Consider the following 144,179-nt stretch of genomic DNA (forward strand, 5'->3'; position numbering starts at 1 on the left):
CACACAGTTCAGTGTCCGGGCAACAAATCCTTTCTTTGATTGTTATGTTGGCAGGGTTACACCACCGGTTGTTAACTAAAACAGCAAGCCCACCTCCTTTACGCTTACCGCTAGCGATGCTGTCCCTGTCCGCCCGAACAGTGTGGAAGCCTTCCACGGAAGCATTCTCATCGGGAATGACCTGGTGCAGCCATGATTCGGTGAAACACATCAGGCTACACTCTCGGTATTCCCTCTGACTCCGTACCAGTGCTGAGAGCTCGTCGATTTTACTTGCCAACGATCGCACATTTCCCATCACGATAGACGGCAGACACGGTTTAAACCTCCTCCTCGCTTCGAGCCTCCGCTGTCTCACCGTCACCTTTTTTCTTCTCTTCTGTCCTTGACCTCTGCATCCCCGATGTGTTTTCCTCCAAATTTCAGCTGGTACTTCTGCGGGCACTTCTGCGGGCCTGGCCAGCGAGCCGGCCGGCATCAGGGCGATCAGCTGATCTCTGGAGTAAACAGTCCGTGCGTGTAGGAGATGTGCCGCGGTCCCGTTCCATGATAAAAGTAACAGTTCCACGGCCACCAGAAGAACAAAAACTCTCTCAATCCACATGATTGAGTAAGAGATAGAAAACGGAGGAAAATACAAGTCAGAAAAAAAAAAGAATACGTAAGAAAAAAGAGCTAAACTAAGAGAAAAGCAGGAGCGACTGTAACAGGCTGCACGCTGGTTGGCGCCAACCAAAAACATGACGGAAAGAGGAAAACGCAGAACACAAGTATGAACAAAGCACAATAACTCACACCACTATATACACGGCCACACAGAGGGAGACAAGGGGGATAAAGACACGAAGGGAAATCCAGTAAATTAACCTGAACAACTTGGGACCCATAGAATAACAAATGAACTTAACATGACACAGGAACACAGGAAAACTAAGAACGCTGGGTCAAATGACCCAGGATCCTGATATACAGAGGAAAAACTCGACAATCATATAATCCCCTATTAGCAAGCACTTTGGCAACAGTGGGAAGGAAAATCCCTTTTAACTGGAAGAAACCTCCGGCAGAACCAGGCTCAGGGAGGGGCGGCCATCTGCTGCGACTATTTGGGGAAAGAGAAGGAAGACAGGTGTTGCATCTTCAAAAAATAAAAATGAAATGACTGAGCCTCACACAGGAATATCGTTGCGACTTGTTTACTGAACCTTCTTTTTTAGTCACATGTACATAACATCAGTGTCCGTTCACTGCCTCCTACAGGACACTCTCTTCTTCCACTTTCTTACAAAACATTAATGTAACACAGAACCGATACTGCCTCTCCTGGCATTACCAGTGTAACACACACTCAATAACTATTATAAATACCAATATATTTATATAAACAACTAATTTCTTGCGATACCACAACAGGATAAAAGGCATGCTCTGGTAGAGAGCCACATATTAGTAATAACTAATAATTAAATGCAGAGAGGTGTATAAACATATAGTGAGTGAAAAAAGGTTACTGAAGAAGAAATATTCAATGCCCCAGCAGCCTATTGCACCTATTGCAGCATAACTAAGGGAGGATTTGGGCTCACCTGATCCAGCCCTAACTATATGCTGATAATAATGAATTACAGTAGTCCAGCCTAGAAGTAATAAACGCATCAATTCGTTTTCTAGCATCACTCTGAGACAGGATATTTCTAATTTTAGAATTTTGCACAAATGGAAGAAAGCAGTCCTGTTTAATATGTGCGTTGAAGGACATATCCTGGTCAAAAATGATTCCAAGGTTCCTCATAGTGTTATTGGAGGCCAAGGTAATGCCATCCAGAGTAAGAATCTGGTTAGATACCATATTTCTAAGCTTTTCAGGGCCGAGTACAATAACCTCAGTTTTATCTGAATTAAGAAGCAGAAAGTTAGCGGCCATCCAGGTCTTTATGTCTTTAAGACATTCCTGCAGTTTAACTTTTTTTTAAAAAAAAGCTGGGGGCTTTTTTTTTATTGGTGTGTGTTATCTGGCTTCATAGATAGATAGAGCTGTGTGTCATCAGCATAGCAGTAAAAATCTATGCTATGTCTTCTGATGATACTGCCTAAAGGAAGGATGTACAATGTAAACAGAATTGGTCCTAGCACTGAACCCTGTGGAACTCCATAATTAACCTTAGTGTGTGAAGAGGACTCTCCATTTACATGAACAAATTGGAGTCTACTAGATAGATATGATACAAACCACTGCAGTGCAGTACCTGTAATATGTACAGCATGCTCTAATCGCTCTAATAGAATATTATGGTCGACAGTATTGAACGCTGCACTGAGGTCTAGCAGGACTGAGATGAGTCCACTGTCAGAGGCCATAAGAAGATGATTTGTAACCTTCACTAAAGCAGTTTCTGTGCTGTGATGAGCTCTGAAACCTGACTGAAACTCTTCAAATAAGCCATTCCGCTGCAGATGATCTGTTAGCTGTTTGACACCTACTCTTTCAAGAATTTTTGATATGAAAGGAAGGTTGGAGATTAGCCTATAATTAGCTAAGACTGCTAGCTCAAGGAATGGCTTTTTAAGCAACGGTTGAAGGCCTGTGGTACATAGCTGATTATTACAGATAGGTTGATCATTTTTAAACATTTCATACAAAAGCCTTTGTTGACAGGTTGGCTCTAGCTCAGTAGGTAGAGCAAGTCATCCACGAGCTGCAAGGTTGATGGTTCAATCCTGTCAGAATTTAGTTTGTTTTGTTTTTTTTCAAAAACCAAAGTTTCTTTTCAACATTGATTGCAATTTATGCTCATAAAAGAGTTGATGCACTCCTCATTAAAAGGTAAATTGCTGCATCCTTACACAACACAGTATCAGACAGGACAGGCTGCTTGGCCTTGGTGTATGATAACAGGGTGCTCTAGTCAACAAGAAATAGAGACTTCATTGTGTCAGATAAAGCTGACTTTAGCATGAAAATAAAATCATGATAACAACTGTAAGCAGGGAGGAGTTTTCTCACACAGGACAAGATCCCTGACTGGAGGTTAATGACTGTTGCCATGCAGAACGACCCCAAGCAGAACAAGTCAGAGAGCGCTAATTCTAAACCACAGCATGTCTTAATCAATAGCCAGTCACAAATATTTCCTGTTTCATTGTGTCTAATATATACTTTGAAGTATGAATTATACTTCACTTCTTCATGCACAGGCTGTCTGACATTGAGTGCTTGCAAGTCCACAGCTGTGGAAGGCAAATCTTTAACTGCCTGATAATAAAATAGTGTGAACTGGTAGATTGTCTCCTTAACTTCTCTCAGCAAAAGGAGAACACGACAATCCCTGGCTATTCGCAGTCTGCATACCAAGTTTCCTTAGCCAAGAAAAGTGCTTGTATGAATGAGTAAACGAGGCGCGTTACATAAAGAGCTCTGAGTGCTCAGGTAGGGTAGGAAAGCTTGTCTGTTTTCCATTTACAGATTCAAGACACCTCCTGTATGGAGACAGTCAAGTCACACGCATTGCACAGGTTCGATTGTGGCTTATTCTTCCACCTGAAGACTCTTCAGATCTTGAAGGTTCCATGGGCCCCTTCTTTGAAGTCTGAGGTTCAAGTCTTTATCCATAGATTTTCACTTGGATTCAGGTCAGGTGATTGGACCAGCCAATCTAGTAGCTTTATGTTCTTTCTCTGAAACCAACTAGTTTACTTGTGTGTGTGTTTGGGGGTCATTGTCTTCCTGAAATATTCACCCTCATTTCACTTTCATCATCCTGGAGGATGTCAGTTGATTTTTTTTTCAAGAATTACTTCTTACATGTTGCCATCCATTCTTCCTTCAATTATATGAAGTGTGCTAGTGTATGCTGTATGCTAAAAAGCAGCCCCACAACTTGATGTTTCCACCTTCAGACATCACTCTTGTTATGTTTGTTTTGAGATGATATGCAGTGCCTTTTGCCCTCCAAACATGGTGTGAGTTATGGCACCCGAAGACTTCCATTTTGGTGTCATCTGAGCAGGATATATTCTCTCAGTATTTCACAGGCTTGTCTAAATGTTGATCAGCAAACTCTAAATGCACTTCAACAATCATTTTCTTCAGCGATATAATCCTGGTGAGTGTATATACAAGCCATGGCGGTCGAGTGCACTACTTATTGCTTTCTTTGAAACAGTTGTACCTGTTTCTTCCAGGCCTTTCATTTAGCTCTCCACAGGGGGTCCTTGGCTCTCGGAAAACTCTTCTAATAATTCTTTTCACTCCTCTGTCTGAATTGGCTTCTTTCAAAATGTAAAAGAAACCACCTATATAACATAGAAACTGAACATTTACCAGTATTTTCTGAAAACCCTCTTTTTTCTGATCATTTCCTAATAACAATTACATTTACTGGTGGTGGTCAATTCTTGAAAAGGTAGTTTACGAGCAATTAATGTCATTTTTAGAAGAACATGGTATTTTAGAGGTTTTTCAATCTGGTTTTAAAGCTTTAGACAGTGCTGAATCTGCCCTTTTAAGAGTTTTTAATGATGTGTTTTTAGCAACTGACTCAGGTAACTGTTATTATTGTGCTTTTAGATTTAACTGCTGCCTTTGATACAGTGGATCATAAAATCTTAATTTCTCGTTTAGAGCAGTTGGTGGGTGTTAGGAGTATTGCAGTGCAGTGGTTCAGATCTTATATGGCAGAGTGAACTTTCTCTGTGAAACTTTGTATCCTCTGCTGCTTCTCCTCCATGTGGGGTCCAAAAGGGTTTAGTTTTTGCCCCCTTCTTTTCTCCCTATATGTGCTACCCCTTGACTCAGTCTTCAGGAAACATGGGATTTCTTTCAACTGTTATGCCGATGACTCCCAGATTTATTTCCCTCTTAAAAAGATAAATGGCAACATATGTATATGTTGCCTCAGCCTTCCTTTGTCACTTGTTATGCCATACTGTGTTCTTGCCCTGTCAAGAGCCTAGCATGTTTCTATCCTTGTTATGCTGCATTTTTAAAAATTCTGTTTGGCTTTTGTTTGGGATTTGTTATTTTTGGACATTTAAAATGCACAATAAAGGCTTGCTTTCTGTTAAGCAGTCTACATTTGGGTCCTCCACTTTGATACACCCCATTCCTGACAGGGAGAATCAAACAAAAATACCATAATCTGATACTCCAGAGAGACAGTTAGTGTTACAATTGGGATAGTTAAATGATGATTACATATCTAGAGAGGACTCCACTGAATTTGAATGCAGCAGACATTCAGTGTTATTAAAGAGCTTTTTATTCTTCTAAATAGCTGGTGTTATGCAACACTCTTTGGTAACCTCATGTTTTCAGCTCAAGTTTCCCAGCATACATGAAAAGCCCATCATTGAGAGTATGGATAGTGTGTGTATGTGTATTACTCTGTCCGTGTGTGCGTGCGTGCATATTCCCTGTGGATCAGTGCACTTTGTACTATTTGAGTTTGGCCAACAAGACAGAGACAAAGCAGTTGCTAAGCTGAATCGTTTGCTGCAGAAGCAATGCAGTGTTTGTGCTGGGTTGTTTCGGTGCCACTTCCCTGGTGATGCCCTGGGCACTAGCACCCTATCCAGGCCTCTCTTGGCTTTGTGATACCTCGAAAAGTATGTGTTCTTGTCTTGTTTATGTAATTTCAGTTATCAGATCTGGGTTAAATTGTAAAACAAATATTTGAATATATAGTATAATAATAATATTATAATAGACTGTGGGAACCCACCAAACATTTGGGGCGAAAAAGCCAGCTCCCTTAACATAAATAAATCTGTTTTGCATTTGTAATGGGGCTAAGGGCCCTTCTGGCTGTGATTTTGATACCCTGGGCAGACAGTTGGCACCATGGGATACATGCATCATTTGCACAATTTGAACAAAAGGGTATTTATGGGCACATTTATAGAGTCCTAGACATTCTTATATGTGCATCCATGTCTGCACATATATGACTGAAAAAAAGAGTTTTTAATCATGAGCTCATTCTTATAAGTACAAACAACAAGATTTGCATGTCTCGTGTTTGTGTTTTTCTGTGCCGAGACAGCCACACTTCCACACACAAATCATTTTGAAAAATATCTCCATTCACATGAAGTACAATATCAAGCAAGTGTTACTTAGCAGCAAGCCAAAACAATAACTGGCAAGACTTCCTTCACTGCATAGAAATGTTGGCCAATCGACAGCCTGCAGCCAATAACACCTACAAAGGGAGAAAAAAAAGTGTACACATTTGATGTTGCGAGCAAAAAAAAAGAGTTATTCTTGTCCTTATGTAAAGACAGAAGAGTACTGTGCAAAAGTCTTGAGACATCTCTTATGTTTCAAGAATATTTTCTACGTAAATGGGGGGAAAGTGCAGGTATTTAGTGAAACATGCATATATACATAGAAATACAGAATAAAAGGGAAAAACAGAGATGGACAATTCAAACAAATTTTAAAGTCAATTTGTAGTATAACAAATCCTCCATACAGTCTGAAGGATCTTAGGAAGGCTTTCTAGGACTTAGAAAAAAAATCTGCTGTACTCTTCAGCGTAGTGCTGAAGAGTACAGCAGATAATTTAATTTTTAAATTATTAGTATTACTAGTAGTAGAAGTAGTAGTACGTCTTTTGTGGGAAATCACAAAATTGACTTGACTGCTCCATTCCTGGATGTGTAAAGCTTGTTAAAAAGTCCTTGTTGCTTTGAAGCTTGTCTGGTTCAGATCACTGTTTCTACAGCATAAGTTTTTTATTTCTCTGTTCAAATGTAATTGTTAAACACAGCAACGTCTTCTCCACAAACTAATGGCTTTACATCTGACTTCAGTAAATAAATTATTTTCCTCTTTATTTATAGAATATGTCTATAAATATAGAATTTATAGACATAACAAGCTCAAAAAACAAATACCAAAGTGATACAAAGGTATACATCAATACAGTTTAAGCCTTTAACAATTTTGAAGCTTCTTTTTGAGAACTACGGAAGCATCCCAAGGTCCAACCCAATAAAAGAAAAAAAAAAAAGCAAGCACACACACACACACACACACACACACACGCACGCACGCACGCACGCACGCACGCACGCACGCACGCACACACAAACTTCAAAAAAGCCCCCCCATATTAAAAAAAAAAAGTCCTTTAATAAAGCCTGTGTGTTTGGGGCAACTACAACTCCCTCTGCCATTATCAGTGACGGAGGCTCCATGAGGATGCAGTGAGGTGGCTGCACCCCGGGCCTTAGGAGTGGGAGTTGCAGATGCTGGGGCAGGTGGTCTTGAAACAGTTTATGGAGGGGCTTCCTCCACAAACCGGAGGGAGTGGCATGTCGGAGAGCCATGGTGGGTTCGCTGCCACCGGTTGGTGAGCTTGGAAGCTTGCAGTGCGGGAGGTAGCCAGGCCTCCACAGGATTTGCTCCCTTACTCCCAAAGTTACTTGCCAAGAAGCAAGCAGTTTCGGTGCTGGGGAAAAGCCAAACCGAGCGACCAGGTTCTTCAACACTTTCGTAGTCAGACCACACCTCCACTACAATGAGTAATAGAAGAAACACACATTGTGTGGTGTAGCCCCATAGTTCTTGTAGTGAAGAAACATGGGTCTATAGAGTTCTGTATTGACGCAAGGTAAATGAAGTGTCACAGTTTGATGCTTATTCCGTGCCCCTGGTTGCCAAGCTCTTGACACTTCGGTTAGGCACTTCTTGCTTTTTTACGGCACTGGACTTAACCAAGGGCTACTGGCAGATTCCCTCGTCTGCAGAGACCAAGGCAAAAACAGCTTTCTGCACTCTATACAGTTTGTCATGCTTCCATGTAGCTTGTATGGAGCCGTGGCCACTTTCCAGTGCCTCATGGAACAGGTCCTGCGCCCATGCACTGCATATGCTGCTGCGTACTTGGATGTTGTCATCATCCACAGTGATGTGTGGGTAGAGCATATGTAGCAGGTGGCCACAGTCCTGGAGTCCCTGAGGAAAGCAGGGTTCATGGCCAACCTGAAGAAGTGTAATGGGGGGACTGCCCTGTTGTGTACATCAGCCGGAAACTGTCGAACACAGAGACCAGATAGACCATGATGAAAAGGAGTGTGTGGCTGTAGCAGTTTAGTCTCTTTGTTATTATCTTCTGGGCTGCTTATTCACTCTACGCTCAGACCACGCCCTGCTGCAGTGGCTCTACACCATGAAGGATACCAGTGCCTGGATCACCCAGTGGTATCTGGCTTTGCAGTTCAAGGTGGTTAAAACCATCTGCCTGGTTTTGCACAGCTGACCAACTCCACTGAGGGATCTCAGCCAAAAAGGGTAGCCCATATCTGGTCCAGGGGACAGAGCATTGTGGTGGTGTTTGTCAGTGTTGGGACTAACGCGTTATTAAGTAACGCGTTACAGTAACTACGTTATTATTGTGGTAACGAGCACAGTAACTAGTTATTATGCCAAAACCGGGAACGCGTTACTCGTTACTGGGATTTAGATAGGCTCGTTATTCGTTACTTCGTGTGGTGGCTATTGCAGAGTTTCCACAGATTCAATAACATTAGCGAGTGGTGGAAGCCAGCAGGTGGATGAAGGAAAAGGGAGGCAAGAGGAGAGACCCGAAGCGGCCGCCGGTCCGAGAGTGTCAGGTGAACTGAACTTCAGGTAAGAAGTTATAACCTGCAGTCCATCTGGGTCAGATATGAACCAAGTTTAGTTGGAGTTTATTTTCGTTATGCTGACTTTTTCGTACTGCGTGCTAGCTAGCATGACGGAGTTTCTATACAGCTGGGTGGGTGCTATGTTACTGATGTTGAACTTTATTTTGTTCATAAGGTTAATTATTAGAGTTGCCAACCGTCCCGTAAAAAACGGAATCGTCTGATATTCAGAGAAAATATTACGCATTTCGTATTGAGGTGAAAAGAAACACAGTTTGTCCCAGACTTCAGCTACAATGAAAAAGACACAAAGCTGGATTTATTCTGTGTTTACGCTGCACAGCTGCCTCTTCTTCTCTCATCCTCTCACCCTCCCTCTCCTGTTTCTACTTCAATCATGAAACTGATCAATGATCAGCTGATTGGCTTTTCTCTCTTGTTTGTTTATCGCTCACTTACATCTTCCTATTCAGAAGGCAGAATTTCCGAGTTCTGAGTACAATCGAAAGCACCACGACTGCAGTTTTTGTGTTGGATGTAAAAAGCAGGCTAGGATAGAATCAGGCGTGGGATTTCTCTCGTGGAAATGTGCACATTATTTTTTTCCTTTCTATTGGTAGGTGGCACAGTGCACCTGTGGCAAGTAAGCAAGCTAGAAGACTGGCAATCTTGCTGGGTATCCAGTTACGGAAGCAACACATTAACAAGAGAATTCTGAGTTAAACCAAAGTTACTTTCCCTAGTAACTGGTTACTCTGAAAGTAATGAGTAACTTGAAGTAACTGAGTTACTTTTGATAGAAGTAACTAGTAATGTAACTAAGTTACTAATTTAAATTAACTTACCCAACACTGGTGTTTGTGCAGGTGAATGAGGCTCTCTTTGGGTAGTAGGACGTCTGGTAATAACGAATTACAGCGGTCCAGCCAAGAAGCAAAAAATGCATAAGCTAGTTTTTCAGCATCTCTCTGAGACAGGACTGTAGCAGGGTTTGCTGCTGTTAGCAACACTGAGGCAGAAGTGTTGGAGATATGTAGGTTTTTAAAATTAACAATTTATATTTGCATTTAAAGTTATGAAATTGATTCGTTAAACATGTTTGTGGTTTTAGTGTAAAAAATATAACTTTTTTTCTACTCAGTTTCATGTTTTTTGTCTGAATTTGCACTGTTACATTTTGTGAAAGATGGTTAGATGCAGGGAAACTGGCATTCCAGTGGTGAAAGCTTTCTGGTACATTTCTGAAAGAGGGATACAGGGAAGAGAACCTGGCATCCCAGTGCCAGAAAAGTGTTTCTACAAATTGCAAAGGTGGGGTAGTTGAGCAATTTTTTACGTATTTATTTTTTATCTTTACAAATGATAGATGGCAGAGAACTGACATCCTGAAGTCACAAGGGTTCCCTGCTGCTTTTGCAGTGATAGATGCAGAGAAGCTTGTTGCTGCATTTTGCGAATGACGGCCAGAGAAAAGATTTGGCATCCCTGTGCCGCAAGGTTTCACTGCTTTTTTCAAACATGAACTCTGCCATCATTAGTCTACATCTTAAACCCGACAAGGACCCTGCCATACCATCCAGCCACCACCCAATTTAATTTATACCTTAAAATACTTTGCAACGTCCATGCCAGAAGATTAGGAAAAAAAAAATTACTCCACTGACAATATATTCTGACCAGACAGATTTTCTCAGAGGTAGACACTCAATGAATAATACACACAGACTAATAAATATAATAGATTATTGCTCTATCAACAAATTAGAAACCACAGTCTCCTTAGATGCAGAGAAAGCATTTGACTACTTATTTTCACTGATCCCTAATAAACCCTTTCTTACTTGTTTTAAATAAAGATTTCTATGGAAAAATAAACCATCATGGACAAGTCTAAAAACTCTACAAAAACCAAAACACAACAGTGGTCTAGAACTACCAATTTTTTTATCATTTCTTATCCAGTAGATTTATATATGTCTCAAAATGGGTTAAACCAAGCTAATTAGACAGCCCTTAGCTGGACCAAGGACAAGCATTCTGTGGAAAAGTAAAAGTCTCTAATTTGCCTTTCATCAGCTCCAGTATTAAGCAATGTAACTGCTTTAAAAGCTTCAACATAAACACCTCTCTGACAGCTTGGTGGGAATTCTTAAAAATAACTAAAATAAACTAAGTCTAAGTCACCCATGTGGAACAATCCAGATACATATGAGAAAAAGAAAATACTAAGTTGTTCATTGTGGCATCAGAAAGGGTTAAAAAAAACAAGAACATGTTAAACATGAAGGAAAGTGTATTTCATTTGAAGAACTTCTATCAAAATATGGAACCAGCAACAGTAAGTTTCTTGAATATCAGCTACTGAGTCCATTGTACAGAAAAAATTCAATCCCAATCAACTGAATCTAGAAATACTTTTTTGCTGGACAGAAATATGCTTGAACACCTTCAAAATGACTAAAGGCTTCAACTTAAAATTTACACAATACAACATTCTCTATAGAACAACCGTACAGGGCAGAGGTTATTCCAAATGTGTCTTAAACACTCAAACTTATGCTCCCATTGCAAAGACAACTCTGCTGAGAACTACTTTGCGGTCCTGCATGCCTGTTCTGAGGTTTTGGCAGGGAATATGTGAAGACCTATCCACATGGTTTAGTTGTTGTATCCCAACCAAACCCAAGCTGTGCATCTTAGTGAACTACACGTGGAAGGAAACACATCACATATACTCCTTACTTCCTTATGAATCACTAAGAAAACTATCCTCATGAAATGGAAATCAAAAAACAGTTTATGTATCAATCAATATAGAAATGACCATCTAGATTACATTAAGAGAGAATGTCTGCCTCTTCAAAAAACTAACTGGATGAATTTGTCTCTCTCTGGTCCCCAATGATCAATTCCATTACTGACGACTGTAGTCTTGTTTTCCTGGATGCCTTGCAGGTGGATGAGGATGGTCTCCAGTTGTTGCAGGCCCTAAGCCGACTTTTACTGTTTATTATGGCATCCAAAGAGTTTTTTGGTCTTATCTGACCCAGACTATATTCTCCCAATATTTTACAGGTTTTTGTAAATGTTGTTCAGCAAACACACTTCAACATGCTTTTTCTTCAGCAATGAAGTCGTAGTGCGTGTGCATACAGGTCATTGCAGTTGAGTGCATTACTTATTGCTGGCTTTGAAACAATTGTGCCTCCTGATTCCAGGTCTTTCTGTAGCTCTCCACAAGTGGTCATTGGCTCTTGAACAACTCTTCTGATAGTTCGAGTACTTCGAGTCTAAAGTTTTACTTAAATGTTGATGCAGGAAAATCACCAACCCAAACAAACAGGCTTCAGCAGACTACCTTGGATGCTGTATGATGGCACGTATGATCCTCACCACAACATCCCAAGAAGAATATCCAAGTCATATAAAAAGGAGAGAACTACAAAGGCAGCGTTGTTAAAAACAGCACTAACTCTCTAAACTGCACCAACTCTCTTTGGAGACTACTGGATTTGACTGGGTAACCATAACTACCTCTGAGTTAAAAAGCATTTTTGTTAAGGTCCCTGTGGCTTGGACCCAGGGTTTTGAGTTGGGGTTTTTTTGTGAGTTCTGTTTTGGTTTTGTTTTACGTTCAGCTCTTTAGTTTTCTGATTGTTGATCATTTGTTCCTGTATGAATTTTGAGTTTTGTTATTTCATGCCCTAGGCCCTTGTCTTGCTCTTGTTTATAGGTTTGTTAGTTCCGTTTTGTGATTGCTCTGTTTCCCAATATCTGCCTGGTTTTCGATGTGTTCTGTCTCTGTGGTTGTTTAGTCTCCCTGATTAGTTGTGTCAAGTTAGTCTTTTATCCCCAGTCAGTCATATCTCTATGCTAAGTTTCTATATCTAAAAACTGTTTCATGTTAACAGTTCATTTGTAGATTCTGTTCAGCTGTGTTCCCTAGGTGTTTCCACCCTGCCCTTACCTTACATGTGTATTTAAGTCTTTGGCACATCATCATCATATCTGCTCACGCTGTTCTCTCCTTCTGTGCCCGAGTATTTTGCATTTTTGAATGCTTGTGTACTAGCAATAAAGCTGCCCTTTAAGTTTATGTTTAGTCTCACAAGTCCCGGATTTGGCTCCATTCCCTGCCTACCACACAGCAGCACTGTGACAATTATATTGGTTAACAGTGGGAGTTGCATTCACATGCTCTGTAATGAGAACAGAAGAGAGAGACGTTTTGCTGAATCAGCAGAAAACATTTCATTCACGTTACAAAGCAGTTCAATATTTTTTTTAAAAAGTCAGCACACTTGGAACAGATAGCACAAGACACATAATTACTGCTGTTTGACCACGTCCCCTATCAAAAAGCTGTGTTGTGCACTTTCTTCAGCATTCTGTCACAGTATCTCTGCAGAAGAGGGACAATGTCCTGGCCAAATGCAGAAAGTATTGGGCTACTTTAAACACATTCCAGTAAGTGGTGCAGAATTAGAACTGCAATAAATTGAACATGGACAAAAGAAACAGTCACTTATACAAGGCATTCCAACCAGAAGTAATTTGACTCTGAACATGGCAAAAAGCATCCACAGAAACGAGCAGCCACTGCAGGATGTCCTCTCTACAAACAACACCAAGACTGCCAAACTATAGCTGCAGAGGTTGGAAACCCAGAATATATATTTTACATAATTTATTTTCCACTGTATTGTCTGACTGCATGTAAGAGAGAAATAGTGTCCGTAAGTTAGCAATGTGTCCATCAGGAACAATTGGCTCTGGGAGCTGGCTTTTTAAAAATGGGATCTAGTTCCTGCCAGAGTCAGAGAAGCTTTTCTTTTCTTTTCTTTCCCTTATGCCCCCCCACGTAATTGGCCAACTACATAATGTGTTCACACCAAACAGCCATTGGTCCGTGCTGAGCAGGAAGGGGAGGGGCAGAGTTACTAACTGAACGCACACACATGCGTGTGTGTATGTGTGCTGAGACTTGTGTGTGTGAGAGAGATTGAGAACAACACATGCTACATAGATAACAAGCTGGCTATAGGTTCCTCTTGTTTCTTCTCTTCTTTCTGGGGGAGAACTCGGCCATTAGTATGCTGGCAGATACACCAGTTCCTCATCAGATTCCAATTAATTCCCAATACTTAAATACCAGTTGGTGTTCCAGAATCTGCCAGATAATCTGCTACTGCCAAATGGTAAATCAGCCTCCAAAGATTTTTTTGTGGTTATTATTTTTCCTTCACGCTGACCCTTGTATGCCATTTTCAGTTATCCTGCCTCAAGAGCAAATTTAGATGACCCAGCAGCTCCCCAGAAATAAAGTCAAAATATTTCTATCACCCACTGGGGTCTGGCTGCAATATACATCATAAACCTCACCTTCTCCATGTTAGTGGATGGGACTTGGGTCAAAGTAAAACAAAAATGTTCTCCTCAGACACATTTCTCCTAAAGATGCTTGCTGTCTTTACTAATAGTTCTTATCATGTTGATTTGTGTTCAAGGGGTATTGTTTTACTTGAGTTTGATTCTAATTACTAACTTGCTATAATCTGCGTGCAACGTAATCATGACAGCTTTGACTGGCAGCGGCATTCACAGAGAAACTTGTGTGTCTCTCTCTGTTCGAGAACGGCAGATAGAACGGGACACTAAGAGAGAAGGTCCAGTGTTTACTTTCCAAAACCATGGCTGACTGTTTCAAAGTGACAGCATGAGTTGTTCTGCAGTAAACTGAACTAACCGACAGAAGGACCCGAGGCTCCACCACACTTTTCTGGTAAGTAAAATGTGTGTTTTTAAGCTAATCAGTAATTATTGTCAGCTGTCAGGGAAAGCTGTGCTCATCTGGTAATCTGTGGGGGTCTTTTCTCTGTATGTATTATTGTAGGGACTACTGACTGTTGTTGTGATTTGGTGCAGTATAAATTAATTTAATTAAATTTAATTAAATTTAATTTATTGTATAGGTAGATATATAGGTATATATATAGGTACAGTGTATAGGTACATATATATAATTTATTCATTGGGAATGAATAGCAAAAAAGAAAAGATGTATACAGTCTAGAGAAATATGTACAAAACAATAGAAAGGCACACAATGGAGAGCAAATAGCTTGGAGGAAAAGCAAAGAAAAGAGTTGGTCTGAATAGAGTCTGTATGAAAGTGGCCTGAGTGATGAGGGTGAGACCATGGTTCAGATTAGTGAGGTGGGTGATTGTGTTTGTTTGCAATCTCAATGGCCCAGAGGAAGAAACTGTTAGCGAGTCTCGAGGTGTGGGACCTGATTGACCTGAGCGATCAGAGGGCAGTGGGTCAAACAGGTGGTGGGCCGGGCCATTATCACCCATAATGGCCCAGGTTTTCCTGAGACAGAAGGATCTGGCGACAGCCTGCAGGGTTGGCAGAGGGTAGCTAATGATTTTTTGGGCAGTGTTAATTACCCTCTGTGCAGCCTTCCTGTTCTCTGTAGTGGCCCTTGAATACCAAACACTCAGGCAGTAGGAGGGCACTCTCTCCACTGAGGAGCAGTAGAAGGCCAACAGCAGCTTGTGGTCCCGGTTCTTCTTTCTCAGGACAGGGAATAAGTTCAACTGCTGTTGGGCCTTCTTTACCAGGGCGCTGGTGTTGTGGGTTTGGGAGGGGGGGGGGGGGGGGATCTGTAGGTGGTCCTGTTTGGTGTTGAGGATGTCTGATATTATGGTGTTGAACACTGAGCTGTAGTCCATGAAGAGCATCCTCACATAGCTCTTTGTGTTCTCCAGATGGCTCAGCGCTCTCTAAAGGGTCATCGTGATGGCATCCTAAGTGGACCAATTTGCTCTGTCTTTTTGGGAATCAGAATGCTGGTGGATGCCTTCAGACAGGGGGGAACCGTAGGGAGAAGTTGAACAGAGTGGTGAGGATCTCTGGCAGCTGGGATGCCATCAAAGCTGGCAGCTCGCCTGGGGTTCACTGCTCTTAATCTCCTCCTGACCTCATGTTCCTGGAGGAGGAAAGGGGGTGAGCTGGGTGGGGGGTAGCTGCAGGTGGAGAACCTCTCCTGGTCCCTTAACACCAGCTCCTTAACTAAGAAGTCCCAACAGCATCTCTACTTCCCGAGGAACCCGAGAAAAGCCCATCTCCCACCACCCATTCTCACCACCTTTTACAGAGGGACTATCGAGAGTGTCCTGAGCAGCTGCATCACTGTCCGGTATGGTAACTGCACTGTATCAGATCGCACTACCCTACCAGGAATAGTGAGAACAGCTGAGAAGATCACTGGAGCCGCTCTTCCCTCCATCACAGACACCTATTGCACCCGCTGCATCTGCAAAGCCAATAACGTTGTGAAAGACCTCACACACAGTCTTCACCCTGCTGCCTTCTGGAAAGAGGTACCAGAGCATTCGGGCCCTCACTGCCAGACTGCGAAACACACACGCATACCTTCATACATCAAGCTACTTTTTGCACAATGCTCAGTGTTTTGCTCAGTTTGTCATTGTTGCACTGTTCTATTGTACTGTTATGTTTGCACACTCTTTTTTGCATCGTTCTGTTATGCCTGCTGTTGCACTGTCTTTGTTTTGGGGTTTGTCTTTTGCAGTTTTTGCACACTTGCACTTTATGTAGTCCTGTGTTGATTATCTGTTATATGTAGCACCATGGTCTTGGAGGAATGTTATCTTGTTTCACTGTGTACTGTACCACTGCACCTGGCTAAAATGACAATCATCCAGCCTTGTTTTAATGACCCATGTGCTTTGACAATCCAACCACCTCTCTCTGCTCCTCATCCCTACCTACATCCCCCTCAGGAAACAGACCCTCAAAGTCAAATAACTGTTGACCAAAGTGCTGTACATTCAAAATAATTGAAAGAGATAAAAACATAGGAAGTCATGAATTTTTAAAAAAAGTATAAAATGTGAAGATTTGATTAAGAAATACGATAAATAAAGTACAAACTCATTCTGATTTAGAAGAAAAGGAATAAAAGTGGGTTTTCACACAGGTTTTGAAAGTGTCTTGGGGAGGTCCTGATGTGAAGGGGCAGTTTGTTCCACAGTTTAGGAGCAGTCACAGCAAAGGCCCGATCTCCTCTGTGCTTTAACCTGGACCTCGGGACAGCTAGGAGCATTTGATCCGCAGACCTCAATGATCTTGCGAGAGTGTACCAGTTCAAAAGATCAGAAAGTTATGAGGGTGCTAATCCGTCCAATGCCTTGAAAAATGAATAATAGAATCTTAAAATCTGGCAGCTATTGTAAGGATGCTAGTATAGGAGATATGTGGTCTCGCTTGTGTGTGCCAGTTAGTTACAGTACAAGTTATTTGGATGCGTTACCATTTTGTCAAGGTCTAAAAGGAGAGTCGGACTGTTACCCGCAGATTAGAGGAAACTGAACTGAAGCATCAAGGCTAAAGTCTGCCATGAAGTGGAAACTGCTAAAACACCAGCATCATTGTCACAAAAAAACTAATTTTGTATTCACATGAACTGATAATGGTGCCAAAGAAGATTTTGCTACAAAATCAACACCTTCAAGTGAAAATTGTGGAAGAAATACCTTCTGGACAAGTTTTATGGTTTGACAAAAGTCAATGCAAACATCTACGTGCCTTTGTTTATTTAATTTTTGACTGTGCAGATTTGTCAGTGTATAAATTACATTACAATGCAACAACTACTACTGTGCCCCAGACAGTGAACTTTGAACAGACTTCCAAGTATAACAGAAACTATTTGGGTGTCCAGTCTGCAGCCCTGAAAAGGACTATATTTAAGACTTAAAGATGAGGCTTTTAAACTTAAGAACACTGGCAAAATGTGTTGTGTTCCTTTAAATTGGTTGGTCTCCCATATGTATAATTAAAAGTTAAAGAAAGAAATAGAGTTTAGAATGTATTTGTTACCAAAACTTAAACAAGTGTAAATGTCTTTCATTGAATAGAGGAATCCACATTAAAGGGATAATCTGCCAAAAGGGTTATATGCCCTACTTGAATGATGATCAGCGATAGAGACAAATGTAATAAAATAAAACTCATATTGCAGACTGACAAAAATGTATCTCTGTGAGAAACAAAATAAATTAGAAAATGGAAATTTAAAAAAAAACTTTGGTTCTTTTATCTATTGATAATGATACTAGCTATTAAAACTCCTTTTTAAAAGGAAGACTCAGGGAGAGGTAGCCATCTGACCGGTTGGGGGAGATGGGAGGAAGACGGGATAAAAGATACACTGTGGAAGACAGCCAGAGATTAACAACACAACACGAATTGATTAATTAACAAATTATAAGGCAACAGTATTAAAAGCTCCAAAAACTAAAGATACCTTTGGTTTAAGTATTTGCTTCATAAAACTGAAAAAATGACAAATTTGGTTAATTTGTCATTTAGGCCAACTGTTATTCCATCAGCTTGGAAGGTGGCTACTGTGACCCCAATTATTAAATAAGGGAAAAAACAAATACGATTTATTTACTGAAATCATGTAATGTAATTTTATGAACTGCTGACAAAGGTGAAATATGGTTTTTACCAAGAGTCATGAAAGAACACCGTCATCTCTGAAGAAACTACTAATACTACTACTTTGCAGTCTTTGTCCCGTCTAGGAGTTAACAAAAGTTCTTGCACTCAATTTAAATGCTTCATGTCCATGAAAAAACACTAGACATCCACGCTGAAGTTGTGCAACCATCAGCAAAACAAGCACTGTGGGACTTTTTTGTATGCGCTTGGGAAAATGTGAAAAGCACAGAGTGAAGCCCAACCTCTATACTGCCTCTTTTAAGATTCGCTTTGATAGATACTGTGCCAAAGTTGGAATGAAAAGCTCATTTTGTCTCTTCTGAACAGCTAAGTACCCAGAAACACCTCTGAGGTCTCCTCTCAATCCCAGTTCTCTGTTTTGTGAAAAAGCAATATGCTTTTAACATTGTCTGCTTGTTTGGCTTAGGGTGTAATCCTTTTTTTATTTAAAAAAGCTCAAAGCAGTTGTGTATTACAATAGTGGTTCTGAGAAATGCCAAGTGTCTTTGCAACCTTTGCATCTGTCTCCCAGCCAAAGTGAAGCATCAAGGTGCTGTAAAGCTATGCTTTCTTTTACAATGTAAAGAAAGGCACCATTTACAAAGGCAAGAAAATAAAACCTTATATGTCAGACGATATAGTCTCTGGTAATTTACATGCAGTTTCAACATATCCCACCATTCAAATTCCATTTCTAAGTGTACTGTCATTGATTTTAACATGTAAAATGCTAAATGAGGCCTATAGAGAAGGTATGTAGCTGTTGTGTTTTTGCACATTGAAGCATTTAATGGACTGACCTCAGAGTGAGTTTATATCCAGCACTGGGAAGACTGGCAACTGTCTTGAATTGTGAATAATCTTTCAGAATGACAGGATTCAACATGTTTGGAAATGATAATATAAAGCATCCCAACCCCAACAATTTCTTCTCTAAGGTCATTGGTGATATCTTTGACAATGTCTTAACACAGTTTGATGCTCCAGATGAACCAATTTCCCAAACTTTTGCTTTTATAGATGTGGTCACATAAATTTACTTGCTTTCCCTTGCTCCTCCTTTCCCCCTTAATTCCTATGGAAGCAATATATGTTGGGGGGGGAAAGAGTGGAGTTCCATTCACTCCATCCTTTCAACTCCCAATACTCCGTATTGGTGAAGAGTTTTCCAGTACCACGAATTGGATTGCAGATGGAAATGCATTTTTCCTACAAATGTGGCACAATTTAAAGGAAAATAACCAGGTTTTCCAGCAGTAAAAGATTTATCTCCAAGAAACATTGTTGGAAGAAAGAAATAATCTACCAAACACAAATTTTCTTACTATTCGCGCTAAGTTTTTTTTCCAGCACTTCTGTTATCAGTCACTCACTCAAACTGCAGGCTTGCAGAATATCAGAACCTTACAAACACACTCTAATATCTGCATCTTATCATCTATTGTAACGAAACAGTCATTATATTACAACTAAATGCAGACTGACCCACAACCAAGCAGCAGCTGAAGGTGGCTGCAGTAAAGATCTAAGAGTGTAGGGAGAGGAAACATTTGTTGATATCCATGGGTTGTAGACTTCAGGCAACTCTCACTGTGTGTGTGTGTGTGTGTGTGTGTGTGTGTGTGTGTGTGTGTGTGTGTAATTGGGTCAACAAGAAACACAATGTGCTTTTCTAATACCCAGCTAAAACCATTGCTGCAGGCCAAAAGAGCAACATTGTAATTACCAGTTGCAAAGATGCCAATACTGGTAAAAATGAAGGTGAGAGACTGACACTGATTTTACTAGCTACACTATTCTACTTTCTGACGTTCCTCGAGAAAGGATGTGGGAATGGTAATGAGTGCTTTAACTAATTTACTTGTCATTGTTATTTTAGACTCAGCTGTATAATTTAAAGTGTTTATACTCAGGTGCAGGTGTCCATATGTTATTGTCTCTCCCAAGCCACCTCTTTCAGCTTATCTGGAGAAACACAGAGGTGCTCCCAGGCCACCCGAGCATATCCTGTGCTTGCCCCATGGCCTCCTCCTGGTGGGACATGCCTGAAACATCTCATTCAAAAGGCACCCAAGAAGGATCCTAGTCAGAAACCCGAACCACTTCAATTGTCTCCTTTTGATGGGAGAAGAGCATCTCTACTATGAGCCCCTCTCAAAAGACTGAACTCCTCAACCTATCTGTAAGACAGAGGCCAGCCATACCATGATGAAAACCACTTTTTGGCACTAATATCTGCAATCTGTTTGCTTTTAAGCTCAGCTCTCTCTTCACCATGAGGGACCAGTACAGTGTCTGCATCACTGCAGCCATGCCCTGATGCATTTGCCAGTCTCTCACTCCCCTCTCCCCTCACTTGTGAACAAGAACTCAAGATCCCAAAACTCCTCCATTAGGGATAGCAACTCATCCATGCTCCAGGGCAACCTAATATCATGGCAAAGCTTGTAATAGACATGCTAGTCCACCATGTCTATTTGACCCTTTGCCTCTCCAAAGTGTGAAATGGGTATGCATGCAGATGTTGCATTACCAGCATAGGGAGATTAAATGAAAGCCAAGAAGTGGTAAGCAAAAAACTAAAACAAATAAAGTACATTCCAGGATCCTTAATCACCAAAAACCATTAAGCTGCAATAGGCCTGCAGTCTGAGTAATTGAGTAATAGCATAATCACCTGGCTAGAAATAGTTTGTATTTCTGTTCATTCTTTTGTAAATGCATTTTATTAAAACTTTTACTAGCTACATTTAAACACAACAATCTGTACTTTCTACTCCTCACGGACTCAACAGTGTCATGTATAGTGTTTATACCAGGGAGCTAAACTGGGCCAGAAGGAGTGCAGGTGTCTATATGTTACTGTCAGTTTCTAGCTAGCGCTATAGAAGAGGAATAAACATAAAGGGTGTAACGTTTCTACACAACATAATGTTTGTAAAGTGTTTGGATCAGCTCAACAAACATCAGGAAACGCACAAACTGTTCGTGTGTGGTTTGTCGTACAGTGTGTTGCTTGCTAAAGCTCCAGATACTGGATTTCCAGGAAGAGAAAGAAATGAAAGCTAATTTCACTCACAGATGGAGAAAGATGTAAGAAAAGACAGGAGAAGAGCAGAAGAAGAGAGGATTTATATATCCATAGACCTGGAAATGAGATGCCCAACACGACACAATTACTGGGGTTCTTAATGTGCTGTCTTATTGTCAGTGAAGACAGAATAAACAAAAATGTCTCTTTTTCTCTTTACACATGTCCAACAAGAAGAATATGGATTTGTCCTAAACTTTGGCAGCAAGAGATGAAATGTGGCAAATTAACAGAATGAAAAATAAATAAAACAAAAAATGCACCAGAGAAATACAAGATATAAAAGAAATACAAGAAATATGGCAGTGGCGTCGGATTCCACAGCAATATCTCCGCTCACCCTGGACACTGGAGTACACTGATGATCTTGCAACTTATTCCCTACATGAAGAAAATGGCCGCCCTGCAGTACGCATGCAGGTCTTCGATTAATTGCCAAAAATATGACGTTTTCTTGACAATCAAAAAACAGGAAGTCCCAAGATGCATTGTTTTGGGGGAACTGCAGTCAACTTTTAAGCACAAAACATCCAGATCACAAAGAAAGTAGCACAAACAATAAAATTAAATTACTCAATAACATTGTTGCTGTAACATACACCTTAAAGGAATATTTATTTAACTTAAGTGAACTTTAACAGGAAGAAACCTTCAGCAGAACCAGGCTCAGGGTGAGATAAAGAGCAGCAGGTCAGCTGATCACAGCCTGTACACAGAAAATCTACTGGAGCTCACATTAGAAATTATTGTAAGCTGTTAGTATTTTCCCAATGCTGTGCCACAACAACAGATTTCAGTGTTCCCCCATTTGCCAAATCTCACTATAAACCCTGATTTTACTCATTAAGGTGTGGAAGCAAATTCTCTTTTACTGCTTGTATCCTAAATAACACATTCAAGCTGAGTACATTAATTTGGCTTAAGATTCTCATGCATTATTATTATATTTGTTTTACATTGAAATAAGAGAAGGTCCAGTTACCTGTGCGTAAAAATAGCTGGTGGAATTGTCCTTCAAGGAGCTATTTTTTATTGTCTTACATTGAGTACAATTCAGAGACTGCACTTTTTGACTTTAGTTTAAGTAAAGAAGTTGAGTAAGTACTTTACCTTTTACTGGAGTATTTTTAAACACAAGTATCTGTACTTCTACTTAAGCACAGAATGTCTGTATGTTTGTCACCTCTGTGTAGTTAATGTCATAATTAAAATTGAAAGGGTATGGTGGGATGCATATGGTCTTACTGCTAAATCCCAAGTAAGTTAAGAGTAAGTTCAGTTGTGCTGGGGGCTTGGGATCTATCCTTAGATGCCCTTAGAAGAAATTGTGTAGCTTTAAGTTATACACCTCTCGCTCTCTCTCCTCTCTCTCACATACACATCCCTCCTTAGGTATATAGATAAATACAAGCAGACTGAAATTCATGACATCATGCAATTTCTGTCTTTCTCATGTATGTATACATGACCACACACAGCTACACAGGAAAATGTTTTAATGTAATGTCTGGTTCTGTTAAGTAGTCTACAAAAGGGAAAATACTAGTTCTCTTTGTACGTGCCTTGTCCTCTGTCTCATTCGCCGGGTATGTGGTGTGGCTGCTTGTAAAGTCCTCCCACCCCAACATGACTTTCAGACTGGCATGCTAATTGAAAACAGTACTGCAGCTTCCTGCCTTTTCAAGTACCTTACACACACACACACACACACACACACACACACACACACACACACACACACACACACACACACACACACACACACACACACACAGAGAGAGAGAGAGAGGGAGAGAGGGATAATACCACATAGACTACATGAAATTCTGCAGTAATGGTAATAGCTTAAAATCACTCCACAATAAATCTGTCCGATATAGTTTGTTCTGCTTGCCTGCATGCACATAAAATACTTTCATTCCTAGATACATTTGTATTAACTGAAACTATTAACTACCAACCTATCCAATATCCACAATATCCAAAACAAGCAAAAACCTCAAATACCTGAGTCACTATACCTAGGTCTTAGAAACTGGAGAAAGAAAAAAAACACTGTGTCGGCCACAATGACATCACCCACTGGTTTGGACATTTTAAAGCATTGTGTTTGTGCTTTTTTTTACTATAAAAAAAACTATAAAATAAAACTAATTTTTAATAAAAGGGGAAAATATTCATAACAGGCAAAAACTGCTTTTTTGTTGCAGGCTGTAAACATGCTTTTAATGGCATAAATCCAGACCTTTTTAATGTGTGAATCTTTGGGGTGTGACTCCCTTTTAAGGCCAGCCGGAAATGCAACTCATGCTCAGAAGCAACTGTTTTGGTAAATGAGGTTACATCATAGGCTAAAAAAAAACAAACCTGAATAAATATTGAACATATCACCAGTTTTCTAAGTAAATATATTTCTAAAGGTGCTACTGACATGAAATTCTCACCAGATGTTGGTAATAAATCATTCAATCCACATATGCCAAGAAATCAAACCACAGATTTTCATAAATTAGGTTTTGTATAGTAATGAGAAATAACAGAGGGAAAAAGTATTGAACACATGAAGTAAGGGAAGCACAAAAAGGCATGGGAGGTCATGACACCAGCTGAAATCTATCAGTAATTAGAAAGTAATCCTACCATGTAGTGCAAATTAATACCAGCTGGTTCAGTCCTGATGGCCTATAAAAGGGTATCTCATTACCAAGGAGTCTAAAAAGAAACATCTCATGATGACCATGAGCTCTCAGAGAACATTTGCCACTAACTATTAGTAAAACATACTGATGGCATTGGTTGCAGAAGAATTTCTAAACTACTGAAGGTACCACCGAGCACTGTTGGGCCCATAATCCAGAAGTGGTAAAAACATCATGTCACCACAAACCAGCCACAACCAGGTGCTCCCCACAAGATTTCATACAGAGAAGTGAAAAAGAGAGTTGTCCAAGAGCCAAGGAACAGTTGTAAAGAGCTACAGGGAGACCAGGAATCAGCAGGTAGAACTGTTTCAAAGACAAAAACTAAGTAATGCAAACAACTGCCATGGCTGCTATGTGTACTCACCATACAAGACTGTATTGTTGAAGAAAATGCATGTTGAAGTGCGTTTAGAGTTTGGTTAACAACATTTAGATAAGCCTGTGAAATACTATGAGAACAGAGTCTGTTCTGTTTGATGCCATAATACACACCATGTTTGGAAGTCAAAAACAGACTGCATATTACCCCAAATACGCCAAACCAACAGTGAAGTTTGGAGTTGGGGCTGTTTTTCAGCATACAGTAGACTTGTTGTCAAGACCGCCTAAACCAAGACCAAGACAGACCAAGTTAAGACGAGACCAAGACCGAAACCGAGACAAAAAAGTCTTTAAACTGCAGCCAGATGCTGCTTCATTTACGGGTGTCAGGCATATTTATGTGTTTTTGTGATGCACTCGCACAGCCCTCCTCACCGCTGTCTACTCTCTCACTTACTGAGAGGACAGATGCACGCTCCACTTGACTGTCACGTCTCTCACCCTCGCTGTTTTTCACATAATGATATTATCCTGTATCCTCCCATGTGATTGGCCACAATATGGAGGGATTGGAGCATAGCTGAGCCACTGTGTGAGAGCTGAGCAGCGAAAGGAAATTAAGTGAGGAGCCGGCTCTCGCTCAATGGGAGTCAACTCTTCTGATTCACTACAAAGCACTCTCTAAGCACAGCTCTTAGAGCTGATGTGTAGCAGCCCTTGGCATTAAGAATGATAGAAGAGTCTCTAATGGGTGCAGCCATTTATTTCCTCACCAAACACAGCTCATTCTCTGGACATCGTTGAAAACTATAAAATAAGAAAAAAATGATACCCGTACAGTCCTTTTGAACCGTAACAATAAACAATAACAACAAATGAGCTTAAATTAAATCAGGTAAATTCAAAACAAGTAATTCTCAGATTTACAGTCACTGATTAAATAAAACAAAAAAGGGCTGCTTTAAATGGCATTAAGGTGTTCCACATAAAAGTTAAATAAAATATAACATCAGATCACATCACATACCTCAGTCCGCTTGCCAAGGGTGCAAACTTCCGTGAACACTTAAACATTCGGCCCGTTTCTCATGGGGCGCTGCTAGCTTGAGTGACACACATGTCTAAGCTAAAAAATAGCATAGTATGTAATGTGAGTACCAAATGAGAAAGTTTTCAGATAGCTTACAATACAAACACAGTAACATACATTACGTTAGAAACAAACTAAGCACACTTTATCCAAGTATTATTACAACTTACATGGACTTTATACAGCTTATTCCTGTGCACGACAGACTGCTCTATACAGGTTACAGGGCACGCCTCTGAGTGCATCTATCATTAATGCTACTGCGCATAAAGCTCCGACAACTCCCGTAATGATAATTTATGGTACAGACCAGCGGTTCATTACATGATGCTTTTGTGAACGTTACGTTGTGTGTCATGGATACTGTTGACTCCAAATCTCCTGACCACTATGTCGATCTGAGACAGCAAGACTGAGACAGCGAGACCAAGACAAGACCGAGGGATCCAAGACCAAGACACGTAAAAGTGGTCTTGGTTAGTGCTGTATTCTAGAGTTGGATGTCTCGAGACTGGTCTCAAGACATCCAACTCTAGAATACAACACTGTGATTCCTAAAACTGAAGGAAGGATGAATGATTTTTCTAGAGAAAAATCTGCTGCCGTCTACTCAGATGATGAAGACGAAACAAGGTTGGACAGCAAGACAATGATCCCGAACACACAACCACGGATACTCTCAACTGGTTTCAGAGAAAGGAAATAAAGTGGTACAAATATTAATTAAATCTCATCAGTAAGCATGTTCAATACACTTTTCCTGTTTCATTTACATACATACATACATACATACATACATACATACATACATACATACATACATACATACATACATACATGTATATGTATGCATATTTCATTGTATATAAATAGTTTGGAGGACTTGACATAACAGAAAGATCCAGTCTGAGTACTATGTCAGAAAATTACTAGGGATGGTTTTGTATCTAACTGAACAGTGTGGGGCATTCTTGAAATACATGTCTCTATATTGTGGTAAAAGTTGAGAATAGCTCAACTATTTTGCCAGATGACCTTTACTCTTTCTGACATGTCAGTTTGAATGAATGGCAGTGGCTGAGATATGCCATATTTTTATTCATGTCACAAATTAATAAACATGAAACAACACCAATTAGTGGACAATGTTCAAGTTCATTTGGCATGGAAAAAAAACCATTTATAACACTTTGATGACAAAATCACTTAAGGCAATAATAACTGCCTTTTAAAATGAGACCATGAATTCAGTGTGCATCACCATAAGCCAAAAAGTCTAAACAGTAATTGTCTTTTTCCCAGAAAATGACTGTTTACAGAAAGTCTGAACATGTTGAACTCAAGAAAGTAGTGGTTTCGTGTTCTTGCTGGTCACGAATAGGGAGTTTACACACACACACACACACACACACACACACACACACACACACACACACACACACACACACACACACACACAGTGTATTTACCACTTTAGTAGTAGATACTACATTGACTCACATTCATTTCCTGGAGTTTAGTTTGAAAATTAGTTGATATTAAAAAACCCAATTCCCCACTCGGTCTGTGGGTGGTCTTTAGCCATCAACCTCTGGTGTGGTCCTATACTAGAGGCCTAGAAGCTTGAGAATCCTGCAAAGTATCAATATTTGCTGTTCTTACTCTTCTGGACAGAGATCTTGGATTTTTTTCTGGGATCCCCTGGAGCCATTCGACCAGTATGGGGGTCACTGCCTTGACTGCTGTTGCCTTCACCTTCCATTTCTTCTCTAGCTCCTTTCTCAGCCCTTGGTATTTCACCAGCTTATAGTTTTCCGTCATTCAGTCACTTGATATAGCCACAGCTATCACGACAGCTGCCATCCTCTGCTTGTCCACCACCACTATGTCCCGTTGGTTAGCCATAAGTAGTTTGTGCATCTGTATCTCAAAGTCTCACAGGATCTTAGCTTGGTCATTCTCAACCACCTTGGGGGGCGTATCCCCATTTTGGCCTTTGGACTTTGAACTCATATTCGGCACAGATGTTCATGTGCACTATGCTAGCCACTTACTATTTATGTCATTTTTAATGTATGCCCTGCCTGCTAGCATCTTGCAGCCTGCTGGATTGTCAGCCTGAACCTGGGGCTGTAGAGTATGGTAGACCTCTACCAATCTTGAGCTTGTTCCTTTGCTGCTATGATTATTGTGCTGTTTTTCAGTCTAGCTTTCTCTAGCCAGTGGTAGGATTTCACAATATCAGATAACTTTTCTATGTGTTGGTGGTACATGGGGCCTGTCCTTCAATGATGGTACCTGTTCTTGCTCCTCTTCTCCCTCCAGTTACTGCTGCCTGAGGTATTCAGTAAGGACATCATCACTTGTGGCCACCTTTCTGATGTACTCATGGATCTTTTCTGTATTATCCAGGATAGTGTTTTTGACACTCATTAGTCCTCATCCTTATTCCTTCCTTCCACTTATCATACTGTCTCAGGGTGCTGGACATGAGGTGAAACCCTCCATGCATGGTAAGGAGCTTTCTTGTCTTGATCTCACTGTGTTCTGTCTCTTCCTTTGGTCAGCATATTATCCCAGCAGGAAATCTGATTACCAGCAGGACATAGGCGTGGTTGCCCGGATCTTGTTCTTTCCATCCTGCTGACTTTTCAGATGAGATTGGAGTATCCGCTTAATTTTTTTTAAATGGAAAACATTTACGTTTGCTTGTTCTTTTTATAACCACCCTATTTTGGCGAATTCATCATGTTAAAATCCAATATCAGCTGAAGAGTAAACAGAGCCTCTACTAGAGGGGATTGTAGCTTTTAGACAGGGGAGGGAAAGGATGTCCAGTAATATCAGTAATGAAAGTTTGTGCAGAAGAGATAATTGTCCATCCCTTTGTCTCCTGTGAGATAAGCAGTTCAGAAGATTGGACCTAAGATGTTCACAGTTGCCACAGGGATCAACTGTCGCCTAAATTGTGAACTTAGAACTTCCAACAATCTTTCTTTCTAGATTACAACTTCCAATGGATTTCAATGTTTTCATGGGGATTATAACTTTGAGAAAATTTGAATTTCTGTATTCCTAGGTGACTGAATTTCCAAGGGACACTTGCAAGGAATCCCTGTTGGATTATTATTATCAACACAAAACAGTGCATGTTCAGGCCTGAATGTGTCTGTTCTCTCCTCAATCTCTTGCCTCTCAAGATCAGAATAAAATCAATATTACCTCAAGTAGGTTAATTAGATTAGTATAATTCCAGTTATTTGATTCTGTAATCTATGTGGCTATTTATTATTATTAGTTGGATAAGAATTATTCCATTCTGGGTGGCTGTAGCTCAGGTGGCAGAGCAGGTCAGCCACTAATCAGAAGGTCGGTGGTTCGATCCCAGGCTGCCTCCTGGCTGCATGTCAAATATCCTTGGGCAAGATACTAACCCCATGTTTGCCTACTGGTGTTGGTCAGAGGGCCCGGTGGCGCCTTTGTCCGGCAGCCTCGCCTCTGTCAGTGCGCCCCAGGGCGGCTGTGGCTACAATGTAGCTTACCATCGCCAGTGTGTGTGTGTGAATGGGTGAATGACTGAATGTAGTGTAAAGCGCTTTGGGGTCCTATGGACTAGAAAAGCGCTATACAAATGCAGGCCATTTACCATTCTGTAGTAGATATGCAGAGCAGCAGTGGGGACAGAGTATCTTCTTGGTAAATCCCACACTTAATGACAACATGCGGAATTGGCTTTAAGTTGGCTTCTTGATGAGGATGTTTTTCACCACATCCCCATCGAATTCTCAGTGAATGCTCTTAGAGTCCTATTGATTGTACAGTTCCAGAATCTATGCTTGAGGCATCGAGCCATTGGCTTTCTTGTGGTCAATCTAGTCTCAAGTGGCTATCGGGCGACCGTGGTTCAGCAGGTTGGGAAGCTCATCATGTAACCGGTTCGATCGCCTGCTCTGTCTTGGTCATTGTGTCCCTGGGCAAGACACTTCACCTACCGCCTACTGTTGTTGGCCAGAGGGGCCGATGGCGGGATATGGCAGCTGTGGCTACAACTGTAGCTGCCTCCACCAGTGTGTGAATGTGAGAGTGAATGAATAGTGGAATTGTACAGCGCTTTGAGGGTCTCGAAAAGTGCTATATAAATGCAATTGTAGCAGCGGCACTCCGTCTCTGTTTTACTCTTCTGTACCACCTTTAGGAGTCAGTCCGGCAACATGCATTTGAAACATGAGCAAGTCCAGGTATTTTCCTTCAAAAAAGATGTTTATTAAAACTTTGAATTTACATGGCAAGACTCGGTCAAAAAACTGTGTTGCTTCCAGCTTATCCGACTCCCCAACTACATAATTACAGTGTGCCGGAAGCCCAAAATACCAAAAAGCGCATTAGAATGTCGCACTTCTATATTCTATACTTTTAGCAAAACAGTACCGTATTTTACACACTATAAGGCACACTTAAAATCCTTTAATTTTCTCAAAAATCGGCAGTGCGCCTTATAATCTGGTGCGCCTTATCTATGAATTCTGGCTGTGTTTACTGACCTCGAACTGATTTTATCTGGTACACGGCACTCAAAAATCTGTCAAAAAATGTTTTAGTAGGACTTTGCTAAGCTTTGAAGCCGCACCGCTTGATGGATTGTCTGAGCGTTATGGCTACCGTAGTCAGCCATAGCAAAAATTTACATAGCAAAGTTACATAGCAAAAATTAGAAAAACACGGGAACAACATATACTGTTGTTCCAGTGTTTATAGAGCAGCTACCAGAGAATTCAACATTAATGAATCAATGGTACGGAAGTGGAGGAAGCAAGAAGAATAAGTTGAGTAAAGTTTGACTTATCTGACTGTTTTGTTTCATTTAATGCGAATAATGCGTTATAATCCGATGCGCCTTATGTATGAAAACAGACCCGTTTGTCGACAGTGCGCTTTATCGTCCGAAAAATACGGTATTTTGAAATTAACTGGAAATTATATACTTAACAACAAAGATGTATATTTCTCCTTAAATCATTTTACCAGTACCAATAAAATTAACCTTTAATTGGCTCTTACAGCAATCTGTTATTATTATTATTATTATTATTATCTACCAGTAGCTAGTATTTCGCCCCTCTGGTGTTTGTGCCAATTATTTTATGGAGGCCCTCTCACATGCAGAATCATGTGCCTATTCATCTTGGAAGCTCTTGTCAGGCATCATGGCAGCTAAGTGGTACTGAGGCAGGTTATTGGCTGATATTTGGATGGCACCGTCCCTTGTGGGGATCCTTGGGGATTAGGACTGTCTTGGTCTTTTGGTTGTTGGATTATTTGTGCCGTCAGACATTCATGGAGAGCAGTTAACTTCTTTAGCCAGTAGGGGTGAATCATGTCAGTACCTAGTGCTGTCAAGCTATTCATCCTTGAAACTCTTTCTTGGAGGTCTGCCACTGTCATAGTTACTGGGTCCTATAAGGGAGGTTGCTGTGGTCTTCACTTCGATTCATTAGCCACTGAGCAATGTTGTTATGTGTTGCGTCCTTCTCCCATGTGGTCTTGCAGTATTGCTCCATGTTTAAGCCGTGAGACCAGTTTTCCCGTGATTCACTCGCGTACGTCAGTTTGAAGAGGAAAAAGAACTCCACGGGACTCCGATGTGAAAAGATGTAACAAAAAATTTATTCCACAGTTTTTGCATCTTACAGGAGTGGTCAGGTTTAACTTGTCCTCAACAAAATAACCTACTACGGTAGGAAAACCGTGTGGCTCTGTTCTACCCTGCTGCCCCGTATAGCTTATGCCGTGTTAACTCCTTTTCTCTCTCTCTCCCCCCTCCCGCACCGCATGCACTAATTTGCATACATCCGTGATGCCCGGATTTTACTATAAACACGAGTCTTTAAGGCACATGTATTCATGGTACTACGTAACCTAGTTCCACCATAAACATGCATCTATTTCCTAAAATTATTAATTACACAAACAAGCTTAACAACAGCGAAATATAAATACTAAAACATATGAACTATCTTAACTTGGCTCCCACATACCGGCCCCTAATTGTGACCCTATTACACAATTACCAAATTACACTTGTGGAGCCAAGGTACACAAACTTCAGTCTCTGCAGTTGATTACTTCAGTCCGATTCCTGCAGAAGGCAAATCTTCGTAATGGGCCTGTCCAGTACACTCGTCTTGGTTTTGATCCTAACCTGCCGCACCATTCCTGCCTTGTCTGAGATAGCATGGATTACTTTCCCTGTAATCCAAGAGTTGCGTGGGGCTGTATCGTCAACAATAAGCACAATGTCTCCAACCAAAAAGTTGCGAGATGGACTGGTCCACCTTTGCCTCTCTTGAAGTTGTGGTAAATATTCCCTTGCCCATCGTTTCCAGAATATTTCCGACATGTATTGCACTTGCCTCCATCTTCTTCTTGCGTAGAGATCTTGCCTGTCGAACAGTCCGGGAGGAAGAGATGGTTTGTTCCTGAGCAGCAACAGGTGATTGGGAGTGAGTACTTCCAGATCATTTGGATCACTGGACGCTTTGGTTATTGGCCGACTGTTAATAATGGCCTCCGCCTCACACAGAAGTGTATGCAGGCTCTCTTCATCCAGTGTCTGCAGCCTCAAGGTAACGTTTAGGATTTTCTTCACTGACTTGATCAATCTCTCCCAGACCCCTCCATGATGGGGTCCTGAGGGAGGGTTGAACATCCACTGAATGCCTTGTTGTTTTAGGTGGTCTTCAATTTTGGACACATTCCATTCAGCAATGGCTCTTTTAAGTTCACGCTCTGCACCAATGAAGTTAGTTCCATTGTCAGAACGAAGGGTCTTTATCTGGCCTCATCTGGCTATGAAGCGACGGAGAGCATGGATGAAGGAATCTGTGTCCAGCGAGGCTGCCATCTCCAAGTGTATTGCACGAGTGGTTAGGCAGGTGAAAATGACTCCATACCTCTTCACCGTACTTCGACCACGTTTGATCTCGAACGGACCAAAGTAGTCCACTCTGCAGTTAGTAAATGGAGGGTCATCTGGCAGAACTCTGTCTCGGGGTAGGTCGGCCATTTGCTGCTGTCCTGCAACTCCATGCTCACGCCGACAGGCAATACACCTAGCGAGTATTTTTCGTACTGCAGAGTTGGCACCGGGTACCCAAAACTTTGTTCTCAACTTGGAGATAACATGATTGCGACCACTATGAGCCAAGTTCTCATGTATTTCTCTGAGGATAAGCTTCGTGACGTGAAGATCCTTGCTCAGGATTGCTGGCCGCTTAGCCTCCTCGGGTAGTGCTGCTCTGCTGAGTCGCCCTCCGACCCTAAGGATGCCTTGTTCAAGTACTGGACTCAGTTTGAAAAGACTACTAGTCCTCTTCACCCCCTGACCTTTAGAAAGTGCGCTGATCTCCTTAGGAAATGTCTTTCTCTGACAGTAGCGAATGATTGCTTCTTCAGCCTTCGCAAGGTTCTCTACCGTTAGCTTGTTGGTGTCCCCTTGAAACAGGCTGTCCTTGAAACCTTCCATATCCCTCTCGACTTCAGGTTGTGTTTTAACAGCACACAACTCCTTCCTTTTGCGACACAATTGCAGCAGAATGCTCTTGACTTTAAGCATCCATGCCACTGCCCTTTTAAGTTTAAACCAGGATGAGAAGTAGTGCAGGAACTCCAGCACTACATCTTCACATTCCTTGATTGTACTAGCACACACCAGGTTACCCTTTACCTCTGGGTCATCTGTAGTCAGGCCTTCAACTGGGTGCACCTCTTCTGGCCACTCTTTCATGGGTTTGGTGAGAAAATCCGGCCCCTGTAACCATGTGTGGGATTGCATGAAGCTCTCTGCTCGGAGCCCCCTTGATGCAAAGTCGGCAGGATTCAGTGAGGTGTTGATATACCTCCATTGCTCTGGACTGGAGCATTTCAAGATTGCATCCACACGGTTAGCAACAAAGGTACGGAATCTACTTGTTTGATTGCTGATATACTTGAGTACCGTGGTACTATCTGACCAAAATACAGATGGTTGGAGCGGAAGCTGCAATTCAGATGTCAGAACCCTGTCTATGCGTGCTGCCATGGTTGCTGCGGTAAGTTCCATGCGGGGAACTGTAATGGGCTTAAGTGGGGCCACTCTTGCCTTTCCCAACATGAATGCGCAGTGGACTTCGTTACGGCTGTTCCTCTGTAGCAAGTAGCTTACTGTACCGTAGCCCTCTTCACTGGCATCAGCAAAGTGTTGCAGCTGATTGTATACTGACTCTCCAAAGCCCACAGGTTTAAAACATCTTGGAACGCTTATGTTCCCTAGCTGGCGGAGCTGGGTCTTCCACTTGTGCCACTTGTGAGCTAGGTCTGCAGGTATGATGACATCCCAGCCAATCTTTCTCCTGCAAAGCTCTTGCAGAATCTTCTTTGCTTGAAGCGTGACTGGTGACAAGATACCCAGTGGGTCGTAGACAGAACTCACAGTGGACAGAAGGTTCCTCCGAGTGGGTGCCTTGTCTGGCATTACAATCTTGAACCTGAAGCTGTCAGATTGAATACACCATTGGACTCCCAGCGCTCTCTCAATGGGGAGTGTGTCCTGATCCAGATCGAGATCTTTAACCTCCGATGCCCTTTCTTCTTCTGGAATAGCAGACAGAACTGCTCTGCTATTGCTTATCCATTTTGTGAGCCTGAATCCACCCCTCTGACATACAGCTCTAAGAGTGTGGTATAACTGTATGGCTTCCTCTTCTGAGCTCACAGCCTTCAAACAGTCGTCCACATAGAAGTTGTGCAGGACTGTGTCAACCGCTTGGCTGTTGGCTGGATCTCGGTTGTCTTCAGCACATTTGCGCAGAGCAAAGCTGGCGCAGCTTGGTGACGAAGTTGCACCAAAAATGTGAACCACCATCTTGTACTCCACCATATTCTGAGTAATGTCACCAGATGTCCACCACAGGAACCGAAGAAGGTCAGAATCCTCATCAGGCACCTTTACTTGGTGGAACATTGCTTCCACATCTGCCATGATGACCACTTCCTCTTGTCTGAACCGGATAATTACCCCAAGAAGGGTACTGGTAAGATTTGGTCCTTGTAACAGCTGATCATTTAAGGTGGTGCCTTTGTACGATGCTCCACAGTCAAAGACCACTCGAAGCTTGTGTTTCTTGGGATGGTAAACTCCGTGGTGCGGTAGGTACCAAACCTTTCCATCGTCACGATCAAGGTCCTGTTCTGGCACTTTCACTGCGTAACCGTTGGTTATGACGTTACTCATGAAAGCCGAGTACTCTGCGTGGAATGAAGTATTCCTCTCCAACTTCCGCTTTAGGTGTAACGCACGTTGCTCAGCCACTTTGCGGTTGTTGGGCATCTTAATGCGCTTGTTCCGCAATGGCAGAGCGATGCTGTAGTGTCCGTCCACAATAGTAGCTGACTCTGTCGCTATCTCCAGAAACTGCAAATCCTCTCTTGACATTTCCTGTTTCTCGTTTCTTTCACGCTCAGGGAAGTCACTTTTAAACTGCTGGTCCCAGAGTTCATCCAGTTTGCTAACTGATATTCGGTTTGCTGCAACCTGAATCAGTCCGCATGGTGCCTTTTGTGAACTGCTTCCTTGGAGGGGTTCGCTGATGGTCCAACCGAGCCTTGTCTTCACAGCATATGGACCGCCATTCTCGCTGGCTATAACTTGCCAAGGTTCAACAGCTTTAGGTGCATTAGCCCCGATTAGCAGTCCAATCTTTGCTTCAATCCTAGGTATAGACACCTGCTGAAGGTAGGTCCACCTGTTCACGTAGTCTTGAGAAGGAGCATTGTCGGCAGAAGCAGGAATGTCACTGTGACTGTACATTTCTGGCAACTCAAAGAAGTCATTGCTGTCTAAGCTGCTTATTTCCAACCCAGACCACAATGTGGCTACTGACGACCTTTTCCTCTCCCATTGTTTTCAGCAAAATCTTTGTCTTTCTGCCAGACAAGTTAAGCTCATGCATTAACTCTTCAGTACAAAAGCAGGCAGTACTGCCAGGGTCCAGAAAAGCATAAGTGTGTGTCACCTTTTGTCCTCTTTTAGGTTTCACTTGTACTGGAACTATTGCCAAAATGTGCTCTGTTTTCTCTGCAGCGTGAGCAGGTGCTTCCATTTCAACAAATCCATTCACGATTGACTCTGTTTGGTCTTCTCTTTCTAATGATTCCACTTCAGAAGCTACCCTTTTGCTTGTAGCACTGGGCTTAGTCTTCATGTGTAACACTGTGGGGTGCGGTTGTGCACAAACCTGACAACTTGCCTTTTCTTGGCACGAACCACTCATGTGTCCCTGTTTAAGACAGCTGAAGCATAGTCCTTTAGTTCGCATGAAGTCAATCTTTTCCTTATGAAGTGACTTCTTCATCCTCTTGCACTGTTCCATGGTGTGCTCTTCACCACGACAGAAAAGACAGGGTTTGGAAAATGCACACACCTGCTTCCCGCTGACCTTGTTCCTTTCTTTAGAGGGTACGTCCTGTGTAGTGGTGATAGTTGCAGCTGCAGTGAATCCTTTTCTGTTTCCACTTCTCCTTTGCAACCTCTCATCCACTTGCCCTCTAACTTGGACCTTTAATGTGCTGTCCTTTATATCACCGAACAATGGATGCAAAACTTCTTTGGCCTGCTTATTGACAAACTCCACCAGATCTGCAAATGTGACTCTGCGTTTTGCCTTGTCTAAGACCCCACAAGCATATGTTCTCCACCTTTCTCTCAGCTTGTACGGAAGCTTGGAAACGATAGCACGCATGTTGGCCGTGTTATCCAACTCCTCCATGTACTCCACATCCATCATTGCATTACGACATCCAGTAAGATAGAGGCCGAAAGCATGCAGAGCCTCTCCATCATCTGACTTGATGGTTGGCCAGTTAAGAGCCTTGTGAATGTATGCCACTGATATTTTGTAGGCATTTCCAAAGTGCTCTTCCAACAGTCTCTTAGCCGTTTGATATCCATGTGTAGGTTCCATATGAAGACAACTCCGTATCAATTCTCGTGGTTGCCCACTTGTGTATTGTTCCATGTAGTACAATCGATCCTTGTCGCTCTCTGTTCTGTCCTCCACACCATGTTCAAAAGCTCGCATGAACAGCCGATACTCTAATGGGTCCCCTTTAAACACAGATATGTTCTGCGGGGGCAACGTAGCTAACTTCTGTTGCTTAGTTAGCGCTTCGATCACATCCTGTAGAGCACTTGGTGTCTGCGATGGCTGGGAGGTAACAGTGTGTGTTTGCTGTGCGTTTTGGAGAATGTTCTTCTTCTGCGCTTGTCTTTCTCGCGTGGGGGATGGGCTATTTGACTGCTGTGAAGTAAATAAATCTCCAACCTTATGCGATGCCACGTAGGAGTTCATTCCATCCCGAGTGGATACGCGACTGGATGCCTTGGATGCACGACTTTCGTATTCCGATAAGATCTTGATCTTTGCCTCATTTGCTGCAAGAGCTGTTTGTATTTCTAGCTCCTCCTTTTCAGCTTGGAGCTTAGCCTCCCTTTCCTCCAGCAAGCGTTTCTGTCTTAAAGACGATGCCTTAATCAATAAGGTAGCTCGCTCCACCTCTGCCTTCATGCGTGTGGACGACACCGATGACGAAGCGCAGGAGCCGCATTCTGACAATGCCTTATCACTGCGTTTTGAGACAGATGCATTAGATATGCTGTCAGATGGATCCACATCTTCATTGCATTTTTCAGCCTCCACAGCGCGCATGGCCATCTTGTCAATCCAAGCCGAAGCTGTCTCAGCAAAAGCCTTAAAGGAATCAGCCTTAGGTTCAAACCAATTTTCCTGGTCTTTAGTTAAATCCTCCTCCGGCATTTGCTGGAGCACCTCTTTAACATTTGTGTTCAAACCACAAAACTCTCCAAACCGCTCATTAAAATCCTTCATTAACTGTGTTACTTCTGTTAGGCTGGTATCACATTCATTTTCCATCAGCTGGCGCACTTGTTTCACTGTGCCTGTTAATTTGGCTAGCTTGGCCTTCCGTAAATTGATAATACGTTGCAGCCTTTCCTCCATAGCTTTAGGTGTGATTTTCACCGCCCTAGCTTCCAATTCTGCTACTGTGTCTTCTTCTTCGTTGTTCATGCTATTAATTTCCCGAATAGCAACACCAAAATCCTTATTTTATCATCCAAAAATCATGCAGGTTGGCTACCACACAGTTCAGCATCCACCATGACTCAGCAATTTTTCCTCGTGAATTAGCTCCACTTACTCACGTTTGTTGTCGCTGCAGCAGCTCGGGTTTTTTCCTTCTTTAGTCGCGTCAATTACTCCACAACGAGTGGGTTTTCCTACAAAATGTTTAAGCCGTGAGACCAGTTTTCCCGTGATTCACTCGCGTACGTCAGTTTGAAGAGGAAAAAGAACTCCACGGGACTCCGATGTGAAAAGATGTAACAAAAAATTTATTCCACAGTTTTTGCATCTTACAGGAGTGGTCAGGTTTAACTTGTCCTCAACAAAATAACCTACTACGGTAGGAAAACCGTGTGGCTCTGTTCTACCCTGCTGCCCCGTATAGCTTATGCCGTGTTAACTCCTTTTCTCTCTCTCTCCCCCCTCCCGCACCGCATGCACTAATTTGCATACATCCGTGATGCCCGGATTTTACTATAAACACGAGTCTTTAAGGCACATGTATTCATGGTACTACGTAACCTAGTTCCACCATAAACATGCATCTATTTCCTAAAATTATTAATTACACAAACAAGCTTAACAACAGCGAAATATAAATACTAAAACATATGAACTATCTTAACTTGGCTCCCTCACTCCATCTTCAGTCTTTATTGGGCTGTTCTCATATTGTTCACAGCTGAAAGTGTGAACGTGAAAGTGTGAAAGTGAATACCTCAGGTAACAGATACAAAAGGAAGAAGAGGAGCATAAAAAGGAGCAATCATGGAAGGACAGACCTCTGCAAGGCAGGTAGAAAAAGTGGCTGATGTTGAAATATTGATTAGTGCCCCTGTACTTGATTAGTACAGGGGCACTAATCAAGCTTAAAGCACAAGATTGGTAGAAGCTGAGGTCTACCACACCAGGCAAGATTCCAGGTGCAGGCTGTGTGTGCAGAGGTGGCCCTGAAACATTCCAGCACATAACAACAGGGTGTGAGATTCTAGCAGGGATGGCATACATGCAACACCATAACCAAGTGGCTGGCATAGTATACAAGAATATCTCTGCTGAGTATGGCCTGGAAGTCCTGAAGTAAAAAATGGGTTATGCCTACTGCTTATTTTGCCATACACTACTCTATAGTGCAGTATTCCCCAACCTTTTTTGCGCTACGGACCAGTTTAATGTCAGACAATATTTTCATGGACCGAACCTTAAGGTGTTCGAGATAAATACAACAAAATAAAATGATATAAAAAACTGTGGTAGTTTTTGTAAATTTAATAATAAACGCAAATTCACTGTGTAATTGTATAACTTTATTAGCAGCATCCTCCTGAAATGCGCCAACAACATTGAGAGTAAGGTCCTCCTCTCTGCCCCTTAATGCTCTCTGGTCGCTATAGTAACATGTAAATATCTTTTTCAAAATAGGACACACAACTACAACACGGGAAAAGACCCAGGGAAACCGAGTTAACGATAAAAACCCTGAAAACCATAAATTTCACACCCAAGCCTCAACACTCGCGGCCCAATATCAAATGACTCACGGACTCGGTCCGTGGCCCAGGGGGTTGGGGACCACTGCTATAGTGCCTACCACAGGGCAGATGCTGGAACAGACTGTGATTAGGGTTGATGTGTCTGCAGTGATGTTCCTTGCTTGTTTCTTGATTCCGGATTTGTACAAATTCTGAATCCATGGTAAGTTGGCACCAATGATCCCATTGTCCTTTGCAGTCTGTTCTTGTCCTGTTTGGTGGCTGATCTAAACCAGACAGTGATGGATGAGCAAAGAACTGACTGGACTATTGCAGTGTACAAATGAACACAAGCTACTGAGGTGGGTTCAGCTTTCAGACCTGGCGCAGGAAGTACATCTGGATCTTTTTGATGATAGTGTCTATATTCTATGACTACTTCAGATCCTGGGAGACTACGGAACACAGAACCTGAAGATTTCCACAGCTCACACAGTTATCTGTTATCACTACAGTTTTGAGAATATGCAGGTGTATGTTGTTCTGAAGTCGACGATTAGTCGACTAGTCACGATTATGTCAACTATCAAAATCGTCGACGACTAATTTAATAGTCGACGTGTCGTTTGAAGCTTTGTAAGATCCCAAAAGATGCAGGAATAAGTAGTAGGATTTAAGAGTGTAATAACGGACTGAACCAGAAGATGGCAGCACTGCATGTACAAGGATGCCAGCTGCCGTTAAACCCCGAAGAAGAAGAAGCAGTGTCCGGTATCGTAGCTGTGTCTAAATTCAGGAACCGCATCCTCCTGTGCCCGCATTTGTAGGCCGATTACGTTACAGCAACATGATGAAGACTGCCCAAATTCGAAGACTCCGACAAACGCAGCCTTCATTTCCCCATATTTGAAGGATGGGTTGGGTGTATACTTCGTGGCCCAACCTATCCCAGAGTTCATCGCGCAGCCCTGCTCAGTTTCCAACAATGGCAGCAGCTAGTTAGTTTTAATATTACTCTTATTATTCTTTCTGGGTCAAAAATAAACGTTTAACATATTTTGAAGTGAGAATGTAGCTGTGTAAACTTAAAACATCTGCTCAGTTTGCCAAGACACCACATATTTTCAAAAGCGCTCCGACGTTTTCGGAGACGTCTGTTACCCACCAGCTCGATAGCTAGAGGGTTCAAGGCTCACTAGAGCCGGCGAGAACAGCGAACTCCCGGCCTATAATTTTCAAACCCACCGCCGTCTTTCGCTACTCAGGTTAAACATGATATACAAGTCACTTAGATAACTTATAAGAGCAGATGGATGCTGGTGCAATAAGCTGGACGTTTTACCTCCAATGAATGCATGATCTAATTGGTCGACTAATTGCAAAAATAATCAATGCCTAGTCAACTATCAAAATAATCGTTTGTGGCAGCCCAAATGGGAACCATCATCCCAGTCTGCCAATCCAGAGGTACCGCCTCTGATCTCTACACAACATTGTAGAGCTGTGTCAACCAAGCCTTCAGGAACTCAGGGCAAACCTCTTCCACCCCAGGGGCCCTGCCACCAAGGAGTTGTTTACCTGTCTTAAAAGTAGTGTAAAATTTCGTCCTTTATCCAGGTTAGCAATAAGTCCATAAACCTGGGGTTCTTGAGGCTACCTGTGTGAGTCGCCTGTATGCTGCCTCAATGTACTCAATGCCACAATGTAAGAGTCTCTTGGAACATAAATACCATTTCTTGCTCAAAGCGCTCCAACTGCTCCTCTGAATTTAGGTTTGCAGGGTCTCTGGTCGCGTCATTCTTTCATAGTTAGGAAGAGCTAGGACCCCAGTGCAGAATCAAAGCTGACTTGAAACTTAGAACAACATTTTATTCAAGGCTTATATAATCCATGGAACGTGGGGACAAAGGAAAACTAAAACAGGGCACTAAGATCATGGAAGCAGGCAAACAGTATGAACAAAATGCCACAAAAGGCTAATGGGAGGAAAGGGGTATAAACAAACACAGATTACAAATTAGAAGCATTAAGGAACACAGCTGAAACTCATAAGACTGCGAAAAATAAAACTGCACACTAACCAGATGCAACAGGAATTACAAAATTAAAGCAGGAAATAAATAAATTGACAGAAGGACAAACATAGAGACTGAAGCCACTGAAAGAAAACAGTAAGAAAGCAGATAAAGCAAGGTCATCAATGACTACAGATAGCTGTGTGTATGAAAATATGGATAAATCGTGTATTTTTCTGTAAAATAATTTATGCATGATTTATGCACAGATTTGTGCATGCATGCTGTTAGTAAATGAGACCCATGATGATGATGATGATGATGATGATATTATTATTATTATTATTATTATTATTATTATTATTAATAATAATATTAATAATAATAATAATAATAATAACAATAATAACAATAAAAATAATAATTATAATAATAATAATTATTATTATTATAATTATTATATATTTTTTTAACACCAAGTCGAATTACAGAAGCAGAGTGTGAGAAATTATACACACTCTGCTGCTTGCAGAGGAATTATGACGATAAGAAGCAGCCAGTTGCTGCTAATAAAAATGAACTTAGTGAAGTGTCACCACCTCTGTAAAAGCTGATGTTTTGTCAGGTTGCTGATCTGGAGCATTTAAGTATGTGTTAGCACAGTGCCAAGGAAGAATGACAATAAAGCCATACTTCAATAATAATAATTTTGAGATGCAGCTGTTGCAGCCCATACGAGTCATAATAGGGTCATTCTCAAACAATTTGTCTATCAAGTCTATCATACTCAAATGATAAAGACTGTTCACAAGTTGACAATATTTAAGAAAACTGCCAGTTTTCAAAATTAATGCATGTCCTAGCACATTCACACCATCCCGACATTGTAGCACAGGTTAGGTTTCAAAAGGTCTGCATCCGAACAAACCACAAGAATTCTTTGTGGCATGGTTATGGTGTGGCTGTAGGAGACGCCGACACACCGGAACTGCAACGGCTCATCACATTGCCCTGCATAAACAGTACTGGGTCCTGAGTGTGTTGTTGTTGTTGTTTGTGTGTTTGGCTGGCGGATGAAACGCTGCAGCCGTGCAGGAACGACAACCGTATATAGAAGCGAGTCAATAAAAGTATGCTGAAAAACATTGAATTGTGGAGTTACTACATTCTTCAATGAGGTCTGAAAGACAAAACAAGACCAAAGTGGAAATATGTGGCTATCATGCACAGCATGGCACATAGTGAAAAGCTGTCATGGTCCCTGGGCTTTCTCATGTTGGCTTACCTTTTCTCTCTTTTTCTTTCCTGTTTGTGTTTGTGTATATTTGTCTGTGGCTCCTCCTGTGTCTCAACCTCCTTTTTCACTCGTCACAGAACTGCTGATTAACTCATTTGCTCCTCATTGAGTTGTTATGTTGGCTTCTTAAGGAGGAAGAAAACTCTCACTCCATGTCAGATTGTTGTGTTAGCTAGGTAACAAATCTGTCCAGCTAGTATAGCCGTCAGTTTTCATTTGGATTTTAACCTCTTTCTGTGAAAAATTCCCAGTGTTGGGTTCTTAGCTTCCTGCCCACGGACAGCGAGCAATATCTCCACCATCTTCTCTCTGTATTACAAACAGTAACTTCCTCTGTTTATAATAGTTTGTAAATAAACCTTTTGAACTTTTCATGATGCTCTGCACATGGGCCTATTATTCTGTTAGTCTTATAAATACAGCATATCAGCACAAGACCTCATGCCAACTGTGGGGCACAGTTGTGGAAGGATAATGATTTGGGCTTGTTTTGCATACACAGGATCTGGGCAACTTGCAGTCACTTAGCTGACTATATACAAAATCATTCTAGAGTTAAATGTGAGGTCACATGTTTAGCATTTAAATTTTGGCCTAGAATTGGGTCATCCAACAGGACATTCCAAAGCACAAAACCTGTTATGATGTGTGTTTATTTTAGCTGCTGAAACTACAATGCAGAGATAATGTCCAAGTCTGTCCGAGATACCTTAGCGTGTGGGTTTCTTTTCGCATGTGGTAAAGGATAACAAAGAACTCACAATTGCCTGCCTCATTTGCACTGTTACACATCTGGTACTACTCAAAAAAGGCCACCTTGCTCTGAGGTAGAGGCTCACTGGTTCTCAGCTGACACTGTGCCACAAGCCCTGAATTATACTTTAGTGCGAGCACAGTGTGGGGCTTAAAAGTCAACAATACAGTATTAAAAAACGGCTAATTCACCTTAACTGATTACCACACTTAACAGGGATATAGTCATCAGGCAGTTCCCATTTTAGCTGAAGGAAAACAGTTGTTCAATGCGGGATTTTTGACTAAAATAGTAACGCTGGTTCTCCACACATCTGATCATTTGTCTCCTTATGCTGGGCAGACACTGTGCGATTTTTTTCAGTCGCGCGATTCAGCTCCTGCTCAAACTATGCGATTGACTTGCAGGAGTTAGAAGTTCATAGGTCACGATGCAGGGTCTCACACTATACGGCCCGATGCTCTGATGTGACTTGAGTGCTCACACTGTGCGTCCATAAAATGAAGGTTATAACAGAAATTCTGTCGCTCGCTCTCCCTCTCTGTCTTTCACTCACACAGACACACACACCACCATCAACTTTGCTAAATTGCTAATGAAAAACATTGATCAGGCAGCTGTGATTGAGCAGCAATGTATAGATCCAACTGTTTTCACGGTTGTTGTGGTCGTGATAATTTTGTGAGGCCACATCGAAAAGTGCCATAGTTGCCATAGTTCGACAAGTTGTGCCTCCATCGCTTGTGTCCAGATCACATGCTGCACTGCCGTGCTGCGCCGTCTTTTTCGCTGACATTTGTGTTTGCGCGAGCGCAGTGTGAGAAACTGCGGTGACACCCTCACGACGGTTGCAAGGATTTCAAACAGGTTTGAAATCCTCACGACCAAGCGATTGATGATCGGGAGCTGGTCGTGAGGTGTCAATCGCTTCTCGTTACCCCATGTATACTACATGATGCACGACGCACGATGAAGGCCAAAATCGGGCCGATTGCCAAAACGGTCGCACGACTCAAAAATCGGCTCAAAATGGGCCAAAAATCGCACAGTGTAAGCCCAGCATTATGCTTGCTTTTTCTTTGCAACTTACCTTCTCCTTTCTGCACAGGAATCCTGGACTCTGGTAAGAGTGTACTTGGAGTGTCTGGACTGAGTGAGTTTGGGTACAATTTCTGGTGTTGTTGCTGACCTAACCTATGGTGACCTAACCTATGGTGTAGACAGTGTTGGGAAGGCTACTGTTAAAATGTATTCCACTACAGATGCCACTATACATGCCCCAAAATGTATTTTGTAATGTATTCCATTACGTTACTCAATGAAAGTAACGTATTCTGAATACTTTGGGTTACTTAATATATTATCATGCTTTTTTACCACTACATGAATGTTCTATTGCTGTGTGATTTATTACTGTTACTGAAGGTTACTCGCCATACCAATAGCAACTAGATTTTTAAACCTTAATATAAAATGAGTAACAGTAGGGTGGACATCAGGTAAGGCTGCACATTTTGCAGCGATCTCATATAGAAAACTATTCCGGGCATATATAAAACAGGTCCGCAGCTCCGAACCATAGTAAAAGGACCTCTGGCTAATACGTTGGGTTCTGTGTTGGGGTCGTAGCCGAAAACTAGCTTTACTTTGTCTGGGTCAACTTTGGTAGCGAGACACAGACAGAGGCGTTGAAAGGCTGTTCCTACGGAACTTATTGTATCGGAGGAAAACACGAACACTGTGTTCAGTCGAGTCTTAATAGTTTACTTACAACTGGGCTCATCAGGCACTCTTTTTGGCTGCAGTGGTTATTATTATATCTACATGCTTCCAGCTCCCGTTTCTGGTCGGTGACAGCTCATACTTTTCTGCTCTCCTTTTTCTCCCTCCTCGCACTCACAGACACATAACGGGTATGGCAGTCCATTCTCCCTGCAGCATGGACTACACCGCCCATGAGGCTACATTCTTTATGGCGATACCTGTAACACTCTGACTATTGCCTTCATATTAACTCATTTAAAAAAATATTTCTTCACGTCACTGAGACCCCGGCATTTGAGCCTCTTAATGCGTGTCTTGTTTGGGTTTCCATCAGCATGGAATTACCAAAAATAGAGAGCATAGCCGTATGTATCAAACAGGAAAAGACCGCAGTGTAATCCCTTTATTTCAACCAAGTAACTGTATTCTGAATACCACCTTTTTAAATGGTAACTGTAACGGAATACAGTTACTCAAATTTTGTCATTTAAATACGTAATGGCGGTACATGCATTCCGTTACTCCCCAACACTGGCCACTTCTATCAAGCCCCTGTGTAGTTTGTCACTGCTAAGTATAACTCTTGTGTTGATCAATAAAACGTTGTTAAAACTTTTCCTCTGCCTCTGCTCTGGGTTTTCTGCTCTTGGGTTTAGTTTTAGTTACCGGCCTTTCGCAACTTGTCACATGGAGTTGTGTGAAATGAAAATTATTTTTTACTTTAAAGGGTCTTTGCATAAATACTAAACATAGGTCATTTTAGCCCATTGCTATGTGGTTGTAATGTAACTTAATAACATAGCATTTGTGATTATAAATACCTACATGAGATGCATCTTTGTGCCAAGTGTTGCTATTCAACTCCTGATTTGGTAGGAGTTTGCAAACCGACAGATTTCATTTATTATAATAACATACAAAATAATACTCTGAGGTACATAGGTTTTTTGGAAGATTATGTTATTTTTGTAAATGCCTCTGTGAAATTTAAAAATCAAACAATGAAGATCCAAATTAACATGACAATTTGTGTTAATTTGTCACTGGAGCTACTTGGTATATGTTATGTTTAGTTAATTTGTTTTAACACACTTTATGATGCTATTCATAATTCTATATGATGACATGCACATTTGGTTGACATTATGTTGTCACTGATTTTTATTAGTTGCATTCAATAGCTTTTGTCGGTTTATTTAGTTCTATCTCAGCAGCTCTAGTTCATCAGTACAACATTAAAACGATTACTTTTTGAACAGGATTTTTCCTATTCCTGTGATTAACATTATCATCAAAAGTCATTTTACTGAGTTTTCATTTCTTCAGGTGACAGGACAACATGATGGTGTTGTTCCTGGGACCACTCACTCAGATTGGGGGTCCCTGCTCTGAGTACGATGGATAGCATGGGGACCACTGTTGCCTTCCACCTCCACATCTTCTCAAGCTCCTCTCTCAGCCCTCTTAAAGTGAAGTCAAGTTTTATTGTCAACCCAGCAATATACACTCAAGTATACAGTGAAACACATATGGTCCTCCTGGATCAACGGTGCAAACTATAAAAATAAAAATGAAAAAATTTAAAATGATGTGAACACCGAGGAATTTGGTGCTCTTCAGTCTCTCTACTGTGACAAAAGCAATGCTGAGCGGGAGATGGACAGCCTTGGCCTTGCTTAAGTCAACAATTAGCACTTTTGTTTTGTCAACATTGAGACATAGATTATTGTCCTTGCAACAAAGTGCCAGCCACTGCACCTCCTCTCTGTATGCAGCATCATCATCATCGTCCCTGATGAGTCCCACCACTGTGGGGTCATCTCCAAACTTGATGATGTGGTTTGTGTTGGACCTGGAAGGTGCAGTCATGGGTTAGCAGCTTGAAGAGTAGAGGGCTCAACACACATTGCTGTGTGGCACCTGTGCTCAAGTGTGATGTTGTGCGATCTCATATTTCCAACCTCTACTGTTTGGGGTTTTTCAATGAGAAAGTCCAGGATCCAATTGCAGGTGGAGGTGTTGAGTCCAAGCAGGTCCAGCTTGCTGATCAGCTGTTGAGGGATGATGGTGTTGAATGCTGAGCTGAAATCAGTGAACAGCATTCTTACATGGGCATTACAGTGATCCAAGTGATCACTGACTTTCTTTAAGTACTCAGGCTTTCCTTGCTTGATGCCCGGGACAGATTGGTTCTTGCCAGTCTGAGTGCCACCTTGTCTTTGGCTTTGAAGGTAGCATCCCGTGTTTTCAGCAGTTCATGAATATCTGCTGTAAACCAGGCTTCTGGTTAGCGCGTGTTGTGAGTGTTGATGACGGTAACATCTCCAGTGCATTTATCTGCATATCCCGTCTTTGCCTCAGCCTGCTCATTTATGTCTGTGTGATAGTCAGTAGTTGTCGCTTCTCTGAAGATGTTCCATTCTCAAAACAGTCCTGCAGAGCTTCAGTAGCTCTGCCCCGACGTCATGCCAGCGCATTTTGGGAATGGCATAGGCACCGATCGGTTTTCTATCACCCATTTGCTGGGAGTAAGGGCACCAACTGTCTGCCATCTATAATCCAGTTTAGAGTTCCCTCCCCAGACGCCTTAATGCCCACTCACATCCTGGGCCATCTGACCTCAGGAATTCGCATGATAAGGCGGGGCCAGGTTTCACAATGAGCTCACCCGAAACCCTGGCTGATTGGGACCCACACCCAGTTTCACACCTTGGCTCAGGCAATTAGAGGATCATCAGGGGGTCCTTTTGTCCCTCTTTGGGGGGACACTCCCACTAGGTTTAAATCTGGGACTCCCCACCATTTGACCTTAGAGCTGAAGAAGCTTCTCGGATGAGAGGTGAAACGTCTTCAAGCAACTTAAAGAAGTCCAGACACTTTTCTTTGCAAGCTCCTTTGAATACATTATGTTACACATTTTAATATTAATTAGTCATTGTCAATTGTTGATTTGTCCTGTTCTCATTGTATGACGAATTATGATGGCTCTTTGGTAGCCGTTTGCATACTATGCATACTCTCTCTCTCTTCATATATGTGTGTGTGTGTTTCTCTGGTGAAATTCAGTATGGTTCCGACAACAGCTTTATGTTAATGTACAGTCCTTAATATGTTTTGTGTGTGTGTGTGTGTGTGTGTGTGTGTGTGTGTGTGTGGGGTTGGGTGGGTCGGTGGGGGGTGGGTGGGTGGGGGGGGGGGGGGGGGGGCAGAGGGAGTGTTCGCCAAACAGGCTAGGAGTGTATACCAAGTCCAGTTTATTATCTCCTCTGGTCATTCAACATGTTGGTGGAGTTTAACCAGAACAGTTTTTAGATTTGCTTGGTTGAAATTCCCAGCAATAATGAAGAATCCCTTCGGGTCTGGTGAGATTCCAGATCACTGATGACCTCATACAGCTTGTGTAGTGCCTCCTTAGCATTAGCATTGGGGGGAATGTACACTGGCACAATAACAATGATACTAAACTCCCACGGCTAATAATAAGGCCTGGGTGGAAGATAAACACACAGCAGTCTCTTAGTTTGCTCTTCTTAGTTTAGAAACCTGCAAAGGTAATTTGTTTTTCATTGGTGCTAGTTTCGTGCATTGTACAATAGGCTGTGAGGTCAGGACAGTGTGTGAAAAATTTGTCAGAAAACTCACCCAAGCAGAGAAAAACTTCCTTGCAAAAAGGTTAAACTTTGCTGTGACTGCGACAAAACTCCTGCTAGTGGAACTGATCACAGCCACAGAAACAGCAATTCGAAACAACAACATTGTAGATGTGGAAGCAGAATAACTGCGGACGAAAGTTTCAGCCTGTTTCAGCAACCCAAGGCCCCCAGCATCCAACATCAGCGAGGAGAGGAAGGCACTCACATCACTTAGTAACAACAACATTATCACCCTCTTGTACATTATCACGCCAAGAGGGTGATAGATTGTCTGAAGCAGTTAGAACAAGACAATGCCATTGACCGTAACTCATACCACAGGCTGTACCCAGGGCAATCTACACCAAGTCAGTGTGGTTTACCAAAGATACACAAACAGGGTGTACCTTTAAGACCAATTGTCTGTATGATTAACTCGGTCACCTATAACATCTCTTAGTTTCTGGCTTCGATCATCAACCCATTGGTAGGCAGCTCTGAACACCAAATCCAGAGCACCTTGGATTGTCTTGAGAAGGTGAGAGATGTCTTTATAGAGGCCGATGAAACAATGGTCTTGTACAATGTTACATCTCTCCTTACTTGTTTTTTGGTCATTGAAGCAATTCAATTCAATTTTATTTATATAGCGCCAAATCACAACATAAGTCGCCTCAAGGTGCTTCATAGATACAGAGAAAAACCCAACAATCATATGACCCCCTATGAGCAAGCACTTTGGCAACAGTGGGAAGGAAAAACTCCCTTTTAACAGGAAGAAACCTCCGGCAGAACCAGGCTCAGGGAGGGGCGGGGCCATCTGCTGCGACCGGTTGGGGTGAGAGATGGAAGACAGGATAAAAGACATGCTGTGGAAGAGAGACAGAGGTTAATAACAGATATGATTCAATGCAGAGAGGTCTATTAACACATAGTGAGTGAGAAAGGTGACTGGAAAGGAAAAACTCAATGCATCATGGGAATCCCCCGGCAGCCTATGTCTATTGCAGCATAACTAAGGGAGGATTCAGGGTCACCTGGTCCAGCCCTAACTATATGCTTTAGCAAAAAGGAAAGTTTTAAGCCTAATCTTAAAAGTAGAGATAGTGTCTGTCTCCCGAATCCAAACTGGAAGCTGGTTCCACAGAAGAGGGGCCTGAAAACTGAAGGCTCTCCCTCCCATTCTACTTTTAAATACTATAGAAACAACAAGTAGGCCTGCAGAGCGAGAGCGAAGTGCTCTAATAGGGTGATATGGTACTACAAGGTCATTAAGATAAGATGGGGCCTGATTATTTAAGACCTTTTATGTGAGGAGCAGGATTTTGAATTCAATTCTGGATTTAACAGGAAGCCAATGAAGGGAAGCCAAAACAGGAAAAATATGCTCTCTCTTTCTAGTCCCTGTCAGTACTCTTGCTGCAGCATTTTGGATTAGCTGAAGGCTTTTCAGTGAGTTTTTTGGACATCCTGATAATAATGAATTACAGTAGTCCAGCCTGGAAGTAATAAATGCATGAACTAGTTTTTCAGCGTCACTATGAGACAGGATATTTCTAATTTTAGAGATGTTGCGCAAATGGAAGAACGCAGTCTTACATATTTGTTTAATATGTGCATTGAAGGACAAATCCTGGTCAAAAATGACTCCAAGGTTCCTCACAGCGTTACTGGAGGCCAAGGTAATGCCATCCAGAGTAAGAATCTGGTTAGATACCATATTTCTAGGCTTTTCAGGGCCGAGTACAATAACCTCAGTTTTATCTGAATTAAGAAGCAGAAAGTTAGCGGCCATCCAGGTCTTTATGTCTTTAAGACATTCCTGCAGTTTAACTAATTGGTGTATGTTATCTGGCTTCATGGACAGATAGAGCTGGGTGTCATCTGCATAGCAGTGAAAATGTATGCCATGTCTTCTGATGATGCTGCCTAAGGGAAGCATGTATAATGTAAACAGAATTGGTCCTAGCACTGAACCCTGTGGAACTCCATAATTACCCTCAGTGTGTGAAGAGGACTCTCCATTTACATGAACAAACTGGAGTCTATTAGATAGATATGATACAAACCACTGCAGTGCAGTACCTGTAATACCTACAGCATGTTCTAATCGCTCTAATAGGATATTATGGTCGACAGTATCGAATGCTGCACTAAGGTCTAGCAGGACAAGCACAGAGATGAGTCCACTGTCAGAGGCCATAAGAAGATCATTTGTAACCTTCACTAAAGCTGTTTCTGTGCTGTGATGAGCTCTGAAACCTGACTGAAACTCTTCAAATAAACCATTCCTCTGCAGATGATCTGTTAGCTGTTTGACAACTACTCTTTCAAGGATTTTTGATATGAAAGGAAGGTTGGAGATTGGCCTATAATTAGCTAAGACTGCTGGGTCTAGAGATGGCTTTTTGAGTAAAGGTTTAACTACAGCTAACTTGAAGGCCTGTGGTACATAGCCGATCATTAGAGATAGGTTGATCATATTTAAGATCGAAGAATTAATTAATGGCAGGACTTCTTTGAGCAGTTTTGTAGGAATGGGGTCTAAAAGACACGTTGATGGCTTGGAGGAAGTAATTATTGAAGTTAACTCAGAAAGATCAATTGGAGAAAAAGAGTCTAACTTAACATCAATGGTACTAAGAGTAGCTGTAGATAATATTACATCTGTGGGATGATTACTGGTAATTTTTTCTCTAATGATAAAAATTTTATTTGTGAAGAAGTTCATGAAGTCATTACTTGTTAACGTTAAAGGGATTGTTGGCTCAAAAGAGCTCTGACTTTTTGTCAGCCTGGCTACAGTGCTGAAGAGAAACCTGGGGTTGTTCTTATTTTCTTCAATCAGTGATCAATAGTAAGATGTTCTGGCTTTGCGGAGGGCTTTCTTATAAAGCAGCAAACTATTTCTCCAGGCTAAATGATGATCCTCTAAATTTGTGACACGCCATTTCCTCTCCAGCTTACGAGTCATCTGCTTTAGGGTACGTGTTTGAGAATTATACCACGGAGTCAGGTACTTCTGATTAGAGACCTTAGTTTTCACAGGAGCTACGTACCAGAGTCGTACGTAGTGAGGAGGTGAAATTATTAACAAGATAATCGACCTCTGTTGGGGTAGCGTTCAGATAGCTGCTCTGCTCTATGTTGGTACAGGGCATTGAAGATGATAACAGTGGGTGGATTATATTCTTAAACTTAGTTACAGCGCTTTCAGAAAGACATCTACTGTGATAAAGTCTACTCTCCACTGCTGTGTAATCAATTATTGTAAATTTAAATGTAATCAGAAAATTATCCAACAAGAGTGGCTTCTCGGGAAACACTGTTAAATGTTCAGTTTCTATGCCATATGTTAAAACAAGATCTAGAGTGTGATTAAAGTGGTGGGTGGGTTCTTTTACATTTTGAGAGAAACCAATTGAGTCTAATAACAGATTAAATGCCATGTTGAGGCTGTCATTTTTAGCATCTACATGGATGTTAAAATCACCCACAATAATTATTTTATTTGAGCTCAGAACTAAATCAGATATAAAGTCTGAGAAATCAGACAGAAACTCTGTGTAAGGTCCAGGTGGACGATAGATGATAACAAGTAAGACTGGTTTCTGAGTTTCACAGCTGGGGTGGACGAGGCTAAGCATCAGGCTTTCAAATGAATTAAAAGTCTGTCTTGGTCTATACTATACGCATAAAGCAGTGGAGGTAGTTTGTAATATATTACAGGATAGCCCCAACCTCAGCAACAGGACCACTCTCAGCACCGACCAAGTGTGTTTGCTTTTGGAACTGTGTCTTAATTCCACCTATTTCACATACAAGGGTCACTGAAAGAAAGAAAAAAGGTTGAGTTTTTAAATTTAGTTCAACATTAACTGTTGTCTGTGTTCTTCAGTTGTTTGAGAGAGCACCATTTTAACAAAAATGTTCGGGTAGAATATTGCCTTTAAATATGGGCGTTATATTCGTATCTGGAATCTTTTGGGAAAATACAAGTTATAGCTCAAAAATGATTCTTTTTTTTTTCTTTCTACTGTGCTGCAATTGATTACCAGATTATTTGTGCAATTAATTAGTGCACAACTAATTTTTATTGAATCTCCACACAGGATATGCTTGTGAAGGTGGAATATGGGGGAGAGCAGAAGTGATGAATCGAGGACATGCATATTGTATTGAAGAAAAGAACAATGAGCATGCTGTTGCATTTACCTATGTCAGACTGTTTGATAAACAATATTCTAATGAAAGTGAGAACATGTACATTGCTCCATATTGTTACATGTTTCAGAAAATGTTTTGAAATTGTAGTGCACAGTTCAAAATAAATGTTTTTCAAAAACCATTGCCTCTTTTTAATAAATGTTTATTTCCAAAGGAATTTCTAGAAGTTCAGAAGAGTAAAATTCAAACCTTTTAGAATTAATTAGACGATAACTCGTAACTAATGTAGTTAAACTAGAATACTCTGTGAGAGTTAGTATATAAACTCTTAACATCTAGTTAGTAGGGGTGCAACGATACACAAAATTCACGGTTCGGTTCGGTTCGGTTCGGTTCGATACTTTGGTGTCACGGTTCGATATTTTTTCGATACAAAAAATGTTCATGCCTTTTTAATTTGTCATTTATTAAATTTTCACGGCACATTCCGCACCACATCTCTGTGCATTCATCATTTGTTTGAAGCCAGCTCACCTCCTGCAACTACTTTTCCGAGAATACGTGCTTCTTTTGTGGTTCGGACTCCTTCTGACATTTCTTTGGAGGTGGAGGAACATCACAGTAATTGCTTAAAGGAGCTTGCTTCTTCAACATCTTTAAGAGTTCTAAACAAATGTCTGTCCTCCTCCTGAAAATCTTATGTACGCAAACACGCGTTGCAACTTCTTATCTTGTGTGCGTGTGGTGGTGGGGCAGAAAGAAGGCAAAAAACCTCATAAAACATGTATGTGTGGTAATCAGGTTGTTAGTTTTTAACTGTTGCAAATTGGCAACACCTGCCTTGAGAGGGTTAAGCTACAAAGCCAGTAGAGTCTCTCTTTGTTCAAAAACCATTTGGGACATTTTGGACCTTTAACAGCAAATGTCGAGAAGCTTCAGCTGTTACCAAACATGACTTTGCTCAGAGAAAAGTTTTGTCACTCATCCAAGTGACATGTTCAGTCTCAGCTAACTGCAGGTTTCCCTGTTTACAAGGTTTACAAGACTGAGCACGTCACTTGGATGAGTGATGAAACGTTTCTCCCACTAAAAACGCTACGTCCAGATGAACAGAATCAACCTTGTCAGATTTACTTACCTGGATGATTGAGCAAGCATCAAGACAATGTGTCCCTATGGCTTCTACAGCGGAAGATTAATAACACACAATGTTAGCGTTGGTATGTTTTTCTAATCCAGCAAAGGCACAAGTGTCCTCTGTATGCCCAGTTTGGAAATGGCATACAGGGTAACTGGCATATAAACCAAAGCAGTGAAGGCATCTATACAGTCAACTTGAAAGTTATGGAAGTATTTTCTCTTTGTATTCTTATTTTATAATATGCAAACATTTTAGTAGTATTTTTAGTAATTTCACTTCCAGAACCAGAACACATTGTTCAAAATAAGTGGTCCTTCACAGATAGACAAAGAAGCTGTGTCATGTGCTGCCTGAGGTTTAAACCCTATTTCTTTAAAAATGCTTCCCATTTCTGATTGGGCCGTTTCATGAATCAACCTCTTTTAGCTTTAGATGTCTCCAAAGCCTGCCCACACATATTAACCCTTGTCAGCTTCTTTACAAGTGACTGGATGACGTCTGCAACAAGATTAACTAATATCTTAAACAACTTTGAACATGTCAGATTTATCATAGTCACTGCCTCTAGAAATGACTGCAATACGGGGGAGCTCATGTGACCTGAGCTCATAAAAAGTGTGTGTGTGTACGTGTATGTGTGTGTAAAAACCTCCAAGCAAGCTGTTTTAGTTGGCGTTGCGGTTTTAAGTAAAAAGCTAAAATAAAATCCTTCTGTTGAGGTTTGTCTGTGTAGGTTTTCAGTCATCCCGGTCATTGTAGTGAATCTAGTTTGGAAACTTGGAGCAACTGAACTTTTTTAAGCTTCATGAAGAGGTTTCACCTCTCATCTAAAAGGCTCTTCAGTTCTAAAAACCTAATGGGTCCCAGGTTTCTAAACCTTAGTGGGGATTGTTCCTAAAGAGGGTCGTTGACCAACTATTGATCATGTGCCTCAACACATGAGCCAAGATGTGAAAAAATGCTTCGGTCATTACCACCAGAGGTTTTGGGTGAATACACTATAACTGTGTCCAAATTCATGGGCTGCATCCTCCTAAGGACGCATTTGTAGACCGATTACGTCACAGCGACGCGCCAAAGGCTGTCCAAATTCGTAGACTCCTCCGAATGCAGCCGACAAATCGGTCCTCCTTTTCCCCGAATTTGAAGGATGGGTCGGGTGTGTCCTTCGTGGCCCACCATATCCCAGAATTCATAGCGCGGCCTATGAGTTTATTAAACTCCACCGAGACAGCGGTGACGCTAATCAGAAGGCTAGACCATCTAACTTCCCCAGCCGTTTCCCCACCGCGAAGGCCGGGTCCTCAGGAGGATGCAGCCCATGAATTTGGACACAGCTTATGAGATCTTGCCTCACTCTGTCATGTGACAATATTGAGATCACCTGACACAAGATGTGAGTGGGGATTAAGGCACCTGGAAAGGGATCTAAAGATTGCATTGTAGGTGGCTGAAGGTTGGTGTCATAAGCCAACCCCTCTGTTCAGCGACGGTCGTTCACAGTGGAAATAGATGGCGTCTTTTAGTCCTCTCTTAAACCATCTGTCTTCTTGGTCCAAAATGCGAACAACTGGCATCCTTGCATGCTTGAAAGAGTGATCTTTGTCCTTCGTGAAGATGAAGTATGACCTTTGTTCTCATGTAATCTCTTGTGAACCCCCGACGGTTTCAGTAACTGGAACATAATTTAAGACAGATGTAACATCATTCCTTACCCTCCTTACAGAAGGGTTGAACTTTGCTGTGCCACACCAAGACAAACCCTGTTAGTGGGACTGATCACAGACTCAATGGTATAAAACAACACTGTATAGCTGAGGCAAGCTGAAACTTTCATCTAAAGTTGCTTTGCTCCCACATCTTCAAAGCCCAAAGCATCCATAGTAGCATATCAGCACCACAGAGAGCAAGACACTCATGTTGCCCAGTAAGGAAATTTTGTCACTGTTTAGTGACAAAATTACTGAACACACCATACCACAGGTTAGAGAAGTTACACCTAGTCTGGATGGTTTACCAAAGATGCATGAACAATTTTCTTATCTAGTCTTTAGGTTTCCGTTGTCTTGCCTCCCTGTTGTTCCATGTCCCACGTAGTCTTGTCTCTATGTTTATTCTCTTGTCCCCCAGTCGTGTCTGTGTCGCTCCTGCTGTTGCCTGTACCTAGTCAGGTTGCGTCTCAGTGTGTGTTCCCTGTATTTCCTGTTTTACTTTGATAGTCTCCCGTCGGTGTGCGTCATGTTCTGTTTTGGTTTTGAGTTAAGTTCTGCTTGTTGAATCTGCTTTTTGGGTCCAATATCTTGGCTGCCGCACACAGCAACACTTGACACTTATGAGTGTTGATTATGACACATCAAGTTTATTATTCATAAAATCATCTTGCTACAGGTTCTAGTGTATACTACAACATGTTTAAATAGCCTTATTGGAGTGGATCTATTGATTGTACAGTAACTGCCAGGCTGTGTATGGGTTTGTTTGTGTCACTCTCAGGACTGAGCATGCAGTTTGTGTACGCCAATGGGCCTGACAGGCCTCCTCCAGCCTCTCTCTAATAGGTGCTAATTGCATTCCATCCTCGCTGGTCAGTAGCCTGAAGGAATGTGGCTCTTATTATGGTGAAGCTTTGCAGCCTTGGGCCATCAGCACATTCTTCTGAAAGTCATAACATGCTTCATGCACCACAAAGGTGTGAACCAGGCTGCTGAGAAAGCAGCTCCAGGGCAAAGCTTTGTGATTGTATACCAGTCGGGGATGGGAAATAGCACAGCAATGGGAAAAAATGTAAAATACCAGTAAGTCTAATAACACAAACTGCCCTACTAGTTTGCGAGATTGCTTGAGTTTGATATTTTTAAGCAGCAAGCTGGTGCAGTTCTAAGACTTCAGAAACTGTGGCATTAAAATTTGTGATTGTTATAATCTGTTGACTACGCTGATTGTTGTAGAGAGAGAAGACCCAAAAGCAGATACGCAAGGCTGTGATAAACTTAGAGCGAGCTGTTTACTTGGATGAAGGCAAAAAACAAAACAAAACAAAAAAAACAACCCAGCCCTGCCAAAACAAAGGGTTTTTTCCCCCTCCTTTTCCTTTTAATCAATTGCAGATACGATTACCTGATTGACCCTGGGTGGGGTTTTCATCCTGGGTCAGAGTTCCTGGGGTTAGTAACACTCCGCACTATTGTCAATTAAGCCGTCTGGCAAGCAGGTCCCTTAGTCCTCTGTACAACTGTCACCACCATCATAATTGCGTCTTTTTTCTTAAATTTGTTTGCCTCACCCTCACCTGCTTTTTCTGCTCCATCCACCGTCACTTGTCTGTAAACCTTAATTTGTTTTCCACCACAATAAGTTCTATTTGCTGGATACCAGGCTAACATCCTTTCTCCACTTTGGCAAAGATCCTGAGCCCCGTTATGCTCCCAATTCACCTACACCCTTTATACCCGTTCTTTCCACAATAAAGTTAGTTTAACTGCTAGCTCTATTCCAAGTCTCCCTCTATTTTAGATAGCAAGGAGTAGACGGCTGAGTTTATTAAACTCTAATAACAGCTGTGATGCAAATCTGAAGGCTAGACCGTCCCAGTCACAACCTCGCACTTGCAGCCTTCTCGTTCTTCGGAGGACCCCGGCCCCACGTAGACTGCAAAGGCCGGGTCCTCCAAAGGATGCAGCCCCTGAATTGAGACACAAGTAATATATATACCAGAGAATAATCAGGAGAAGAGACACATGGGGAAAACACACAGCTGAACTGAATCTAACTAATGAGGGCAAAGGATGCAAAACTGAATTTAATTCACATGAGCCCTGTCGCAGCAGACCGCCACCCCTCCCTGAGCCTGAGGTTTTTTCTTTTTAAAAGAGAGTTTTTCCTTCAAATGTCACCAAGTGCTTGCTCATGGGGTCTGAATGTTGCGGTTTTCTCTGTTCTACTGTAGGGTTGAATTGGCCTTCTATAAATAAAATTGAACTGAACTGAATTGAGACAAGAGACCATCAAACATAACAGGAAGCATAAACAGAGAGACTAAGACACACAAGCTTGACAAAGACTAAAGGCAGAACAACATGGAGGCATGATGGACTTCATCTAGACACAAAAGGACAAAACTTATTTCAAGAAGAGGTTATGTCTAACGTCTGATTTAGTCTTTTAAAGGGAATCTTTGTCGAGCCAATGATGTAACCTATGTAAGTAGCTGATATTGTTGTGGTTATTTATGCTTGAACCCAAACATAAATGCTTGCAACAACACAATTAGAATCAGAATACTTTATTATTAAAACCGGTGTATTATACATTACACCGGTTTTAGAATCGCTGCATTGGCTCCCCGTGTGTTTCAGGATCGATTTTAAAGTTCTTTTATTGGTTTTTAAATGTCTTAATGGTCTTGGGCCTTCTTATCTCTCAGATCTGCTTTTACCATACGAACCCTCGCGGACCCTGAGGTCCTCTGGTGCTGGCCTTTTAATTGTCCCTAAAGTCAGGACACATACTCACGGAGAGGCAGCTTTTCAGTGGTATGGTCCTCGTCTGTGGAACAGCCTGCCGGAGGAGCTCAGGGCCGCAGAGAACGTACATGTTTTTAAGAACAGGCTCAAGACTCACCTTTTTAATTTAGCTTTTACTTAGCGTTTATTTATTTTATGCTTATTTATTCTATCCTGTTATTCTATTATTAATTTAGACTTTACCTAATATTTATTGATTTTATTCTTATTCATTTTTTAACCTTCTTACTCTATTTATATTTATATTTATATTGTATCCTGTTCTTATTTATTTTATCATTTTACCCTGTATATATCCTATTGTGTCATATCTCCAGTGTTTCCTCAGAGGGCGCTCTCTGCACCGGGGCTGTGATCGACTGTGGCTGCTGGGTCTCTGGGGGTCCTCTCAGCCTGGCTGGGGGGCTCCTTGGCCTCCCTCCTGCTGTCTGCCCAGCCTGGAGGCTGCGGTCTGTGACCGGCTCCCGGTGCAGACGGCTCCCTGTTATAGTGTTTCCTCACTTGGCTCATGCGAGCCCAGCCCAATTTTTACTCTTTAAGTGTGCGCGTGTGTGTATGTGTGTGTGTGTGGAGGGGGGGGATATGTGTGTATTCACATCATTTATGTTAATGAGAGTGCGGGGAGTGAGTTGGAGGGTGGGGTGGGCTGCTTTTAACTATGTAAAGCACTTTGTGCTACATTTTTTTTTTTGTATGAAAAGTGCTTTATAAATAAAGATCGATTGATTGATTGATTAATCCCTAAGGAAATTATGTGGGTTACAGTTGCCCCAGGACAGTATCAGACTAAACTACTTAAATAATACAATATGTTATAGAGTTTACAAATTTAAAAAATAGCACTGATAATAAATATCAAGAATATTACAGAGTTGAGAATATTACAGGGGTGGAATATATATGATTGCTATTTAACTCTAACCTGTGAACTTTGTCAATTGTTATTTTACTGGAGCGCATGTGCAAAAAGGGTGTTGCTATTGCAGTGTTTACAGTGTATCAGATGGAGGAGTTGTACAGGGAGATGTCCACGTGATTTCCTGTGTCGTTCAGTGGTTCTTTTAGGTAACCTCAGTCTCTCACTGAACGTGCTCCTGTGACTAACCAGCACGTCATGGAGTGGATGGGAGGTGTTGTCCAGCATTGTCTTTATCTTGGACCACATCCACCTCTCAGACACCACCCTAAGGGAGTCCAGCTCGGTCCCCACAACATTACTGGCCTTGCGGATCAGTTTATTTAGTCTGTTGGCATCTGCGATCGTCAACCTGCTGCCCCACCATTCAAAAGCATAGAAGATGGCACTGGCCACAACACACTCATGGAAAATCGTGAGCATTGTCTGACAGATGTTGAAAGACCTCAGCAGCCTCAGAAAAAAGGGATGACTCTGGCCGTTTCTGTAAAGTGCAGTGGTGTTTTTAACCCAGTCAAAAGGGAGAGGCTAGGATAAATGGTGGAATTTGAAGGAGGAATTTTGGGAATATTTCACAATATTTCAGGAAGGAGTTGAGACAGATTGTGGATGGTAGAGAAAAATTACCAGATGAAAGGAGAAGTACAGCTGCAGTGGTGAGGGAAATCTTCTTAATACATCTGTGGTCTGAATATCAAGCCAAATGTTCTTCATATACACTTCTTAGAAGTGCAAATCTATTGGCACAAACAGCAGTATAGAAAAATTCAGGCATCCAGCCTGTGCCTTTTGTCCAATCAGAGAGGTCATTATGCTGCACTGAAGTGGCAATTTTACATTTTACAAAAACAGTCATGGTAATTCTAAACAGGATGGTCAATACAATAGTTAATCTGTTAGCTAATTTTACAGCTAATCTCACAGTTAATCCCGAAGCTAATACATTAGCTAATATTCTACTTAATCCCATAGCTAATGTATTAGACTTACTAGTTAATGTATTAGCTATGGGATTAGCTAACAGGAAACGTAAATGCAGTGAGCAAATGGATTTGAAATTGAGTAGAAGAATTATTTTTTATTTTCAAAAATAAATCAGTATTCATAATTTGATTTTTGCATTTACTTCTCTTTTTTTAAATAGTATTTTTAAAGACTAAAGATGTCCTTTTAAATTTGGAATACGATTTTAATTCTTTTTAATGTAACATCCATTTTAGATTTGAATCATTTATTATCAATTCATTTAGAAATATTGATTTATAATCACTCTTTTTATTTTCCATTAAATTAAAAAATAATGACTTGCTTTAGTAATGTCTAATCAAATTTAAAAAATGAATTCGTAAATGAAATTTGCTAATGCACATTTTTACTTTTATATTAATTATTGAAGTACAAAATTATTATTAATTTGTACATGTGACTCTTCTGGTCCTCCACAGTTTACAGAAAGAGAATGGAAGCCAAGACTTTGCTGAGTGTCTTTGTCCAAAGTCGTCCCCCCCCAATCTTGACTTCTTCTCTTCCTATAGCAGCACTTATGTGGCAGTATTGTATAGGTGATCACACCTATGTTTAAGAACAACACTGCAGTGGCTTCCTGCATGTTAACTGTGGGCCATAAAGTGATCATTTAATATTTGGTGGACTTTTTTTTTTACCCTGTGTACCACAGATTCACTTATAGTAAGATAACTGACAATAAGTGAAACATAACTGGGGATAGCCTTTCTAAAACCATAACCATGTCCACATTTTGGTAAGGTTCAGAGTAAGACTGTGTGTTGTGTTTCAGACTGCCAGCCGCTCCACCTCTCTTCTGTATGCTCTTGGATCTAGATTGATAAGCCCCAAACTACTGTATGAGTAAACTCCAGGAAATAATTGGTGTTAAAATATGCAGAATAATCTTGTTTCATTATCTTGAACAATAAGTTCAGTACACAGCCTGGGACATTCCTGGATCCTGTGGTGCTTCTAATTCTGCCTTGTGACAGTGTTACTGTCTGGAAGCCTGTTCCAGGAAGATGTTCAAGTCTATTCCCAGCACTTGGAGCTTCTCTACCAACTGCTATGACAGGACTGAACTGAATGTCAAGCAGAGATAATTTAGCGGGATACTGGGAACTGTTTCTCTTTTCTAACTGAGTCAGAGTGAGCTGGAACAAGGTACACGTGGCTCTTATGGTCCTGGCATACCTTGGGTTTTATTCCTTTCCGCTTCCTTTTCTATAGGTCTGTACAATCTGTGTGTGTATATACACACACATACATACACACACACACACACACACACACACACACACACACACACACACACACACACACACACATATATATATATATATATATATATATATATATATATATATATATATATATATATATATAAAACACCCAGCACGCCCCTGCGGGCGGTTTATCCTTCAAGCTCGGGTCCTCTACCAGAGGCCTGGGAGCTTGAGGGTCCTGCGCAGTATCTTAGCTGTTCCCAGGACTGCGCTCTTCTGGACAGAGATCTCCGATGTTGTTCCTGGGATCTGCTGGAGCCACTCGCCTAGCTTGGGAGTCACCGCACCTAGTGCTCCGATTACCACGGGGACCACCGTTACCTTCACCCTCCACATCCTCTCGAGCTCTTCTCTGAGCCCTTGGTATTTCTCCAGCTTCTCGTGTTCCTTCTTCCTGATATTGCTGTCATTCGGAACCGCTACATCGATCACTACGGCCGTCTTCTTCTGTTTGTCTACCACCACTATGTCCGGTTGGTTAGCCACCACCATTTTGTCCGTCTGTATCTGGAAGTCCCACAGGATCTTAGCTCGGTCATTCTCCACCACCCTTGGGGGCATCTCCCATTTTGACCTCGGGACTTCCAGGTTATACTCGGCACAGATGTTCCTGTACACTATGCCGGCCACTTGGTTATGGCGTTCCATGTATGTGTGTATATACATATATATATATATATATATATATATACACATACATATATACATACACACATATACATATGTGTATATACATGTGTGTGTATATATATATATATACATATTAGGGGTGCAACGATACACAAAATTCACGGTTCGGTTCGGTTCGATACTTTGGTGTCACGATTCGATATTTTTTCGATACAAAAAAATGTTCATGCCTTTTTAATTTGTCATTTATTAAAATTATAAATATATATTTTAACTCAAAAGTACAGTTTTTAAATTTAACCCTAACCCTTGTGCGTGTTTTTTATTTTGACAGCGAATGCGCACCTGCGGACCACTTATGTGCAGCCCTGGTTATTTAGCTCGTCATATTGCAGCCACAGAAATTATTTTGTCCATGAAACCATAAAGCTGCACTTTCTTTTTGCCTTATAGTCTCATTTGTCATAACTTCTCCGTTTTGTGGTAAGCTTTTCTTTGGCTGTCACTTCTTCACCCTGACCTGTCTTATTTGGCTCAGCAGAACTAAAATATATATCTGTCTGTGAAGGTTCTCAGTCATCCAGGTCATCGTAGTCAAATATATATCCTGCTGCTTTTACACACGCACTCACATAAGCTCAGCGATTCTCTGCGCGATCAACCTCTCACATGTTTAAGCTGCGGGAGATTTCACTTGTCATGTTTGCATAGTAAGCTAACGATTAATAAGACGATGTCAGAGGAATTGGTGCACAAATTATCATCACTCACAGATCAGTGCTGTCGCTCTCTATACACAGTTCGCGCAATTGCAAAGTGAAAGCAAAAAAACAAGCGCAAATTCAAACGCGATTGCAATATGTCACATATTGACAGTGGCTCACCGATGCCAATGACATAATTACCCAGCTACATTTCCGAAAGAATGCAAAAGCATTGACATATATTTTTCCTTCCTACAATAGCCTGACGGGCAGGGCAGAGATAGATTTTGGTAGCCCGACTGAAAAAAATCGCTAGCCCGACGTCCCGGGGCTAGCGATTTTTTTTTGCGAGCCCTGTATCTGATTGAGGAATCACTCATCTTTGGAAAAGAGAGTTTATTACAGAGAAATGGCTCTTTCCAAAATAAAAGCTATACTATCCGCTTCTTCTGGGCTATATTCTCAGCAGCATATTAAACATATAAGGAGAATCATGTGCTAACAGCTGTCTAAATGACTCTGCGTTCGACTACTCCGCCTAGGCTCGACAGTGCAGCCTAGGCGGAGTAGTCGAGTGCAGATTCACTGAGCGCTCAACACAGACAGCATCGTCAGAAGGAAGAGCGCAGGGCAAGCTAGCGAGACAGAAGTTAAGCTCTCCTTGCAACATTCAGATCATTCAGATCTGGCGTTTGGAATTATTTTGGTTTTCATGTGACGTATGACCCTGAAGGTAAGCGAGTCATGGACTAAAGTAAAACAGTATGTTGGATGTGCCATGCAATGCTCAATTACATGGGTGGGAACTAGTGTGTTAGCGCCAGTGGCGTGTCTAGAAAATTTTTGTTGGGGGGGCCAGGTAGGGGCACAGATTTGGAGAAGGGTGGCAGATGTAATTGGCAGATAATGTTTAAAAAAAATTCTACCAACCGTTAACCATAATTCAATAATCCTATAAACCTAATAACCGAATGCGCTTTTAACGCTTATTAGAATGAGATTTTAACCACTACGGTGCAAAGTTTTTAGATACTGCGTTGATAAAGTACAAGAGATACAATCAGTGCTTTGTCAGTGCTTACTCAGCATTCAAGGACAGCAATATTTGCATAGCATTTTTACTGACATGTAGTGCACATATGTTTTGGGCAAAAACATTTTTGAATATTAAAATACGAACATTTGTAACAAACAATTGACAAATTAGCCAGTTCCAATGTAAAACTTTATCTGCTTATTAAAAAAAGAAGATAATCTTCTCACAAACTGGTGTTTGATTTTGAAACAGGAAAAAAGTGGGGAAACAACTGAAAAGACTAACATTTGAATAAAACCTGAAAGCAAGTAAATACTTTCTATGCTGCCTTATGGTAAACTTTGGTAATATTGATCAAGAACAACACTGGCTGATGATGAAATACAGTCAGCTGGCATGGTGACACTGCCAGTATTAACCTGCAGGGCTGGACCGGGACAGAAAATCGGGCATTTTGACTACAGACCGACCCACCAGGTATTAAAACCATAAAGCCTTTGAATGAAAACAAATGCTGTTGGGACAGTGATGTACAGTCTTGTTGGTATATGTATGATTTCTATACATTTTACATCAGATAAAAACTTTGGTTGTAAGATTTAGATAATTATTTAATAAAAGCTAGATATTTTAAATGAGAATAAGAAAGAAAAGTAATTTCTTTGTGCTCCACCTTTCCCTGTTAATTCCCTACCTGGCCCCCTGGCAAAACTTTGCTAGACCCACCCCTGCACAGTTACCAGCTGTCAGCTACATAAAAAAGGATCCTGGTGTTATTTGTCTCTCAGAAACAGTTCATAACTTCCCTTCAACTCATTCCTGTCACCTAAAAGGTAAACCTGTTTCTCCATCACCTGTTCAGCTCTGATGATTCAGTAAGGACATCTCCTGGTTTCATCTTCATGTTTCCCTCTCACCACATATCCAAACCGACATCATGACCAGCAGCTTTACAGCTGTGGCTCCAGCAAACATCAGCTGATACTAGAAATTAATATTAAATAAATTCTAACAACAGCTGATCAAGCTTAAACGTGCTGCTGTTGTTTAGCGCGACATCTGCTGGTTTCCTCTTTCTGGCACAAAGTGGGCGATAAATAAACAAGAGAGAAAAGCCGATCAGCTGATCATTGATCAGTTTCATGATTGAAGTAGAAACAGGAGAGGCAGGGGGAGAGAATGAGAGAAGAAGAGGCAGCTGTGCAGCGTAAACACACAGAATAAATCCAGCTTTGTGTCTTTTTCCATTCTAGCTGAAGTTTGGGACAAACTGCATCTCTTCTCAGCTCAATACCAAACGCATAATATTTTCTCTGAATGAGGGACCATTCCATTTTTAAGGAGCCGTTGGCAACTCTACTAACTAACCTTATGAATAAAATAAAGTTCACTATCAGTAACATCATAGCAACTGAACAGCTGTACAGAAACTCCTTCATGCTAGCTCGGGCAGTATGAGTTATTGCAACTGACAGTAAAAAGTCAGCACAACAAAAATAAACTGCACCTAAACTTGGTTTATATCTGACCCAGATAGACTGCAGGTCATAACTTCTTACCTGAAGTTCAGTTCACCTGACACTCGGACTGGTGGCTGCCTCGGGGCTCTCCTCCTGCCTCCCCTTCCCTCATCCACCTGTTGCCTCTGTGGAAGCCCCGCCATAGCCACCACCAAACAACTGAGTTATTTTTACACATCGACCTGCATCTGGCCAATCCACCACCTCTCATTGTTCATGCCCTTACAAAATAAAATAAAAAAAATAAGTCACCGGGGATATGCTCGGTATGCCCGATGGCCAGTCCAGCTATGCAACCAAATCTGCAGCTCCATACAGCAATGTTACGACTTAGATGATATCTTATAACTCATAACTCTTATGTTAGCTGCCCTCAGTAGCATACTGTCTGAAATATTCGAGGGCTGCAATAATTCTTTAAGTGTTATTTTTTCCTTGGTATTCTAATTTCACCGAAGTTTACTAAACTCAACAAACTTAATATTACTTACCGGGACATTTATTCTGTCATTTTCTTTCACCGAAAAATTGTTTCCAGCGGTGCCGTCTTTCGTACTTGGCTCTCCTACCTTTGCTAACGTGATGCGCATAGCGCAGAAGCCGATGCTGCATTCACTTACACTCGGATATCTGAGCTTCACCGTGAAAACATAATCGGACATTTGATATTTGATTGAATTGTATTGTTTTGCCTTTGGGGTGGCACCTGGGGTGGCCAGTCTGGTTGGGAGGGTGGCCTGTGCCCCCCCCAGGCCACCCCGCTGGACACGCCATTGGTTAGCGCAGTTAGCTCGTTAACGTGTTGGCCGTCTAGCCCCATGCACGGGGCGATCGGCGGTAGCTCGTTAACGGAGATTTGCCGTCTGTTCAATCGTACAGTCTGGTCCTGAAAACCTGGGCCTTCTTTGAAAGGCTGTTCCTTTTGAGCTCCATAACCAGTTTCTATAATACCTCGAAGGTATACTTTTCCAGTGGGTAGGTGAGGTTCAAAGTGTACATTAGTCCAAACAGCATTGCAGCTGCTAGGGTATAGTTATCCAAATCCTGCCAGACTCTCTGGCCTTCAAGAACTATCCCGATGTCCTCAGGGCTGCCATTGGCATCTCTTGACTTTATGATGTAAATTCCCATGGTTGTTTCCTTATTAGATCGTTGGATAATGGCTTCATCTGTGGCCTAGAAAATGCAGAATTCCAAAATTTAATTAAACAGAACACTGGTCAAAGAACATTATACCAAATCTTATTTTAATCTGTGTCACTATTCCAAAAAATGTTAACATTAACACATTAGGTGAACAAAAATGGATTCATTATAGCATGTGACTTGAGTCCTCAGAATGCTTAAAAAGGTAATGAAATGAAATCTCCATGCAAAGAAGCAGAATACTGTCAGAGCATAGAGAGGTGTTCAACTATGAACTCCACACACAGTTCTAATGCAGGTAAAAGAAGAAAAAAAACGCACCCATGGTAAATTGTGAAAATCCCAGGTGATTTTCAACATACTCCTGGCATAGAGTGACAAGCAGCATTTTGTTAAAATTATTATTTTCCCTAAAGTGTATACACAAATTAATTTTTTTCTTACCTGGGCCGTGGGCTCCAGAATGTTCTGAAGTCTTCTTCCTATTTGGCCTCATCGCCTTTTGAAGACCTTTATTAGTTTGTCAGATAGCACATCTATCTGCGAGAGTAATCTGGACTGCAGTGGCATGGTGGTAATGCGCTTAAACTCTGCATTTATCTAAAAAGAGAAGTTGTCACATAAAAATGCTGTCAAAATCTCAAATCTCACAAGGTTACATCCACACAAAGTTGTTATTTTTTGTCATATTACTATTTATTAGCTATGGGTCCCATGTTGCTGAGCAGTTCCATAGTTGCCCTTACTTCCATACCACCCAAAGCCTGTTTGCAACCACAGCAGTTGCCTCCTTCTGGCCATTTTGCAGTTCTGCCAAATGACCCAGAAACTACATCTATTATTGTCATATACACATCAAGGTCTTTCATTAATACTTAGTTAAATTAGTTAATTTGACCTTTCCAGAAAATTTACCTTACAGAATGTGAGATAATATATGCAAATCTTCACTAGTAAATAAAATAATGTTATTAAAACCTTAACTGTAACACCTCTACGTAACAGCACTAGAGAATTGTTCTGAAGCAACACCAATCTGCCCTTCAGCAGGGATAAGCACCATATATCGATACAGAAAAAATAAATTTAACATATTTATATTGTCTTTATTTTTATCTCTTTAAGCCCTCCTCTCAGTCTCTCTATAAATCAGTTAAAATAATTTGTTGAGTTTTTGTGTGTCTTTAACATGTTATCAGTACATTACATTCACTGCCCCAGAACATGAAATAAAGCCCCACGTCATGCACTTCCTCTCCTAATGAGTACTGCATAGGTGTCATGCCCTAAATAAACCCACTTTAGTGAAGACACCCCCCCCCCCCAACACACACACACAGAGCCCACCCCATGGCAAACTAGCTTATTTAACTGTTTAACTAAAACATTTTAGGTACAACCAGTTAACTAAATGGACACAAGTTTGTTAGTCTGTATTCACTGAGAAAAAACAAGCGAATGTGACTGGGCACACACTGAAAAAAAGCTAATGCACATAATAGTGTCCCGCAGCTTAAGCTAGCATTATCGTTAGTTAACTTAAGGAATGACTTGTTTTTTCCATTATGTTGCTCAACAGCAATTCATGAGAAAAACTTCCCCATCTAATGGATGTTCTCTTTGTTTCCCCTCAAACATGTAGTTTTCAGTTTACTTCGACAAAGTAAAGCTCAGCACCAAACGTAAACGAAGCGAAGACAAAAAATGGCGGACCGCCACAGTGAATTTTCCCTCGCAGAACACACCCGGGGGGTGGAGTTTCAACAGAAAACATAACTAGTTTCTGTTATTTTGATATGACTGGTTTTAAAAGACTGAACATCCTTCTAAAACAAGTGAAAGGCGTGAGACTTAATTATGTTTAGACCAAAAATATAAATGATTCATGTTGGATATATTTACTGTATTTTTACTAATTTAACAACCTCATCATTGCATTAGTCGCTTTATGCTATAGCATTACGCTTACATTAGCTTGAAGCTCAAGGTCGTCATTTTATTTACTTTCTTTTTCTGGGCTTACAAACAGGACACACAACATTTAGATAACCGTTACACTGAATCTTGGGTCTGTGTTGAGTCTTCCAGCTGCTGACTACAGAAGCTAGATTGACCTTTCAGCATGTTTATAGCGGCTGTGGCTATGTGCTGGTAATGTTACCGTGTGTGAGCAGTCACATTGGCAGCAGACATGTTTCAACAAACTAGTCATATCCCGGCCCTACATTGCTTGTTTAATGGTTAAGACACTGCAGGTACCACCACTTACTACAGACACCGATGCAAGTTTGTAATAGTCTGTTAATTTAGACTGAAAGAATATACAAACAATATTAACTCACATTATATATGTTAATTACTAATTTGCTTATCGCATAATTTCGGTTACCATTAGCTAACTGGAGCCTAACATTGGCCTTTCATGGTTTTCGATAAACAGCCCACATACCTGTAAAATAACAACACCCCAGTAAAAGTCCACATATATAAAGGGTCTACACTCTTTCTCACTGGTGTGTTAGCTTTAAAATCTTATTTACCTTCAAGTGTAAAACTCCAGATGGTAGTAGATTTTCCAAAGCGAGAGACAAAAATGGCGGACAGTGCAGCCGATTTTTCCTTTCCAGGGGGCGGAGCTTGAGGATAAAACATGACTAACTTGTTTCTTTTCAACATGATTTGTTCTAAAAGAATGAATATTCTTAAAGAATATGTGAAAATTAAAAGACAAAAATATGTTTAGATGTGAAATTTAAATTAGTCATGCTGGATATATGAAGTAATTCTATGCAAATTCAACAACCACCCTATTGCATTTTTTTCAGTGTAGGATCTAGAAACAAAAGCCATATCTCACAACCAAAAAAGATTTGAAAAGATTTAAAACAGACTTAAAAGTTAAAATACAAATACTACAAGTTGTTCACAGCTGAGGCCTTTGAAACTGCCATCACTCTAGCAGTCCAAAACCAAAAGGCAGTTGAGGTGGCCTGTCACAACAGGGACGAAGGTACTCAGGGAGCTGGCTTCATACACTTCACGCAATTTAGCTTTTTTTAAATATATGAAAAAAAGTTTATATGTTCTGTGGGTTTGGTTTTGATCGAAAGAAAACACAAAGCAAAACTTGCAAAACAAATAAGAGAAGCCTTAAATTGGAATTTTTTGTAATTAAAAAGAAGAGAATAAAAAAGACACAAAGAAAAAAAGAAGTCAGCATGTAATATTTTCTGTTGACTGACCTAATAATCATTTTTGGCAAACATACTGTGCATTGGAAACTTGCAAGCTGAGGACAGCAGAGGATACAGCTTAATAAAACATGAGATAATGTTCATATTGTGTAAATGAAAAATAATACTTTCTTCCATGAAAATATTAGCTGTGTTAATACTTGTGGGAACTCCTCTCCTACCTGAGTGGCAATTTCATAACTGAGCTATGTTCAGTAGGATACGTGGAGGGCCCCACGCTCTTTGTGTTTATATGTTTGGGATTGTTACAGCTGAAAGCAGGATGAACCCAGATCAGAGTACCCCTGTGGAAACACTATAGCTGTCTTGGTGCTTTTCTCAGTTAGCCTCTGAGCCTTTTTCTGTGTGTCTTTCTGTGTGTGTCTTTTCCTTTCTCTGTGTGTTTCTCTCGCTGTATTGCTACCATAATGAGTCATTGACCAGACAGGAGAAATATCTGCTCTTTTATCCTTCCTGCCTCTGTACACCTATTTCCTAGTATTGTTTGGCACATGCAGTAGATGAGTAACAGGGAAGCAAACATGCATGCACACACACACACAGACACACTTATGGGAACCACAATTTTCCGTGCCTTCTATATTCCAAGGAAAAAGAACCAGTGGTTGCATGTATGCAATCCCTTCAAATTAGGTTATTATACGAGTACCAGGTTAAAATTTCTCCAAATGAGCAAAAATGAACTTTTAAAAAGCAAATGAATATGACAAAATCCAAAATATAACAAATTTCCCATTAGACTACTAATTTAATGTTAACATTCCAGTCTACAATTCAAGAACTCGAAAACAACAGTTTGCTCACATACAATTTCTTGTTATACACCTTGACTTTTCAGTAAACAGTATCCCACTGGCTCACAAGATCTCTTTATCAAACTCCCTGCAATCACGTCTTAATTCCTAAAGCTCCTACAGACTGCCATCAGATGCAGCCTTGCTGACACCACTTCTCAATCTCTTATTTCTTTCAGATTGCACCTTCTGGGTAAGATTTCTGTATAATTCATCTGATATTTATTTACTTGATATTTATTTATACTCACCTCTGTTAATTCTTGATATTTATAACTGAGTGATTTGTATATATTAGTGCTGTTTCTTAAATTTGTCAAATCTGTAACATATTGTATTGTTTAAATCAGTGGTCTCCAACCGCCGGGCCATGGACGTATTGGTCCGTGAGTCGTTTGGTACTGGGCTGTGAGAGTTGAGGCTCGGGTGTGAAATTTATGGTTTTCAGGGTTTTTATCAGTTTTTATTGTTATTTTTTTAATCGTTTTTCTTATTAACTCGGTTTCCCTGGCTCTTTTCCCTCCCGTGTGTTATGAATAAATCTTCTTTTTTGGTACCGGTACTGGTTATTTTGTTGTATTCATCCACAAAGCCTTAAAGGCCGGTCCGTGAAAATATTGTTGGACATAAACCGGTCTGTGATGCAGGTTGGGGACCGCTGGTCTTAATAGTTTAGTCGGTTACTGTTACAGTCTTGGAGCAACTGTTACCCACGTAGTTTTTTTTAGGGATTAATAGTATTCTGATTCAGATTAAGACTTCCTTCACTCTTATATGTTACGCTATAGTCCTCACACAAAATCCACAACATCTATCCTTCTACATATTTCTCCTTAACACCTACCCATGCAACACTTCTGTTTCCTTCCCCTACTTGTCTGTTCTGTCCCCCAGAGGGACACTCTCTACCACTTAATCCAACTTATTTCAGAATAAGGCTTTCTCTTCTAACTGGCATGTGTGTCACTGACAACATTCAACATCACCCACTTTCAAATTTGTGATCCTGACACTTTGCTCCATCCACAACACCATTCATATACTCTTCCTTCAAGGGTAAATCTACTCTCTACTTTCATTTCCTGTCTACATGGTAGAACAGCTTGAATCCACCTCCAGTAATCCAGGCCTTGCTTTGCTTCCACCTGGTTCCTGAACAAATAATATTGTATATCTACCATCCTTCTCTACATCATATCAGCCAGCTCATTCTGTTTAGTAATAGTCCCTATATTTAACCCTATAATGCCCTTTGTCATATTTGAAGCATGAGTTTCTGAGACCTCTATCTAATCAGTATGATCAATACTTGCCATAACGTCAAAATGTTGTGAACAAAAAAACCCCAACATGATATAGCAAAAAATAAATGTGGATTTTTTTAGAAGGGTTAATAAATATCTCAGTTCCCAAAAATCAGAATTTTCTGGCTTATTTTGATGGGTTGGGTCTTACAGGGTTAAACTCCCTACTCCTGACCTTCATACTCCTGCCTTTCTTCTCCAGCTGCCTCTTAGCATTCTTTCCTCTTCTTTCGTCTCCAGCCAAGTAGCACAGTTCCCACCAGCACCATGTTGGCCGTTGTTAACCTGTGCTTCGACAAATCTGGGATGGAAGTCTCATTCTTGATAAGCTACATGTTTGATTTGAATTTTACAATGATTTACACAGATTTTACACTGGATTTCATTCCTGATGCATGGACGTGTATCCTGGCTTTCTAGATTTCTAGAAATCTGGTCCATCCCCCAAAATGTGACTATCCAGTGTTGAAACCAGGAAGCAGAGTTGCAGTCTCACACACCTCTATGTGTTTCTCTTCTCCAGTTATCCCCCCAGACCCCATCCAAAAAACCCTAACGTCTCTACTGCCACAGATGTTAATTATCTTGTTATCAGTATTACATTATCACATGTAACTCATAAACTGGAGAGGAAATGGCATCTGGCTAATTTAGAAAATCTTCATCTATCCTTGAAAAATACTTTATTGCTCCATAAAAAGCCCTCTGTAAAGCTCGAACATCTTACTATTTATCAGTGATTGAAGAAAATGAAAACAGCCCTAAGTTTGTCTTCAGCACTGTAGCCAGGCTGACAAAAGAGTCAGAGCTCTGTTGAGCAAAGTAAAACTTACATATAATGGCCCCTATCATTTGTCTTCAAGAAATGATAGGGGTGAGGAGAGACAGACAGACTAAAACCACAGTGCAAGTAAATATTGCAGGGAGAGAGACAAACTGGACACAAGTCACATCTCTACTCCAGTCCTTTTATGAAGAACGTCTTGCAGATCTGACCAATCAAATGATCTACTTGAAGTGGAGGTTGCTTGTTATCAGTCTGTCCCCTATTTATGATATATTGAGCTTACCATCACGTTTTCTAAAGAGTTTGTATGCTCTTATATTGAAATTTACACTTTGGCCTTGGCTATTTCCCACCTCCGCTCTGCAAGCCATGAGCAGGCACTCATAAACACACACTCGATGTCCTCTATTCTGACTACCAGAAGCTCCCACCCTTTCAGCCTTTATTGAATTGACATCAGGCAGTTCTGAAAACACTTGAGATACGAAAAAGAAACTTAAAGAGCTGTTGTCCTTGAACAGCCATGGCTTAATGGTTTCAGTGATTGCAGTCACTTTACGATGCCTATGGCTATGTCACCTCCCTGTTGTATTAAGAAATGACGAATCAATCATGAAATTATCATACCCCCCAAAACAACATTAGAAAAATATGTTAATGTTAGTGATATAGTGCAAGTGCTATACAAAAAACAAACTGTTAGAAAACATAGTGACAAAGTCAAACACTATCAAGCTCAGTGATGTGGATGGTGCGAGACAACACTTACCGGAACGCCTTCATTCTGATGTCATACAAGAGTCTGAGTCCCCATTGTTGCTGTTGGCACAAAGAATAGTTCTGTTCGTCTTTGTGTAGCCTACATAAAGCTTAATCTGCAAACCATAAAGGATGCCTACGCTCTTCCAAAATTGCTCTTGTCGGTTTTGTGGTTCTTTGTTCTAGACCTCAGGTGCAGTTACTATCAGGCCGAAATAGAGGAAGCAGACAACCCTAAGACTGTCATGATGTGCTGTGGAGGCAGCCAGGATTGGACCCAAACGCTGGACTCGTAAACCGGAGGTTAAACTCAAAACACGACTTTATTAACAGAAAGGCAAAGGGCGATATGAAACTACACTGGGAAGAACTAAAACTAACTCACAAGGCGGCATGGGGAAATGCACACAACACTGAGGGACGACGCGACACAGAACAGAGGGAGATTCTGACATAAGTACACAAAAGGTAATGAGGGATGTGGGAACACACGGGGAGCATAGCTGAGGACAATTACGCATAACAAGGCAGGGAGGACACTGAAAATACTGACCCATACTGACCTTAAATGTAACACAGGAAGAACACAGAGATGCGGAGAGGAGGGGGGGGGGGAGAGGGCACAGAGATAACGGGCTGGGGAAACATGGAATAAAACACAAGGCACAGGAACTCAGAGCTATATGAACACAGAGATGCGGAGAGGAGGGGGGGGCACAGAGATAACGGGCTGGGGAAACATGGAATAAAACACAAGGCACAGGAACTCAGAGCTATATGAACACAGATACACAGAGGAAGACACGGGACCAAAGACATGGGGAGATCTAACAATCAAAAGCTAAACATAACAACCTAGGGACTAAGACTAAACTTTAAACTAACAAGGTGGACTCAAACCAAAACACAAAATGACAAAAAAAAAAAACCCCGAAAGCGCTGGGTCATAAGACCCAGGATCATGACAAAGACTTGATTTGTTTGCCCAATTTAATGGGATGCCGCAGGGGTTGAGAAATACACCTTCAACCTTCAAGATATTGATGAAGATGTGCATGGGCCATATGAACCTAAAACTCGGTAAAATACCTTGCCATATTGTTTCTGAAAGAGGGGTGGAAACTGACCCCGAGAAAGTTGAGGTCCTAAAGACCTGGACAATCCCCTCAAATCTTATAGAACTTCAGTCCTTTTTAAGATTTGCTGGATATTACCAGAGGTTTATTCATGGGTACACCATCATTGCCAGAGCACTTAATGAACTAGCCTCCAGCTTGTCACCACTTAGGAAACTGAATAACAAACCAAGGACAATTGCAAACTCAGATTATAACAACCAAAGGGAGCCCTTTGGTCACTAGTGGACACCCCTACATCAGGAGGCCTTTGATAATAACAAAGCTAAAATAAGCTCCAGTCTTTGGATTTGCGGATTATATACGGATGCCAGTACCACTGCCCTAGAAACTCAATTGTATCAGGTACAAGATGGTCAGTCATCTTTTGCAAGTCATAGGCGTTCAAAGAGTGAGAGAGTGTAAGGTAGTACCCAGCTCATAGGTTCGAGTTCTTGGCCATTAAGTCAGCAGTCACAGAAACATTATCTGACTACGTATTAGGTTACAGACTTCACGGTATTGATTGACAGCAACATACTTATGTACATTTTGACATCCACAAATCTTGATACAACAGGGTATAAGTGGTTGTCCAGTTTTTTCACCTAATCATTCAGTACAAAGAAAAACAAAATCTGGATGCCAATGCAGTCTCTTGCTATCCTTATGGTATTCCATAGAATGATTACGCAGCCAAGAAGGAAGGCAAGAGAATCTGGCAGTTCACAATGTAACATCATGAACATTAACTGTAGCTATTGTTGGAGCCACCACTTCTGGGTAGACCTTAGTTAAATCCCTCACTCACCAGTCCATAGCCATTCCCGACTGTTTCAAGCAGGAGTAAGTGGATGGCCTTCCCATTGCCCATTCATTTTCAGAGGCACTAAGGCAAAAGCAGACATTACAAACTGCTATCAATGCAGTAGTTGGACTCTTAAAGTGCTAATCACTCTGAGTACTCTTAAAGTAAAATTCCATCTCCCAGCCTTAGGCTGGAGGTACCTATACTTACCTCGTTACTTCCGGTAAGGTAGTCCTAACATCTTACATCAAGTTATGCTACCTGAGGGGTTAAGAACCACAGCACTTAGACGCCTTCATCAGATATGGGCTACCTTGGAGCCAAATGAACAGTAGATTTGGTAAGAGCCATTTTAATGGGTGAAGATCTACATGGCCACAGAAACTTTTTTTTTTCTGGGTGATGTGGCAGTATGGGCTCAATGTATTATCTAAGACCTGAACTTGGAAAGAATATAAAAGAAATTAGCTGGTCTGTTACTGTGTCTGGGTCTTCAGGTTAGTAAACAGTAAGGGTATCTTCCTTAAGTCTTGAATTAATATTCTTTAGCAAAACCAAGGAACCGTAGGAGCTGCTTACAATTAGGAAGAATAGGCTAGTCTACTACTTCTTTAACTTTGGTCAGGTCAGTCTGTCCCTTCTTGACAAGGAACCAGAGGAATAATACTGAATCAATGTGGAACTCACATTGATTTAAACTCACTTTAAGGAGTTTACTTTCAAGGAGACTTTGGCGCACCTGATGGATGCAGAATTCTTGTTTGTGGGGGGATCATGAGAAGATGAAGCTGCATCAGAATAAACAAAGATGAAATGAAGTCTTGGAGGATTTTGTTTACAAGGGCCTGGAAAACAGTTGGTGTTTTATTTAGACCAAAGGACATTACAAAATATCCTAAGAAGTCCAAGTGAGTGTTGAACGCTGATTTCCACTTCTTCCCCTGGTTTATTCTCACCAAATGGTAGGCATTTTAATGGTCCAATGAGAAGATGATGGCTCCCTGTAACAATTCAAAAGATGAAGAAAGAAGATAAAGGATATTTGTTCTTGACAGTTATTTTGTTGAAACCATGGAAGTCTGTACAGGGACAAAGAGGCTTGTGTTTCTTTTCAACAAAAAAAAAAATAATCGAGCATCTACAGGACCAGAATATGTTTCAATTATTCCAGCTACAATACAGGCAGTTTTATTGTTTTCCATGGCCTCTCATTCAGGCTTTGTTAGACAATAGAGTCTGCTAGTTGACAAGGTGGCCCCAAGGAGCAGATCAAAATGAATCAGCAAGGGTTGGCAAGTTGGGCAAGATAGAGAGGTGAGAAATGGGCCCGGCCAAGCTACATAGGCTACGTTCACACTGCAGGCGAAAGCGCATCAAATCCGATTTTTTTGACCCTATGCGACCCATATCCGATCATGGTGTGACAGTGTGAACGGCACAAATCCGATATTTTCAAATCCGATCTGGGTCACTTTCGTATGTGGTACTGAATCCGATACATATCCGATGTCTCAGAAAGCGACTGCTGTGTGAATGGTCAAGTCGCATTAAATCCGTCTTTTACGTCACTGACACAAGACAGACGCCAATTATCAGCACCCGAGACGACATCGCGAACGCTTCCTGGCCATCCGGTGAAACTGCTGGGAAGACAACGTTGGAGAAACGTTAACATTTTATTTGTACTGCATAACCTGCAGGTTCTGACAGAAATCTGCAACTATCCTTTGAAGCACCGCTCCTCTAAAACAGCAATAAGGATCATTATTAGGTTATCTACATTATTATGTAAATAACAAAATAACTTAAAGCAAAAATCGGGAAACATGAAGTCCGAAGTCTTTATATTAAGGCCATCAGTCAAACAATATAGTTTGTTCTGGGTCTAAACAGAGCGCGTTGTGTATGACGTCTTCTTTTGCGCATGCGGGCCACTTTGAGCGTTCACACTAGAGAGCGTTTGCTGTCGCATTTTATTTGTAGTGTGAACAAGCAGACAAAAAAATCGGATTTGATCAAAAAATCGGAATTGAGCATTAAGACCTGCAGTGTGAACGTAGCCATAGACTGTACATCACTCTCTCTTGACTCACTTTCACTTCTGTCTTTTAGGTCCACTCCTCCAAAACAGGAATACAGTCAGTCCTGCTGACTGCTTTCCTGTTCCTGACCATTGAAGTTGTAGTTTCATGTTCTCAGATGCTCCTGAATGTGGTCATCTGATCTGATACACATAGAAATTAACCTATCTAGTGAGTAAGGGAAATCTAGTTAAGCCTTTAATTTATCATACAAACTATGAAGAAATGTGCCTTGGAGGGCCTTTTCATCCCAGACTGTATCCAGAAATCCACAGAAAAATCTGTCACACTTCTCTTAACTTGTGTGTGCAGGTTCTCAGTTATCCAGGTCATGATAATCTAAGGAGCTTCGAAAGAAAGCAACTGGACTTCTTTAAATTTCTTGACGATGTTTCAGCTTTCGTCTGAGAAGATTCTGAGAAGGGTGTGAAGAAAGGCATGGGTCATTGTCAACAATGGCTTCAGGTGAAACCATTGTGAGACCTTGCCTCACCCTTTATGTAACCTATTGGGGTCACCTATAACAAGTCTTGTAACAGGACTCAGTAGTACAGATGCACCTAAAAGATAAATGTGACTCTTTGGAGAATGATAATGTTCACATTTTGGTCAGAGAACACAGATAGTTTGCAAGATGAGTGAAACAGGCAATTTATGTCCACCCCCTCTGTTCAAAGGTGGATGACATTTGAACAGAGGGGGTGGCTTATGACACCAACAGTCTGCCACTTACAATGCAGTTTTGAGATCCCCTCCCAGACACCTCAAACACTGCTCACATCTTGAGTCAAGTGGCCTCAGTAGATCACATGATAGGGTGAGGCAAAGTCTCAAAATGGTTTCCCCTGAAACCTCTAATGATAATAACCCTTTTTCACAACCTAGCTCATGTGTCACACGATTAATAGTGGGTCCCTCTTTCGGGACAACAGCTACTAGGCTTTAAATACCAGGGAGTAACCACCATGTGGTTTTAAAACTGAAGAAGCTTCTTGGATTAGAGGTAAAACATTTTCAAGAAACTTAAAGAAGTCCAGTTGCTTTCTTTCCAGGCGTCTTAGACTCCTCTTAGCTCGTTTCAATGTGAAGAGTGGCTGTGTCAGGGTTCAAGCCTTTATGAAACACATTTTTGAAATTGGCAATAAGTGCACAAAAGAAATATTTGGATTAGTCTTTAATACCACCTGTCCCCATCTTAGTGCTTATCTCTACAGCAGTTTTACCAAAAAGGCAATTTTAGCACTGTAAGAAGCATGTTTTATTTTTCTATCAGAAAAAACAAAAAAAACCAAAAAAAAAACCCACTGTCTTGAGAATCACCAACTCCTCTCTGTCCTACCTAGAGAGACTTCTGATGTGGGTAAGGTTCTCTCGAGAGGATCTGAAAATAGTGGTGATCTGCTCATGTCTTCTAAGTTGAGCTTCCTGGATAGACCGTCCACAACGCAATGGTTCCAAGTTCACTGAGTCCATTTCTTGGCTGGATTTTTCCATCATAACAGCTCAGATGGATTGAATTAAAACACATGACTTCAAACTAAAAGTTCAACAAGTTTATTTACAAACACACAAATATTGAAATGGTTCAAGCAAAAGAGTAGTGCGATCCAGGGTTCCAGATAAAAAAAAACAAAAGTGGATCCTAATTTCCTTTTAGAATCTCTCTCACCAGATACAAGTTCAGCTCACTAGCCTCCAGACAATCTGCACAGAGGACAGCACGACTCACGGAGGCTAAAAAGTGCACTCAACACAGCTTTATTACTAAACACAACAAAAATAACTAAACAGAACACACAGTATGGGATGAGGTAGATCACAATACAGACCAATGGAAAAACAAGGCTTAAATACACAGAGGAAGCAATCAAGGAATGGGAGACAGGAGGGAAACACAGCTGGGACAAATCAGAGCTAACAAGACTCTGATTTGTTAACCAGACACACTGCACACAGGACAGGGACTATCAAAATAAGACAGGAAACACACAGAATAAACTCAAGACACGCAAGCTTAACACTAGGGACTGAACGAATGAAACAGAGACAAGATTCACAAAACATAAGACAAGGCTAGACACTGAGGGAGGTACACATAATTACTGACAGCAAGGAATAAACAACCTAACATAAACCACTCAGAGAACCTAAACTTAACATAAGATCAAAACAGGGATAGGTGAGTTCTTTACTACCAGATGTGGAACCAAAGAGCAGGAACCCTAGTTCCTCTCCTGAAACACAGGGATGAGGTCAACTCGCACACATGTACAAATAGACAGAGTAGAGGAGAGAGAGAGAGAGAGAGAGAGAGAGAGAGAGAGAGAGAGAGAGAGAGAGAGAGAGAGCGCAAGCAAAAAGGAAGAGAAAGACAGGAAGAGGTGAGCCAGGACAGGAGGACCAAGAGACCATAATTTGTGGTCCCAGCTCAGAAACTGTATTTAGCTTCGCATAACTTCTCTTTCTAAAGACTGTTGCTACTTGGGACATCCTCAGAGACTGTTGCACCAAAAAAGACTGAGCCTGACCCTATACCTGTCCCTGTTCCCAGGGTCCTGGGCAATCCCATCTCTTCAGCCATGAGCGGGCCTCTGTTAAGTTGCTCCTACTCAGGGCCTCTCAGCAGGCCCCTGGAGTTTCTCTATATTCACCACTGGGCTCCCACCCAACCCCCCTACGGAGTTGTACTGCCTCTGGGAAGCAAGAGTGTACTGGGTTCAAATCCAAAGACAGTGGATATTTGCACAAAGTATTTCTTTATCTCAAGAGATTACTGATTACGGATTAGGGTTAATAAAAGAGTGGTATTATCTTAATAAAATGGCCAACAATACATTTACCGTTTCAGAAATGTATGCACATTAGGTAATATTTTGCAAAGTCTCTCCTAAAGTTATAGATGATATAATGGCCAACACATGGAAAAGAATTGAGTCAAGAAAACCACTGTGGTTATGTATCTGGTGGAAAGTGTAAATATATGAATTTGTTTCTAACTGCATTAAATATCTGCTTCTCCCATTCAAATGTACATGTAGACAAAACTATGCCTAACTGCAAAGCTTTCTGCAATTATGTTGGACACAGTCCATTGAAGAGAAAAACTTCATGGCAGTTAGTTATTTGAAAAGTTAATTTTATTCCTCACATTGCTGAGTGGATCATACAATCATCATTGTATACTAATGATTATAATAACTAGTTTGCTATCATTTCTATAATCTTCACTTATTATTTTCAAATTCAGAAAACATACAGCCCCTGTACTTCAGTTAAATGAATAAGAGGCTCTGCTGTATCACTGTCTACATCCCAGCTGATCCAGTGGAATGCAGCAGCATGGTGCCAAAGCTCAGTGGTAACTGCACTGTTATGTATTTCAAAAAGAGGGGGATTCACCCTACTTTTATTGTTGTTCCAGAGGCCCCTACGAACCTTGGTTTTAGGGGAGATAACAAAGCTCTTAGCAGTGCAGATGGTTCTGTCCATCAATAAACAATATCTGGTCTGCGTTTTTGGCTGTTTGAGCAGATGTGTGAAGTCAAATAAATAGAAGGGATAGTTCATTAGATCCAGATTTCTCTCCAAGTCAGAGAACAACAACAAAAATTTCTATACAATGTTTGCATTGTGTTGATAGCAGAGGTCGGAAGGACTGTATTATAAACTCTTATAAATGCTTGTACTTGCTATGAACTAAAGAATACCTTTTTTTTTAAATTATAAACTGGACCTTAAACATTGTAGCTTCTCATCATAATATTCACTGAGATCTAGAAATACAGTTTGAAAAGTATAGAAGCATAATCATTATGTATTCAAAGTGGACAATTGGGTAAAAAATAAATAATAACCCCTCACTATTATTTTTGCTCTTACATTTTGCTAAATACATTCGTTTATAAAACCAGTTATAAATAATTGAAAACCCTCTCTAGCCACTAATAGTAATAATTATCTCAGTAATCTTAAAGATGACTTACTCTGTTCTTATGCTGGATGTCGGCACACCAACTCTACGGTCAGTGTTAATGGCTGATTGAAGCATTGCATTTAACTTTATCTTTTTTAAATTACTATTCACTGTAAACCAAAAAAGATGGAGCTTTTAGACATTCATTTATTACTAATATAGTTTAAATTGATACTAAGTTTGCATGCAAGCATCTGGTTAATGTGCTCTGTTGTCTCCTTAAGACTATGTGGTTCATATTACATACCTTGTACATACCTAGTAAGGGTGCGTTTAAATTGAAGTTAGATGTCAGTGATGCAAAATGCATTGCATATCCTGACGTATTTCACTATATGCAAGTAGGCCCCAAGTTGGCATCAGTTTTCCTTTCTTAAAGGAGTGAAATTAAAACTGGAAGTTGTGTGAAAGGTTCAGGATTTCATCTTAAGATTTCTTCATAACTTGACACACACAGACAATAATACACAAAAAGTGCAGTAGTCATATGACACGCTATGAACAAGAAGGGAAAAGGTCCCTTTAAACAAGAAGAAACTTTGTAGAACTATACTCAGCCATCTGCCATGACTGGTTGGGGGCAAAGAGAGGGAGATTTGACAAAGGACACACTGTGGAAGATATCCAGAGATTAGTAGTAACTAATGATTAAATGTGAAGTGGTGTATAAACCACCACTCTTAGTATTAGAGAGTGAAAAGAGGTGAATAAACAAGAAACTGTGTATCGTGGAAAGCCCCCAGCAGTTCAGGCCTATTGCAGTGTAAATAAGGAAGGGTTCAGTCAGATGAGGTTTCATACAGTACTTTCAGAAATTAAATTTGTGTCTTGTGGCAACTGTCAGGCAAATTCAACCAAAACCATTTTTTTTTAAAAAGTCACAGACATTAAAGACATTAACAACAAAGAAGAACTGCAGAAATATTAGCAAAAATCATTGAACAACTGTTGAACAAATGGGTTCAACAGTAGCTGGGTGCTACTTAGCTCATTTAGCTCAGCGGTTGCTGAGCTAAATGAGCTAAGTAGCCACATAGCTGGAGTGCAGCAGCTTGGGTTTGAGTCTGACCTGCGTCTTTGCTGCATTTCCTCCCCTTCTCTCTCTCTCTCTCTCCCTACTTTCTTGTCCATCTTCACTGCTCCACTATTCATGCAAAAATGGCAAAAAAATAAAACAAAACAAAAAAGGTGGAAGTTGTTTTCAAAGGTGCCAAAGGTGGTACTCTGCACCTGCTTTTGAAGGAAGAACAGGAGGGGTAAAGCTCCAAAAGTTCACTGTATTATTTCCATCATGTCTGTCCTCATATTACGTCAGTGCAGAGCCTGGGGTGGATAGAAGCTTGGGAACCACTGTCTAACTTTGTTCTCTGCTATTGTTCTCTTTCAGGATGTCCTTCAGGAATGTTACACAAGAGGTCAAAGGAGCAGCCCTGTATTACTGTGTGGAAGGGAGCCACTCGGGCTCAAATGCTCTGATGTCTTTGCGAGACAACAACAAAACATACTGCTTTTCTTTGACTGGAACTGGACCTTTGTATATACATTGACAACTGCATATCAGAATCAGAATACTTTATTAATCCCTAAGGCAATTGTGTGGGTTACAGTTGCTCCAAGACAGTAACAGTAACAGACTAAACTATTTAAATAATACAATATGGTACAGAGTTTACAAATGTAAGGAATAGCACTAATATATACAAATTGCACAATTATACATACAATTATTAAGAATATTACAGAGGTGATTATACATAAATATCAAGACTCTACCCTGTGAAGTTTGTCATTTTACACACACACACACACACACACACACACACACACACACACACACACACACACACACACACACACACACACACACACTTAACCCAAAGTCCCCTTAAAATTAAACACAACTGTCACCCATACAGCTTTGGACTATAAGATGTGCCTCTGTAGGTTCCTCCACAGTCTAAGGAGCAGGAAAGAAAGTGACTATAGTTCTCTATACGAAGTGTATATGCAACCCATGAGGTTCATGGGGTTCAACCATTTACCACATTTTTTTATCAAAATAAAATAAAGTATGTCATTATAGCAATGACTGTTATTTGGTAAAATTACAAATAGATTTTGTGAATAGTTACTTTCATTTGACAAATCGTCGGCATGCTACACGTTCAGAGTCATGAGAGCCAGATGGAATTAATGTATAGATGTAAATGTCTTTTACATTCTGATCATTAATTGCTTTGGAAAACACTATGTGGTAGGGTTAAGGTTAGGGGTGTGGTTATGGCTGGAGTCTCTGCTTGAAGCGTGTGTTACCACCGGCATTCTGTTGGATTCAACAGAGGACCCGGAGCGTCCCATAAGGATGTGGAAGGGTACTTTTCGTGTTACTATGAGATGCCTCGGTATCGTCGGTATGTTACACATTGGGAATTAGAATGCTCTCTGTTAAAAAGACACATCGGCCCTAGAGGTAACAATATTATACAAGTACTTTTTCCTGAAGACTGATGATGAAAGGCTCAGTCAGTTATATTATTTTATATTATACAGCAGGGGTGGGCAACTCCAGGCCTCGAGGGCCGGTGTCCCTGCAGGTTTTAGATGTGTCCTTGAACCAACACAGCTGATTTAAATGGCTAAATTAGCTCCTCAACATGTCCTGAAGTTCTCCAGAGGCCTGGTAATGAACTAATCATGTGATTCAGGTGTGTTGACCCAAGGTGAGATCTAAAACCTGCAGGACACCGGCCCTTGAGGCCTGGAATTGCCCACCCCTATTATACAGTATATCATCTCATAATCTTTTAGGTCTATCTTTCTAAGTAGATTTGGTTTTATTTTTACAGTTTTATAAAAATCTTTGTCTCTATCAGTATAATGGAGGTAAATGAAGCGTCTATTACCTCTATCCATACTGTCATGCGTACTGTCATTTTGATCTTAAATTATTTGTAAATCAAGCTATACCTTCTTGGCTGGTTCTTTCTGACTGATAATCCCTTAAGTCCCTTAATTCCCTATAAGTGCTGCTGAGAGCAAAATAAACATAGATATTATGCTGGTTTTGACAGCTGGATTGATTAACACAAGTAGACACAGACAATGTGCTATTGGAATCCAAATTACAACCAGTGATGGTTGGAAACATCTGTCTTTGGTGTGGTTTCCTCTGATCTCTGTTCCCTGTTAATGGAGCGTGCTCTGCTCTGTAATTTGTTCTCAATGAGTCAGGGGTACTGTGACATAGCAAGAGGGCATGATTTGATAATTTATATTTGCGTGTATTTTTGTGTAATACTATGTAATACCATGTTGTGGGAACATACATCTGTTTACAGTCACATTATGAAGTAACCACGACATTATTCATTGTGTTTTAGTACACAGACTTGGTTTAAGGTTAGGGTATAAGTTAGGTTACAGTAAGTAGTAATTGTGTTTACGGTTAGGAAAATTTTCCAGGAAATGGAGGAAATTCATTATAGAGGAAGCATAACTGTATGTGTGTGTGCATCTGTGGTATTACTGAGTATTTCTTATGTTGTGGGGACCTAAATCAACTCACTGTCACATTACGGAGATGTGCCTTCCTTATACAGGGGGAAAAAGCGGTGGAGGTAAAGGTTAAATTAAAGTTAAATCCTTTGAAACTCTGCCTCTCTTTGTGTGTGTGTGTGTGTGTGTGTGTGTGTGTGTGTGTGTGTGTGTGTGTGTGTGTGTGTGTGAGAGAGAGGGGGGGTTTCTCATGTATGTATGTTAACATACATACATGAGAAACACACACACAGGCTCACACACTTTATGCATACGCTTGTAGGACCAGGCTAGACAGTGTTCTTCTTATCTGTCTATTTTTTTTTCGGTCAGCAGTGAGACAGTGTAATCTGTGCCATCTCATCATCCAGCCTAAGAACAGTAATTATCCACGTATGTAGATGTCAGTGCAAACATCAAACCCCCTTTTTAGTGCCTGGCTAGCTGCTGAAATCACACAGTAAATAATTATATTTTTCATTTCATGTCCTCATTGGCTTATGTTGTGGCCAAATTACTATTCTTCTCCCAACTCACTTAATTACAGTATAAAACCTGAAGAAAATGATAGTAATTATCTTAATTACTTTAATAGCTAGGAGTACAGTAAGAGACGCTGTGACTAATCTGAAGCTGTGTTTTCTTGTCAACAGTGAAGCAGATCTAAACAGCTAAAATAAGAAATACGAAAATTTTAGCCACCCCTGTTAGATCTGACCATTTTCCCCGTGTTTAGTCACTTTAGACTTCAACATTCAATGTGCTTGTTTCAATTTTACACAATATTTAATTCTCCACTTATAACTGGAACAATGATTCCATTCAACAAACAGGCTGCTGAGAAATGTGAAAAAGTGTACCTCAATCATTTATTATGTTAAAAAAACATTGCATTGGAACGGAGGTGCTGCAGAGCTCACCTTCATATGAGAATTTTCATGCACAAACGGTATGGACTGAGTGTTGCTTTTCACACTGCCAATTATGGCTTACTTATTGAGCATTTGGAACACTATGCAGGAGTCAGTGGCTTCAGTTCAATGTGATTTTAATTAGGGTGCTTTATACTGTAAGGAAAATACTTTACAGTAGTAGAGAGAAAACCCCATCACTCAGACAATCATCTACTGCAACCAGCTGGGGTTGAGGGGTGGAAGACAAGATAAAAATTACACAAGTTAGCCAGAGATGAATAATAATTGGAGATTATGCATCGGAATTTCAAGAGCGGGACCACGCCTCCAAACACGTGCCTTCCAGTTCTTATCTAGGTTTCCCCAGTTCTGAAAGCTAATCATTCTCGTTTACGTGCTCACCCTCCCTCCCCTTTTTAATTCTTTAAGTACATGAGGATCTGCCAGGCCCGGAAGCCGTCGCCAGTCGCCTTCGAGGCTTCCCCAAACCACTGCTCAATTCATGTCCAAGCATTCACCTTTTCCTACTGAAACGCTTTCAAACCTAAAATGAGGACGTGGGCCCAGCTAGTGAACTAATAATTAAAGGAGAGTGGTGTATAAATGCAAAAAAGGTGAGTGAAGAAAAAATACACCAGCCTAAGCCTGTTAGCAGGGGTAGCTGCAGCTCAGGAGAATCACGTACTAATCCCAAAGTTGGTGGTTCAATCCCTGGCTCCTTCATACTGCATGCCAGATACCCTAACTACAGTGGGGCAAAAAAGTATTTAGTAAGCCACCGATTGTGCAAGGTCCCCCACTTAAAATGATGACAGAGGTCAGTAATTTGCACCAGAGGTACACTGCAACTGTGAGAGACAGAATGTGAAAAAAAATCCATGAATCCACATGGTAGGATTTGTAAAGAATTTATTCGTAAATCAGGGTGGAAAATAAGTATTTGGTCAATAACAAAAATACAACTCAATACTTTGTAACATAACCTTTGTTGGCAATAACAGAGGTCAAACGTTTACTATAGGTCTTTACCAGGTTTGCACACACAGTAGCTGGTATTTTGGCCCATTCCTCCATGCAGATCTTCTCGAGAGCAGTGATGTTTTGGGGCTGTCGCCGAGCAACACAGACTTTCAACTCCCGCCACAGATTTTCTATGGGGTTGAGGTCTGGAGACTGGCTAGGCCACTCCAGGACTTTCAAATGCTTCTTACGGAGCCACTCCTTTGTTGCCCGGGCGGTGTGTTTTGGATCATTGTCATGTTGGAAGACCCAGCCTCGTTTCATCTTCAAAGTTCTCACTGATGGAAGGAGGTTTTGGCTCAAAATCTCACGATACATGGCCCCATTCATTCTGTCCTTAACACGGATCAGTCGTCCTGTCCCCTTGGCAGAAAAACAGCCCCATAGCATGATGTTTCCACCCCCATGCTTCACAGTAGGTATGGTGTTCTTGGGATGCAACTCAGTATTCTTCTTCCTCCAAACACGACGAGTTGAGTTTATACCAAAAAGTTCTACTTTGGTTTCATCTGACCACATGACATTCTCCCAATCCTCTGCTGTATCATCCATGTGCTCTTAGGCAAACTTCAGACGGGCCTGGACATGCACTGGCTTCAGCAGCGGAACACGTCTGGCACTGCGGGATTTGATTCCCTGCCGTTGTAGTGTGTTACTGATGGTGACCTTTGTTACTTTGGTCCCAGCTCTCTGCAGGTCATTCACCAGGTCCCCCCGTGTGGTTCTGGGATCTTTGCTCACCGTTCTCATGATCATTTTGACCCCACGGGATGAGATCTTGCGTGGAGCCCCAGATCGAGGGAGATTATCAGTGGTCTTGTATGTCTTCCATTTTCTGATGATTGCTCCCACAGTTGATTTTTTCACACCAAGCTGCTTGCCTATTGTAGATTCACTCTTCCCAGTCTGGTGCAGGTCTACAATACTTTTCCTGGTGTCCTTCGAAAGCTCTTTGGTCTTGGCCATGACGGAGTTTGGAGTCTGACTGTTTGAGGCTGTGGACAGGTGTCTTTTATACAGATGATGAGTTCAAACAGGTGCCATTCATACAGGTAACGAGTGGAGGACAGAAAAGCGTCTTACAGAAGATGTTACAGGTCTGTGAGAGCCAGAGATTTTCCATGTTTGAGGTGACCAAATACTTATTTTCCACCCTAATTTACGAATAAATTCTTTACAAATCCTACCATGTGAATTCATGGATTTTTTTTTCACATTCTGTCTCTCACAGTTGAAGTGTACCTCTGGTGCAAATTACTGACCTCTGTCATCATTTTAAGTGGGGGAACTTGCACAATCGGTGGCTGACTAAATACTTTTTTGCCCCACTGTATACATTTTAGCAAAAAGGACAGTTGTAAGCCTGATCTTAAAGATAGAGAGGGTGTCTGTTCTACCAAATCCAAACTGGGTGCTGGTTTCACAGAACAGGGGCCTGAAAGCTTAAGGCTCTGTATTTTACTTTTAAATATCATAGGAACTATAAGAAAGCCAGCAATCAGAGAGCAAAGTCCACTGTTGGGGTGATATGGTGTGTGAGGTCTTTAAGACATGATGGGGCCTTTATGTTTGAGACCTTGTATGTGAGTATAAGGATTCTAAATTTGATTCTGGATTCTGGTTTGACTCTTTAAAGGTTTAAATCCTATTGTAATGTCCTCTGCCTCTAACGCCTTGCTAGAGTCGACATTCAGACTAAACTCCTCTTCAAAATGACCACGCAGACAAGAGGGTTTGACTTCACTCCCTTTACTTAGGCCAGTTGAAGTAGGGTAAAACTGAGAAACAACATGACATGAAATGCTCTTAGAAACCATAGATGAGGAGAAATACACAATAACAGTACAATGACTTGTTTAGCCGAAAGCGTTAGCTAATTCCCTCTTTACAAACGTTTCTATTAAGCAAACACTGCAATCACATTTCTTCAAGTAGATTGTTCATTAGTAAAGATGGAACAGAATTACATACCGACAATGCCCTTAAAGACCGTCTTAAGGGAGACAAATGCCACTACAGCAGCGGACGGGAGAACGGGAGAAGTCCTTTCCCCAAACAATAACATGCGCTTTCTGATGACATCATAGAACAGAGACGGATTTGAGCACGTTACACCAGGTCATGCCAAAAGGGGGCACTAAAGAGTAACTTTCTCAGGGAAAATCTATTTAAACAGAATACGGTTACATGGTGACAGAACACTCCCCGTCTGAAACTCAGCAGGTTTCACCTATTAATATGACAAGGTCAAACACATTTCAGTCATCTGGAGGAATGAGCAAGATCATCTCATTCACGGGTCGGACGTAAAGCTTTGGTCCCTCTTTCTTAATGACCTTCACTTGCACTTTGCGCACCCTTCCGTCTTTACTGGGATACACATCGACGATGATACCTAAGGGCCAGTCGTTCCTGCTACACTGACTGTCCTTAAGAAGCACCACACTTCCTTGCTTAAGGTTTGGCCGGTCAGAAGTCCACTTTGTTCGACACTGTAGTGTTGACAGATACTGTTTCCGCCACCTGTCCCAAAATGTGTTAGACAAGCTTTGGACCCTGCGCCACTGTTGCTTCAATAGGTCTTTATGTCCAAAATCTCCTTCTGGTACTGGGCATGGACCTACTTTCTGAGTAAGCAATGAAGCCGGTGTAAGAATGAAAGGATCTGTAGGATCATTTGACACGGGCACCAATGGTCGACTGTTCACTATGGCCGAGACCTCAGCCATGAATGTTGTGAGTACCTCATGCGTGAGTTTGGAGGAGCCCATCTGAAGAAGCATCGAGTCCAGGATACGACGTGTGATGCCGATCATCCTTTCCCACGCTCCTCCCATATGAGAGGAATGTGGTGTGTTGAAGGTCCACGTACATCCGTGTTCTGACAGAAACCTCTCCATGTGTTTCCCATCAAGATTCGAGGGAATCCCCATATCCTTGCAAGCTCTGGTGAAATTAGTACCCTGGTCGGAGCGTATGCTTTTCAAAGGTCCTCGAATCGCCATAAACCTTCTGAATGAGTTTATGAAACTGGAGGCATCCAATGACTCAATTACCTCAATGTGTATAGCTCTGACACACAGACAGGTAAAGAGGACAGCCCACCTCTTACTTTCGGCGTGGCCTCCTCTCGTGCGACGGGCTGATACAGACCAGGGCCCGAACACATCAATGCCGACGTTGCTAAAGGGTGGTTCCATGCTGAGCCTGTCAGGTGGCAAGTCTGCCATCTTTTGGACTTCACACCTCCCTCTCAGCCTTCGACAAGTGACACACTCGAAAACGAGTCTATTAATGCATCTCCTGCCACCAACGATCCAGTAACCTGCAGCTCGGACAGCCCCTTCAGTGAAAAGACGTCCTTGGTGACGTACCTGCTCATGAAGGTGACGCACTATGAGAGTGGTTACGTGATGCCGTCCAGGCAGGACCAGTGGCCGTTTCTCGTGGAATCCTATTTTTGCCTCAATGAGGCGACCCCCGATCCTTAACAGCCCGTCTGAGTCAATGAAAGGATCCAGGGCAACGAGTGGGCTGCTCTTGGGAATGTTGGCGTTTGATGCAAGACACTCCAGTTCTTTCCTATAGACCTCTTGTTGAACTGCTTTGATAATGACTAGCTTACTCTGTTCAAGAATATCCCTGGTTGGGGGTGTGCTGCACTGGTGCCAACCCTCACATTTCTGAGCGACACACTCCGTTCCTTTTTTGAAGCTCTGAACAATGTGAATAAGGGTACCAAGAGCCCTTATGAGGGAACCCCAGCATGAGAAGCGATTGAACCGCCCAGAGCCGAGATGTTTGAGGACAGTGACCGACAGTGTTGTGACTTGAGGCCTGATTTCACTGTCTTGATCTGGTTCCAAAAGGTCAAACCTCTGTACCACCGGTGACGCCCCTTCAAGTCGAGACAAGAATGCCGGTCCAGAGAACCATATTGTGTTCTCAAGGTGGTCTGCTGTGATAGACCGTGAGGCGATGTCTGCGGGGTTGTCTTCTGAGCAGACATATCGCCACTGCTGTGGCGTAGTGCTTCGTCTGATCCTCTGGACTCGGTTGCTCACGTATACATAAAACCTTCTCTTCTCATTGTAGATATATCCGAGCACCACCTTACTGTCTGTGTAGTAGGTGACTGCGTCAAATACAATGTCTATTTCGGAGGTGATGACCTCAGACAGAGTTACTGCCATGACTGCTGCACAAAGCTCCAACCGAGGTATAGTATGCTCTGGACGTGGGGCCAGTTTGGCTTTACTTGCAACCAATCTAGTGCAGCATCCCCCATCTGCATCCACAGTCTTCAAGTAGGCAACGGCAGCTACTGCTTTCTCTGAGGCATCTGAGAAGACACAGAGTTCTGTTAACTTGACAGTAGATGGTGACATGTTTGAGTATGGTCGGGGGATCCTCAGATGTCTTAACTCCTGCAGAGAATCTCTCCAACTTTCCCACACCTTTTCCTTTTCTGCTGGTAATGGGGTGTCCCAATCTGAAGATTGTGAGGCCAGTTCTCGAAGCAGCAGTTTCCCTTGAATTGTCACGGGGGAGACGAATCCTAGAGGATCGTACAGGCTGTTCACCGTTGAGAGAACTCCTCGTTGAGTGAATGCCTTTCTCTCGTCCTGGACGCGGTAAGTAAAACAGTCTGAATCCAAGTCCCAGTACAGCCCAAGGCTACGCTGCATTGGTAGAGTGTCAGCAGTAAGGTCCAAATCTTTCAGGTCTGTGGCATGATCTTCACTGGGAAAGGCCTTCATGACCTCCTTGCTGTTCGAAGCCAGCTTATGCAGCCTAAGGTTAGAGCGAGCCAGCATTTTTTGAGTTCTTTTGAGCAGGTCGATAGCTGCGTCTGTTGTGGGCAAGGACTTTAACCCGTCATCTACGTAAAAGTCACGAGTGACAAACTGTTCTACGTCCTCCCCATACTCCTTTCGGCCTTCCTGTGCTGCACGTCTAAGACAGTAGATAGCCACAGCCGGCGAAGGACTATTTCCAAAGACGTGCACGTTCATACGGAACTCCATAATCTCTTTCTCTGGGTTGTTCTCCTTAAACCAGAGGAACCTGAGGAAGTTCCGGTCTTCAGGACGCACCTTGAAACAATGAAACATCTGTTGCACGTCCACAGTGAAGGCGATCTGTTCTTTCCGAAACCGAAGGAGGACTCCTACCAGGGTGTTGTTGAGGTCTGGTCCCGTTAGGAGTACTTGGTTCAGAGACAAACCTTTGTGCTGGGCACTGGAGTCGAAGACGACTCTTATTTGGGAGGGCTTCTTGGGATGGTAAACCCCAAAACAAGGTAGGTACCAATGCTCCTCATTAGGCTTCAGAGGTGGGGCTTCTTCAGCGTGTCCATTCTGAAAGATCTTTGCCATGAACGAGACAAACTCTTCCTTCATTTTAGGCTTCCTTCTGAAGGACCGCTGTAGAGATTTGAGACGTTCAAGTGCTTGCTCGTGGTTATGAGGGAGCTTTGGTCGTAGAGATCTGAAAGGCAGGGGAGCCACCCACCTGTTTTCTTGGTCCTTATAGACCTCTTGCTCCATGATGTGGATGAACTGTCCGTCCTCGATTGAAGGAGCTTCTTTGTCGTCGTCCTTTGTTGTCTGGAACACATTACAGTCTAAGGTGGCCCATTTCTCACTAGCAGGGAGATGTTTGCATGTTAGGGGAAATGAGGGGGAGCTACCACTACTATACTTCTCTTTTACATAGTAATCGTTTGGGCATGGCTGAAAGAGAGAAGGACGTCCATTTTTCAGTACGTTAGTGTAGCAAGAGCTGATAACCGTAGGTCTGTGGACATCTCCAATGCACACATCTCCTACAATAACCCAACCCAGATCCAACTTCTGGGCATAGGGTGCGTTTTGTGGGCCATTCACTTGTCTTCTGACCTTATGAACTCTGATGATATCTCTGCCTAGCAAGAGCAGGATGGAAGCTTGGGAGTCCAGCTTTGGAATGTGTTTTGCAAGGGCCTTCAAATGACTGTGGTTTAATGCTACCTCTGGTGTTGGTATTTCTGCGCGGTTATTTGGGATCTCGTTGCATTCAATCAGTGACGGCAAAGAGAGTGTGACACTCCCGTTAATGGGTTCGATCACAAAGCCACGTGCTTGTCTGCCTTCTGTCTCTTGTGTTCCGGCACATGTCTTCAAAGTGTATGGTGAAGGAGGCCCTGCAATGTTGAATAGGTCGAAAAACTCGGTACGTGCAAGTGATCTGTTGCTCTGATCATCTAATATTGTGTATACCGTAACTGCAGCTTCAGGGCAGTCGGTTGGGTACACCCTGGTCAGACATATTTTTGAGCAGGAACGCCCTGCGGGATAATTTCCGCAGACCTCAGTACATGCTGTGGAAACATCACCTTCATTCAGGTTGGAATTTCCCTCCCCGCCCTGATCTGGTGCGGAATGTGCTGTGTTGGTGGACCATGGGGCAGATCCAGGGTGGAGGGCTGCAATGTGGCTCTTGCTTCCACACTCTGAGCAGGAGATTTCGTCTTCACAATTCCTTGCCAAATGTGTGGCTCTGCAGCACCTGTAACATATTCCGTACCTTTTTAAGAGTGCTTTCCTTTCTTCCATTGGCTTCTCTCTAAACCCGCGACACCTGGGTAAGGGGTGGGGTTTGTTGTGTAGCGGGCAGCGCTCTGCTGGATCATCTCTAGTGGATGACTCGCTTCCAGATTGGGTGCGAAACGATGCAGTCCTTGTACCGTTGAAAAGGGGCCGAGGATCCGGCGAGACCCTCGTTTTAAAAACTGCCACAGCTTTGTGACCTTCGGCTTTAGACGATTGCTTACTGCCTAATAACTCACTACTGTATGCTGTCTGTGTGAGGCCAGGGTCGTTGCGCATCCGTGCTTCCCGACACACAAAGTCTACAAAGAAACCGAATGGGGGATAGGGAGCCCCGCGATCTTCTTTGTACTTAAAGCCTAAAGAAAGCCATTTTTCCTGGAGATAAAATGGCAGCTTCTGGACGACAGGGGTAACACCACGAGGGGTATCCAGATAACTAAGCCCAAGCAAGTCACCATCTTCTTTGGCAGCCTGTATCTCCGACAGCAAGTCTCCCAGCTCTCTTAGTTTACGACCATCTCTGTTTGGAATCTTGGGAAAGTTGTCTAATCTTTTCAAAAAGGCACCCTCGATGACCTCTGGTGCACCGTAGCACTCATTAAGCCTGTCCCACATAGCTCTGAGTCCGTTAGCTGGTTGGTTCGCATACACGGATCGTATTCGTCTGGCATGTTCAGCTGAGTCCTTACCTAGCCATTTCACGAGGAGGTCAAGCTGTTCACTTGGTGAGAGGTTGAGACCTCTGATGGCATTCATAAACGATGCTTTCCAGGCTCTGTAGCATTCGGGACGGTCGTTGAAGTGAAGGAGCCCTGTAGTCACCAGTTCACGTCGAGCCATAAATCTAACAAGGTCTGACATGTTCTGCTCCATTTCTAGTGGAGTGTACAGTGGGCCCCTTTCCCGGCATGTGGTCTCATGTGGGTGACCGGAGTTGTCTGGGGTTGTGATATACGCCGCGCCGGTGTAGCCGCTGTCCAGAGGCTGTCGTGCATAATTGACCGTTGGTTCTTGTTTAGGGGTGTAGGTCTCACTTTGATCAGCTTTGCCTGGGAAATGATCCTTTAGATTTGCTATTATGGGTGTGGTTTGGGTTTGGATGTGTGGTGTCGCAACTGGCTTGAGGCTTGGTCGAAAATGTACATCAGATCCTGGCGTAAAGATCTTGGAGTAGGAGTCTATGGTCGGTGAATGCTGAAGGAGTTTCGTCTCCGTGTTATCATTGGAGGTTTCTAGAATGGGCGTGGTTTGGCTGCCGTGTGAGGCACCCTTCACATATTCTCTTGTGTGCGTTACTGGGTCGTCAGCAGGAACATCTATCTCACTAAGACCCTCGCCATCATCTTGGATCGCTGCAGCCTCCAAAACTTCTGCTTTTGCTTCTGCAGCTGCAGCCCTTTTTTCCATGCGTACTTTATCTAATGACGCTTCAAGACGTATTTTTCGAAGCTGCATAGAAGCTTCCAGTTCCGCTTGCTGCAGCTTCAGATCGTTCTCTTTATCCACAAATGCTGCTTCAGCCTTAGCCGCCTCAGCTTCTGCACGTGCTTGTGCAGCGGCTGCCTTACTTGCAGCTGAGCTCCTGGTATGCCTGGAGGAGCCAGATATATTAGATCTGGTTTTCATTGATGCGCTGGTTCTCTGCGACATGTTGCTGTCGATTGGATTTCTTCCTACATCTGAGCTGTTTCCGGAGGATAGCTCTAATTGCTGTCCAGTTCCCCACGAGACTGGTCTTTGAGAGGCTGTCGTTTTACTGTAATGTCCTCTGCCTCTAACGCCTTGCTAGAGTCGACATTCAGACTAAACTCCTCTTCAAAATGACCACGCAGACAAGAGGGTTTGACTTCACTCCCTTTACTTAGGCCAGTTGAAGTAGGGTAAAACTGAGAAACAACATGACATGAAATGCTCTTAGAAACCATAGATGAGGAGAAATACACAATAACAGTACAATGACTTGTTTAGCCGAAAGCGTTAGCTAATTCCCTCTTTACAAACGTTTCTATTAAGCAAACACTGCAATCACATTTCTTCAAGTAGATTGTTCATTAGTAAAGATGGAACAGAATTACATACCGACAATGCCCTTAAAGACCGTCTTAAGGGAGACAAATGCCACTACAGCAGCGGACGGGAGAACGGGAGAAGTCCTTTCCCCAAACAATAACATGCGCTTTCTGATGACATCATAGAACAGAGACGGATTTGAGCACGTTACACCAGGTCATGCCAAAAGGGGGCACTAAAGAGTAACTTTCTCAGGGAAAATCTATTTAAACAGAATACGGTTACATGGTGACAGAACACCTATCTTAAACAAATGACTTTCTGAGTTAACATTGTAAAATTTTAATCTGAATTAGCAGTTAAGACACTTGGAGTTTCAGAAATGTCTCTCTTGGGGCCTTATCCTTATCCTTCTACATGCTCATTCTATAACGATAAGTTATTTGACTTACAGCTATATTTACTACTGACTTTTGTAAATCGCTGTAATAAAATGCACAGTGTGTAGAGGTGAGGCCCCAAATCCAAGATACTGAGTTCCAAAAGCAAATGTCCTGATTCAAAACACGGATGGCTTGAGGATAAAAGCTCCTCTTTAGCCTCTCTGTTTTTGCTCAGATGGTGCAGAACCTTCTGCCTGATTGCAGAAGCTGGAACAGTTTATTGCTGGGATTGGACGAATCCTTCAGTATCTGAGCAGCTCTAGTCTAGTATCTCCTGGTGTAAATGTCCTGTACGGAAGGGAGAGTAGACCTGCAGCAGCGTTCTGCCGTACGGATCACTCTCTGAAGAGCTTTTTTATCCTTGACACAGCTGTTCCCTTACCAGGATTTGATGTTCTGTGTGAGAATGCTTTCCACAGCGCCTGTATAGAAAGTCCTGAGGATCCCTGTAGAGACCCTGAACTTCCTCAGTTGTCGGAGATGATACAGGCACTGCCTAGCCTTTTTGAACTGACCTGAATGTGGGCAGACCATATCAGGTTTGAGGAGATGTGGGCACCGAGATACTTGAAGGACTGCACCCTCTCCACTGGAGCTCCATTGATGATAATGGGCTTGTAGTCTCTATCCTTACTCCCTCTGAAGTCCACCACCAGCTCCTTGGTCTTGCCGACGTTCAGCTGGAGGTGGTTATCCTGACACCACGATGCCAGATTCTTCACTTCAACCATGTAGGCCGACTCATCATTGTTGGAGATAGCGCCCAACACCACTGTGTCGTCAGCAAGCTTCGCAATGGTGTTGGAGCCATGGGTGGCCACACAGTCTGAAGTATAGAGGGAGTAGAGCAGTGGCGATAGTACAGACCCCCGTGGTGCTCCCATGATGATGATGCTCTCCAGAGTAAAATTGTTTTTAGCGCAATTAAGGTTCTCATTACACTCAGGGTATGGGGTGGCTGGAGCTCAGGAGGTAGCAGCAGGTCATCTACAGATCACACCCATTCATATATAGGTAACTGTGACAGTATTTTGTATAAATGAATGCACTCATTCGAATAAGTTTGTCATATTTTTAGATTGATGTTTCCTTGTTGATATCCACACAGCAAGGGCTATTGAAGATATGCCATAGGTCATATTATATTGAAATTTATGTAAATTGGTACTAAACAGATGAGAATCTGGGAATAACAATCTGGAAACGAACCTCTTCCTATGAGGCTTCATAAGCGCCATGGTTTTGTTATATCTAGACTACATTGCTATAATACACTCTGCATTGCACTTGGTGTGGCATTTACCTTTACATTTAGATGATTCACTAACTTCAACATAAAGAGTTGGTTGCAGTGGTGTAAAGCACACCACTGCTGGACTAAAGCATGACTTCACTGGACTCTAGAAGCCTGTTTTCTGAAGTGACAAATTGCGCTTCTCTGTGGCAATTTGATGGAAGAGTCTCGGTTTGGCAGTTGCCAGGAGAACTGCATTGCGCTTCATCATAACTGCACTGTGCTAAATGCAAACTCTGTTAGATGGGGAATTACGGGTGGGGTTGTTTTCAGGAGTTTTCCTTAGTTCCAGTGAAAGGACGTCTTCAGCATACCAAGCATTTCATGTCCCCAAGTTTGTGGGACCAGTTTGTGTATTGTGTTAGTGTTCCAACATGACTGCGTTCTAAACCAAATTCACTCATCCGTGTCTTAATGGGTCTTGTTTTTTGCACTGATGCACAATCATGTTGGAATATGAAGGCGCTATTCCCAAAATGTTCGCACAAACTTGGGAGCATGAAATTGTCCAAAATGTCTTGGTATGCTGAACTTTGCACTGCACAGTCAAACAATTACTGTTCTCCTGACAACTGCCAATCCCAGACTCATCCATCAGATTGCCAGTCAGAGATGCGTGATTCGTCACTCCAGAGAACAGGTCTCCGCTGCTCTAGAGTCTAGTGGTGACATTCTTTATGCCCCTGCATCCAGCGTTTTGCAATGCACATGGTAATGTAATGGAAACCCATTCCATGAAACTCTCTACACATTTTTTTCTTGAGCCAATCTGAAAGTCACATGAAGTTTGTAGGTCTGTAGTGAACAACTGGCAACCTTTGTATACTATGTGCCTCATTATCTGCTGAGACTGCTCTGTGATTTTACGTGGCCTATGACTTCATAAGGATATTTCATGAGTGGACTTGTTAAACAGGTGGCATCCTATCACGGTATCACACTGGAGTTAACTGAGCTCCTGAGAGAGACCTATTCTTTCATAAATGTTTGTAAAGGTGTCTGCATGCCTTAGTGCTTGATTTTATACACCTGTGGCCAAGGAAGAGATTGGAATACCTGAATTCAGTTATGTAGATGGGTGAAGGAATTATTTTTGCAAAATATTATATATGTGGCATCTAGTGTCTTTATCCAGAGAAAATTGTGGAATTGGCTACATTTGGACCTCTTACAGAACAAAAGCTACATAATCGACTACTCCCAGTGTTATCTTTGTAGTTTTCCACAGTGAAAAAGTAGAGATTTATCCATTCCTGTGTTGTGTATTAGTGGTATGTGGATAAAATATATAAAATTTGAAGATTCTGAATTAAATTGAGGCAAGCAAATATTTTCAAATATCAAATCAAATATATATATCAATTTTCTACTCTTCTTGAGGACTCAAAGCACTTTATAAAACATCCTTCATTCATCCATTCACATGAGTACTTTTCTATATGCCTAAGTAGCTGTTTATGTGCCACTGCAAGCTAATGCTAAGTTAGCCATGGAGCTGCGTTAGCTTCTTTAAAAAATGGCTAACAGCACACCTGGACTGTGCTGTGATCGAGGCAGGAGATTTTAACCATGCAAACCTGAAATCTGTCCTGTCTGGATTCTTTAAGAACATGAGCTTTCCAATGAGGGAAAATAACACACTGTACCAGGTCTATACCAACTTTCCAGATGCTTACAGAGTAGGGTTGCCAACTCCCTGAAAAATAAATAAGGGACACCTCGTGGCCAGGGCCGGGCAACCCAGTTGTCTTCACCCTTCCCAGTGTGGTAGCTCTTTTTTTGTGTGTGAAATTATTTTTTAAGCATTTGACTTGAATTTGATTTAAGCAGATGCATACTCTTTGTGATATGACCATATGGGAAACAAATGATCATTTAGCCATTTATTTTTAGCTCAAAATGACAACATTAACACAATAAAACAGGTCTCTTTCTTAAACAGAAGCCTGTCATGTTTAACTTTTGAGAATATAAGTAAATCTTTTTTTAAAAGAACTCCGTCCTGCTTAACTTAAAATTATATAAATTAATAGAAAACAATAGAAAGAAAAATATTCTTGTAACAGTGCACATATAGTGCATTTAGTACAATTGGCTTCAGTTGAGGTATTATTTCAGCTTTTCTAATGCTAATCAGCTGCTCCTGTTTGTAAACACACTTGTTCCCATGATTACGCATCATAACTCATCATCATTATTCATCTATGTATTACTTTTATGTATTAGTGATCTATTAGTTGTAATCATCTATCCTTGCAGTTGTTTATTACACAAAATAAATTATATTATCACACTTTTGGCCACATAGCGCTGATATTCACTGCACATGCCCCTATTAACCTTAACCAGAGGGTTTAAAAAATAAACCAATGTTTACATACCATATCTGCTTCTGCCGTGGCCTGGTGGACAAAAAAATGGTTAAGGGTTCCCTGAGCTTTCACACCCCTCATGTTCTTCTTGTGCCCACCACTAGAAGCATGCCTATGGAAAAAGTGCGCCGGCACACAGTGCAGTGCGCTTTATAGTGCACTTTTCCAGCCAGGTGTTTTCCTTTTCCCATTCCTCCCTGTACTTTTGCAGCCTTTTTTTTCTTTCTCTGAGCGAACAAACATTGCTGCTCTAATGCTGGGCTTACATTGTGCGATTTTTGGCCCATTTTGAGCCGATTTTTGCGACTGATTTGGTGATCGGCCCGATTTTGGCCTTCATCGTGCATCGTGTAGTATACGTGGGGTAACGAGAAGCGATTAACACCTCAGCACCAGCTCCCGATCATCAATCACGGGCAAACACGTAAACGTCGGTGAAAAAGATGGAGCAGCACGGCTGTGCAGCCTGTGATCTGGACACAAGCGATGGAGGCACAACTTGTAGAACTTTGGAAAGCTCATCCGAGCCTTTTCGATGTGGCATCACAAAATTATCACGACCACAACAACCGTGAAAATAGTTGGATTTACATGCTGCTCAATCACAGCTGCCTGATCAATGTTTTTCATTAGCAATTTAGCAAAGTTGATGGTGGTGGTGTGCGTGTCTGTGTGAGTGAAAGACAGAGAGGGAGAGCGACAGATTTTCTGTTATAACCTTCATTTTATGGAGGCACAGTGTGAGCACTCAGGTCGCATCAGAGCATCGGGCCGTATAGTGTGAGACCCTGCATCGTGACCTACCAACTTCTAACCCCTGCGAGTCAATCGTGCAGTTTGAGCAGGAGCTGAATAACGTGACTGAAAAAAAATCGCACAGTGTCTGTCCAGCTTTAGGTGTACTGTCGTCCGAGACTTGCACCGCAGTGTCGGCGTTTGTTTCCCTGTTGGCCATGCTTCTTGTTGTGGTCATCTGTTGTCTTCTGGTATTTTCTCCGCCAGCGACCTTTCCTCGACCAATGAGATAAGCGGTAATCTGAATTGTCATACTCGAATTGTCATAAGTGTGCTGTCAGCTCATTGGTCACAAAGCAGGAGAGGGGCTGGGAATTGTGTTTTCAAACAAAGCGTTAATTCCATTAACATTTATAGACTACTTTTGATTCTCACTGTATTACGGGACAAAGTGCGTCCCTTATTAGCTCAATACGGGACGTGTACTTTTGTTTCTAAATACGGGACGATTCCGTTTTTTAAGGGACGGTTGGCAACCCTATTACAGAGCCACCCTCCTGCCCCATCTCGGAACCTCAGATCATCTCTCTCTGTGCCTGATCCCTGCTTATATTGCACCTGCTCCTTATAGACCTCTAATTCAAAGACAAAGACCATCTGTAAAAACAGTACGAGTGTGGACCGTGGAAGCCACCACAGCCCTACAGGATGGTTTTGACAACACAGTATGGAGTATATTTGCAGAACGAACAGGAGGGCCACACATCTGCCGTACTCTCATACGTCAACTTCTGCACTAAAAGTGTTATAACTACAACTACTCTTAAAGTGCTCCTCAACCAGAAGCCATGGCTCAACAGCCAGGTGCGAGCTCTAGAAAGAGCACGTGACAATACCTTCAAACCAGGAGTCCAGCAAGCCTACAAAGAGGCACGCCAATCCCTGCTTAAGGTGTCAAAGAGAAATTAACAGTTATAATAGAAAATGCCTAATCAAGGTATTAATTAGGAGGATGAGGTATTAATGATTTAAAGTTAGCTGTTAATTATGAAGTCCACAATGAATCATACAGCATAGGAATGAGGCATATAACAGCAACAGTGTCTCAATACAAAAAAGGACAATTTGTTTCCCTTAGTCCATAAAAAATTACCATCTTACCAACTTCAGTTTTTTATATCTATTGCAGACCTGTTGATGACCCAAAGTAATCTATCACCTTCTAAACGTGTTTTTAGTAAATAAAGGCGAATGACTTAAACAAGAATTGAGCTGTGATTTGGAGAAGTCCTCGATGGGGCCTAGTGGCAGCTCCTGGGCCTGGCAGATCCCCATGTACTAATGAGAAGTGAAGAAGTGAAAGAACTGAAAAAAAGGGAGGGAGGGTGGAGCATGAAAACAAGAATGAACAACTTGTAGAACTGGGTGGGCATACATAGATAAGACCTGGAAGGGGCGTCTTTGGAGAGGTGGTCTCGCTCCTAAAATTTAGACAGTTTATCTCCAATTGATTTGTGGTAATGCAGAGAAGTCAACTTGGAATTAATGAGAAATGTAGGTGATAGTACAGACATTTAATTGAATAGACCCATGTTCAAACACAATGAAATTTATTAATATACATTTATTTGAAGAGACAAGAAAGAAAAAAGATTGCTTTCTAAATGCTTTCTTCCTACGTGTATGCCTGGTATTTAAATGTCTTTAGAGATCAGCAGACTGCAATTAAGAAAAACTAAACTTTAAATTAATCTAACTTTTCTACATTTTTTTAGTTTTTTAGTTTTTTTTAGTTAGTTTTTTTGTCCCTAAGAACAGTTTCTGCTTTAATGGTAGTATATGCTAGTATACTAGTAGATGACAAGAACTCCCGTGTAGTACTTCAGGTTGAAAAGTGAGTAGTTTTTTCCCCCTATTATACCTTGTTTAGTATTCCTCCTCCAGGGAACAAAAATAAAAGACTTGCCACTGTGTTTTTTTGTGTATAAATGTTTGGGTGGGTAAGTATAAGACCAAAGGGTATGATTTCTACAGTCTAAACAGTGTTTTGGTTCCTACCTACTTCCTTTTACACAGTATCTGTATATTGTAACCTTTATGGTATCAAGAAGTGCTATTTGGCAGGCAGGAAAAGGACCCCGATGCAAGACTCACAATCAGGCAGAAACTGGGAACTGACAAGCCTAAAAATGCTTGTTTTTTGAATATTTTTTTAAGAATGAACCACCCAAACACAATCAGCGGGCCCATTCTGCTGTGTGTAATAGACAGTTTAAATGGACTCTGGCGCTTTAAATTCTGAGGGGCTGTAACATGTATTTGCCAATTTACATGATTGACACCTCTTTTTAATCATTTGAGCCAACAGAATCCCAGTAAAGAGGCTGCGTTCACGTCACTTCCACCAACTAGAGGTTACAAGGCGTAATCCAGTCACGTGCGTAACTGGTCCTAAAATGGTGATTGTTGATGGAAGTGGCTCTAATGCGTTGTGTTAGCACTACCGTTATCAATAGCTACAGCGGCAATCGGTGGAGAACAATAGAGGAAACCGGTCCGGTACTGCTCTTTTAATCATTGCTGGTTTTCGCTGTGTTTGGTGCTTGTAGAAATAGTTTATATGACCATTTAGCTGAGATTCTAAGGTTTCTGTGGATATGTTGATGTTTGCATAAAAAAACTTGAAGTCATGGAGGCTTGCATACCTCTTAAGACATCATCATCATTAATATAATAATAATAATAACTATCAGGCCGTATTATTTGCCCAGGGAATTTACCCATGTAATCTTTGCTGCTAACCGCACAGCTGCCTGTGACAGTATTCATTCTGCCATAGTTACAGACTCAGCACCGAAGTGTCTTCATTGCTGTCTCAGGTTGGCTCAAACATGTCACCTTGGACACTACACTGCCAACTTTCACACAGTATGTGCTCTGTCACACCAGGGAGGAGAGAATTTCAGACTTATTTAATTTCAATTTGAATTATTTAGCACCAAATCACAACAACAGCTGCCTCAAGGCTCTTTATATTGTAAGGTAGACCCTACAATAATACATACAGAGAAATACCCAACAATTATATGACCCCCTGTGAGCAAGCACTTTGGTGACAGTGGGAAGAAACCTCCAGCAGAACCAGGCTCAGGGAGGGGCGGCCATCTGCCACGACTGGTTGGGGTGAGAGAAGGAAGACAGGATAAAAGATATACTATATGCTAATGTTAAGGATGCTTACAGTTCCTCCTCCTGCCCCCCACTGGGTAGGTCAGCTCATAACTCGATTCACCTTACCCTCTGCTATGTTCCTATTGTGAAAAGGGAGCCTGTGACCACTGGAAGTATTAGTAAGTGGTCAGATGAGGCCTTAGCAGAACTACAGACTGGGAGACTCTGCAAACCACACAGTGAGGACATCAATGGACTTACTGAGTGTATCACTGACTACATAAACTGCACCATAGACATCAAAGCCCTCCTCAATGACAGGAAGAAGGCCTTCAGTGTGGGCAATGAGGGGGGAGGTGAGAATGGGTGATTGAAGGGCAAAATCAGAGAGGCTAAAAATAATTACAGGAGAAACTGGAGTGGAAACAGCATGAGAGAGGTGTCAAGTGGAATGAAGACAATCACTGGATTCAGGCCATCCAACAGCAGGGGAACTGAGGGCAGTGAGGACAGAGCCAAAGAGCTGAATGTGTTCTTTAGCAGATTCAATACAGCAGTGAATGTTCACCTGACTTACCTGACTTATCTGTAATCAGCCTGCAATCCACTGTAATCACTCTCTCGCTGTGTCCTCAAGACCTGTGTCCGGAGTCCTTCATAAACTGTTTATGTTGAGTCTGAGTCTGCAGAGGGTCCCAGTGCTGTGGAAGATGTCATGCCTGGTTCCTGTACCAAAGACGCCGTGTCCCAGTGGCCAACAGGATTACAGGCCTGTGGCACTTACTTCCCAGGTCATGTTGGCCCAGGAAGACTTCAGATTACTCTGCGGTGGTTGGATGCATCAGCGAGGGTAATGAGACAGAGTAACTTGCTGTTGATGTGTCCTTTGTCACGTGGTGTGAGCAGAATCATCTGCAGCTCAATGTGACAGAACACCAAAGAATTGATTGTGGACTGTAGGACCAGGAAACCTGTGACCCCTGTTTCAATTCAGGGGGCCAATGTGGATATTGTGGAGGACTATAAATACCTCGGAGTACAAATAGATAATAAACTGGACCAGGTTAAAAACACCACTGCACCCTATTGGGTTGCCAGAGTCGTCTCTGAGTTCTTTTAACATCTGTCGGACAATGCTCAGGATTATCCATCAGTCTGTTGTGGCTGCTGCTATCCTCTATGCTGGTGCATGCTGGGGCAGCAGGTTGAGGGTTACAGATGATAAAAGACTAAATAAACTGATCCGCAAGGCCACTAATGTTGTGGGGATGGAGCTGGACTCCCTTAAGGTGGTGTCGGAGATGCAGATGTTGTCCAAGATAAGGACAATGTTGGAAAATACCTCCCACCCACTCCATGATGTGCTGGCCAGTTACAGTGCAATAGTTACACACCCTTTTGCACATCCTGTACAGTAAAATAAAAACTAGCAAAGTTTTACAGTTTACAGAGTAAATGGCAATCACATATATTTAATCTCTGTAATATTCTGGCTATTTGTATACATTAGAGCTATTTCTTATATTTTGTCTCTTGTTATATATTCTATTTAGTGCTGTCAAACGCAAACTAATCCACCATCACAGTCAACGCAATTAAAAATTTTAATGCAATTAACGCATCCGGAGTGCAAAATGACTTAAACTCCCCGAAATGTATCCACAATTGCCAAGTGGACTGCAACAAACTGCAGACCTATTAATATTGTTGAGAACAAGCGGTTTACATAACTTTGGTACTTGTTTCAAGGACTTGAGGTGCCTCCCCAAGAGTGACAGAGAGAGAGTGGATAAATGTTTACAGAGTTTTTTGTTAACATGAATGTGCAAGATGTTCAATAAACATGTTAAGTTCTTATATTTTCCCTTTTTTCCTCGAATCTGTTTGCTCACACAAAATGCAATGCAATTAATATAGAATAAAAATGAATGATATTTAAACGTGATTAATCAAAATTAATCCACTATATTCCTGCGATGAATCTGATTAAACATTTTAAATTCTTTGACAGCACTAATATATATTTTATATTAGCGTACACTTGCCTATTGGTATATAGATTTTTTTTTTAAAAGTTGTATTTCACAGGTAAGAACCGGTGTTAAAAGACTGAAGAAAACCCAAATAATTATAAAAAAGTGGGCGTTATCCAGTAGTAGCAACATGCATCTAAGAAAAAGGCCATTGAGTATATGTTAAATAGTGGTTTAGCGGGTATAATAATAGCATACGGTATATAATTATTAGTATTAAATAAGCTGATACAGGTTGTTAAGTGATTACATCAAAATGGAAATGAGTTTAAATGTAGACATTTCTATGTCAGTCAGACAACTATGAAGACTTGACAGGAATAAAATACACAATAACGTAAGAAAATCATTCTCATTTAATACATAAGAATTCTGCAATTATAGCATAGAAAAATAAGGCTGACAAATATAACTTTATCGTGTGCAACAAATGTATGTAGGGTTTTTAGTATAGTATCATGGTATGTGTGGTATCCTGGCTGTGTCTAAGAGCATCAGAAAGAACTGGAAGAATATCACTCAAAGCCCACACACACTCAACAGAAGAAGGTCGAAGAATTTCAGATGGTAAATGAACTGGATACGATATTTGACTGTTTCTTGCAAGATGAGAATTTCAGAGTTGTCTTTCGACGATAAAAACTTGCAAGCAGTAATCGGTTTTACTCCCAAGGCCAGCCAATAAGTTTACTACTTTAGCAACTTGCTGACTCAGTCTTGTTAGTTAGAGTCAAGCCAGGCCACAAAAAGAAAGAACAGTTCTCATGTAAAACAACTGGATGCTATACAAGATCTCTCTCTCACATTCTCTTTGTGTGTGTGTGTGTGTGTGTGTGTGTGTGTGTGTGTGTGTGTGTGTGTGTGTGTGTGTGTGTGTGTGTGTGTGTGTGTGTGTGCGCGCGCGCGCGTGGGTCTTTGCTGCTCAGTCAGTGCTGTTCTTGCAATTGATTGTGCTGTGGTTTGCCAGCCAAAAGCAGTTATAAATACCCAGCCCAACCAAATGAGGTGCAATTTGTTTGTTTCTCTTCAAGCCTGTAAAGTGGAACCATGTGAAGCAAAGACTTATATCTGCTTAAGGTTCTTTTTTTCTTGTCTTCTTTGAAACTAATTGGAAATCTCGATATTCAAGTTACCACATTTCAAACATAATTACAAGCTGTGGGCATTGTTTTCTTGTCTGATGTGGTGCCATGCCTTTTTTTCCTCGTGTATAAAGAGGCTAAAGAGGATTGTACTTCATTTTTTTCTCTCTTTTGTACTATCCTTTTATTAAAACTGTGCATCAGAAAATATTGAAAAAAAATTAAAAACCTCATTGTAAAAGCAGTGATTTTATAATTTATATAAGTTTAGTCTTGATCTTTATGTCTGTTGGCATGAGTTGAGTCAGCCTAAACAAAAAATCTGTCTAGTCATGAACCCCACACTTCTGCTGACCAGAACCAAACGTGATGAAAGATGCTGGTCTGTCTGAGGATACTTCCTGGTTGCTCGTTCGACAACACCCATGTAAAGTGGTGAGATGGCTGAGATGAAGCTCAGCAATAACCCTATTGAAAACTATAATCAGCAAAAACTGTAATCACAGTAATCTGGTGTGAGCTGTTCTTTGACTCCTCTGTCAGGCCTGGAGCAGCTTTACTACTGGGTGAAACAGCAGAGGAAGGAACATAGTTTCATTTGTAGTTTAAGCATTGTAAGCTTGGGGGGGAAATTATGTGGAAATGGAATATTGGGAAAATATAGCTGTAGTCCTGAGGAAAGGTGCCAAGGATCAATTCAGTTAACTCATTCACTGCCAGCCATTGGCAGTGAATGAGTTAAACCCATTGACTCATTCACTGCAATTGATGGCTATAGACGTCAATGGCAGTGAATGAGTTAAGTTTATATATATATATATATATATATATATATATATATATATATATATATATATATATATATATATATATATATATATATATATATAGCACCAAATATTTATATAGCAGCAAATCACAACAACAGTTGCCTGTTCATTATGAGGTAAAGACCTGTTAGGTGTATCCAAACAGAAAGAGGCCAAGGAGACTTGGTAGTGGGATGAGAAAATACAGAAACTTGTTGAAGGAAGAGGAAAAAGCAGGACAGTCAGTGAAGTGAAGAAAGTACACAGGAATACTTTAAGTGTACGGCAAAGAAAGAGGTGGCAAAGGTACAGGAATAAATTATAGTGAGGTTAGATATACAAACGCACTTGCATCGATTGACTAGGCAGAGATTAAGCTAGAAAGGATGTACAACAGGTCAGGGTGATTGATTATCATCAGAATGATGCTGAATAAATATCTTGTAAATTATTGAAAAGTCGTTCCCTTTCCAGCTTAGGGGTTATTGTCATGTGTAATGAAGAGAAGAATCTCAAATATAATTAACCCTTCTCTAATAATCAGCTATGTAAGACAGGCCTTTCAAGCTGGCAGTAGTAAAGCCATCTCTAGATCCAGCTGTCAAACAGCTAACAGATCAGAGGAATAGCTTATTTGAAGAGTTTCGGTCAGGGTTCACAGGTCATCATAGCAGAGAAACGGCTTTTGTGGAGGGGACCACATAAAATTTCAGGGTCCAACATTTTTTGACTTCTTTTGGTTCTTTGGGTTCCTTCAGTGTCGCCTGCTCTGGTCCCTTAAAGACAATGAACAATGGCTGCTGGTGCCTCTAACTTCATGACACCGAAAACAAAGTAACCAATAACCAGAGTGTTTTCCTCATTGGGTGTGGCAGAGTAGGAAAAAGATTAAAACATGAACAAGTCCGGGGCTTCTGTTGAGGGCACTACTTTCGGTTTGATACATTTGAGGGGAGTTATTGTTTATATCACTGCAGGCCTTCACACATCAAACCGATTTGAGCCTAAACAGTAACGCATAAAAGGCAAACCTGTTCATATATTAATCGCCAGAAGATGTCCCAAAACATGGTTGAAAGAGGGAAAACCACGTGAGAGCTAAATCTACTCAGAGATGGAGAAAGACAAGAAAGGAAGGACAGGAGAGGAAGAAGAGAGGTCAGATTTAGAGGCAAGGACTGCTCAGTCGTATTTGATAAACTTGAAATTTAAAGTTTACATGTAAGTCCATGTGACATTATGTTTTTTCATATTGTGAAACATGCTTAAAACAAACTGCGATAGATGAACTGTGTTATCTAAAGGTTGCCTGAAAAAACTCTGCAGGTTAGTTTATATTACTTTGATTATACTGCCTAGTATACAGTTAGTGTAAACAGTATATTTCTGTGATCTTTTTACCCACAATGAGCCATTTTGATTATTTTTAGGGCTCCTCCACCTGCTGAAACCCACTTTAACCCCTTCTCTACTCATTTTCTTGTTTAGAGGCAAAGTCACCTTCTACAGTGCAGCCAGCTGGGGTGGCTGAAGCTCAAGAGGCAGCACAGGTCACCTACTAATTGGAAGGTTGGTGGTTCAATCCCCATCTGCTTCAGTCTGCGAAATGCCAAATATCCTTAGGCAAGATACTAATACCAAGTTGCTCTCTGATCCCTCCATCAGTATGTAAGAGGAAATGATAGGAAATATGCAAATGTTAGACACCAGCAATATATAGCAAGCTCTTACCTAGGAAGAGCATGGGTTAGTGAGGTAAAGTGCTTTGAGTGCTCAGATAGAGTAGAAAAGTGCTGTATAAAAGCCAGTCCGTTTACCAAAATAGAGCTGTACATTTTCAGGTTTGCTTGAGAAAAGAAGTTGAACTCATGTATACACATGTGCAAAATAAACTGGCCAATATTTCTGCTGTTCAGTAGCCTGATGGCTTTTCCTGAACCTGCTGGTGCGGCTGTGGATGCTCCTGTACCTCCTGTCATTAGGTAGTAGGATGAAGAGTTTATGGCTGGGGTGGCTGGGATCAGGGAAGATCCAGTGAGCTTTCTGGCAGTTCAAACCTGGCGATATGTTGTACAGACCTGGCCACACTCCACAGAGCTTTACAGACCATTACAACTGCTGTACCAGGTCATGAATCAATAGATGTTGGTGAGTATTCTGGGGTCCATGCCAAACCTCCCTTAGCCTTAAATGCAACTGATGATGGTGGTGATATCTGCATCTGTTGGAGCTGTGTGTGGCCTCACAGTTGTGGAGCAGTTTGTACAGCAGGGGACTGACCACACATCCCTGGGGGCACTGATGCTGAGTGTCAGTGTAGATGACATGACATGTCCAATCCTTACCACCTGTGGTCTGTCCGACAGGAAGTCTAGGACCCAGCAGCATAAAGAGACACTGATGCGCAGATTCCGAGCTTCGATAAGCCTGGATGGAACTGTGGTGTTGAAAGGGGAGCTGTAGTCTTTTAACTGGTAATTCTAAATTGGTGCAAGTGGCTGTCTGTCTCTCTGTGTTATCCCTGCGACAGACTGGTGACTTGTCAAGGGTGTACCCTGCCTTTTGCCCTGTGGTAGCTGGAATGGGCTCCAGCAACCCTGACAAGGAAAAGCAGAAGAGGATGGATGGGATTCTTGTTGATTTGGGTTTTTTTTCAAACCATTAACAAGCTGGCATGGGGTTTTTTTCTTAGAAAGCAGAGACTTCCTCTTGGCAAGCATTTCAAACACTCAAAGGTCTTTATATAACATGCCTCTTCCACCCATTCACAGTTTCTTCTATGTTTAAGTGCTTTCTATCTACCAATCACACACATTCATTCATACATACTCCGATGGATGCATTGGAGAGCAACTTGGGGTTAGTATCTTGCACAAGGATATCTGGCACGCAGACTGAAGGAACCAGGGATCAACCTACCAACCTTTTGATCAGTAAATGACCTGATCTACCACCCCCAAGTATAAGTCAATGTCTTTTACTCTGATGTGATGGAAAACTGATTTTGTTTGTGTGTGTGTGTGTGTGTGTGTGTGTGTGTGTGTGTGTGTGTGTGTGTGTGTGTGTGTGTGTGTGTGTGTGTGTGTGTGTGTGTGTGTGTGTGTGTGTGTGTGTGTGTGTGTGTGTGTACAGTCAACAGCCAAAAACATTTAACTGGAAAAGGATAATTTCTTTGTTTCTGTTTCATGCTGACTGCATTGCCTGGAAACACCAATTTCACAAGGCATTTACGACCCAGGAACATGATAACTACAAAATCAAATAAACAGTCTCAGCTACAGGCAACGAGTCTCAGACCTTTTATAACAATTTCACCGTCCAACCTTTTTAAAGCATAGGCATTTTTACACAAGTCAATTTAAACTTTATTATCCTTCATATGTTTAATCCTTCACTACTCATTTTGACACACTATATTGCCAAAAGTGTTTGCTCATGTGCTTTCAGACACATATGAACTTGAGTGACATCCCATTCTTAATCTACCAGGTTTATGATGTCAGCCCACCCTTTTCCACTATAACAGCTTCCAATCTTCTGCTATGGCTTTCCACAAGGTTTAGGAATGTGTTTATGGGAATTTTTGACTATTCTTCCAGATGCATATATGTGAAGTCAGAAACTGATGTTGGACCTGGCCTGGCTTGCAGTCTCCACTTTAATTAATCCCAATGGTGTTTTACCAGGTTGAGGTCAGAACTCTGTGCAAGCCCATAAAGTTCTTCCACACCACTGTCGCTTATCGTCTTTGTAGACCTTTTCTTGTGCACTACGTCGCAGTCACGCTGGAATAGGAAGGGGCCGTCCATAAACAGTTTTCCACACAGTTGGGAACATAATATCATCCAGAATCTCCAAAAGTTGATTCTGTTCATCTGGATGTAGCGTTTTGTACTTACCTGGATGATTGAGTGTGCATCAAGACATCATCCAGAATGTCTCAGTATCCTAAAGCATTATCAGTTCCTCTCACTGGAATTAAGGGGCCGAGCCCAACTCCTGAAAAATAACCCCACACCACAATCTGCACAACCACACAAAAAAGGGTTGTTGTGTTTTCATGTATGTTGTTTTTGGCCAGATTGAACAGTTATACTGTGCTGTCTGATCTGAATAAAAACAACCTCAGCAACACCACAGCACTCAGCTTGGCCAAAGTGGTTATTGATTTAACGCCACAGAATGACCAATCAGGTACAAAAGGTAATGGCATTGTAGCTCCACTGGTGGTAGCAATGAATTCTTGTGAATAGTAACTGAGGAGTGGGTATGTTGGAGGCCTCTGGGCCTCCTATTGTTCACCACTTGAAAAAGATGTTTAATTCTTTTTTATTAGGTGCAAGGAAGTCTGTTACACTTAACAGCAGCACATAGGCATTTAAAGACACATAAATATTTATTTCACCTTTATAAAGCTTCACTTTAAAATATAAGTTAAAGTTGGTCTCTGACATTTGTATTTCTCTCTTTCTCTGTGTGTCACTTGGTGCATGTTTTGTACTATAACATTACACAGATACCTCTAGTAAGAAGTTATTTTATCAATGTAAGTAGATCAGGTAAGATAAGATAGACATGTGAATGTCTTATCTTAACTCTCCCATAACTGCTAAACAATTAGCTTTACTCTTTCAAAGTTCGACAAAGATAGTAATAAATGTGTTCTGTGGAAGCAACTTCTTCTTTCAGCAGCTTCAATTAGGGATCACCACAGTAGATCATCTTCCCCTATCTCACCCTATACCTAGCATCCTCCTCAATCACACCAATCCTCTGCATGTCCTCCTTACTACAGCCATGAACCTTCTCTGGGGTCTTCCTCTTTTCCTCCTGCCTGGCAGCTTCATACTCAACATGTTTTAACTTTCTTCAGTAAATCCAGAATCCCTCCTCTGCACATGTCCAATCATCCACCATTTCAGTCTTGCCTCCTTAACTTTGTCTCCAAACTATTTAACCTGCACCTCTGATAAGCTCAATTCTAATCTTGTCCATCCTGGTCAATTTAAAAGAAGATATCTTTAATTCTGCCACATTCAGCTCCAAACTCATTTTTTTGTGAGTACCATTGTTTCCAAGCTATACATAATAGCAGATGTCTACTGCTGAAATCTAGTAAACCATCTCTTTTGTTCTTGTTGCTACACACAAATCACTTCTGACACGTGTCTCTATTCGCTCCACGGTGCCTGCACTTTCTTCTTCACCTACTCTCAACTGTATGTTGTTTTCAATGGTGTAACACAAAATGAACCAACGAGTACAACCAAATTTGTGATTAGTAGCGTTATTTTCTGATTCTGCTTTATTCTGCTTTACTAGCATTAAGCAAAAAGTATAGATGAGTTTGTCCTGAAAAAGGCTCTTGCACCTCTCAAATGGTTGAAGTCATGACAGAGAGCATCTTAAGCATGGTCATCAACAGCTGGGAACATCGCCTCAAAAATAAGAGCAAGCCTCCAGAGCATGTCTTCTGCAATCGTAAATTCAAGAACTGAATTGTCTGTAACTTTTGGAAACTTGTTATTTTGGAGTGGAAAATAAAACCTTTTTTTTTTTTTAATTTGACACTTTATTTGAACTTATATCTATTTGCACTTTTTTTTAAGCTTAAATACTACTAGCACTTTAATTTGTGTTATTCAATATTTTGTGTGTTGTTGCTGGACAGGTGGTGGACATGCTTCTTCTATGGTCACTCCTGGCTTTTTTATTCCCCTTTTCAGAACAGCTCAAGCAGCCCTGTACAGAGATCTGCTGCCTGACCTGAAGGCAGCATTGCGGTCTCTGAGAAGTGTGCCTGGCTGGTCATCTAGTCACAATATAGACCTTGATATATAGCCCATTGCTGATCCTGCAAATGTTTCTAGGACAGAGAGGTGGTTGGACTGGCTGAGGGAGGGGTATGGCTCTATATCCATGTTTAATGTTGGAGTAATCATGATCTAGAGTGTTCTCTCCCCTGGTGGGACATTTGACATGCTGTTAGAACTTTGGGAATAGAGTCTTTATGTCGGCCTTGTTAAAGTCACCTACAACTATGTGAACACCGTGAGGGTGCGCTTGCTGCTGTTTCTTAATTGTGTTCAGCAGGATGGAGAGCGCCATGTTTACATTGATATCAGGTGGAATGTACACAGCTGTGATGATCACTACTGTTAGCTCTGAGCCATGAGCAGCTGCAGCGGTCATATTAGATAGAAAAAAGTGCTGGTGTGAATAAGGAAAAGTGTGTTAAACTGCTTTGAGTGCTCAGACAGAGTAGAAAATGGTATATAAGAACCAGTCCATTTACCATTAAAAGTCAGTGTTCAGTGTCTTTTGACATGGCCACATCATGGTAACTTCTGCTGACCACATAGCATAACTGTGTTTTTGAAAAAAGATTAACTCAACTTATAAACTAATCCTGCTAGATAATGGATTCACCTAAAGATTTATCAGTTGCATTAGTAGGCTCTCGAGTGCCAGTAGTTTTCAATCCCAATTAATTTCACTTTGATCTGATGACAAACTACAGCTTTTTGATATTATGGAAGAGTGTCACAAATAAACACTCCGAATCTATCAATTATCAAGCTTAAAATTACAGTGTCTGATTCGTAACTAGCACTTCAGAAATAAACTGCATCTAAGAGTGCATCCCATGGTACAATAAATCCATCCATCCATTTTCTAGTGCTTATCACAAAGGCATCCTGAGAAATCTAAACCTCACTCTGGTCACACAATCAATTCAGTTTATCCACTGCAACATTCCCAAGTAAACCATAAGATGTAATCACTCCTGGGTCTACCTTAGGTCCTCCTCTCAGTAGGGCAAGCCTGGGACACCTTGCCCAGGAAGCTTAAACCACCTCAGCTGGCTTATTTCACAACCAGATTCTTTTGGTTATTATCATAGGGTTGTAAACATAGGTGAGGATGGGTGTAGCTCAGGAGGTAAAGCAGGTAATTGAAAGGTTCGTGGTCTAATCCCTGGCTTCTCCAATCTGCATGCCAAACATCCTTGGGTAAGATATTAACTCCAAGTTGCTCTCTGATGCATCCATCAGTGTGACCATGTGTCAGTGTTGGACAAAAAGCACAGAATTAGCGACTGCCTTTAGTTTTCATTATATTTTAGTTTTGTTAAATGGAAGTTCAGTATACAAGGGTAGAAAATAGGAAAAGAGAGAGTTTTCCACATTCTTATATTCTTTATTCATTCTTTATCTGGTTCAATATCATTAGTAAAACACACTAGAAACTATGAAATTAAAACAATAAAGTTAGATATGAAAAAGTAGAGAGAAGTGAAATACACTATAAGGGTGAGAACTTTGGCAATATAATATGAAGTATTTGCCATATGAGAGGTTGACCAAGCTTTTCTCTTTTGATAAACACAGAGAATGGATCCTAAATTTAGAAGGCGGGGGGATGTCCATGCCAGTCTCTTTGACACAGAAGAGACTAAGAAAGTAAAGGTGGAAAAAGGGGCCATGGGTCTGAACTTTCTCACTTGAGAAGATAAAAGAGTCAGCGAGGATGGCTTTTCTGAGTCGTGGTGGGGACGCTGATAATAAACAACATCTCCTTGGGCAACATCAGCTGCAGACTGGAATCTTCAAGAGCCAGACTTTTCAGTTGTTGGCTGAAAATGCAATGGGTTATGGTGCATATGTGGTTGCATCAGATAAGTCTGGAGCCTCTGATTATTGTATTAACATGTGAATAAAAGAGCCTTACAGAAGAACATGTCAGACTATCCTGAGGGTGGCTATACTATTCAGTTCAAGATAGAGGCAAGAGCCTCAAAAAGCCAGAGACAAAGCTGCTTCATTTCAAGCTGCCATTTCCTCACAGCCCTCCACTTCCTAGCAACAACCTTTACTATCTTTGTCTGCATTGTTTGTTAATTAATTAATATTTAATCATCAGCTCTGTCTGCTGAATCCAACTTAGATCTACTTAAACTAGAACTGCTGGCACTGACAGTGGGGTTTTACTGCTGTACAACAAATTAGGCCGTATGTATTTTTATGAAATATTTTTTCTCTTTCACACTCTCTCCCTCTCTCAAAAAACTTGAACAGATTTATCCCAGGTAACGATTGGACACTGTGACTTTTCCATATAATTTGTAAGTGAAGAATGTGCATCACATTTTCTAAATATTGTCATGCAAGAAATTACAGTCTACACATTTACTGCACAGAAACCCTGGCAAGTGATTCCTTTTTCTAGTGATATCTGGTTGATGGTATTGCAAGGTGCAGTGAGGACAGGAAAGCAGAAAGGAGAGAAGGGACACACTCATATAGTGGCCTTCTTGGGCATGCTGTGAAATAGTGGAATACACAGTGCCATGGAAATACATCAGTATGCATGTTGCTTAGGAGGAGCTTTGTTTGGAGCCACTTCATGTGGAGAATCCAACTGTTCAATTTAATGCAGTTCAGTTTTATTTATGCAGTGCCAAATCACAACAACAGTCACCTCAAGGAGGTTTATATTGTAAGGTAGACCCTACAATAACACATGCAGAGAAAAACCCAGCAATCATATGACCCCTTATGAGCAAGCACCTTGGCCACACTGGGAAGGAAAAGGGGGAAGGAACTCCCTTTTAACAGGAAGAAACCTCCGGTAAAACTAGGCTCAGGGAGGGGTGGCCGTCTGCTGTGACCGGTTGGAGTGAGAGAAGGAAGACAGGATGTCATGGTCTGAGTGAGCAGCTGGAAATTTCCATATGTGCCTAAGCATCCTTGGATCCGCCCGTGGGAAGGGCTACCTCAGCTTCACGCATCTGGAGCTAATTGGGGCAATCATCTCCTCCCGGCCAGTTCATCAGCTACCTGATGTTGGTAACTGGCTCTCACACACGATCTGATATCCTCGTGTCGGTATTGTTCCCACATCATCATAATAAATGTTGTTCCAGGTTCACCATTGCAAGTGACCAATCACATTGTTGTGACGTAATACTTTTGCGACTTTGGAAAAAACTGCCTTAAAAAAAAATCTGCTTAACTTGCGAGAAACCGCCTCTGTCCGCCAATCCAGCAATTTGAATTCTTTGCATTTCAGGATACTGTTCTTTAATAAATGGTAAGCATTATACATATTGTCCTTGCAACATTGGAATTTCATAAATGAATGAATCGCTTGGCTTGCAAAAGTATTATGTCACAACAATGTGATTGGGCACTTGCAATGTTGAACCTGGAACAACATTTATTATGATGATGTGGGAACAACACCGACACAAGGATATCAGATCATCCGGCTCGGCACGTTCATGCTTCTGTTCTCAAGTAGATTGACTCACATTGTTTCTTGTGCTTCAAGACTTTTCTCCAGTGTCGACTGCTGCTCACCAATTGGATATTGGTTTGTTTTCACACACTGGGAAATATCTCCAAACCTCACCTGCCTGCCCTCCTGCTCACTCACCACTTTGGATCCAACGAACCCCAGGTCAGCCGTTTCACCTTTTCCAAACTCTGAGGAATTACATCACCTCCCCCTCAATACCACACCTCCACCTCCTGCAAGTAAGCTGGAAAGACTGTTATACTCACCCTCTCTGGTAATCCACTTTAACCCAGCTCTAACTCTGCTCTCCTCTCTCCCCAGTGTGACCATTACTTACCTGCCCAGATCCAGGTGTCCTTACGTTCATGCCATTCTAATTCACAGCTACGCTTCCAAGCCACAGTTTGCCACGTCTCTGTGTTTACACCTGTATTGTACATTCACCAATAATTTGTGTTAAAACGCGCCCTTGCCTCTGCTCTGGGTGTCTGCGCTCGGGTTCTGTTCAAGTTGCTGGCCTCCGTCCAGTGTGACAAAGGATAAAAAACATGCTTGGAAGAGAGCCAGAGATTAATAACAAGTATGATTCAGTGCAGAGAGGTCTATTAACACATAGTGAGGGAGAAAGGTGACTGAAGAAGAAATACTCAATGCATCATGGGAATCCCCATTTAAGGTCATTACGATAAGATGGGGCCTGATTATTTAAAACCTTGTATGTGAGGAGCAGGATTTTTAATGCAATTCTGGATTTAACAGGAAGCCAATGAAGGGAAGGCAATACAGGAGAAATCTGCTCTCTCTCTCTTTCTTGTCCCTGTCAGTACTCTCGCTGCCGCATTTTGGATTAACTGAAGGCTTTTCAGGGAGTTTTTAGGACATCCTGATAATATTGAATTACAGTAGTCCAGCCTAGAAGTAATAAATGTATCAACTCGCTTTTCAGCGTCACTCTGAGACAGGATATTTCAAATTTTCGAGATATTGCGCAAATGAAAGAAAGCAGTCTTACATATTTGTTAAATATGTGCATTGAAGGACAAATCCTGGTCGAAAATGACTCCAAGGTTCCTCACAGCGTTACTGGAGGTCAAGGTAATGCCATCCAGAGTAAGAATCTGGTTAGATACCATATTTCTAGGCTTTTCAGGGCCGAGTACAATAACCTCAGTTTTATCTGAATTAAGAAGCAGAAAATTAGAGGCCATCCAGGTCTTTATGTCTTTAAGACATTCCTGCAGTTTAACTAATTGATGTGTGTTATCTGGCTTCATGGATAGATACAGCTGTGTGTCATCTGCATAGCAGTGAACATGTATGCTATGTCTTCTGATGATGCCTAAGGGAAGCATGTATAATGTAAACAGAATTGGTCCTAGCACTGAATCCTGTGAACCTCCATAATTAACCTTAGTGTGTGAAGAGGACTCTCCATTTACATGAACAAATTGGAGTCTACTAGATAGATATGATACAAACCACTGCAGTGCAGTACCTGTAATACCTACAGCATGCTCTAATCGCTCTAAGAAAATATTATGGTCGACAGTATCGAATGCTGCACTAAGGTCTAGCAGGACAAGCACAGAGATGAGTCCACTGTCAGAGGCCATAAGAAGATCATTTGTAACCTTCACTAAAGCTGTTTCTGTGCTGTGATGAGCTCTGACACCTGACTGAAACTCTTCAAATAAGCCATTCCTCTGCAGATGATCTGTTAGCTGTTTGACAACTACTCTTTCAAGAATTTTTGATATGAATGGAAGGTTAGAGATTGGCCTATAATTAGCTAAGATGGCTGGGTTAAGAGATAGGCTTTTAAGTAACTCTTTAACTACTGCCAGCTTGAAGGCCTGTGGCACATAGCCAATTATTAGAGATAGGTTGATCATATTTAAGACTGAAGCATTAATTAATGGCAGGACTTCTTTGAGCAGAATTCACTATGTAATTGTGTGACTTTATTAGCAGCATCCTGCTAATAATCATAATAATTGAGAGTAAGATATGTTACTATTCTATTGTTTTTCTTTTGCTGCTCTTAACTTTGTACTGTGCACTTTATACCACAACCAAGCAAATTTCACACTTGTGGGACTAATAAAGGTTTATCTTATTTCATCCTATCCTATCTTATCGTAATAATAATAATAACCAATCTTTTTGTTTGTTTGTTTTGCAGTGTTAATAACGATTGTTTCATATTTTACATAGGTTTTTTTTTTTGCTTGTTCTTTGCAAATGAGGGCCAGAGTATTTTGTTTTTGTGAGAAGATTATTATAGCCCTCTAATGTCTTTGACTAAAGTAAGCAGTGCTTAACACAGCAATTGGTGGAATGACAAACAGAGCTAAAAATTAACAGATGGAATTAAAACAAGGTAGAGTAGAGCTTCTTGAAGGGAACTCCGTTGCTAAAATAGCTTCAAATGGTCTGGCTCAGTTTTTACTCCAAAGCACAAAACACACACACATGCATGCACACACCAGGTCAGCAGTGGAAGAATGAGAGCAGTAGCACCAAGCTGAGAGAGAAGGCAAAAACAGGACTATACTTGTAACACAAGTCTTGTGTTAAATCACTCATTCTGTACAAAGACCCGTTTAATGATGAGCCATTAGAATTTGTAAGAAAATGACAAATGGAGGCAAGAATATTTCCTTTTGTAATCCATTGAAAAGAAAAAGAGTCACTTATTTGGAATTCTTCTGTATGAGTTAGGTGATTCCGTATGAGAGAAACTTTCACTGAACATCCTTTAACTAAATTTGTGCCTGTTTCCATTTTCTGCTCCTTTACAACAGTGGTCTTGTGTTTGGACTTAAATGTCATGTGGTTCCTCCTAATGCACTTAAAGCCCTTTTCAGTGCTTTGACACAGATGCATTGTTTGTTGTTACTGTCACTCTACGGGTGACCCTGACAATTTTCTGTCGCCCATCAATCATCTACCAGTTAGTTCAGGAGGTAGAGACAGGTCATCTGCGAATCGGAAGGTTGGTCGTTCAATGCCTGGCAGCTCTAGTCTGCAAGCCAAGTATTCTTCTTCAAGATGTTAACACCGTGTTACAGCCTTTAGAGCACAGGTGTCGGACTCCAGGCCTCGAGGGCCGGTGTCCTACAGGTTTTAGATGTGTCCTTGATCTAACACAGCTGATTCAAATGGCTAAATTACCTCCTCAACATGTCCTGAAGTTCTCCAGAGAGCTGGTAATGAACCAATCATTTGATTCAGGTGTGTTGACCCAGGGTGAGATGGGTACCCCTGCTTTAGACTGTGAATGTTAGAAAGTAATCAGTGAATGAGATGTCTTTAAAGTGCTTTTTTGAGTCCTCAGAGTAGAAAAGTGCTAAGTTTGCAGCACTTCATTGCCCCAAACCTTAGCACCTGGGTTTCTTGCCAAGATTCCAGCTCAATTTACCATTAGCCAGTTTTGATGCTCTTCCATAACCATAAAAACATGTACAGGGAGTGCAGAATTATTAGGCAAGTTGTATTTTTGAGGAATAATGTTATTATTGAACAACAACCATGTTCTCAATGAACCCAAAAAACTCATTAATATCAAAGCTGAATGTTTTTGGAAGTAGTTTTTAGTTTGTTTTTAGTTTTAGCTATTTTAGGGGGATATCTGTGTGTGCAGGTGACTATTACTGTGCATAATTATTAGGCAACTTAACAAAAAACAAATATATACCCATTTCAATTATTTATTTTTACCAGTGAAACCAATATAACATCTCCACATTCACAAATATACATTTCTGACATTCAAAAACAAAACAAAAACAAATCAGCGGCCAATATAGCCACCTTTCTTTGCAAGGACACTCAAAAGCCTGCCATCCATGGATTCTGTCAGTGTTTTGATCTGTTCACCATCAACATTGCGTGCAGCACCAACCACAGCCTCCCAGACACTGTTCAGAGAGGTGTACTGTTTTCCCTCCTTGTAAATCTCACATTTGATGATGGACCACAGGTTCTCAATGGGGTTCAGATCAGGTGAACAAGGTGGCCATGTCATTAGTTTTTCTTCTTTTATACCCTTTCTTGCCAGCCACGCTGTGGAGTACTTGGACGCGTGTGATGGAGCATTGTCCTGCATGTAAATCATGTTTTTCTTGAAGGATGCAGACTTCTTCCTGTACCACTGCTTGAAGAAGGTGTCTTCCAGAAACTGGCAGTAGGACTGGGAGTTGAGCTTGACTCCATCCTCAACCCGAAAAGGCCCCACAAGCTCATCTTTGATGATACCAGCCCAAACCAGTACTCCACCTCCACCTTGCTGGCGTCTGAGTCGGACTGGAGCTCTCTGCCCTTTACCAATCCAGCCACGGGCCCATCCATCTGGCCCATCAAGACTCACTCTCATTTCATCAGTCCATAAAACCTTAGAGAAATCAGTCTTGAGATATTTCTTGGCCCAGTCTTGACGTTTCAGCTTGTGTGTCTTGTTCAGTGGTGGTCGTCTTTCAGCCTTTCTTACCTTGGCCATGTCTCTGAGTATTGCACACCTTGTGCTTTTGGGCACTCCAGTGATGTTGCAGCTCTGAAATATGGCCAAACTGGTGGCAAGTGGCATCTTGGCAGCTGCACGCTTGACTTTTCTCAGTTCATGGCCAGTTATTTTGCGCCTTGGTTTTTCCACACGCTTCTTGCGACCCTGTTGACTATTTTGAATGAAACGCTTGATTGGTCGATGATCACGCTTCAGAAGCTTTGCAATTTTGAGACTGCTGCATCCCTCTGCAAGATATCTCACTATTTTTTACTTTTCTGAGCCTGTCAAGTCCTTCTTTTGACCCATTTTGCCAAAGGAAAGGACGTTGCCTAATAATTATGCACACCTGATATAGGGTGTTGATGTCATTAGACCACACCCCTTCTCATTACAGAGATGCACATCACCTAATATGCTTAATTGGTAGTAGGCTTTCCAGCCTATACAGCTTGGAGTAAGACAACATGCATGAAGAGGATGATGTGGACAAAATACTCATTTGCCTAATAATTCTGCACTCCTGTAGTTTGTCGTCAGTTCAAAGTGAAATAACCTTTAAGGTGGTTTTAGAGTTCTCCATGGCAACTAAGACTAATTTTTATAATCTTTGCAAAAAAACAAGCCTTGTCCATTTCTCTACACCACCCTTACGATTGCGAAATCCGTGATTCTCCGGCCAGCTAAAGTCTACAACCTCCCACATCCCAATAGAGAAGGAATGGAAAAGTATATCAAGGAGTCACTGGCAGCAAGAATAATCCAATTATCTCCTTAAATAAGTGGATTAACACTTAGACCCCCGGAGAGCAGTCATTTTGGTTTTCTACCTTAGACCCCCGCGGAGTCATCATTTTGCGTTTCTACCTTTAAAAGCCGGAGAGCAGTCAGTCAAATGCTGGAGTCGTTCATATGTATATTGGGTCGTTACCTAGGAATTCTGGAGGGAGGGGAGTGGGGGTGAGTGATTGAGGGGGTGGGGGAGCTGCTAAAAGCGGTGAGCTTCCTTTTGTGTTTCATCTTGATGCATTCTCAATCATCCAGGGAAACAAATCTCCAAAAGTCACCAACTTGGAGTGTTTCAGTTTGCCATCTTGGGGAGAAATCAACACACATGGGTGTATGTCCTTTGTTGCTGACATTTATTGATAAAAACAGTACAAAAAACCAACCATTTGTACACATATTTACAAATAATTCAACATTGTCAGCAATCACTCACAATCCTGGCACTGCCATGGTACCTGTAGTCTGCATTTACCACATGTGTACCTGTAGCAGTGAACACATCGCACAGTGGCCTGATTTATCTTGCATTTGTGTTTGACCTGACACGTGGCTCTTTTTCCAGGGCTCGGTGTGGAGGGTTCTGCCCGAAGCAACTGATCTTTTCTTGCCTTCTTCGCAGCTACATGAGAGTGAGCCAACTCTGTTGCAAGCGCCACCAGGAAGTCCACCCGTCTTTCCTTCGTCCCGGTGCATGCTTGATACAGCACATGTGCATTCAGTGCTGCCATGTCAATCATGTTATAAAACACGGCGACTGGCCAGCGCCGTGTTCCTTTGCGGACAGTGTACTCCAGAACCATCTGGTCAATCACATCCACGCCACACTTTGTTTTGTTGTAAAGGGTGACAGTGTTTGGTGAACCACGCTGTGCATGCTGCTAAGAATATAGACTGTCTTCTTCCGTTTGGCCGCATACGCCGTCAGCGTGGCAGCAGAGGTTGAAAACACCTAAGAAATAAGATAAATTGTTATTTTCATAGCCCTTTTACACACAATGAAACACATAAACATAGAACCACAAAAGACCTGCAACATACCTGAGTGGTGAATTCATTGCGATCTGCAGCAAACTTGTCAGTCTTTGCTCGATCACAGCGGGTGGACTTGTCATCAAAGCGTAGGTGTTGCATGATGTTTTGGAAGCGGTTTCGTGCCATAGTTCCAATTATCTGTGGGTTTCCCAGGTTTGCTGACCAGCAGTCATTTACCGATGGAAGCCTGCAAACCCCCCGCAAGATCACAATTGCAATAAATGCCATTAGTTCAGGGAGGTCCATGAACCAATGAACATGCTCCGTTTGCTGTGCATGTTGAATAGTCCATTCTTGAATGCTACGAAGCATGTCAAGAGTGACGAAACACAGGAAGCTCTGAAGGCGACTCGAGATACTTCTCCTGGCCTTAGCCGTTGGCTCTCCATCTGCAGCGTACGCTTCTATTGGGGTGAAAGGGAGACAGGTCCCCACCTGTTCTTCACGCCACACTGTGCCATCTTTCGCTGTCTCAGTCCCCAAACAAGGTCTCTTTTTCGGTGGAGAAGCAGTCTCCTCATCTGCAGTGTGAACAAATTCAAATTGTGAGCAAAATGGGAAGGTCAAACAAAATCACAAATGCATGCATAGATACTAATTATAATTCCAGTATCTCCTCCTCTGTATCAGAATAATGTCTGAAATATCTTACTTACTAACTACATCCACTTACTTGTTTGAAATGAAAAAGGAAATAACATGAAATGAAACTAACCGGAAGACTGATCAGACAGCTCTGAGTCCGAATCCGGCTGAACTGCTAGGTCTTCTCCATCCGAGTCACAAGGGTCGACTTCCGTCAGGATCATTTCCAAGGCCTGCTGAGTGGTGAGTCTTCTCTGCATTTTCTTTCCTTGGAGAGGAGGTCCGTACACCAGAGGCAGTGCCAGGATTGTGAGTGATTGCTGACAATGTTGAATTATTTGTAAATATGTGTACAAATGGTTGGTTTTTTGTACTGTTTTTATCAATAAATGTCAGCAACAAAGGACCTACACCCATGTGTGTTGATTTCTCCCCAAGATGGCAAACTGAAACACTCCAAGTTGGTGACTTTTGGAGATTTGTTTCCCTGGATGATTGAGAATGCATCAAGATGAAACACAAAAGGAAGCTCACCGCTTTTAGCAGCTCCCCCACCCCCTCAATCACTCACCCCCACTCCCCTCCCTCCAGAATTCCTAGGTAACGACCCAATATACTTATGAATGACTAGCCAATTTAGCTTCCACTTCCACCATTTGACTGCTCTCGGGTTTTATAGGTAGAAAGGTAGAAGCCTGGGGATGCTAGTGTTAAGAATGTGCTGTTTTTTTCACTGTTAAAGTGTGCTGTGATTTTTTTCTTTGTGAAGAATTAAGAATAAGCCACTCAGGCCATGCGCAGACTACTGAAAACTGAATCATATCACTGTTAAAAACAAATACCCATTTCTTCAGCTTTTTGAAGAAGATGTGTAATGCATATCACCTAGTGTGGATAAGGGCAGACTGCTTTCATCACCCCCTTTGGACACTCTGAATATTTATCGATGCCCTTTGGCCTCACCATTGCTCCTGCAGTCTTCCAAGACCTTGTGAATGCCATTTTGAGAGATTTTCTTAAAGTTGTGCTAAAACAACTTCACTGAAGAATTTTCTGAGTGCCTTTCCTGCTGGGCAAAAAAGAATCGGTTATGGCCTTTAAGGACTGCAGCAGAGACACAAGCCACACCCTACCACAAGTAGATTTAGACAACAAGATATTCCAAAACCTGACTGACATGAATTATTTAAACTTTGAAAATTCTCCATTTTGCTTATTATGAAAGAGTTGCAAAGTCTGCTGTATTACAGAAGTGGACTGTTTTCTGGAATAGGAACCTGGATGCATTGGCCCTGTCTACTGATGATCATCAGTGTTGTCATAATGGTAGTAAGCAATAGTTAACAGAGGAGCTAGAGTTGCTATTGGCTCTTGTACACTAGAAGGAGGATCAATCAATCAATCAATCAATCAATCAATCAATCAATCAATCAATCTTTATTTATAAAGCACTTTTCATACAAAAAAATGTAGCACAAAGTGCTTTCCATAGTTAAAAGCAGCCCACCCCACCCTCCAACTCACTCCCCACACTCTCATTAACATAAATGATGTGAATACACACATATCTCCCCCCCCCCCCCCACACACACACACACACGCGCGCACACTTAAAGAGTAAAAATTGGGCTGGGTTCACATGAGCCAAGTGAGGAAACACTATAACAGGGAGCCTCCAGGCTGGGCACACAGCAGGAGGGAGGCAAAGGAGCCCCCCAGCCAGGCTGAGAGGACCCCCAGAGACCCAGCAGCCACGGTCGATCACAGCCCCGGTGCAGAGAGCCCCCTCCGAGGAAACACTGGAGATATGACACAATAGGATATGTACAGGGTAAAACGATAAAATAAATAAGAACGGGATACAATATAAATATAAATATAAATAGAGTAAGAAGATTAAAAAATGAATAAGAATAAAATCAATAAATATTAGGTAAAGCCTAAATTAATAATAAAATAACAGGATAGAATAAATAAGCATAAAATAAATAAACGCTAAGTAAAAGCTAAATTAAAAAGGTGAGTCTTGAGCCTGTTCTTAAAAACATGTACGTTCTCTGCGGCCCTGAGCTCCTCCGGCAGGCTGTTCCACAGACGAGGACCATACCACTGAAAAGCTGCCTCTCCGTGAGTATGTGTCCTGACTTTAGGGACAATCAAAAGGCCAGTACCAGAAGACCTCAGGGTCCGCGAGGGTTCATATGGTAAAAGCAGATCTGAGAGATAAGAAGGCCCAAGACCATTAAGACATTTAAAAACCAATAAAAGAACTTTAAAATCGATCCTGAAACACACGGGGAGCCAATGCAGCGATTCTAAAACTGGTGTAATGTGGGCCCGCCCTCTGGTCTTCGTCAGCACACGAGCTGCCGAGTTTTGCAAAAGTTGTAAAGTTGAAATATTCTTCTTAGGAAGACCAGAGAGCAGGGCATTACAGTAATCAATGCGACTGGTAATAAAAGCATGCATCAGCATCTCCGTGTTGGCCCGAGAGAGAATAGGGCGGACTCTGGCTATATTTTTTAGATGATAAAATCCAATTTTGGTTACATGTTTAATATGTGGGATAAAACCAAGCTCAGAGTCAAAAATAACACCCAGGTTTTTCACTTGTAGCGAAGGACATAGTGAAAATGCCTCTAATTTAGACAAGAGTTTCTCTCTCTGAGCCTCGGGACCGACGATTAAAACTTCAGTTTTGTCCTGGTTAAGCTGTAAAAAGTTTTCTGCCATCCAAGCTCTTATATCTAAAATACAGTTAAAAAGGGCATCCATTGGTCTGGTGTCATTGGGAGACACAGAGATGTACAGCCGCGTGTCATCAGCGTAACTGTGGAAGTTCACTCCATGCCTCCCGATGACACTGCCGAGAGGGAGCATATACAAATTAAAAAGTACAGGGCCTAAAACCGACCCTTGAGGCACACCACATGTCATTTTATGGATCTTAGAGGAGCATGTATCCATACTCACCATAAAAGTTCTGTCAGAGAGATAGGAAGTGAACCAGTTGTGTACAGCACCAGAGAGGCCTACCATGTGTTTCAGTCTGTTTAAAAGAATAGCGTGGTCTACTGTATCAAAGGCTGCGCTTAGATCCAGTAGCACCAGGACTGAGAGCTTTTGGGCGTCCCAGTTACAGTATATCTAAGATCATTTAAAACCTTTAGGAGAGCCGTCTCTGTGCTGTGGTTCACCCTAAATCCAGACTGGAATATCTCCAGGATCTGTCTATCATTTAGAAAATCATTAATCTGAGTAAAAACAAGTTTTTCTAAGATTTTACTTAAAAATGGTAAGTTGGATAGAGGTCTGTAGTTATTAAAATCATTACAATCCAAATTGCTCTTCTTCAGAAGGGGCCTCACCACCGCCGTTTTAAAGGCAGCAGGGAAGACACCCAACTGAAGAGAGCAATTCATCATGTATAAAAGCTCAGCCTCAAAAAATCCATAAAGTGTTTTAAAGAGTGAAGAAGGGATTGGATCTAAAAGACATGTGGTGGGTCTCACTGTGGAGAAAACTTTCTGAAGGTTCTCAGCATTAACCAGGACAAAGCTGTCCAGTGTCTCCTCAGGTACAATTGAGCCCTCAGATGTGTTTACAAACATATCGCGATTAGATAAAATATCAGATCTGATGGCACTGATTTTTCCCCTGAAGTGGTCTGCAAACTGCTCACAGAGTGAGTCTGTGGGGGTTCTTTGGGAGCTGTTAAAATCAGGGTTAAATAAATGATCTATGGTGGAAAAGAGGACCTTGGGATTATTTTTGTTATTACTGATTATTTTGGCGAAGTATGAATTTCTTGAATTCCTTAATGTATTATTGTACATTTTAAGTTGCTCGCAAAATATTTGATGGTTGATAGTATTTTTATTTTTCCTCCACCTCCTTTCTGCTGCCCTGCAATTTCTTTTGAGTTTTTTGACTTCTTCGTTTCTCCAGGGTGATACGTATTTTACGTTAATCTTTTTGGTGGTGAGTGGAGCAACGGAGTCAAGGCTTTTCTTCAGTTTGCTGTTGAAATGATTAAAAATCAAATCGCAGGGTGCAGGTAAAATCACAGGGGGGCATTCGTCTAAAACCCTGGTAAAATTTGCAGCCACTTCAGAGGTTAGATAGCGCCTCTTCACAGTTCGCACCGAGGTCTCCCGCTGAATAAAACCGGTGATGTTAAAAAACACACAGTAGTGGTCAGAGACAGCCAAGTCAACAACAGAGGACACGCTGGTGGACAGCCCATGGGTGATGACCAGGTCCAGAGTGTGTCCTCTGTTGTGAGTCGGCTGCGTGACGTGCTGGGTAAAATCCAAACAGTGAAGAATGTTTAAGAATTCTTTTGATGCAGGGTCAGAAGGATTATCTATGTGCAGGTTAAAATCACCGGTTAAAATGATCATATTATATTTTGAATGTATGTTTGTTAAAAATTCTGAGAATTCCTTGATAAAAGCAGCACTGTCTTTAGGTGGTCTATAAATTGTGACAGATAAAACTGGAGGGCTGCTGAAAACAATAGCGTGGAATTCAAAAGTGGTAAAATGATCAAATAAAATTTGTTTGGAGGTGAGTGTGTTGTTGGCTAAAGATGCAGTCCCACCACCTCTCTTACCACTTCTAATAGAAAAAGAGAAATTAAAATTTGGTGGGGAGGCCTCAGTGAGAACAACTGGTGCATCCGAACCCAGCCATGTTTCAGTTAAAAATAAACAGTCAAGTTTATTATCTAAAATTAAATCATTAATAATAAAAGACTTGTTCAACAGAGAGCGGACATTTAAAAGTGCCATACTGATTGAGACTGGTGGATTTTTGACAATAGAGTTCAGTGGATGTTGACATCTTTGAAGAGGCCGGAGGTTATTAATGTTTTTGGAGTTACTGGATTTATGATAATTCTGTTGCTCTCTGTTTGTGATTATGACGGGTATTGTGTTGACTGTGGGAAAGAGAGGTCCGAGTCCAGAGTTTTGTGTATTACTGTTAAAAGTGGAACAAATATAGGAGCTGGGACCAGGGGAACATCAGTCAGTGGCAGACAGATCAGCAGGTAATGTCAATTTGGGGTAGTGACAGGGCGATGTGCGGGAGTGCTGTACGCCAAATGCCAAATTGGCGGACAGCAAACGGCGTCCCCAGGCGTTGAGGTGGAGCCCGTCTGCCCCAAAAAGATGTCTCCTCTCCCAGAAGGCATCAAAATTGTTAATAAAACCCACGCCGTGGGAGACACAGGCGGAGGAAAGCCAGGTGTTAAGACTGAGCAGCCGGCTGAAACGGCCTATCCCTCTGCCACAGGTGGGGGTGAGCCCGGAGATAAAAGCACTCACCTGCAACTGACCAAGGAGGCTGAAGAGTTGGAGGAAGTCCAACTTCAGCAGCTCAGATTGCTGTTTGGGGATGTCATTGGTGCCGATGTGGATGATGAGCCGGTTAACCTGTGGGTGGGATGCCAGAATGTTGGGAATTCTGTCCACTATGTCAACAACAGTGGCTCCCGGGAACGACAGCGTGAGCGCCCCCCTTATCCGCACGTTCCTGACGATGGAATCCCCGAGGACCAGCGTGGAGAGAGGAGGTGCTACCGGGGGCTGCTGGCCATCTGAGACGCCCGCGCCGCGGCACCGGGGGTGTTCAGATGGAGATGCGCCAGCCGGACTGCGTGAGTGACTCCCAGGTAGCCGCGCTGTGGGTCCTCTTCTCCGAGAAGCCGGGGTAAAGCACAGCTCTCCGCGGTGAGTTTGCACCACAGCGTCGGGTTGCCCACCGCGGCTCCGGGGGCGTAGTGGTGGAGATGGCGCAGACCTCAGCGACACAGCGGGATGGCGAGGGCTAGCGGTCAGAGGAGGAAAGTCCACAGGATCCAGGACATTGAATTTATTCTCCAGTACTACCGCGCCGGAGGGGTGAGGGTGCGAGAGACTGATCCTCCTGCCCCCTCTGCAGCCACCACGCGTCTCAACCACGGTCCATGGCGCTGGTTGGAGTGGAGCTGACCAGAGCCTTGGATCTGGCCCCTAGCTGAAACCAGGAGTTCTCGTCCTTGGCAGAAGCACCAGCGACGAAAGTTGAGAGCCTGTGTTGACTGTTGGCGGGATCTTGGGACACAGCAGCTGGATGGTGCACTGTGTCGGCTAGCTCAGCGCTAGTAGCGGTGGTTTGAGCTTTGCCAAGGAGGATCGTGTCAAGTTCGCATTCAGCCCCCTGGATTTGGTATAGCGTGGATATCCTTTGTTCCAGCTCGATCACTTTTTGGCTCAGGTTGATGCAGCTTTCACAGCTGGATGTTGAGGTAAGTGGTGCCATTCCGGAATCTCTTACCGGCGACAGCATCAAAAACAAAAACAGAAACTGCCACTTTAGCTTGCGTTAGCTAAAAAGTCAGTCGTGACGCAGCAAGAAAAGAGTTTCACTAAAAGTTCACTAAAATGACCGTGAACTTGGATGCCAGTGGATCTAAAAATAAACTCCACAGTTTTTGCGCATTCACGCTCAAGTTGCTTTGAAGGCGAAGGTGCAGATTGAGATTGAGTAGGAGGGATAGATGTCATGCGTACTACATCACAAAAGTGGATATTCCATCATTAATAAATACATGCATCAATTTTTTTGTTTTACATCAGCAAAAAGAAAATGAAAATCAGGAGGACCAGAAACCCCTCCCAAGAGAAATGTAATCAGATCTATTAAAGATCAGGCACCACAGCGCCCACGGAATTGTAGTTCTGTTCCACATTTCAACACAAGTTTTTTAACAAGGAATTATTTGACACAATTGTAAACAAAACTACTGACCTAAGGACAGTCGCTCCCTTTAGAGGGGAATTTTGATGCTTTTGGTCATATGGTTGATCTTGTCAACAGCCTTAATAATGACATATCACTATAAATGCCATCTGGTTAGGCTTAACCCAGGGGACAGGTAGAACTGTATGAATTATTATTATGGCTTGAATATTTTATACACCACTTAATTTAAACTATGAGGGCCTGAAGGCCTACCTTCCTATGAGGAAATTATATCTCAGTGGGGGTATACCACTGAGATATAAGTGGTAGAAATAAGTGGTAGATATAAGATATAAGTGGTAGAAAGGCAGTACACCACCAACAAGCTATAGCTTGTTGGTGGTGTACTGCCTTTCTACCTGCCCATCTGTTTTTAGATGGAAGTAGTGTCAAATTTTTGCAAATTTGCCCTCCGCGAATCGCTACCTTATCGTGGTGGAGGGGTTTGTGTGTCCCAGGGATCCCAGGGGCTATGTTGTCTGGGGGCTTTTGCCTCCTGTTAGGGTCTCCCATGGCAAATTGGTCCTGGGTGAGGGACCAGACAAAGAGCAATTCAGAAGACCCCTATGAAAAGACCATCAAGGGAACAGTTCACCCTGCCCGGGATAGGGTTACCAGGGCCCCACCCTGGAGCCAGGCCCAGGGAGGGTGCCTGAGGGTGAGCGTCTGGTGGCTGGGCCTTAGTCCATGGGGCCCGGCCAGGCACAGCCCGAAAAAGGGACATGGGCTCATCTTCCGTAGGGATCGGATGCAATGTGAGTCGGGCGGCAGCCAGGAGCAGAGGCCCTGGCAGACCAATTCCCGGCTACCAAGACTGGCAATTGGGACATGGAATGTCACCTCTCTGGTGGGGAAGGAGTCTGAGCTAGTGCGTGAAGTTGAGAGATACTGGCTAGATACAGTCGGGCTCACCTCAACACATGGCCTGGGCTCTGGAACCAGTCTCTTGGAGAGGGGATGGACTCTGTCTTAGTCTGGAGTTGCCCCTGGTGAGAGGCGTCAGGCTGGGGTGGGTATTCTAATATCCCCTCGGCTTGCTGCTGGTATGTTGGGGTTTCTCCCAGTGGACAAGAGGGTTTGTTCCCTTCGCCTTCGGGTCAGGGAACGGGTCCTGACTGTCATTAGTGCTTATGCGCCAAGCGGCAGTTCAGAGTACCCAGCCCCTGAGTGGGGCACTGGAGGGACATGCTATGGGAGTATGGTGTGTCTGGTCTGTTGCTACAGGCCATTCAATCCTTATACAACCATCGCAAGAGCTTAGTCCACACAGCCAGCAATAAATCAGACACATTCCTGATGGACATTGGACTGCCCTTTCTCACTGATTCTCACTAATTTTTATGGACAGAGTTTCTAGGTGTAGCCAAGTGGCAGAAAGCCTATACTTGGGTGGTTTCAGAATCTTGTCTCTGCTTTTATTGGATAGTGTGGTTCTGTTGTTTCCATCAGGGAGTGGCTTCCAGCTTGCACTGGAGTGGTTTGCAATCAAGTGTGAAGCGGTGAGAATGAGAATCAGCACCTCCAAGTCTGACGCAGTAGTTCTCAGCCGGTACCCACTCCAGCACAGGGGTGAGTAACTGCCCAAATGGAGGGCAAAATCTCTGGGTCCTCTTCAGGACTGAGGCTAGAGGGGAGAAGACAATCTACAGATGCATTACTGCAGCTGCAGTAATGCGTTCCATGTACCAGTCCATTGTGGAGAGAGCAGAGCTTAGAAGCCAAGCTCTCGATTTACCAGCCAGTCTATGTCCCCACCCTCACCTATGGTCACAAGCTTTGGGTTGTGATCAAAAGAGCAAGATTGCTAATACAAGTGGCGGAAATGAGCTTTCTCCGAAGGGTGGCTGGCCTCTTCCTTAGAGACAGGGTGAAGAGTTCAGCCATCCTCGAGGGACTCAGAGCAGAGCTACTACCCCTCCACATTAAAATGAGCCAGTTGTGGTAGTTTGTGCATCTGTCAAGGATGCCTCCTGGGCACCTCCTGGGTGAAGTGTTCGAGGACTTCCTATTCTACAGGTGCATGTCCCACTGAGAGGAGATCCTGGGGCAGACCAAGAACACACTGGAGAGATTTTATTTCTCTGCTGACATAGGAATGCCTTGGTGTCCCCTTAGACCAGCTTGAGGTGTCAGGGGAAAGCAAGGCTGGGTTTCTCTACTTAGGTTGCTGTCCCTGCAACCCAGCCCCCAGATAAGTCAAAGAAGATGGAAGACAAATACCTATGGATTTCCATAGGTATTTGTTTACTGACAGCTGGGGTTGTCTATAGGCCAATACAAGGCAAATTTGAGAGGGGTTTTCGACCTACACAAATGTGTAACATAACTATAATAATACAATTATATTATTATAATTATGTTTGGAACTGACCCAAACTTAATTTTTTTTCCATTTTCTCCATCTAGGCACTATCAGAGCAGATTCACTTCGATCTCCACCTCTACCTATACAGGGAGTGCAGAATTATTAGGCAAATGAGTATTTTGTCCACATCATCCTCTTCATGCATGTTGTCTTACTCCAAGCTGTATTTGCTCGAAAGCCTACTACCAATTAAGCATATTAGGTGATGTGCATCTCTGTAATGAGAAGGGGTGTGGTCTAATGACATCAACACCCTATATCAGGTGTGCATAATTATTAGGCAACGTCCTTTCCTTTGGCAAAATGGGTCAAAAGAAGGACTTGACAGGCTCAGAAATGTCAAAAATAGTGAGATATCTTGCAGAGGGATGCAGCAGTCTCAAAATTGCAAAGCTTCTGAAGCGTGATCATTGAACAATCAAGCGTTTCATTCAAAATAGTCAACAGGGTCACAAGAAGCGCGTGGAAAAACCAAGGCGCAAAATAACTGGCCATGAACTGAGAAAAGTCAAGCGTGCAGCTGCCAAGATGCCACTTGCCACCAGTTTGGCCATATTTCAGAGCTGCAACACCACTGGAGTGCCCAAAAGCACAAGGTGTGCAATACTCAGAGACATGGCCAAGGTAAGAAAGGCTGAAAGACGACCACCACTGAACAAGACACACAAGCTGAAACGTCAAGACTGGGCCAAGAAATATCTCAAGACTGGTTTTTCTAAGGTTTTATGGACTGATGAAATGAGAGTGAGTCTTGATGGGCCAGATGGATGGGCCCGTGGCTGGATTGGTAAAGGGCAGAGAGCTCCAGTCCGAGTCAGACGCCAGCAAGGTGGAGGTGGAGTACTGGTTTGGGCTGGTATCATCAAAGATGAGCTTGTGGGGCCTTTTCGGGTTGAGGATGGAGTCAAGCTCAACTCCCAGTCCTACTGCCAGTTTCTGGAAGACACCTTCTTCAAGCAGTGGTACAGGAAGAAGTCTGCATCCTTCAAGAAAAACATGATTTTCATGCAGGACAATGCTCCATCACACGCGTCCAAGTACTCCACAGCGTGGCTGGCAAGAATATAAAAGAAGAAAAACTAATGACATGGCCTCCTTGTTCACCTGATCTGAACCCCATTGAGAACCTGTGGTCCATCATCAAATGTGAGATTTACAAGGAGGGAAAACAGTACACCTCTCTGAACAGTGTCTGGGAGGCTGTGGTTGGTGCTGCACGCAATGTTGATGGTGAACAGATCAAAACACTGACAGAATCCATGGATGGCAGGCTTTTGAGTGTCCTCGCAAAGAAAGGTGGCTATATTGGCCGCTGATTTGTTTTTGTTTTGTTTTTGAATGTCAGAAATGTATATTTGTGAATGTGGAGATGTTATATTGGTTTCACTGGTAAAAATAAATAATTGAAATGGGTATATATTTGTTTTTTGTTAAGTTGCCTAATAATTATGCACAGTAATAGTCACCTGCACACACAGATATCCCCCTAAAATAGCTAAAACTAAAAAGAAACTAAAAACTACTTCCAAAAACATTCAGCTTTGATATTAATGAGTTTTTTGGGTTCATTGAGAACATGGTTGTTGTTCAATAATAAAATTATTCCTCAAAAATACAACTTGCCTAATAATTCTGCACTCCCTGTAGTTTAGCAGTGCTTCCCTGAGCTCACCTCCTCACACCTAAAGGTACTTGTTAATCGTGAGGGTTAGGAGATGGCTGTGGTGATCCAAAATCCATCCTGTTTGTTCACAGAACCCCTCTGTTCCTCAGCACAGCCAATAGTTTCTGCCTGCTCAGCTTGCCTTCTTCCCAGCCGCACTTTGAACAAAATATAAATAGAATACAACAGGAATAAATATCAAACAGGAGACATATATATGGTAAATGGTCTGTATTTGTATAGTGCTTTACTTGGTCCTAAGGACCCCAAAGCGCTTTACACTATACACAATCATCCACCCATTCACACACTGGTGATGACAAGCTACATTGTAGCCACAGCCACCCTGGGGTGCACTGAGAGAGGCGAGGCTGCCGGACACTGGCGCCACCGGGCCCTCTAACCACCACCAATAGGCAACGGGTGAAGTGTCTTGCCCAAGGACACAACGACCGAGATATATATATATATATATATATATATATATATATATATATATATATATATATATATATATATATAAAAACACCCAGCACGCCCCTGCGGGCGGTTTATCCTTCAAGCTCGGGTCCTCTACCAGAGGCCTGGGAGCTTGAGGGTCCTGCGCAGTATCTTAGCTGTTCCCAGGACTGCGCTCTTCTGGACAGAGATCTCCGATGTTATTCCCGGGATCTGCTGGAGCCACTCGCCTAGCTTGGGAGTCACCGCACCTAGTGCTCCTATTCATGTAGCCCCTTCCGCCGGGGTTACTTGCGTAGTGGCATTCCAACAACGCCCTGTTTTCGTCTCTTGCCCACCGATGCCTTCTTAGTAAAAGTAAAACAAGAAGGCATATATATATATATATATATATATATATATATATATATATATATATATATATATATATATATATGTATATGTACTGTGGGGCAAAAAAGTATTTAGTCAGCCACCGATTGTGCAAGTTCCCCCACTTAAAATGATGACAGAGGTCAGTAATTTGCACCAGAGGTACACTTCAACTGTGAGAGACAGAATGTGAAAAAAAAATCCATGAATCCACATGGTAGGATTTGTAAAGAATTTATTCGTAAATCAGGGTGGAAAATAAGTATTTGGTCAATAACAAAAATACAACTCAATACTTTGTAACATAACCTTTGTTGGCAATAACAGAGGTCAAATGTTTACTATAGGTCTTTACCAGGTTTGCACACACAGTAGCTGGTATTTTGGCCCATTCCTCCATGCAGATCTTCTCGAGAGCAGTGATGTTTTGGGGCTGTCGCCGAGCAACACGGACTTTCAACTCCCGCCACAGATTTTCTATGGGGTTGAGGTCTGGAGACTGGCTAGGCCACTCCAGGACTTTCAAATGCTTCTTACGGAGCCACTCCTTTGTTGCCCGGGCGGTGTGTTTTGGATCATTGTCATGTTGGAAGACCCAGCCTCGTTTCATCTTCAAAGTTCTCACTGATGGAAGGAGGTTTTGGCTCAAAATCTCACGATACATGGCCCCATTCATTCTGTCCTTAACACGGATCAGTTGTCCTGTCCCCTTGGCAGAAAAACAGCCCCATAGCAAGATGTTTCCACCCCCATGCTTCACAGTAGGTATGGTGTTCTTGGGATGCAACTCAGTATTCTTCTTCCTCCAAACACGACGAGTTGAGTTTATACCAAAAAGTTCTACTTTGGTTTCATCTGACCACATGACATTCTCCCAATCCTCTGCTGTATCATCCATGTGCTCTCTGGCAAACTTCAGACGGGCCTGGACATGCACTGGCTTCAGCAGCGGAACACGTCTGGCACTGCGGGATTTGATTCCCTGCCGTTGTAGTGTGTTACTGATGGTGACCTTTGTTACTTTGGTCCCAGCTCTCTGCAGGTCATTCACCAGGTCCCCCCGTGTGGTTCTGGGATCTTTGCTCACCGTTCTCATGATCATTTTGACCCCACGGGATGAGATCTTGCGTGGAGCCCCAGATCGAGGGAGATTATCAGTGGTCTTGTATGTCTTCCATTTTCTGATGATTGCTCCCACAGTTGATTTTTTCACACCAAGCTGCTTGCCTATTGTAGATTCACTCTTCCCAGTCTGGTGCAGGTCTACAATACTTTTCCTGGTGTCCTTCGAAAGCTCTTTGGTCTTGGCCATGGCGGAGTTTGGAGTCTGACTGTTTGAGGCTGTGGACAGGTGTCTTTTATACAGATGATGAGTTCAAACAGGTGCCATTCATACAGGTAACGAGTGGAGGACAGAAAAGCTTCTTACAGAAGACGTTACAGGTCTGTGAGAGCCAGAGATTTTCCTTGTTTGAGGTGACCAAATACTTATTTTCCACCCTGATTTATGAATAAATTCTTTACAAATCCTACCATGTGAATTCATGGATTTTTTTTTCACATTCTGCCTCTCACAGTTGAAGTGTACCTCTGGTGCAAATTACTGACCTCTGTCATCATTTTAAGTGGGGGAACTTGCACAATCGGTGGCTGACTAAATACTTTTTTGCCCCACTGTATATATATATATATAAAAACTTGCATCGTGATATTGAGTCTGCTTTTTAGGTTCATTTACAATAAAGTTATTACATCCATCTTAGCTTTTCTTCATGCCTCCTTCTTTATGCCTCCCTGTTAACCCTCTCCAGGCAGACGTTGCAGATTTGCAACAGTTAAGACCTAACAACCTGATTACGCCACATACATATTTTATGAGGTTTTTTTTACTCAGAAGTACCACTGCAGGACTTGGTTGTGCATTAGCAACAAAAAACTTAATTCGGGCCTGAGAGGGTTAAAACAAGAATTGAATTTAAAATCCTTCTCCTCACAAGGTCTTAATAATCAGGCCCCATCTTATCTTAAAGAGCTATCATATCATTCCAATAAAGCAGTTTGCTCTCAGACTGCAAGCTTACTTGAGATTCCTAGGGTCTTTAAAAGTAGAAAGGGATGCAGATTCTTTAGCTTTGGTAAACATCTTATACAGCGCTTTTCTACTCTCCCAGAGCAGTCAAAGTGTTTTATACAACATGGCACATTTGCTCATTCACACAATTACTACGCTTTATGTTTGCTTACTTAACATGCAGACTGGGGGAGCCAGGGATCAAACTACTAACCTTCCAATCAGTAGATGACCTGCTCTACATCCTGAGCAACAGCCACCCTTCTAAGCTTTTAAGCCCCACTTCTATGGAACTAGGCCACAGTTCGGATATCAAAATAAGATCAGAATACTTTACTAATCCCATAGGAAATTATGTGGTCACAGTTGCTCCAAGACATTAAGAACAGTAACTAACTAAACTAAATTACTAAACTAAACTAAACTAAATATCCCAGTATAGGGCAAAATGAAAAGCAATTTGGTTTCGAAAGATTTGCCTGGTACCTTTTATCAGCTTGCTTCTATTTGTGTGAGACTTAATGAACACCACCAAGAACCTCAGCATTTCCCAAGCCTGTCAGTCGAAGTAGGGACCCTGGGGGGGTAAACTCAAGAATGAATCTTCCCTACCTCAGCTAATGAGTCCTGCAACTCAGGAATTGAAAATTACTCTATTCTTCTATGTGCTTTTAATGATTCTGGGGCAAAACAAAACTTTTTGCATATAAATCTGCCTTAAGAGCTTAACATCCCTCTTACATCTTTTTCCTAAGATCTTGCTACAACCAACCATAATACAAAACAATTCTTGCTTCTGCTCTTGGGTAACCATTGTGAGTACTTAACTCTGTTCATTTTTGATGCCCCCCACACCTGTTGTCCTTGCACACCCCTTGCTTCAAAAACATAATCACTGATTGGTCCAACAATAAATGTCTGGCAGAAGCCCCCATCTGCAAGATCTTCAACCCCCACTTTTGACAGAGCTTTGACAGCATTCTGAGGGAGACTGAGAACATTGAGCCTGAATGGTCTTAACATCCCTCTTACATCTTTTTCCTAAAATCTTGCTACAACCAACCATAATACAAACCCCATCTTGCTTCTGCTCTTGGGTAACTATACCCATCACCATTTTATATAACTATAAAATCACCAATACACGTTCACGCTGCCATATATTGAACACACCTTGATTATCCCCAGATCGTGGCACCTAGTTTTGAACCTTCCCCATCTATCATGATCTTGCTGAAGTTTTTGTAAGAATCTGACTTTCTCTCTCCCTCCACATGAACTGTGACTGTGCAAGAGACCTTCTCCCTGGCACCCCACAACCCAAAACCTGAAAGAGAAGCCATGGAGCTTCTCTTTCAGAAGCACGTTGTGTAGCTCATAAAGCTTCTCTTCATGAGCCATGGCTCATAAATCCATGATTCATAAGCCATGGCTCTTGTGTCCTAACTCAGTTGAAAATAAGGGCTGATCACAAGTGAAGGAATGTGCAGAGCTATTTCAGCTCCACAAACAGCCAATCTGCAGTTTGTGGCAATACCGCAGACCTTGTCAAACGCAAACAAAAGTAAATCATGACACATAATATGATGAGTTTATGATGAGGTGAGCTGAAAAGGAGGAGAGTACAGAAAGAGAAAATATGGAACTGTTGGCAACATGTAGCACTGTTCTTGAATTTTAGAACGTGACTTAATGTCTAGGCAAGGTGTGCGTGTGGTGATGTCTAACCAACGGGAATTCCCCACATCCCCAAAACTACAGAATCCCCTTAGTTCAAATGTACATTTTAAATAAGTTATGAAATAAATACATGCTGGAATAAATAGTTGCATGTGTTTAGCTTGGAGTAATATGTGTGTCACAATGTGTGTCACAAATGTGAGGGTAACCTAACCTGCTGGCTCACTGAGCAAGGGGCCAGGTGTCAGCTGGGATGTGCAACAGAGGTCACTTCTGACTGCTACTTTGGCATTTTTGGTATTGAGTCCTGGTTCATTAGAAAGGGATTAAATGGGCTTAACCCTGCTGGAAATGCCAAATCTGTGCAAAATAACCGGACACTTCCAGGCAAGGTGTATGTCCAATATAAAGAAAAGCACACATGAGCGGGGTGGCTATCCGACTGTCATGGTGACTATGTTGGACTTGGACTGCACACAGACCCTGGTCCACCAAACCCTTGTTCGGGCAGGGGCATTGTTGGAGGCAGAGTGGGTGGAGGTCAGGTGTGTGCCTTGGGTCATACACAAATGTCCCATAGTGTCGCTATAAAATATAAATAAAATATAAGGGTAGAATATATAGAGTCAAGGCAGCAGTTAGCTCGCACCTGACACATTAATTCTGGGGACAGACTGGCTGGGATTTCATAACCTGTTGGGGTAATATGTGGGGATGTTTTTGTGACCAATTGTGCAGTGTAGTGTCTGTGTTGCACTCAGTGGGGAGACGAGGTTGTCCAACCTTGACTCTGTGGAGGACACAGCAGGGCCTTCTTGCGAGGCCCTGCCACCTCTAGCAATTTACTCTAAAGGAAATTTCCCACTAGAGCAATTTTGTGATGAAAAAGAGATACTGATTTGACCAGGGGACATTGTTCAGGTTTCACACACTAAAAGAAATGTACAAATTACTGGGCATTAAATCTTTTTAGACCAGTGACTACCACCCTCAGACTGAAGGGTTGCTGGAGCAGCTGAATAAGACTTTAAAATTCATAATTCGTACGTTAATTAACACAGACGAACGCAATTGGAACTGCTAATTAGATCCTACGTTGTTTGCAGTGTGGGAGGTTCCTCAGGCCACCATGGGATTTTCGCCCACCGAGTGACCGTTCAGCCGGAAGTCACAGGGGATGTTGGACCTAATTAAAGGAAACTGGAAGAAAGCTCCAAGCCCAGCTAAAAATGAAATTCAGTGCCTCCTGGACCTGAGAGCAAACCTGCACATGTTGGAGAGGTTGTCACAAGAGAATGTGCTCCAGGCCGAGGAACATCTGAACATCTGCACTGTGGTGCGGCCACAAGGTGGTTGGTGCCTGTCGTGGTGGTAACCCCCGAAACAAATGGTGGACACTAGAGGTGAAGGAAGCCAGTAGGCTGAAGAATGACAGGTACTGACAGGCCAAGTGGAATGCGGATCGGACAGTGGCTAAGGCCAAAACTTGAGAGTGAGAGGAGTTTAGAGAGGCCAAGGAAAAAGACTTTCAGACTGCCTCAAAGACATTTTGGCAAACCGTCGGGCAACTTGGGAGGGGGAAGTGGCGTTCTACCTGTACTGTGTATAGTGCAGGTGGAGCGCTGCTGACTTCGACTGAGGACCTCCTTAATCCCACTGGCACGTCTTCCGTGGTGGAAGCAGGGTCTGGGGACAAGGGGGATGACTCACCTAACTCTCGGGGTGAGGTCACTGAGGCAATTGGATGGATGTTGTAGGAATGTCTTGGTTGACACAACTCTACAATGTTGTGTTGAGATCAGAGGCAGTGCCTCTGGATTGGCAGACCGGGGTGGTGGCTCCTATCTTAAAGGGGGACTTGGGGGTGTGTTCCAACTATGGGGGAACACACTCCTCAGTCTCCCTGGGAAGGTCTATAGCAGAGTGCTGGAAAGGAGAGTGCATCTGTGAGTCGAACCTCGGATACAGGAGGAACAATGCAGTTTTCGTCCTGGTCATGGAACACTGGATCAGCTCTTTATCCTTTCAAGGCTACTTGAAGGTGCATAGGAGTTTGCCAAACCAGTCGACATGTGTTTTGGACATGTATAAGGCATGTGACCGTGTGCCTCAGAGTGTCCTGTGAGAGGTGCTTCAGGAGTATAGGGTGTCTGGGCCCTTGCTACGGGCAATTCAAACCATATACAACCTTTGCAAGAGCTTGGTCCGCATACCCTGCAATTAGTCAGATTCATTTTCAGTGGGTGATGAACTAGGTCAAGGCTGCCATTTGTTCCCGATTTTGTTTAGAATTTTTATGGACGGAATTTAGGAGTAGCCAAGTGGTGGAAGGCTTTCACTTGGGTGGTCTCAGAATCTCAACTCTGCTTTTTGTAGATGATGTGGTTCTATTGGCTTCATCTAGTGATGGCCTCCAGCTCACACTGGAACAGTTTGCAGCCAAGTGTGAAGTGGTCGGAATGAGAATCAGCACCTCCATCGTCCTCAGCCGCAAACGGATGGAGTGCCCATTCCAGGTCAAGGACGAGTTCCTGCTTTAAATGGAGGAGATTAATTATCTCGGGTTCTTGTTCACTAGTGACGGGAGAAGGGAGCAGAAGATCAATAGATCAATAGATGGATTGGGGCTGTGGCCACAGTGATGCAGACGCTGCACCGGTCCGTCGTGGTGAAGAGAGAGCTGAGTGTGAGAGCTCTTCATTTTCCAGTCAATTTACATCCCCACCCTCACCTGTGGTCACAAGGTGTGGGACGTGACTGAAAGAACAAGATCGCAGATACAAGCGGCGGAAATGAGCCTCCTCCAAAGGGTGGCTGGCCTCTCCCTTAGAAACAAGGTGAGGAGTCCAGTCACCCAGGAGGGGCTCAGAGCAGAGTTGCTGCTCCTCCACATCGAAAGGAGCCAGTTGAGGTGGTTTGGGCATCTGTCAAGGATGTCTCCTGGGCGCCTCCTGGGTGAGGTGAGGAGGAGGACTCAGGGCAGACCCAGGACATGCTGTAAGGACTATATCTCTCTGCTGGCATGGGAACACATGGGAACCGGTGTTTCCACGGACAAGCTGAAGGAGGTCATCATCGGTGTCTGTAATAAAGCAACAACACATGTACCAAGCTGAGTATCTAATAAAGTGGCAACATGAGTATCTGAACAGATATGATTACGATTAAGTGCACTGCATTCTCTGTTGTGGCTATGGGTTGTTTATAACTCCTGAAGGTCTGTCTAATAATTTGACAATAAATTTTAAGTATGCTGGTGTTAGATTTGTTGAAACTGACTGTGTGATTTGCTGTTATTTGCTAATTTCTGAGGCAGGATTGACGGACTGGTGATAGAGAAAGTGATTTTTTTAGAGCATAATATATTATTTCGGGGATTCCCTTCTATTACATAATGAACCTTATAGAATAATGTTGTTGTATTATGGAAGTTGGGCGTTTGCCATTTGTAGTGAGACTAGTTCTTAAACAGCACTTTTCTACTTTACCTAAGCACTTACATGCCTCATTCACACAAGCACTTTTTCCAAAGCGTTCCAGCAAACATTCTCTCTGATGTTAAAACTGAGAGTGGACCACTATTATTCCATTAGTCTTTTTGTTAACTTTGATGTGTGTGTGTTTTTTTAAGGTGTAACATACAGACAAGACTGTGAGAAATTTTGTGGAGGCACCCAGTGAAAAGTTTTTAGATAAGTATACTCAAGACTATCTGTTAAACAACTGCTCAGAATTATAAAATAGGTTTTGGGAATAAAGTCTTAAAAGAATGTGTGAAAGTACATTGTAAAAGTATTTTAATAATAATTAAATGTGTTGTGTGAGGCTTTAGATATTGCTTCTTCCTCAAGGACACTGAGGACTTACCATCGTTAAGCCCTGGAGTTTTGTTTTGTGACTTTTTTTGAAGAAACTGGAATTGGAAAAAATAAAAGAAGCTTTGGAAAAGGAAAATCTAAAACCAGTAAAAACCAGAGGTGGAGTTTAGTTAAAGAAGGCATGCTGAATGATGGTGTTGTGCACATGGACGTTGGGCATTAAGTGTCTGGTATCTGATTTTCTGCATAACTTGTAGTTGTTCCCTAAATTTAATAAGAGCGATTCAGAGAGTTTTTTTTCAGTGTTTGAATGTTTGGCTGTGGCTCTGTTGCACTGGAGTTTTTACCAGCAATACACAAGGAGGTTATTCTTCTTTGAGCAACACAGACTGTTTTAATCTGCTGTTCTGAAGTAGTACTAGATGAAAGTAGCCATGTGACAGATTTTCAGGTGAGACAGAATTGGCTGTAGCAGAGGAATGCTCAGATTTTGCTCAGTTCAGGTAAAAAATTGTACATTTTGTCAAAAGTGAAGAAAAATGGTTCTGGCTCAGAAGGCTAAAGGAAAGAATAAAAAGTTCAGCATACCACTGACCCCATCACAAGACACACACACACACACTTACACTTCTTTGCCTTTTTAACTTGAGTCACATGTGGTCTTCAAGCTGCACCTTAGCTCTCTGCACACATGTGGTTTGATTTAGTGCTGTGGAAAGATTAAATGGGAAAGTTGGAAATGTGAAAAAGAGCCATGTCCTTCCTATTATGAAATTTAACTCAATTTGTCAGAAACCAAAGGTACCCTTTAAGAATAACTACCTCTGGAGCCAAACAACTCTCATGGATCTGGATTATGACTTGGTTTAAGAGGTGATCAGAAAGTGTTGAAAGCATTAAGTGTAGACTATTCTACAAATGCCATCACAGTGACGTTATAAAACATCTAATCTTAAAATTGAAAATGTATGTCTGTTTATATTTGGTAGCGCAAGTCACATGTCACATTCTTTGTAATCTTGCCTCTGTACACCACAAAAGTGGATTTTAAATGAAACAATCAAGATGTATGTGAAGTGAAGATTTTGATCTATAATTCAAGGAGTTAAATTTTTATGCATAGTAATACATTTTAGCAATATATAATTCACCAAACAAGTGAAACAAACTACAAAAAACATAAGCATATATCCATCCATCCATCTATTCGCTTCCGCTTATCCTTTTCAGGGTCGCGGGGGGCGCTGGAGCCTATCTCAGCTGTCAGCTGAGGCGGGGCACATTTTTTTATTCAAAAATAATAATTCAAGAAC

At 41.9% G+C, this 144,179-nt stretch overlaps 1 protein-coding gene and 2 long non-coding RNA genes across 4 annotated transcripts; all 3 read right to left on the reverse strand.

The window, feature by feature from the left end:
- Positions 1 to 980: 980 nt before the first annotated feature.
- Positions 981 to 82,695, reverse strand: LOC308396695. Its single transcript, XR_013971605.1, has 3 exons — positions 82,502 to 82,695; positions 73,466 to 73,515; positions 981 to 1,102 (listed from the first exon to the last, which is right to left on the reverse strand). It is a non-coding gene; the product is annotated as an uncharacterized lncRNA (long non-coding RNA).
- Positions 66,481 to 69,351, reverse strand: LOC308397728. The gene is made up of 3 exons (XR_013971831.1): positions 69,098 to 69,351; positions 67,002 to 67,157; positions 66,481 to 66,587 (listed from the first exon to the last, which is right to left on the reverse strand). It is a non-coding gene; the product is annotated as an uncharacterized lncRNA (long non-coding RNA).
- Positions 82,696 to 122,213: 39,518 nt separating the features above from the next.
- Positions 122,214 to 124,214, reverse strand: LOC308397026 (uncharacterized protein). 2 transcript variants are annotated; one of them, XM_080882751.1, is made up of 4 exons: positions 124,061 to 124,203; positions 123,780 to 123,969; positions 123,071 to 123,585; positions 122,214 to 122,981 (listed from the first exon to the last, which is right to left on the reverse strand). In XM_080882751.1, the coding sequence occupies exons 1-4, from the start codon at positions 124,154 to 124,156 to the stop codon at positions 122,841 to 122,843; spliced, it is 942 nt and encodes a 313-aa protein (XP_080738877.1). In that variant the 5' UTR covers positions 124,157 to 124,203; the 3' UTR covers positions 122,214 to 122,840. The 2 variants fall into 2 exon arrangements, with proteins under 2 accessions (XP_080738877.1, XP_080738878.1); XM_080882752.1 differs by having other exon boundaries at positions 122,216 to 122,981; positions 123,780 to 124,214.
- Positions 124,215 to 144,179: the final 19,965 nt, after the last annotated feature.

The sequence above is a fragment of the Rhamphochromis sp. 'chilingali' genome (assembly GCF_963969265.1).
Source record: "Rhamphochromis sp. 'chilingali' genome assembly, chromosome: 5".
In the NCBI taxonomy this organism is placed as follows: Eukaryota; Metazoa; Chordata; class Actinopteri; order Cichliformes; family Cichlidae; genus Rhamphochromis; species Rhamphochromis sp. 'chilingali'.

What these genes read in the sequence shown, in the direction of transcription:
- LOC308397026 (XM_080882751.1), bottom strand. Translation starts at nt 124,156, where the DNA reads ATGCATTCTCAATCATCCAGGGAAACAAATCTCCAAAAGTCACCAACT. An exon ending in AGAAATCAACACACATGGGT is followed by an intron (nt 123,970 to 124,060) that starts GTAGGTCCTTTG and finishes CAACATTGTCAG; the next exon opens with CAATCACTCACAATCCTGGC. An exon ending in GCAATGAATTCACCACTCAG is followed by an intron (nt 122,982 to 123,070) that starts GTATGTTGCAGG and finishes CTTATTTCTTAG; the next exon opens with GTGTTTTCAACCTCTGCTGC.